The 103352-nt window shown below is 40.8% G+C and overlaps 1 protein-coding gene and 1 long non-coding RNA gene across 3 annotated transcripts; one reads left to right on the top strand and one right to left on the bottom strand.

Annotated features, from left to right (window-relative positions):
- The first annotated feature begins 175 nt into the window (after window positions 1-175).
- On the top strand, window positions 176-2232 carry LOC143901668 (uncharacterized). Of its 2 annotated transcripts, none has more exons than XR_013258153.1 (3): window positions 176-814; window positions 1606-1799; window positions 1980-2232. It is a non-coding gene; the product is annotated as an uncharacterized LOC143901668 (long non-coding RNA). The 2 variants fall into 2 exon arrangements; XR_013258152.1 differs by having other exon boundaries at window positions 176-895.
- Window positions 2233-38936: 36704 nt separating this feature from the next.
- LOC143901608 (putative macrophage stimulating 1-like protein) lies at window positions 38937-90933 on the bottom strand. The gene is made up of 5 exons (XM_077414033.1): window positions 90777-90933; window positions 90474-90668; window positions 39508-39738; window positions 39182-39412; window positions 38937-39100 (listed from the first exon to the last, which is right to left on the bottom strand). Exons 1-5 carry the CDS (start codon window positions 90931-90933, stop codon window positions 38937-38939), a joined length of 978 nt encoding a protein of 325 aa, XP_077270159.1.
- Between the last annotated feature and the right edge of the window lie 12419 nt (window positions 90934-103352).

Raw genomic sequence — 103352 nt, 5'->3', positions numbered from 1 at the left:
TTATATAAGTTAAAACTAGCAGAGAATTCTGGGTTCCATGTAGTCGTTTTTCTGAGAGATATGTTCTTACAAACACTTAAAACAAAAAATTGTATTTTTTTAAAGAAAAAAATCAAACAATTGATTACGCACTGAAGTTGTGATTTTCATATGAAGGAAAGATATATAGCACCGATATATTAAAGCTGTATTTCGATATTTACTGCAATTACTGAAAATCTATAGTTTACGTCACATGTGTTATAGATTTTCAGTACTGGCAGTTTAGTACAATGAATTTTGAAACGCAGCCTATAATGTCAAACTATTGACAAACGTCGAGAGTCGTAAATTTAATGGACTTTCGATTTCACTATCCACATTAACCACACAAAATTTCAGTTTTGATTATATTTCCAAATCACTTTAAAATTGTATTACAAATATAATTATGTTCAACGTTTTCATTGTTTTTACATTTTTGATACTTCTATATTTGCAAAAATAGAACATTTAAACATCTTATATTTTAACATAATAAATCTCTCTCTCTCTCTCTCTCTCTCTCTCTCTCTCTCTCTCTCTCTCTCTCTCTTATCTGACTAACAAAAGAATACCGCGCAGTACTTTGATCAGAACGAGAACTACTTTCAAGACTGTTATGTATTCTCGTTCTTACCTACACATTTAGCTATCTAGCTAGATATCTTGTTTACATATATTGATACATACTTATTATGATACGTTAGACCTGTCAGTTCTCAGAGATTTCCCAGGACAGTTAGACTGTTCTCCTTAAACCTCGTATTGAAGAATTTTCCAAAGCCACATCGTGGTAAGCATGTGTTAACCATAGCTAATTGTTCTAAAAGTTGTATTCTAATCGGCACACAATTTCAATATTTCGATTCAGATGGTAAGTTACACCTTCACTTATTTCAACAAATATATAGCGTAGAGGTACGTTTAAATAATTCGTAAGAAGGAATTCGAAATATACATTTCTGTTCCTCTAATTTTGAAAAGATTATCTTCTAAAAATTATTGTCATCAGAAATTTAGTTCTTTTAATAAATATATGTAAATACATTTTATTATTGTTATAAGCATTAATATTGCTATTATTGCTGTCTTTTCTTTCGTTGTCATAAAAACGAGTTCAAGTTTACAATTTTATCTTAAAATATTGTACTCAGAGATTTCAAATCTATAAGTAAAAAGTTTCTGGTTTTATATATAATGTATCTTTTTCTTTCACTTTTTTTTATATGCTAAATGATATATATGATAGACAATGTTCTACGCCGCTTTAACGAACAAGATAAGTAGAGGAAAATGAAAAAAATTTGATAATTAATTTATCATCTTATAAAGAGACACATAACATATTAATATTATTGTGTTAATGGTTTAATAACATTTTATTATACTAAATACATTTAGGATAATAAACCATATTTTACATATGGTAATGTTTATTGTTGTATTGTGTTAATTGTGTTATGAGTCATAACACGGTTTAGTTTTGGCACGGCAGTCATTTTAACAGATATGCCTCATGATTTTACATATAAACCACAAACCATTACTTTGAAATTTTATTTAACAAAGAAATCTTTTGTACAGATACATGCAACGAATTTTGGCATGGAACCCTTCATACTATTATTAAAGAGCCTACTATTTCTTATTGCGACAACGCTAGCTGTCGACGAAAATTCAAGAAATAATAATAGTTTAACAGATATGGAAGCCGTTTATCGAACGATGTAATATACCGCTCCACTATGAAATCTATTTAAATCTACATGACACATATGGTAATATTTTATCTCGCGGTGAATGCAAAATTTCCATTCTGATCAACCGTCCAACGCGAGATATAAGTTTTCACACAGACAGATCGCATATACGGGAATTAAAATTTGATCAAATGAAATCTGCAAATAGTACAGCAACGTACAATGTTAAAACTGACATCTGTACCTTCTGTTTCGCAGAGGAATTATCTGGTTATTACGACCTGTATTTAACATATACCAATGTAGTAACAAAGGATGACAGTAACAAGGGAAGCATCTTCAGAACAACATTCATAAATCATAAGGGAGATAAATTGTGAGTAAAAATTGAAATGCTGCAGGTATATTGTTAAGCAATGCGTTGCGAATACTTTACTACAAATTACTATTCTCTGCAAACCATTTCCGATATCTCCTTACTTGTCGTAAATTAAGACATACGATAAACATTAAATCATAAAGATATTATAATACATAATAAAATAAACCAATTAAATGGTGTTTTTGTAGAATTTACAAAAACTTGACATTTAATTTAATATAGTTACACAGTAATAATAAATATCTAATAATAAATGTTTATTAGAGTAAGAAAAGCATATCAAGAAACTACATTGCAGCAACGTTGCAACGTTAATACAATATAGTTGAAATGGTTCTTAATGTTTTTTTGTTTACCGGATAATAATAATAATCTGTAATAAAGCACGAAATAATCTGCCCAGATAGCAACGTATCTGCATTGTTGCTGGCATATTGCCGGCAACATAGTATGTGTTGCTATCAGAATTGTGGCAACTGAGTCCGCATTTGTCGGCAAGTTGATGCCTTCACGATATAACAATTTTGTATAGCAACTTGCCAGCAACTTGTCGGTAACTTATGCTGCAATCTAAAAACGTCTGATTCAAAATTCGAGCTGTTGCTGTCATGTTGCCGTAATAATTCATAGAATCACACAATGCTGTCATATTAAGTAAATTTAATACGCTGCTCTCTTGCCGATAAATTGCTGGCAATACATATATTGTTGCCTGCGTGTTGCTTCAAATATTAAATTACTCGAAACCAATTGAAGTAAATATACGGCAAGTTGCCAGCATCATAAGCAATCACAGGTTTGCGCAATTTTACTCAGACACGTTTGGCTACCTGGGTGCTTTCTCATGTATGTTTTGCTAAATTTCAAGACTGCAAAGACTGTCAAAAAGATATAGTTTTTTATTAAAGTTAAATAACAATTAAGAATTAAATGCTAAAAATTTCTTAAATTCTTACCATGATTGAGAAGTTTATATTGGATTTGTATATAACACGCTGTATGACAAATTCACAATTTATTTTAATGGAAACACAAACATGATGTGTTATATTTGCATTTACATTGTTGAGTAAAAAATTGTACCTTGCATGTAAGTTACATGTAACTTAGTGTTTGCTGGAATATTACAATAGAACAAAACTGAAATTGATTTTGAAATAGCGTATAGAAAGGCTAAATTGTATATTCCTCGACTTTTAATAATCACAGTAATTGAATATTTATAGTTGTCTAATCGTTAATATGTGACAGATGGATATAGTGGTGACAAATCTGTGGCCAATGGGAGCTCGACGATTATTTCTTTGTTGGGACGATCCGGTATTTCAAACGAATTTTAGCATTATGATAAAACATCCTCAAAAGTTTACAAAATTTTGTCGAATATGCCAATTCAAGAAACATATAATACTTATGATACTGACATATGGACACTTTTTAAGAAAACTTTTCAAATACCCACTTATCATGTCTCAGCAGTATTGTTACCACATTTCTGTTCTATTAAAATACATGATATTCACAATTTAATTGTACTCAGATGGGAATTAATAACTCCTCACTTTCATTACATAAAATTTACATTTCTCTTTCTTGAAAAAATCACAAAATATTTCAAATCGCAAAAGATGTATTTGCAAAATTTAAAGCATTTATCGCATGTCGCAATACCTGGTTTTTAACATGACGCCGTTTCAAAGGGACTCATTTTTTATAGGCAATAATAAATACAGAAAGAAATATTTATTAATATTATAAATTAATATAATGAGCAGACGCTGGTCCACAAAAGGCAGTTCCGCCAATGATGATAAATAAAATAAAATTTTATATATTTACCTATAGTAAAAATTTTTTAGTTTAACATTGAACATAAAAATACTTATTTCCTCAGATTTAATTGCTGCATAATATATTTATATTAACGCAGAATATATTATAAATATGACTATAATTGCGTCGTAAAAAATAGCGCGAAATTGTTTAGTCTATGAGATAACACCCCCCCTTTTCATAGAAAAATGTTGTTTACGACAAACATGTCCCGACAGGTTCGATGCGTCATCGACAAAACACGCTCCCAACGCAGTGCGCTATAGAGTTAAGGCCGGTTTTCACTTGCAATGATTAGTGGCGCCAACTGACTGGCATTCATTGGCGCCAGAACCAACTGGCAAACTCACAAGTGTTTACACAGTGATTGGCGTATAATATGGAAAATATTTAACATTTATTATACACACAGTAAATGACAACAACCATATAACCTCAAATTTTGAGGTTATATGCTTTGGCCAATAATCGCCAGTAAACGCCACATTACTAGCGCCAGTTTGCATCAAGTGTTTACACTTGCATTTTTACTGGCATTAGTCGACTGGCGCGGCCTGGCGCCACCAATCATTGCGTGTGAAAACCGGCCTTTAGTCTTTCCCATTGTACGTCGCCTAGCGGCGTCGTTGCGAACGAGGCCCCCGCGACCCGACGGACCCCGCGGCGCAACCGCGGACCTCCACGCGGCCCCCGCGGACCCCCGCGGACCCCCACGCGGACCAGCGGCGCGAGGCGCGGGTGAGTCATCCCGGTGAGTCATCCAGGTAAGTCATCCCGGTGGTATGCCAAGGTCACCCCTTCCCCTCGTAATCCAATTCCCCCTGTGTAACCCGATACCCCCCTTCCCCCTCAACTCCGCGAAATCCGATACCCCTGTGTAACCCGACACCCTCCCCTCCCCCTCACCCCCCGCGAAATCCGATACCCCTGTGTAACCCGACACCCCCCTCCCCCTTACCCCCGCGAAATCCGATACCCCTATGTAACCCGACACCCCCTTTCCCCCTCATCCTCGCGAAATCCGATACCCCTGTGTAACCTGACACCTCCTCCCCCATTACCCCTGCGAAATCCAATACCCCCCCTCCCTCACCCCTCCCCCTGCGTAATCCGATACCCCCCCTCCCTCACCCACCCTCGGAGCTCCCGGGGTTGAACCCGCCTAGTATAACTACTAATGTCCAAGTCCTCTCGGATTGTTTTACTGGCTACGAATAAACTTGAGTTGATCTTTATAAAATATAAGAGCTAAATGTGAATCGGCTACATATTCAAATGCAAATGTTGTAGAGATCTCTTTCAAAGATACAATGTGATATGGAGTAATGATGTCCTGCAGATATTCTGTGAATATATGAAAATAAGATATCTCAGATTTGACTTAAAATTGTAGACATAAAGATATCTGGTTATATCTCAGATATAATTTGCTATGTGAGTACCATTATGCGTCGGTTGGGTGACCGGAGAACTGATTTTTTCGGACTGGCGGTTGTACACTCACGGCGTATATCTAGACCCCAGCGAGAAATGACCTATCAAATCAACGTTTAATTGACGTCGAAATCATCAATATTACATTATATCAAAATAATGCTCGTTTGAAGCTTATATCGATGTTTGTGCTTTATGACATTTTTTAAAAGAAGAGATTATTTGTGACACACATTCATCGCGCCAGACTCTAAACAGACAAATTATGTATTTTCTGTTAAAACATCAATATTTCATCATTTCGATATTGATTTGAGGCTATTTTGATTCGCCTGTTAAATAATAACATTGCCATTATATAGAATGCAATATGAATAAAAAATTATATTGTATTAGCAGACATGGATAATATAAAGATTTTATGATTTTATGATTTGAGCATAATAATTGCGTTACAACTTTATTTTCTTAGGTTTCCATTTTCATGAAATAGTTACTTTATAACTGTAAAAGTCACAACAAAATTCCTGTTTGTAATTTGGCAATTGTTTTGAAAATTAAAATATTATACAATAGGTACATTTAGTACTACATTCGCTCACTTATTAAACAACAAATTGAATTAACCAACTAATTAAATATTAATATTTAAATATTATTATAATAAAATATTTGTTTTTACATTTATCTGCCTAATATATATACATAGAAATAAATAATTATTAGTTACAACTTTTAATTAAATTTTTATTTATATTTTAATAAAAAATGAGACATATAAATCTTTTTTTGCATTATATGATGAAATAAAATTATTTTTCCAAGTTTCGCTACTCATGTTATCAAATATTCAATATTGATCATTAAATATTCAATAATATTTGATAAAATATTGAAGACTAGATTTGTAATGTAATAGTCGTTTAATATTATTAGTGTATATTTAATTAGTGTAAGTTAATTTCGTATTCGTTATAAACCAATTTTTATAAATGTTGTTTGAATATTTATTTTTACTAACAAAGGACAACAAAAAAGATAATTTTTGATATATTTTACGAATATGTATACGTCTTTATTTCAGCTATACGCCAAGAAAAAACTTGGGGTAAATATGTATAATAGCGGACCCAGCCCCAATGACCTTGACCTTGACATATGTTGTCAAGGTCACCCTCCTGAATGACCTTCGGAAGGTTTTAGCCGTCGCTCGTCACTCGTTAAAAAGTTATAAACAAAAAAAGTTTGGAAAATATAGCAGCTATTTTGAGTATTGAAAGGCATAAATAACTAATATATATGTCGAAATAGTTCACGCATACACTTCCACGCGAAACTAGGTCCACCCCCATCTCCCCCCTGCTTTCGGGGGATGTGCGGTAGCCCGTTCCTTGTTTACGTGTATACTGTTTATGCATACACAATATATATGTCGAAATAGTTCACGCATACACTTTCCACGCAAACCTAGGTCCACCCCCACCTTCCCCCTGCTTTCGGGGGAGGTGCGGTAACCCCTTTCTCGCTTACGTGTGTACTGTTTATGCATACACAATATATATGTCGAAATAGTTCACGCATACACTTTCCAACAGTATACACGTAAACAAGGAACGGGCTACCGCACATCCCCCGAAAGCAAGGGGAGGGTGGGGGTGGACCTAGGTTCGCGTGGAAAGTGTATGCGTGAACTATTTCGACATATATATTGTGTATGCATAAACAGTATACACGTAAACAAGGAACGGGCTACCGCACATCCCCCGAAAGCAGGGGGAGGGTGGGGGTGGACCTAGGTTCGCGTGAAAAGTGTATGCGTGAACTTTTCAATACTCAAAATAGCTGCTATATTTTCCAAACTTTTTTTGTTTATAACTTTTTAACGAGTAACGAGCGACGGCTAAAACCTTCCGAAGGTCATTTAGGAGGGTGACCTTGACAACATATGTCAAGGTCAAGGTCATTGGGGCTGGGTCCGCTATTATACATATTTACCTTTCCATTACTGTCCCTACTCACGCTCCTTCCTAACTTATCTCTTTCTCTTTTTTCTTTTTCTTTATCCTATCTTTTTTATAGCATTCATCTCTCTTTTTCCATAATCTATTTAATACCTTTCCTTTTTCCATTCTAAATTTGTCATTGCATATGTTCACTAATATCTCTTTATTATTCCTACCTAGATTCTCAAACCACATACTTGTGATATTGCACTCGCTTATATAATGCTCTAAGTTGTCCCTATCTGTATTGCAGAATCTACACTTCGTATCTTCTTCGTCCAGCCAATATTTATTTGTGTCCTCTAAATTGCCGCACCTGAATTTTACCATCGCTCTAATCTCATCTCCTATTTTTACTTTATCCAAGTTTGCTTTTAATAAATAACTAGGTGTTTTGTTTCTCGCCTCTATCTCTTTGTACCTTGTATTATACCTTGCCTCTGCTATTTTACTGTTTATTATTTGCCCTTGAATGTCCTGTTCCCTTATTCTTACTAAGCCTTCAGTACTTTTACCTTTATTATTTAATTCTTTTATTACTTTAGAGCTCCAACTATTATTATTATAAAATCTTTCTCGTTCCAAATTATATAAATCCTTTTTCTTTTTATCCATCCCAACAAATTTTTAGTTTTTCTAATCCTAGTTTCCTCAGTATTACATACCTCGGTGTGCAAAAATCTAGTCTAAATACCCATCTTACATAATCCAACATGACTTTTTCCAACTCTTTTTTTTCACTCCACCCCGTATCTCTGCTCCGTATTCCATTACACTTTTCACTAAGTACTTAAAAAGCGTCCATCTCCTATTAAAATCATTTTTGCATAATCTTTCTCCTAAACCTCAGACCCTATTTGCAGCGATCCTCTTCTTTTCCTTTTCAATTCTTTTATATGATCGCCATAATTACTTTTCCTATTAAACGTGAATCCCAGATATTTGAACATTTCTACTTCCTCTATTATTTTATCGTCCCATTTCCACGCCTTCCTGGCTTTTTTACCTTTACTTAAATTAAATACCAACTTTAGTTTTTTCTGTACTTAATTCTAGTTTCCTTTCTTTTAAAAATCTTTTTAACATGCTCATCATATCTAGTAAAGCCTCTTTATTTTTCGCTACCATGCAAAACCATATCATCCGCGTATGCTAATGACCATACTCTCACTCCTCCTAGCTCTACCCCTCCTATGCCACAGTTTTCTAAAACTTTATCAATGTCCGCAATGTATAAATTGAACAGGGCGGGACTCATCACACAGCCCTGCCTTACACATTTCTTCGTCTTGAAGCACCTTGTGAACCCATCCTTTGTCCTTACTGTCACCTGCTCCGTCTCTTTGTAAATTTACTTTATCTTGTTTATTAAACTGCGTTTTACCTCTTTCTCTTCCATTATCTTCCATAGAATTATTTTGTCTACGTTGTCGCATGCTGCCTTTAAATCCACAAATATTGCAAAAATCTTGTCTCCCAATTGCCATATCTTTCTCCCTCTCCCTTTGCACTATATGGTTCAAGATAAATATGTTGTCCATCGTAGACCTCCCTTTCTTAAAGCCGGATTGGCTGTCAGGTATCATTCCTTTCTTCTCCATTGTTTCCTCCAATCTGTTCTTTAGTATTTCCGCATATAACTTGTATGCAGTGCACAGCAGAAAAATCCCTCGATAGTTATCTGTTCTCTTTTTATCCCCTTTTTTATATAAGGGGACAACTATACTTGTTCGCCATTCAGTCCGAATTCTACTTGCCTTCCAAATGAGCTTCAATAGATCAATTAGACCTCTTTTTACTGTTGCGCCACCATACTGCCATGCTTCCATTGGAATTTCATCGACACCTGCAGCTTTGCCTAACTTCATGTTCCTGATTGCCCCCATCTCCTCTTCTTGTAGTCCAAGAGCTGACGACGAATTTAGGGAACGTATTTTAGGCAAGTTAAAATAACAAAAAAATAATATTTTATTAATTGGTGAATCTAGAATCCTGAGTCAGGCAAAGGGTTTGCGGTTATTTCGCTACTGCGCAAACTATGACATTTGCAAAAAAATAAATCAAAAAAATATCTTTTAGGCAACTTGAAATTTGTTTAATCTTTAATTTTAGCATCTATTTAACCCAGAAATAAAAATCCCAGACTATTTTTTGGGTTTTAAAGTATAACCTGACCCTCCCGAATATATTTAATAATTATTCCTCAAAAAAATATACTTTAGGCATTCTGAAATTTTTATAGCATATTTATTAAATAATATTAATAATACGTGTAAATCGCCAGACGAATTAAACGGTTTTTAATAATTCCCTGACGCGAATAAAGATTTAAAATGAATGCGACAAAATGTCTTATGCGTAGCTATAAGTGCGAGAGAGATAGTTTATTGAGACCTGCCGGCAGCTGACGGTGCCCTGACTCCTCGGGCTGTGATTGGTTCCTGAGAGACCACGTGACTCGAGTTTACCATATAGCGCGGACTCTGTCTATGTAACAGAGTATTTTGGAGTAGTTACGTTTTTTTAGAGAAAAATTAACAAATATAGAATAAATTAAAACAAAATTTTTTTTAATAAAAACATATTATTAAAATCCTTTGAAAAAAAAGACTTTTAATTAAAATATTTTGTATCTTAACGGGAATAGTAATTTAAAAATTAACATATTAAATAATTTAATTACTTTTTTCTTTATTCAACTTTTATTAAAATAATATTAATTTTTATAAACGAAGTAAATTTTTAACGTCAATTAACATCAGTTCAATGAAAGATATCGATACAGATTAATAATCTTTTCAGCAAACAGAGAAAGTACCAAGGAAAACAAAACACCACAAGATATTGAAGACGATTTATCAGATTGTGAAGACGGTCTGTCAGAGAGTGAAGACGATCTGCCAGACAGTGAATTTTCAGAGAGCAGTGAAGAGGAGGAATAAAACGAAAATATAAATTCATCACCTTTAAGAGTTTAATTATCAATAAAAAAATTAATATTTAAAAAAATTGTTTGCTAAAATAATCGTATCAACAACGCCTTCCCTTATTAAAAAAATTATTAATCTGTATTGATATCTTTCATTGAACTGATATTAATTAACGTTAAAAATTTACTTCGTTTATAAAAATTAATATTATTTTAATAAAAGTTGAATAAAGAAAAAAGTAATTGAATTATATATAATATGTTAATTTTTAAATTATTATTCCCGTTAAGATACAAAATACTTTAATTAAAAGTCTTTTTTTTCAAAGGATTTTAATAATATGTTTTTATTAAAAAAAATTTTGTTTTAATTTATTCTATATTTGTTAATTTTTCTCTAAAAAAACGTAACTACTCCAAAATACTCTGTTACATAGACAGAGTCCGCGCTATATGGTAAACTCGAGTCACGTGGTCTCTCAGGAACCAATCACAGCCCGAGGAGTCAGGGCACCGTCAGCTGCCGGCAGGTCTCAATAAACTATCTCTCTCGCACTTATAGCTACGCATAAGACATTTTGTCGCATTCATTTTAAATCTTTATTCGCGTCAGGGAATTATTAAAAACCGTTTAATTCGTCTGGCGATTTACACGTATTATTAATATTATTTAATAAATATGCTATAAAAATTTTTCAGAATGCCTAAAGTATATTTTTTTGAGGAATAATTATATTAAATATATTCGGGAGGATCAGGTTATACTTTAAAACCCAAAAAATAGTCTGGGATTTTTATTTCTGGGTTAAATAGATGCTAAAATTAAAGATTAAACAAATTTCAAGTTGCCTAAAAGATATTTTTTTGATTTATTTTTTTGCAAATGTCATAGGTTGCGCAGTAGCGAAATAACCGCAAACCCTTTGCCTGACTCAGGATTCTAGATTCACCAATTAATAAAATATTATTTTTTTGTTATTTTAACTTGCCTAAAATACGTTCCCTAAATTCGTCGTCAGCTCTTGGACTATTGCAACTCCCTTTCTGTATCTTGAACCTGTTCCTTATTTATTTCTTCTGTTCCCATGTCACACGCACCTCCAACGCCTCTTCCCTTACTTCTATCTCGGTCTCACCTAACAACTCCATGAAGTAACTTCTCCAGTTCTCTTTCGGAATATTATTCTCTTTCCATTCTTTCTTCTTCCTTCGACTGTTTATGTAGTTCCAAATTTTCTTTTTGTCCTTCAGTTTTTTTAATTCCTCTTCTTCCCTTTCTCTCTTCTCCATCTTTTTCCTCTCTAACCACCCCTTCAGGCATTTCTTTCCTTCCAAATAGTCTTCCTTACTTCCCTTTCCACTTCTCTCTCTCTCTCTCTCTCTCTCTCTCTCTCTCTTTCTCTCTCTCTCAGCAGAAGCAGACGTGTGAAACATTGCTCCGTAAAAGTGTTAATTTTTGAGTGGTTTAGAAGTGAGGGAGAGTGTTAAAAAGTTATGTAACGAATATCTGCATAGACCGGGGGTAGCCATGAATGTTATCTAGCCGGAATATGTTGATACATAGACACGAGAACTGCATTTCGTACAGAGGTTATCGAAGCCTCGTACGATAGGTAGACATCGGCGACGAACACAAAACGCTGACGTGTGAAAGTGACGTGTTAAAGTGACGAGTCAATTAACTGTTTCTGCCGATATTAGCAGAATGAACGAGGAATACGCCGAGTATCGATGCTCGGCATGTAAGAAGGCGATAAAAACGGTGGTGATAGCATGCAAGTCCTGTGCTAAGCTTTTTTACCATCCAGGTTGTGTATCTAAGCACAAAATTTATGATAAAAACCGCGAATTGGTGTCGTGTCCTGGCCCATTCGAGAAATTCATTATTAATGATGGTGATAAAGTAGTTGATATAAATAAAGCAGCGGCCTTGACAGGAAGAACAACGGTACTTGCAAAAATGAGTCCGGCGGCAAGCAGCGGGAATAAAGTAGCAGGCACAAGTGGAGCAGGGGATATCGATAGAAAAATAGATATACTGGTAAGAGCAGTAAAAGAATTAAAAGATGAGACAGCATGTAAAAAGGAGATCAAGTCAATGATAAAAGAAATGGTTCGTGAGAAGATGGAAGGCATTAAACAGGAATTAGAAGAATTAAGAAAAATGTGGATGCAAGGGGCATATGGACCATCTGGTGGAGCGTCAAGAAAATATAGCGACGTGATTAAAGACAGGAAAAAGGAAAATATCTTGATTATAAAACCTAAAGTACAACAAGACAGTGAAATTACGAAGAAAATAATTAAGGATAAAATTGATATAACCAAAATGGAAATAGGAATTACTAAATTAAGAAAAGGAGGTAAAGGGACAGTGATCTTAGGATGTGAGACCGAAGAGGTCAAGGTCTCGGAACCACAGAAAAGGAAACCTAAGATCAAAATAATTAATGTTGGTGGAGAGGAATTAAAAATGGAGGATGATGAATTGTTAGATATAATCAAGAAGCAGAATAGAATTGGCGAGGAATGCTGTATGCACTTAGTAAAAAAAATTTTAAGAGGAAAAAATAAGGATATTGAGCAAGGATCCGTAATAATCGAACTGGATGAAAGCACTCATAAATCACTAATAAGCAGAGGAAAGATAAATTTAGGATGGCGAAAGTGTCCGATCTTTAATTATATTAGTGTTAAAAGATGTTTTTAATGCTGGGAATATTATCATATTGCCAAGAATTGCACGAGGCAGGAAACATGCTATAAATGTGCAGGAAATCATAAGGCGAACGATTGTACAACGACAAAGAAGAGATGTGTAAACTGTACCTTTAAGAATCAGACATACAACTTGAAGATAAATGTGGAACACGAGGCGCTGGATTCGGAATGTCCGACATTTAAGAAAGTATTGGGGGAGGAGAAAAAAAAAGCCGGCTGGAAAGATACAATATAGCAATTACAGGAAAAAGCTGACTTACTCTGGTATACGAAGGCACAAGGCTGTCTGGCTCATAAGGATGAAATTCGACATCAGGTTATGAAGAGGGTGAATCCTGCGATTCGAGAGTTATCCGAGACTAGATTGACTATAGAAAGTAATGATAGTGAGGTCAAAGCGTTTGATACAATAGATAGAGTAAAGCTAGCGGAAAAATTATATCAGTTTTGTACCGGGGTATAGTGGTGTAAAGGTGTGACAACAGTACAGTATCATTTGCCGAGTGCGTCAAATGGCGATTTTGTATAGTGATAGGAGACTTTAATATAGGTATAGGTATAGTCAAGCGATGATAGAATTAATTTTTTCGAATAAGGAAATAAAGGAACAAGTGTGTGTGAATGAGTAACTTATAATAACGAACTACGCATGACTAAAAAAGTGGAATTTAATATAAATAAAAAAAGAAATAAATATAAAGAATTTAACATCGATAATTTTGTAATATTAAAAGACAGGGTAGAACATTTATGTGATAGAATAAAAATAGTAGGAAATGTGAGTTTGCGAAAGAAACAAGTGAAAATAACGGACCATGCATGGCTTAAAGTAGGATTTAATATGAATAAAAAAAAAGAGATAAATATAAAGAATTTAATTGCACCTCATGTAGAGGATTTAATTTAAAGAAAAACGTAGGTTAAGACCTCATGTAAAGGACTTAATTTTAGGAAAAACCGAGTTATGTAAATAGCCGAGAAGGCTAATAAAGCTCAATCTCTCTCTCTCTCTCTCTCTCTCTCTCTCTCTCTCTCTCTCTCTCTCTTTGCAATTCTTCTCGCCTGATAAGTTAAACACATACTATGTATCTGTTACAAACGCTCAGCCGATCTGTACTTACTCTAACTTTATTTCAGCCATTGCTTCAATCAGTGGTCCCTCTGATCGCCCTGAATTCGTCTTCTCTACCATCTTGTTGAATTCAGTATCCAAGGTTTTATCCGAAAAACCTCTTCACTCGTTTGCATCGGGTGTAGACGGAATTCCCTTGTTCATTCTACGTCTTGCATTGCCTATCATCCTGCCTTTAATAACATCCATGATGTCAATCGATCTCCTGGATTTTTTTTCTCCAGTGTATTTTATTCACCTGCATTCGCCCCCTTTTGTCGATTTTTCCCACTTTTCCTTCCTCACTCAACCCCTCTTCGTCTGCAATTACTTTAAAACCCTTTCCAAATTTTGCTCCAAACGTGGTTTTCGAAATTCTTCCCTTTCCCGCTGTTTTTTTTGGCATTCCTCCCTAGTAAATCCCCTCCCCCCCGCCCCCTTCTCTTTTTAAAATCTTCTTCGCGGGTTTTTGGGCTTTTGTCGGCTGGGGTCGGCCCCTCCTTTTTCCCTTTGTGTTAAAGGGGAATTTTTTTTTTAAGTTTCTTAAATTGTATAAATTTTTTATCACGTTTAATTTTTTAGGTTTAAAATTTAAAAAATTTTTTTAATACCCTTTATAAATTTCCCCTTCTTCCCCCCCTTTCCCCCTTCTCTCTCTCTCTCCCCCTCTCTCTCCCTTTTTCCCCTCTTTCCTCTTCTTTCACCTCCCCCCCCTTCTCCTTTTTCCCTCCTCCCTCTCCCTTTTTCCTCTCCTCCTTTGCTTCTTCTTCCTCTCTACCCCCTCCCATTTTCCCCTCTCTTCTTCTCTCCTTTTTCCTCCCTCCACCTCTTTCTCTCCTCCGTCGTTTTCCCCTTTCCCTCTCTCAGGTTTTCCCCTTTTTTCCCAAATCCATCTCTATTCTCTTCCCTTCTTCCTCCCTTCGGGACGCCTTTTTCCCCTCCTCCCTTTTTGTGTTTAATTTTTTGGGTTTTTGGGTTTTGGGAGAGTTTTTTTTTTTGTGGGGTTCTCTAAACCCCCCTGCCATTTGGTACGCCGGAAATTTTTTTTTTTCCTGAAACATAATCTTTGTTCAAGGTTCTCAACCCTCCCCCCTTTTCCCCCAAAAGGCCCTTTGGAAACCCGTTTTTTTCCTTTTTTTTTCCTTTAAAACCAGTGAAAGGAAACGGAGTTCGTCCTCCCCCTTTCCTTTTCCAAGGGTTTCCTTTTGAAAAACCCCAAAATTTTAAAAACCCCGGATTTTTTTTAAATTCTCCTACCCAAAAAAACCCCGGGGTTACTTGGCGTTTTCCCCCCCCCCCCTTTATAATTGGGTTTTTTGTATAAATCCCCTTCCGGCGGGGAAAAGGCCCGGAAATCATCCCGTTCCCTGTTGGGGATCCTCAGGGTCCCCCATACATCCCCCCCCCCCCCCCCCCCCCCCCCCCCCCCCCCCCCCCCCCCCCCCCCCCCCCCCCCCCCCCCCCCCCCCCCCCCCCCCCCCCCCCCCCCCCCCCCCCCCCCCCCCCCCCCCCCCCCCCCCCCCCCCCCCCCCCCCCCCCCCCCCCCCCCCCCCCCCCCCCCCCCCCCCCCCCCCCCCCCCCCCCCCCCAAAAAAAAAAAAAAAAAAAAAAAAAAAAAAAAAAAAAAAAAAAAAAAAAAAAAAAAAAAAAAAAAAAAAAAAAAAAAAAAAAAAAAAAAAAAAAAAAAAAAAAAAAAAAAAAAAAAAAAAAAAAAAAAAAAAAAAAAAAAAAGTGGAAAAAGGATCAAGCATGGATTAAAAGTAGACTGGATTAGAGAACTGTCAAAGAAATAAAAGATGAACGCTGCGTAAAATGAAATTAAAATAATGATTAAGGAGGTAGTTCATGAAGAAGTAAGTAATGTTAAACAAGAGCTGGAAAACTTGAAGAAAATAATACAGGGGAATAGAGTATGGATCGAAGGCAGGGAACGCAAAGAAGCTACAGTGAAGCGGTTAAAGAAAAGAGAAAGAAAGTCTTATAATTGTTAAGCCGAAAGTGCAACATGAGAGTGAAGACACAAAAAAGTGATTAAAGGAAAAGGGAGATATAAAGAATATGGCAATGGGAATAACGAAATTAAAAAAAGGAAGCAAAGGAGTAGTAATCATGGGATGTGAAACTGGAGAGGAGGTAAAAAAGCTGAAAGAGACAGTTCAGGCTAAACTGGGAGAGAATTATAAAGTACCAAAGGTGAAAGTTATTAATATAAATATAGAAGAGATGAACTTAGATGATAATAAACTTATAAGTACGATAAAGAAGCAAAATAAAATAGATACAGTAAATATGCGAATTGTGAAGAGAATGTAAAGTAAAGATGATCAAAGAAGAGGAAAATGAAGAAGATCAATAATAGTGGAAGTATGAAGAAACACATGAGATGATATTGCAGAAAGCAAAACTAATGTAGGATGGAAAAAGTGTCCTGCATGATCACATCAGTGTCAAAAGGTGTTTCAAGTGCTATGGATATTTTCATATCGCGAAAAATTGTAAGAGAGATGAAACATGCTACAAATGCGCGGGGAATCATAACTCGCGTGTTTGTACAGCGACGGAGAAAAAGTGTGTGAACTGTATGTTCATAAATCGAACATACAATTTGAAGATAAATGACGACCATGAAGCTATTAGCCGGAAATGCCCGACCTTTATAAGGGCGTTACAGGAAGAGAAGAGGAGAGCAGGCTAAGAAGAGGAATAGCAACGACAGAAGAAAGAAGAAATTTTACTGTATACAAATGCGCAGAGCTTGACAGCGCATAAGGATGAGATTCAACATCGGATTATGAAGAAAATATATCCTGCGTTCTTAGCATTTTCGGAGACCAGATTGACCGAGGATATTGAAGACATTGAAGTGAACGTTTCTGGTTATAGTATAACTAGATGTAATGCTGAGAATAGAAATACAGGAGGCGTTGTTCTATATGTAAGAAATGATATTGTTTACGAGACAGTGTTAGTAAGAAAATTAGAATCGAATTGTTGGTGTGTCGCGGTAGAAGTAAAAGATAAATTATATAAAGGAGTGATAGTAGTAATATATCACTCACCAAGCGCATCGCACGGGGATTTTATAAGATTTTTCGAGGATATAGTAGAGAAGTTAATAATAAAGGGAGAATGCATGGTAATAGGAGATTTTAATATAGATCTTAGGACGGACTCGTTTTATGCGAAGAAACTGCAAACGACAATGTTAAGTCTGGGTATGAAGCAGTATGTTAACGAACCGACGAGAATCACGAAAGACAGTCAAACAATTATAGATCTAATCTTTGCTAATAATAATAAAACAGTGCAAGTAATTCAAGAACCTAAAATTACGGACCATGCGTAACTGGAAGTTGAGTTGAGTGTGAATAAAAGTGAAAGTAAATATAGAGAATTTAGCGCTAGGAATTACAAAAAGTTTGATGAAGAAAAATTTGTTATGTTAGTAAAAAATAAATTACAAGAAAGTCAGGGTTGGCAGTGTGTATGTATGGGTGTGAGTGAGAGAGCAGAAAAATTTGTCAATGGTATAGTAGACGCGTTAGATATAATGGCACCGAAGAGAAAATCTAGAATTCCGAAAGTGTGGGAAGGGAAAAAATGGTTCTCAGATGAAATAAGAGAAGCTGCGGATAAGAGGGATGAGGCATTTAGGCAAGCAATGTATGCCAATACAGAACAAAGCTGGTTGCAATTTAAAGTTAATAGAAATGCAGTAGTAAAATTAATTAAGATGAAAAAGAAAGAATATTATGAAAATATGATAGATTTTAATAAGGAAAATCCTACGATTATGTGGAAAACTTTAAAAGAAATTATTAGAGGCGAGCCAGTATATGCAAAAGAAATAGAAGATATAGATTTTGAAATATTAGATAACATAGATTATAGTACAACAAGGTGCAATATAGCGGATAAATTTAACTTATATTATATACAGAGTATTAATAGTATAATAAAATCTATAATCGAGGATAAGTCTACAGGCGCAGGTAAAAGAATTATTTATGCTATAGAAAATATGGAAACTATGGAAAATTTTGAGAATATCACGATAGAACAGCTAGAGAAAATTGTTAAGGGACTGCCACAAAAGAAAGGTACGGAAGAGGGAATAACTAGCGATATATTAAAAGCAACGTTTTGCGTAATAAAAGAGGAATTTGTTGATATAATAAATAACTCTCTGAGAGATGGTTGCTGCCCAGAAAGTTGGAAAACGTCTACAATAATACCGATTCCAAAAGTAGATAAAGCCAAGAAGGCGAGTGAATTTAGGCCTATTAATGTGTTACCTATATTTGAGAAAGTGTTAGAATTAGTAGTAAAAGAGCAAATTGAAATATATTTAGAAAATAATAGTATTATAACTGAACATCAATCGGGCTTTAGAAAACACTATTCATGTGAAACAGCGATACAAACTGTTATAGACGAATGGAAACTGATAGTTAGTGAAGGGAGAATGGTGGGGGTAACTTTCATGGATCTGAAGCGAGCGTTTGAAACAGTAGATAGGGAAAGATTACTAGGAAAATTATATCAATATGGAATCAGAAGTAAGGTTCTTGAATGGTTTAATTCATATCTAACGAATATAACTCAGAAGGTGTGATTTAATAATAAATGGTCAAAATTAATGGCAACGGAATATGGAGTTCCACAGGGATCTGTATTGGGACCTTTGTTATTTATACTTTACATAAATGATATAATCAAAGTTTGTCCAGAAGAGTGTAAGATAAAAATGTTTGCCGATGATACTTTAATATATGTAGAGGGAGAAAGTAGCGCAGAACTAGAAAGGAAAATGAATTCGATGTTTGTTATAGTAGAGAGAGAAAGAGAGAGAGAGAGAGAGAGAGAGAGAGAAAAGTGGATGAATATAAATAAGTTAAAAATGAATGCAGGGAAAACGAAATATATGATAATTAGAAGTGTAAGAAAAGAGCTAAGAGGTAATATTATGTTGACATGCTTAGATGGAACTGAGATAGAGCGTGTCGAAATGATGAAATACCTAAGGTATAATGATTGACGATAGGCTTAGATTTAGAGATCACTGTGATTATATGCTAAAGAAAATAGGAAAAAAACGAGTTTTCTTAATAGAATAGGTAATTACATATCGGCTTATACCAGATGCACGATATATAAGACATTTTGAGTATTGTGCAACGTTATTAATTGACATGAGTGAAACGGAGCTAACCAGGCTGCAAAAAGCGGCAAAATCGAGCTATGAGAGACATACTGCAATGCAATAGATATACCAAAGTGGAGCATATGCTGCAAGCGCTGCAGTTTATGTCCATAAGACAGAGGCTATATTATAATGTGTGTACATTTATCTTTAAAGCGGTGAACAACATGCTACCGGAACAATTAAAAGACCGTCTAGAATTAGTGGGAAAGAACACTGATAGGCAAACCAGACAAACCGGGGATATAGCAATAGTGTTTCGTAGGACGAGAAATGCGCAAAAAAGTATGTTCTATGAAGGAGTAAAAATGTATAACGCACTGCCAGCCGAAATTAAAAGATGCGAAGAACTAAAAATGTTCAAACGTGTGCTAAAAGAGTACGTTCTGTTGTATGTATAAATATGTAGTATGTAAAAATAGCTGAGAAAGCTAATAAAGGTCATTCATTTATTCATTCATTCTCTCTCTCTCTCTCTCTCTCTCTCTCTCTCTCTCTCTCTCTTTGGATAGTTGCTTCACAGATTGTTGACTATCTAAATAATCACGACATCTTAAATCCAAGACAGTCTGCATATCGCCCAGGGTATAACATGCAGTCAGCACTTCTACGTATCTGTAATGATATAAAACAGGGGATTGATGAAGGGCTTATCACTATTATGATACTTTTTGATTTTAGCAAAGCATTCGACACCGTTCCCCATTTACTATTGCTTATCAAACTGAAAGAGATCGGTTTCTCAGATGCCGTTCTAAACTGGATTTTCTCTTATCTAACTGGCCGTTCTCAGGCGGTCATAGACGACGCAGGCAATCTTTCCGACTGGATACTCACTTCTTCTGGTGTCCCTCAGGGTTCGGTGCTTGGTCCTCTGCTGTTTTCTTTGTATATTAACAATATATATAAAATTTTTCGTTATGTGTTTCATATGATTTTCGCTGATGATATTCAGATTTATCGTTTGTGTTCACCTGCTAATATTCTTCAGGCTCTAGAATTAATCACTAAGGATGCTAATGCTATTTTTGATTATGCTAATATGTACGGACTTAAGCTAAATCCTGCCAAATCTAAGGTCATCATATTTGGCAGTCAAGCATATGTGAATGACATTGATCTTGGCAGTATACCACCTATCGTTGTAAACAATACGCCTTTACCATTTGTGAGTGAGGTACGGAATTTGGGTGTCATCTTCATGTCCAACTTATCCTGGACGAAGCATATCTCGTTGGTTTCGCAGAAGGTCCATCATGCACTATACAATTTGAAATATAACAGAAACTCTCTTTCCACCAATCTCAGGATTAAGCTCGTTACAACCTTGATTTTGCCGCATATTGATTACTGTTGCCTCGTATACCATGGTTTGACCAAGGAACTAAATACCAAGTTACAGAGACTTGTCAATTGTTGTATTCGGTTTATCTATGACCTTAAGTGTGATGAACATATCACCCCATATAGACGTAGGTTGAAGTGGTTTTCTGTTGAAAACAGACGATACTACTTTCTTGGATGCCAGATTTATCGTATCCTGCATATGAGCTCACCATCTTACCTGCGTGAACTTTTTACCTCCCCTGATCCTACTCTAAGGAAGTCTGACCGGCTCGCTTCATCATCTACTCTAATTTTTCACATTCCTGCTCATAGAACCGTCACCTACAGAAATTCTTTTCAGCTTTCTTCCATTTACTTCTGGCATTCTCTTCCTAACTCAGTTACATCAGCTTCGTCTCTCACATCATTTAAGAGCTTACTTAGCATGTTTTTGCTTTCAACTGAATCGGAGTGATGTGTCTTTGTTCCTTCCTTCTTTGGTTTTTGCGTACTTCCTATTTTTGTATTTCTTTGGTATTCTTTTTCTTCTAGTATTCTTGTTTACGTTGCGTTATTCTGTTAGATTTAAGTTGCGCTAGTTCTTAGTTGCGTTAGTAGTAAGTTAGTTTTAGTATAATGTACATATTTTTATTTTAAGTTGCGCGCTTACTTTTAGAGAGATTTACTCCGGCTGAGAGTACCGCACACCCCGGGCGGAATCAGGCGTGAGTATCACGTGCTCGCGGTGTGGACCGTACGGCGAGACTTTGCGTTACGTTTCGAGAGGTGTTATGCGAGAACTCCTATGTTACGGGTATCGTTTGGGTTTGCGAGAAACCTTATTTTGCGCGTATCGTTTATTTTGCGAGAACTTTTGCGAGAAATTCCGACGGTATCGTCCCCTCAGAGAGAAACCTTTATTTTGCGTGTGCCGTTCGTTCTACGAGAAATCCTTATTTTGTGGATATTGCTTCTTCGGCGAGAATTCCGCGTGTAGCGTTCGTTCCCGAGAACTCTCCGTTCGCGTGCGTTGAAGTAGAGTCATTCTCAGCAATTGTTCGCGCGGATATTGAGTAAAGTCAGTTTAATTACTATTCAGTGTGACGTGGTGGATGTGGTCCTAATAATGGATCTCAGGATTGGGGCATATTTGGCCCTACGCTAGAACTGACGGAACACATAACGTCACACTTATTTTTATTCCATCGGAGAGTCTCGCTTCGATTATAAGTCGTCTGACCACGCCTTCGTTAGAGCCTCACATGAACGGAGCCTGACTCCCGTGGAGTAAACACGATCGTGCGTTTTCGTAAATATTATCTCGCGTTCTCCCCAGTGTTATTCTACGGGATATTATGACCTTGTGATATGCTTTGTGTTGTCATCTTATATTATAGTAGTTGCGAACAAAGTTTTGTGTATTTCGATGCTGCCTAACCATAGCCAACTCCTCTAGGCGCGGCCATCCGCTAAACCCCGACCTTAGACTAACTAAACTGAGCAGCTGTTGCGACCGGCCGGAGCCCGTAAGAGTATTGCGAGTAAAAATATTGAGAGTAACTGAGAGTGCTTAGCGTTTCGAGACAAAGGTGGTGTGGCCTTCTCCACACCTGGCGCCCAACAATTTCGCGTGTAGTATTTTTTCAGTTTTGAATGCTCTGCCACCCGGTCTAGATTTGGGTCGTTCTCCCGTCTCGCCGAACAGCTCCGCGAACGAAGAAGCGTCGCAATACTTACCAAAAATGTCCTGCTCAATGGATCTGTCCTCACTTGCTTCCATTTTAAAAGACTTGTAAGTCTTCAAACGGTTTAGGAAAAAATATTGCTTTAATTAAATTACACTCTTATGGAAAAATACACTCAACACTTTTGGTGTTAACCGTTAAAAACACCATAGAAAAACCCTTAAAGTTGGGTGTGATTTTGTACCGCCAATTGAAGGTTAACCATCATTTGAAGGTTAACCTTCAATTGGCGGTCCAAAATCACACTCAACTTAAGAGTTTTTCTTTGAATGATGGTTGTTAGAGCTTCCGTCGAGCATTTATTTCCTTTATTAGTTTCATGAAAACACACCGTAATGTATAATATATTTTTGTAAAACTCGCGATACTAGGGATAGAAGCGCTCCTACCGGACGATACATTTTTCACGTGATAGGCGCGAGCGCAGCGCGGGCGATCGTTTTTTTTTTGTTAAAACTAACGGCGGCGATGTCCGCAGTGTTGTGTGTAATCTCTCTGAGTAAAGACGTATATTCTTAAAGCAAACGAGTTATCTTTGCAATCCCAACCATTGGTCCTTCGAGCCGGATCACAGGATCCACGTATTTAGCAAACGAATAAAATGAGTCAGCAAGACACGAGAACAACAATGCCAGAGGGTATTAGCAATTTACGTAAAGCACGAGGCTATACGAAATTCAAGCTAACGAGATTGAGGAAGGAAGTATTGCAAGCGGCAAACGAAGCCAACGCTGGTTTTGACAAGGAGCAAACCGAGACGAGGTTAGAAAAACTAGAGGAGGTATACCACGATTTCGAGAACGTTCAAAAACAATTGCTAGAAAACTTGGGAGGGCTCACCACTGACGATATAGCGGAAGAAGAACTCTTCGAGGAGAAATATTTCGAGGTAAAGGATGTATTAAAACGATTTATAAAGCAGACTTCTACGGAAAGCGCCGCATCGCAGAATACGGACGCGATCACGCAAATATTGCAGCAGCAAACCGAGCTGATGCAACGTATAGGGCGCGGTGCCCAAGACAATGCATCGGCCATGACACCGACACCAGAAAACGATACGCTGGCGGCCATTTTTGCACGCCAAACGGAAATTCTTAATCGGGTAGCTAACGCCGCGACACCGGTCAACATAGATGCTAGGGTTAAGTTGCCTACTATTAATCTTCCGCGTTTCGATGGAAAAATCGAGGAATGGAAATGTTTCGCAGATAGCTTTAATTCAATTATACATAGCAAGCCTCAGTTGTCTAATATCGAGAAATTTCAATATTTGGTTTCGTCAATTTCGGGCAATGCCGCAAAGATTATCGAATCAATTGAATTAACTGATCAAAATTACACAGCCGCATGGGAGTTATTGCAACAGCGATACGACGATCCAAGGTCACTTAAGAAAAAACACATTCAATGTTTATTTTCAATGCCAACGGTAGCAAAGGAGTCCGCAAGGGCACTCCAAGAATTAATTGACTATACTTCCAGGCATCTGCGTATGTTAAGGGTTTCAGGCTCACCTGTCGATACATGGGACGAACTTATCATGCACATGATGGAAATGAGATTCGACGTAGAAACTCTTCGAGCATGGGAGGAAAAAATAGAGTCGAATGAAGGCGTGAAATTAGCTGACATGTTGGAATTTTTGAGAAAAAGATGCCAAACTCTAGAGCGTATCGAGTCACGCTCAATCGATAAAAACGAGAAACAAAAGGAAAATGAGCAGCGCGGCAAGGGATCCTCTGCGACATTTTCGAAACCGCATTCCTTAAATAAGGGTGCTGCAAATCAAAAGACAGCGTCTCTAACCGCTTCTTTGAATTCAGGTAAGTGCTATTTTTACAATAGAGCACATTATACAGGGTGTCAGAAATAAAAGTATCCAGCCGAATGACTGGGGTAGATTGGGTCAAACTGAAGAGAAAAGTCGTATACCATTTTGCAAAATTCGCAATAGTTAACAAGTTATTAATTAAAACGTCTGAGCGAATGCGCGCACAAGGAGCGATAGAGGCGGGCCTCGGTGGCTGGCTGGGCTGGCACGGTGCCCGGCGCGCGGCGAGCGGTGGGGGTCGAGAGACGAGCGGCGAGCGGAGCGCGGCGCGGCGCGGCGAACGTCGAGCGACAGATGTTATACACTGCGACGAAAAAGTATTAGAGCCAGCCCATACTAAACTTACGATAATTCCTTCGCGTAAACGGGATTTTGTAGTAACTTACAATAATTTACTCCGCGTAAACGAGTGAATTATCGTAAGTTACTACAGAAGTAACGCGCTCGCGTAAACGTAGTAACAGTAGGTAGCACACGTATTGCATAGGCATTAATTGGCGTAACGTCTTACGCCTTAGATAATATTACTTAGTTTAGCTTGAATTATGTGTAATAAAAACATTTAATTTTAGTAAATTTAATTATTTTGCATGTCAAAATTTACGAGGTTTACCACAAGCCTTACTTTAACTTTTGTTTATGTTATAATAACTATAATGGTGCGTGTCCACTTGCGAGTAAAACTCTCGAGAGTAGCTCTCGAGATTGATTCTCGCAAATGGACATATTCCTAAAGAGTACCTATAACGGAGAATGAATCGCAGCTCTCGGCGAGCGAACTTTTAAAGACCTACTCGCAAATCGACACGACGTTATTTTACTCTCGGAGATCAGCTCGCCAAGCTCGAACGCTGTTCGTATTTTGAGAGCTACATGATGACACAAAGGAACTTATTGAATAATGCGGAAATTATGAACCATTGTAGAATACTACTGTGACAGAAATAAAAGTTTTTTTAATTTTTATGTTTTGCGAATAAAGTGCGAAAAATTCATAATTTAAAGAATTAGATAAGAATATTTTTAATACATTCTCTTATTACATGGTCAATAATTAGTAACACCCTAGTTTTACATACTTTGCACGTTTTAGTTACAGCGTTGAAATTAAATACATTTTTACATCGCAAATTAAGTACATTAAAAAAAAAAAATTATTTAATATTTACATCTAACATCAAGATATTTCGCAAACAGAAAACTAAATAATAATATCGCACTATGTATTTCACTTCACAATTTGTAAGTCTGTAGAAACTTTTAATTGTTGGGAATCTTCAATCTTAAGCTCTCTAATTTAGAGCAAATCCGACACCTGCGATCAATCCATTGCTTGACCCAGAAGGTCTTTTTGTTGTTATTTAACATCCTTTTTCTTTTTAAAATAATGCTAGCCACTATAGTAGCCGCAAGTCTCTTCGTTTACGAGACATTATAATGTCACCACTCTCAGAGATCGACTAAAAAAGTACGTAAGTGGACACAGTTTTGAGAGAACTGTCCGAAAGAATATTCTCTGGATTCTCACTAGATGCTCGCAAGAGTATAATGTTAGAAAAATTACTCTCAAATGGACAGTGTCAGAATAACTCGAGAGCTACTTTGGAGAGTTTTACTCGCAGGTGGACACGCGCCTTAAAACTCTCGAGAATATCTCTCGAGAGTTATTCTGACACTGTCCATTTGAGAGTAATTTTTCTGACATTGTATTTTCGCGAGCATCTCGCGAGAATCCAAAGAATATTTTTTCGGAGAGTTCTCTCAAAACCGTATCCACTTACGTATTTTTTTAGTTGATGTCTGAGAGTGGTGACATCATAATGTCGCGTAAACGAAAAAACTTGCGGCTGCTATAGTGACTAGCATTATTTTAAAAAGGAAAAGGGCGATCATGGCGCAGAAAGATATGCGCTGCTCTAACGAGCTGAAGATCCGAATTCAAATCCGACCGAAAATTGTCCGCGTTTTTTATTTGATCGCCACCTCTCGGAAGGGTTAATGGCAACCCGCCGAGAGTGTATCTCTAAGAAAGCAGAAGGGAGGCCTCGGATTTTATACAGGCCGAACTTCAGGAGGCTATGGCTTGAACTTGAGCTATAGTGCCGTTGAAACAACAAAAAGACCTTCTGGGTCAAGCAATGGATTGATCGCAGGTGTACGAAAAGCTAAAGTCACCCCCTTAAAAAAGCAAACGATATCTAGGTTAGAATTATGCAGCGCATTGTTGTTAGCGAAATTAATAGCGAGTGTAAAACGAGCGATTCGCATAAAAATTGACGAAATACTCGCGCGAACGTGGGTCGTGCTGTACTGGCTTTGTGGCGACATAGCACATAGCATAGTTGGGAGCCTTTCGTATATAATCGCGTGAATAAAATCATCGAGATTTTACCCGCGACCAATTGGAAACACGTCAAGGGTGCGGAGAACCCCGCAGATCTAATATCGCGAGGAGCTACTCCTGCACAACTCAAGGACAACTACTTGTGGTGGAACGGTCCAAAATGGCTATCTGATACACATCAACTGGACGGAGACGAAGAGCGTAACCGAAAGCTTACCAAAGAAGAACTCTATAACGCCGAAAAGGAGTCCAAAAAAAGTCTTGCCATCTGCATACACATGAATCACCCGTGGCAGACGTGGCAGACCCATGTCATCCACAAACTCGTCAGGAATTGTTCGACATTGACGAAAATTGAGCGATCACTTGCTTACTGCTTCAGGTTCATATTTAATTGCCGCAAGAAGCGCAAGGATAGAATCCTAACCAGATTAACTCTAAGAGAGTTGAACATAGCCAGACGTGAGATAATCAAATATTCTCAACGCATCTATTTCCAAGAGGATTTGAAAAGTCTTCAAGATAAACGTGAACTGCATCGATCGAGTCAACTGCAACAACTGCAAACCTTCCAGGATGAAGACGGCCTCATCAGAGTAGGCGGTCGCCTTCAAGAGACTCCTTGGAGCTTCCAAAGGAAACATCCGATTTTGCTTCCTGCGCAATGCAAAATCACACGGTTGCTAATCGAGAGAAAGCATCGTACTTTGCTACATGCTAGTCAGCAATTATTATTGGCATCAATACGTCAGCAATATTGGCCATTAAACGCAAGAAATTTGGTACGTCAAGTCTGCCGTTCGTGCGTCTGGTGCGTCAGAAATAATCCAAAGGGGCTAACTCAAGCGATGGGATCTTTACCTGGTGACAGAATCAAACCTTCCCGAGCATTCTCCATCACCGGTATTGATTTTGCTGGTCCAATCATCACGCTTGTCAACAAGGGACGTGGTCGGAAGACATGTAAATCCTACGTGGCCTTATTTATATGTTTTTCCACAAAGACTATTCATCTAGAGGCAACAAGCGAGCTATCAACTGCAGCGTTTTTGGCAGCTTTACGCAGATTCATCGGGCGACGAGGATTGCCCAGCAAAATTTGCAGTGACAACGCTACGAATTTCGTGGGTGCTAAACGAGAATTGGAGGAACTCTATACCTTTATTCAGACTTCAATAAAGGGATCCGTCGGCGACGCTTTACAAGAAAAGGGCATTAAATGGTGCTTTATTCCTCCATATTCACCTCATCTAGGCGGCTTATGGGAAGCCGGAGTAAAGTCTTGCAAATACCATTTAAAGCGAGTGATGGGTAATACATTATTTACCTTTGAAGAACTGACTACAACACTAGCACAAATTGAGGCGTGTTTGAATTCGAGGCCGCTATCGCCTTTGTCATCAGACCCGTCTGATTTGCAACCCTTGACGCCAGGACATTTCCTCGTTGGAGGACCCTTGAACAGCCTTCCCGAAGACGACTTAACGGATGTTAAAATCAATCATCTAGACAGATGGGAGTTGATCCAGCGTTCTGTCCAGGACTTTTGGAAACGGTGGGCGGCCGAGTATGTGGCAAATCTTCAAAGTCGTGTTAAATGGAAAACGCGACAGGAAAACTTGAAAGTCAATGATCTGGTATTGTTAAAGGAAGAAAACCTCCCTCCCTTGAGGTGGAAAATTGGTCGCGTGGTCGAGATTCATACTGGTAAGGACAACTTAGTGCGGGTCGCGAGCGTACGCACGGTCACTGGTATCTCTAAACGCTCGATAACTAAACTCTGTAAACTACCTGTAAGCGATACAGTATACAAGGAAGATCAGTAGATTAATCTTGGTGGGCGGTATGTTAGAGCTTCCATCGAGCATTTATTTCCTTTATTAGTTTCATGAAAACACACCGTAATGTATAATATATTTTTGTAAAACCCGCGATACTAGGGATAGAAGCGCTCCTACCGGACGATACATTTTTTACGTGATAGGCGCGAGCGTAGCGCGGGCGATCGTTTTTTTTTGTTAAGACCAACGGCGGCGATGTCCGCAGTGTCGTGTGTAATCTCTCTGAGTAAAAACGTATATTCTTAAAACAAACGAGTTATCTTTGCAATCCCAACCAATGGTTAACCTTCAATTAATGGTTAATCCTTAAAAATGACGGTATAAACCCTAAAAATATGAACCCTCAAATAAGAGTAACACCCAAAGAAGATAAACCCCATATTTAAATGTTCTCAATTTGCTTCCGCCGATAATGCATACCCGCAAAAAAGAACATCACCACACACTATGCATATATATATATATATATATATATATATATGCACATATATATATATATGTGTGTGTATATATGGATAATCATATTTATATCCATTTTATATCTACTGGACGTATATAAGACATTTGGTGAATACCAAATCTACGCAGATATCTAATCAATATCCACGAGACGTGCAGTAGTTATTTATATAAATATCCACTGGATAGTTAATGGATATCTATTAGATCTCGTGGATATCATGGATATAAATTGGGGATATTTAATAGATATATCTATTAAATATTAAGTTCTGTGTGAGATTAGAGACTATACATTTTTTTACTTTAATTAATAAAAATTATTTATTGGTTATATATATACATGCAAATGTCGGATCATCCGATAGACGGCATTCAATGAGATTCGTTTCTCGTATTTAAAATATGACAAACGATGTTATAAGAACGGTATATAAATCAAGTGTACGCTACGGTACAACTTATATCAGGTGCATCGGAGTCCACGATTATAATAAAGTGGCACACAATTTTGAAATGGATCGATACATTTATGGTTTTATAGCATTTTACATTTCTTCATAATTTTTAATTATATCTGAGCAGATCTAAATATATTTGGTAAATAATTATATTTCGACAGATCAAATTATATCTGGTCAGATCTAATTATATCTGTTCAGATCTGGCCAGATGAGACAATTTGCATCAAATTATATCTAGCCAGATCTGATGAACCAGATCTGGTCATATCTTGGTAGATCTAATTCTTTTTTCCCGGGCTTATACATGATTTCTAATTGTGTGTGTGTGTGTGTGATGTGTATCTTCCAATAAAAAATGTCGATAATTACTGCCACTATAGGATCCCTTTAAAATATTTACAAAATGTTTTTAAAATATTTTAATTTTTTAATGAATATTTTAAAAATATTTTAATCTTTTTTATTAAATATTTCAAAAATATTTTAAAGTTATTTTGTGCTCTCTGGGAGATTATTGAAAGCAAAGTGAGAATATTTAAATATGGGGTTTACACACTTTTTTTGAGTATTACTTTCATTTGAGGGTTTTTAGGGTTTATACCATCATTATTAAGGATTAAATTAACTATTAATTGAAGGATTAACCATTATTTGAAGGTTAACATCATTTGAAGGTTAACCTTATATTGGCGGTCCGAAATCACACTTAACTTTAAAAGTTTTTTTGGTGTTTTTTTTTACGGTTAACACCAAAAGTTAAATGTATTTTGCCATAAGGGTAAACAAGGCACATATCCGTAAAAAATTTATAAAAGGTTTAGTTAACATATTTTGATTATCTATCAAAGCTCCATGAAACATCTATGATTGATCTATATGACGTCTAAAATATATATCTATCAATACGTCTAATTGGACTTCCGTTTCCGGCGCTTTCGTGAGTGACACGTTTGTGAGTGACTGGACGAAAATCGGACAAAGAGAAGTGTGAGAAGGTGTGTGAGAGGGCAGTGAGTGGGTGAGAGAGAGAAGTGGAGGAGTGAGAGAACGTGTGTGAGTGGGCACAGGTCAGAGGGAGAGAAAAGAATTAGATACGGGAAAGGAAAAGTGGCGGAAGAACAACGGTCAGATAGGTAGGCATAGAATAAAGTAGAAAAGAGGGCAAAGCATATAGACAGGGACGTCACGACGCCACGCTGTCGCGGCGACACGCGTGGGGGCATAGGTTGGTATAGACATAGAAGGGAAACTCATAGCAGGCCAGATAGATATAGCTAAGGGAAAATGACGGAAGATGAAGGAAAAGCGGCAAGATTGATAGAATTAATGGGGGAACAACGGGAGAAAGGAGAAGAGGAGAGAAGAGGAAGTACAGGCAGTATGGAATTAATGAAAAAAAAGAGAGAAAAGATAGAAAGCGGGGAATCCGAAAACTGGGCCTTCAATAGGAGCAAAAAAATGCTGAGATCACCGCAAAAAATAAAGAAGGAAATTACAGGAGACAAAAGAAGCTGGATAGAGGAGATAAAAAAGGAGATAAAAGCTGAGATGAGACAGGGGATAAAGGAGATGTTAAAGATAACAAGGAAGCAAAGGAGGGAAATTAGACAAGAGATAGAAGATTTAAAAACAATAATGGAAGAGAGAGAAGAAAAATGGATGAAAGAGAAAAAAAAGATGGAAAAGAGAATAATAGAAATGGAGAAGACGATAACGGAAATGAAAGAGAAGGGAATAGGAAAAAAAGAAAACGCAGGAGAAAAGAGATTAGAGAGAAAACTAAAAAAAATAAACAAAAAAGTTGAGATGAAAGAGAGAGAAGAAAGAAGAAAAAAACATAGTTATAAGAGAAACAAAAAAAAAATGAAATAAAAAAAAAGGTAAAAAAAATTCTAAAGGAGATAGGAATAGAGACGGAAGTGAGTTGTAAAAAAGTCATGGAGGATAGCAGAGAAGGAGGTATAAGAATGGCGGTAATAGGTCTACAGTTACTGGAACAAAAAAGAAAGGTCATGATGGAGAGAAGAAGACTAAGAAAGAAAGGGATAGGAATAGATAATAATCTGACATGGAAGGAAAGAGGAAATGGTAAGAAAGTAAGGGTAGGATATGGAAAAATACAATTAGAAAAAAAATGGTGGAAATGGGTGGAGGATGAAGAGATATTATGAGACAACGAAGGAAATGTGTGGAAGGAAATGTGTGGAAGGAAAAGGGGGAAGATTAAGAGAAGTAAAGAATGGAGGTAATATAGAAGAAAGAGATGAGGAGGACAAAGAAGGTAAAAAAGAGGATGAAGAAGAGAACGTAGAAGGAAGAGATGGAGAGGAAGACAAGGAAAATGGAGAGAAAGAGAGAGAGAGAGAGAGAGAGAGAGAGAGAGAGAGAGAGAGAGAGAGAAGGAAAGTCAGGAAAGAGGAGGAAACGTGGAAGGTGGCTTTCTGGAATGTGGCAGGCATAACAAATAAGGATAAAGAGTTCTGGGAAGGGATAAAGAAATGGGACGTAGTGATAATGATGGAAACATGGCTAGATGAAAGGGGGTGGAAGAAGATGAAAGAGAAGATCCCAAGCGAATACAGATGGAAAGTGCAGATAGCGACCAGGAAGAACTAAAAAGGAAGAGCGAGTGGGGGTATGCTGTTAGGAATACGAAAGAGAATAGAAGAGATAAAGGAAAAAAGAAGGACAGAGGAAGAAGAAAAAAAAATCGAATGTAAGATAAGGATAGGAGAGGAAATATGGAGAATAATAGGACTCTATGTAAATAATGATATAGACAGGAAGCTAGAAGGCCTGAAGGATATGATGGAAGAGGGGTAGAGGGGTGTAAGGACTATAATAGGTGGGGATTTCAATGCAAGAACGGGTGAAGAAGGAGGTTGGGAGGAGGAGGACGACAGACGAATGGAAGATGGAGGGAGAAAATCGAAAGACAAGAAAATAAATAGGGACGGAAGGAAGCTACTGGAATTCATAGAGGAAAGAGGTTGGATGATACTAAATGGAGGCGTAAAAGGAGATGAGGAAGGTGAATTTACATACACAGGAGGGAGAGGCGAGACAGTTATAGATTACGTGATAGGGGAGTTGGAGGTTAGAGAAAGGGTAGAAAGACTAGAGGTAGGAGAAAGAATGGACTCAGATCATCACCCAATAACAATATGGGTGAGAGGTAATTTTGGGAGAAATCAGAGAAAGAGGGAGGGAGAGAGAATAAAAAAAAGAGGAATATGGAGCGAGGGAGGAAGAACACAATTTAAAAAGAGATTAGGAATGATAGAGGGAGGAAACGAAGAACTACAAGAGGAGATAGAAATAAAAATATCAAGGATAAGAAAAGTAAGAGAGGAGAACGAAAATGAGGGAAAGAAAAGGGTTAATAAGAACGGAAAAAGATGGTGGGACAAAGAATGTAAGGAGAGGAAAAAAGAAGTGAGAAAAAGCTGAGAAAATGGAGGAAAGGAAGAGGAGAAGTAGAAAGGTCCAGAGAAGAGAGGAAGGAATACAGAGAAATGTGTAAAAGAAAGAAGAAAGAGAAGAAAAAAGGATGATAAAAAAATAGGGGAAGCGAGAACGGAAGGAAAGGTATGGGAGTTGATAGGCAGAGTAAAAAAAAGAAGAAAGAGGATAAATGAAGAGATAAAGATGGAAAAATGGAAGGAGTATTTCATGGAGCTAATGGGTGGGATGGAGAATAGGGTAGTGAAAGAAGAAGGGGGAGGGAACAGGCAAGAAGAAGAGGAGATAGACCTGGAGGAGGTAAGAAACGTAATAAAGAAGTTAAAAACAGGAAAGGCAATAGGAAATAATGGGATACCAAACAAGGCGTGGAAATTTGGAGGAGAAAGGATGGTGAAATAGATATGAAAAGTTTGTAAAAAAATTTGGAGAGGAGAAAACTGGTCGGAACAATGAAAGGAAGGAGAAATAGTTTCAATAATAAAAAAAGGAGAAGGGCGGGAGGTGAAGGGTTATAGAGGAATAACAATAATGTCATCAATGTATAAGATATACACAGCGATACTGGCGGAAAGATTAAGGAAGGAGGTCGAAACGAAGGATTTGATTCCAGATAATCAGGCAGGATTCAGAAAAGGAATGGGGACGATGGATCAGATATTCGCTCTGAACTATCTGGTAAACAGACAATTGGGTAAGGAGAAAGGAAAGATGACAGTATTTTTCATAGATTTGAAAGCGGCATTCGACTCAGTGGACAAGGAAGTATTAATTAGAGCGATGATAGAGAGAGGAGTGAGGCAGGGTTTAATAGACAGGGTTAAGGAGGTATTGAGAGAAACGAAGAGTAGGGTAAAAATAGGAAGAAAGTGTGGAGGCGCATTTTGGATGGCGAAGGGCGTGAGGAAAGAGTGCCCATTGAGCCCGATACTCTTTAACCTATTAATCGCGGACTTAGAAGATTATATGAAGAAGGGAGGATGGGGAGGCGTGAACTGAGAGGGGAAAAGATTTACACGTTAATGTATGCGGATGACATTGCACTGATGGCAGAGGAAGAACAGGACATGAGATCGATGATAAGCAGACTTGAGAGTTACTTGGACAAGAAGGGACTAATATTGAGTATAGAGAAATAAAAAATAATGAGATTCAGAAAGGGAGGAGGAAGGAAGAGGAAGTATGACTGGAGATGGAATGGAAAGAAATTAGAGGAAGTTAAGAAATTTAAATATTTTGGATATACGCTGAAAGGAAATGGGGGACAAAAAGCGCACATTAGAGAGAGAAGAAGGAAGGCGGCGAGAGTAATGAGGGAAGTATGGGGGATAGGGAAAAGAATGTGGAAAAAGGATTGGAGAAGAAGAATCTGGTTGTATGATACTTTGATATGGACAGTGATGGGATACGGGGCAGAAGTGTGGGGGTAGAAGGAAAGGATGGAGGTAAAAAGTATTTATGAGAGATATATCAGATGGATATTTAGGCTAAATTGGAGGACACCCGGATATATGGTAAGAGATGAAATAAGTGGAAAGGGAGAAGATGAGAGGCAGAGCAAGCAAGAGAGCATGGAAGTTTGAAAAAAAGCTAGAGGAGGCCACGGAGGGGGAATAGCGAGGAAATGCCTAGAAGAAATGAAAGAGAGATAGAAGAAGAGGAAGATAATAGGAAGGTGGGAGCAAGAAAGGAAGAGTTACCTGGAAGAGCTGGGGGTGAGAGTTGAGGAGGAAGAGTTAGAAATTGAAAATTTGGAGAGCAGAGAGAAGGCGAAACAAAAGAAAAAAATAATAGAAAGGATCGCAGACTCGAAATACAACCGGTGGTATATAAGAAAGAACGGGATTCCAGACTACTTAGAGAAGGACTGGGAGGAAGCAAGGTGGAGTAGGGTTGCGAGGTTTAGACTCGGTAATGAAATCAGGGAAGGACTACATTGGAAAAAGGAGGAGAATAGAAGGTGTAGGATATGTGAGAGGAATGAGGAAACGTGGGAACATATATGGGAGGAGTGTACGAGATGGGAGAAGTGGGATGGAGAGGGGTGGCAAAAAGTGGTGGGAAGGTTACTGGGAGAGGGGGGAGAGGGAGAGGAATGGATAAAAGCGATAGAGGAAATCAGACAAGAAGGAGGGAGGAGAAGAAAGGTGGTGAATGAGAGAGCAGTATGAGTGAAACGTATGAGAAAAAATATGAAAGGAAAGAAGCACAGGAAACGGAAGTCCAGCCTTAGAAAAATAAGTTAGAAACAAGTTAAATATAAGATATTAGATATAAGAGCGAATAAGCGATATAAGCATATTGAGGCGTAGGAGAGCGAGCGAGCGAGCGGGAGAGCGAGAAAAAGAGGTCAGAGACGTCAGGGATTGGAAGCACGAGAAATGTACAGGGTTGGGTACGTCCCTTCAAAACGCTATTTGTAAAGGTTTGAATACGTTCCTCAAAAACGCCCTTTAAGGCCCCTTTGGGGCAAATAAAGTAATTATTCTATTCTATTCAATACGTCTAATAGAGATTAAATGGAGGTAATGCGGAACTATGGATGTCCATTAGACATCCATGAGAAGTTACATGGATGTCTAATGAAGGTTTTAAATCTCCATGATGGACGTCTAGTGGACGTCTATTAAAGCTTTTTGTTCTGTGTGTTTTTTACCCGAGATTTGAGTTTTCGTCTATCCATTGGCGAGTCTCGTTGTAAGGCCTCTACCGTCCTACTTTGGGGATTCAAGTTTTCTTCCAGTGACTCATCTGTTTTTTTATTATCGCCGATTTTTTTTTTTATAGAGTTCTGGGTCCGGTTTATCTCGCGACTCTGTTTTTGTATTAACAGACAACGCATAGTCTTATATCTTTATTGTCGGTTCAAACAAATAGAAATTTCCGTTATGTGCTTATAACGGTTACAGCGCCATATCGCCAGGTTTATAGTCGTAGATCAAACAAAGTTTATAAAAATGCAATCGCATATGCCTTGTCTGTTTGTGGAAGTTTTCTCTTGATTTTTCGATCTTGTTTAGTCACGTAAACAAATATAAAAAAAAAATAGAAAATAGTGATAGGAAAATTGGAAAGAAAAATAGTAGAGTCCACAAGATATAACATTTCTCTTATATGGTATAAAAATAATTACAAAAAATATATAATTACATATATACAAGGAATCCCATTTTAATTGCTCTAGACAAATATCGATAAATATGGAAGACTAGCTTGATACCAGTGCTTCGCTACGGTATCTAAAATCTTGAATTACGTTTTCAAACATTTGTATGGGTAATGTTTGTAAGCAAAAACCAAGTCAATATCTCATCAGGCTCTCAGGCCTCTCATCAAGCAAAATCCGTAAAAACACATTTTACTTCTTTTCACCCCTTTGGGAGTCAAATTTCTAAAAATTCCTTTTTAATGTGCTTTCGTCGTGGAAGAAATATACTCCCCGAATTTCATGTTTCTATTATATGTTTAGGGGTTGGGCATCAATGAGTCAGTCAGTCAGTCCGGACATTTGTTTTATCCATATATATATATATATATATATATATATATATATATATGGAAAAACATATATATTAAATAAAAGTTATAAGATATCAAGAAAGATAAATAATGATAAAACGAATTTTCAAAAAAATCGATTTTTTAAGATCACATGAAGGTCCTCGATCGCTATTTTTTCAAATAGAATTATATAATTTTTTTGCATAATATGAATCTTCCAATTATTCTATATATAAAAATATTAAGGTAGAGTTATAAAAAAAATTACTAGTTTACAAGATATTTCATATTTTGTTCTGGCACATTTTGACATAAAATATAAAATATCTCGTAAAATATAAAATATCTCGTAAACTATTCATTTTTTGGTAACTGCACCTGACATTTTTATATACAGAATAATAAGATAAATCAATTAACATAAAGAAAATACATTTTTGCTTTTTATAAAGAACATGTAGTTGCATATTGCAAATTGCATAATTTTTTTGCATTTTATATAGGGTAGGTAGTCCAACAATGAACCAGTAGTACACTATGAACCATTGCGATCATTTATAAATGTAATGTTGCCAGATTGTACTTGTTGTCATGTAACGACTCGCATTTGAACTCTTCTTCGGCTCCCCAATTGGCCGGCAAATCGCGTGAAAGACGGCCGTCTGTGGCCACAATTTGCGCTTTTTAGGTTACAAAGTTTTTTTTTGTAAGTTTTACGTATTTTTCATGTTTTTGTTGTTATATCTATCATTTTTTTCATTATTTTATAATTTTGTGTGTATATTTGGCTTTATAATTTTGTAAGCAACTTTCTCTTGTTGCATTATTTTACCGTTTTTTTTGAAGATTATCGTAAAAAATGTTATATAGTTTACAATGAACCATTCTGTTTTTTACTATAGTTATATCTGTGTTATAAGTCTTATTAGACTGATTAGTTGCTACAATAAATAATAATTTAAGTGAGAAAAATTCTGATTAAAAATAATAATTTTAATTGTGAGTTTCAAATAATAAAAACATAACATAATTAAGTTAGCTTTAATTTAAAGTCATACTATCCTAACCTTACTTATCATGTCTTATAACTATCTCTTTCCTAAATAAACATTTTAAAACATAGTAAAACTAAAATAGCACTAACAATTCACAGTATAAAACATGTGGTTTATTGTAAAAAAATGTCTAGGTTCATTGTGTACACAATAAACTATTTGACGTTGTTTTAAAAAAATTGAAATTGTGGCTAAACTTTAAAATTAACTTATGAGTCATCTTATGCAGTATGTAGCCAACTAAATTCATGAACTGTACGCAAAAACACAGATTTTCAACTCAATAATTAAGAGAGATATAAGTCTCTGAAATTTACACGGTTCATTGTTGGATTACCTACCCTAAATAATTGGACATCCTGTATATTCCTTCATGTTCAGAAAAATTTAGTAAAATAATTTTTTTTTATACTAGACACCACAAACGCGCGCTTCGCGCGCGCTATTTAGCTTTAACATTACACACAACTGTCAAAATATACGATGACAGCTACTCATGAAGTAAGCGCAGCGAGAGAACCAATCGGCATCGCGGAAAAGCGACAACAATAACTTTGATAGATTCAAATATCGACTTTACATGCCTTTTTTTTAGATAGGATTTTAAAACAAAATATTCCATTAAATTGTAGAAAAATAAGAACGCTATTAAATATTAGTATTATAAGTAAATAATGGTCCGCGTCGGTATACCGTCAGTTATGTCGCCACAAAGAATCGTATTGCAACGACCTGTCATGCTACTGGGTCCTATACAAGGTTCTCCCCGTACATTAGGCTCCGGTGAATTACAATATCGTCTTCTAGTTCCTATGCCACCGTTGCAACTAGCACTACACGTCCATGGTCCCCATTCTGACCATCCGCCATCTAAAGGAGGTCCATCTATATCTGTACACAATTAGATGACTGAACAATAAGATACAAGATAAACAGTTAGAGCACGATGTAATAGTGATTATTGCTTTTTGTACTTTATAATAAATAACTATTAATAAGAATCATTAATAAATAAATAATATTAATGTATAAACATCATTAGATCTATAAATATTATTTAGAATAAAGCTTTTTGCTAGAGGGTTTATTTCTAAAATTCAATCTTTTTCATACTCTCTTTTGGTTAATACCTGATGGTATACAATTCGCACTCCAAGTGGCCCAACCTTTCGGATCCACGGCGAGCGAGAAGAAATAAAAGATGAACGGTTGACGATGCACATAATAAAAGACGTTTGTTTCATTGCAAAATACTTGGATTGTATTTTCAGACCATCTTCTCGGTGAAATCGTAGAAAACCATAAATTATTTCAGTTACACATTTAAATTATATTCAATGAAATATAAATGTATACTCAATTAGATTACTTTATAGTAATATTTGTCCAGAAATTCGTATTAAATATAAACTTAGGTGCTTTCTGTTTGTGATAAACTCTTACTCTAGGATATGTATTCTTTAGAAAATATATCCATTGACCTCGTTCGCCTAGTGTAAGCACATAAAATCTGTAAAATATAATACGTTATAAATAAGAATAATAGATTTGTGAAATAAATATTTTAACTCACCCTGGTGTGGCAGGCATTAAAAGTAATGGTATTAGAATGACACCTTTAGCACGGATCATCAACATTAGTTTATTAGGTCTAACTATTTCTTCTTTGGACCACGTCGATAATGGTAATATTCTAGTATAGCGATCGGTTTGTGTATTCTCTATATGGCATCCTGCATAATAATTGAACAAAAAATAACGAAAAAAGATTTTAAAAGTAATTAAAAGTTTTTATTTTGGATAACAAAATATACTTGAAGCACAATCGAAAGCAACTCCTATTGCGTGTCCTTTCTCACTATTATAGTAGTAATAGATTGGTAAGAATGCTTTGTCTGGTTCAGGATGTTTCCATTCGAATAGCGGATTTGATGCTCCTTCATAATAAAGGAGAACATGTCCTCGGGGTATGCGAATAACAAAGCTACTCCACTTGCCAAGATATAATAAATGCGGTAATGTTTTCTTCTTCACCAAAATTATGTCTAATAAATGATTAAGAAAGAGAGAGAGAGAAAAAGAAAAGAAGATAAATTAATTTTAAAAAATTTTTCATTCTTACAACATAAGTTTAAATTACCCTTTTCTTCCGATTGATAATAAAGAAGTACTTTTTCATTATCTAAAGCTCCAATCTTAAGAATGTAACGAGATTTTAATCCGTCATCGGCAGTGAACACAAACGTTATGGAATCCGGCTGGTCGGGTTCCCATGCTTTTAATGAAAAATGTATGCCTTCTGTACGATATTCTGGCAGAATATATAATCGTCGTCCAATGCCGTGTCCTTTTACGAAAAATGTACATTCTTCTATTTGAGATTAATAGAACAAATATGAATTTATACCATCAATCAGTTATACTATTTCTGTGATTTTTGCAATTTTTGTAATTTCTAAGCATAAATTAAAAATTCTAAAAATAGAAAAAAACGCATTTTAACGAAAACATAAACTTTTATATTTTTAATATTTCAGAAGTAAACAATCCATATTCTTAATACTTTTTTTCTTTTACTCTATTTCAATGATATTATTACATTTAAATGATTGAATACAAAATGACATTGTAACATAACAAAATTTAATGACCTTTAGAGACAAACAATTGGTTGTTTAATAAGTATCAATTTTTAATCAATCGAAGAAAAGAAGCGTCGAGTCGTAACAAGGTGTTAGTGTTAAAAGTTCTGTATTAATTCAAATAATAACAAACATTCCGGACCTTTATCGGACCATCTTCAATGTCGCAGAAACTTAAGTTAAATCGGTAATTAGACGTAACAAATATTACAAAGAAACTTAAGTCAAAATCGGAGAAAGTAAAATGCAACGAATATTACAATAAACATGATGCAACTAAAATTAACGCAATAGTGAAACTGTTGAGTTCGGGGTGGACATACTGTAACAGTTATAATTTGGAAGTTAATTAACCAGGAACAATTGACAGGTAGTTAGTACGAATGTTTATAAGCGTCTCGCAACTCTAAACGCTTGACCCGTTTGATATGTAAAAGGTTAGACCTTTTTAATCTGTTTCTATAATTATCCTGGTATATAAATGTACAGACGTAACCGAAAGAAATCTAAGATGCGGAGGAATCAAATTATGCTTAATACAAACTTTAATGAATTTATGACGCTCCTTTTCTTCGATTGATTATTAATCTTATGAGCCTTTGTTACATATCAATTTTTAACTTGCTTTAAGTAATTATACAAATAATGGAAACCTTAGTTATATTTAGCTATATCATGGTATCAAGGCCATTGCACGTAACAATGTTTTAGTTGTAATCGTAAGACCGTAAGAAAATAGTTATACTAGGCCGATTTTAACCCGGGAGCTCCGAGGGGGGTGAGGGAGGGGAGGAGGTATCGGATAACGCGGGGGGGGTGAGCGGAGCAAGGGAAGGGGGTATCGGATAACGCGGGGGTAAGCGGGGGAGGGGGGGTATCAGATTACAAGGGTATTCAAGGGCATTGGAATGCAGGGGGTATCGGATTACGCGGGGAAAAGGGGCGGAGTGACCTTGACATACCACGTGTATAACTCACGATGATATTACCGGGATGACTCACGTGTATGACTCACGTGCACAAGTAAAGCGTGGGGGGTTCCGCGTGGCGGCCCGCGTTTGCGCCACGGGGTCCGCGTGGGGGTCCGTGGTCGCGCCGCGGGGTCCGCGTGGCGGTCCGCAGTCGTGCCACGGGGTACGTTCGCAACAACGCCGCTAGGCGGCGTATAAGACTGGTAAGACTAACTCGATAGCAAACGTGTAGGAGCATGTTTTATCGATGACGCATCGAACCTGTTGAAACATGTTTCGCGGCATCTGTTCTGCCATCCGACTACCGAGCGAGGACGACAAGTGGCTTAGCTTCAAGAATCACAGCAGAAAAGAGCGACTTCCATATTTCGTATACGCCGACTTGGAGTGCGTGCACTGAGGAAGGCACAACAGGAGACGGAACACGCGTCATACGCCTATCAACATCATCGGGTATTTAGTATAGGATACTACAGTGCTCGTATGATGAAACGTTATCAGCGTATTGATTTCGTCACGATAATGATTGCGTCGCGTGGTTCGCCGAGGATTTCAAAAAATTGGCGCATTGCGTAAAGACTATCTTGTCCGATAATGTTTGCATAGTAGATTTAACGCAAGACGAATGGGAGACATTTCACAGCGCGACAGACTGACTGTTGCGACCCGTGTTTACTGGTGTCGGCTTATGCTCGGGTTGAAGAAGTGCTACGCTTGTATTTCTCGACTTCTTTATTGCACACGTAATTTGCGTTCAACCGCCATGAGGCTCAATCGTTACACGACACAAGAAGAAGACGCGGTAGTCGACGCCCTCGATATAAACGATCGCATATATGTCGATATATATCGATATTGACAAAGATGGTCGCGCAATCATAAAGTATCGCAGAGGGCGCGTGGCGCGTATATTGAATTCGGGACTAAACATCCTGCCCTCTTTTGGAAAGCTTAGTTTTGCAAACTATTATAATCATGCAGATTAAATTCGGTAAATGCTACATGAGGCCGCAATCTTAAACAATATATGTATAAAAGAACAGAACGGAAAAAAAAAATTGCCATATAATCTTAAATAAAGGAAATAAAAAACTGTAGCATATAATAAATAATGGTTGTACGCACGCTTGCGACGCAGCCTTGCAGTGTAATTATTAGATGATTACATTGTCAAAATTAGTAAATCAAAACATATCTTATAACTAAACTTAAATTATGTTTGCACATATTATCATCAATTAGAAGGATACATACTTTGGATATCGCTCGCTTGATTAGACCATGACTAGTTTTTATAGTAACTACGCGTATTATCCCGTCCGCTCCCGGGTGCGTCTCTGTAATTAGACCTAATGGCCAGATCATCGGAGGAGTATTCTCGTTTTTTATCAACACCATGGTACCTGGTTTTATGTTTGTGTCTTCTGGCTGTTTCCATTTAAATCGTTGTTGCAACTGAGATATGTACTCCTGCGACCATCTGGACCAAAAATCCTGTCTCATTTGTGTGATTAATTGGTAACGCGTTAGACGATTTATAGGTACTTCACTAAGATCGTAATCTGGATTTGCAGTGAGCGCTTCACCTATGATAAAATGCCCGGAGGTTAACGGTTGTAGATCCGTAGGATCGTTGGACATTGGCGTGAGCGGCCTTGATTTAAACATGCTTTTATTTGTGTAAGAATAGTATAAAGCTTTTCGAAACTTAATATAGTCTGTCCGATAATCTTTTTCATGTGTGTCTTAGCAGATTTAACTGCCGCTTCCCACAATCCACCCACATGCGGAGAGTACGGAGGGATAAACTTCCAATTAATAAACTGCTCTGTTAGATAATATTGTATCTGACTTTGAGTTGCGTCTTTGACAAGAAATTGTTTCAATTCTGCTAGTTAATTGTTAGCACCTACAAAGGTAGTGCTATTGTCTGAGTATAAGTTAAGACATTTACCTCTTCTGGCGATAAATCGCTTTATTGCATTTAGAAATGAGGTAACGGTTATAAATCTGATACCACTTCGAAGTGTACGGCCTTTGTGGACAAACAGACAAAGATGGATAAATAAGCTTTACCCGTTTTATTTTGTGATATTTTTATGTTAAATGGCCCGGCATAATCTACACCCGTGTTAATAAATGCTCGTGCCAGTGTGACTCGACAAGCAGGTAAACTACCCATTAGTTGTGTAGCTGTTATGGGTTTTACACGAAAACAAACTATGCACTTTCTCAAAACGCGGAGAATTGCATTTTTGCCTGATATGGGCCAATAGTTATTGCGGACAGCTGCTAATATCGCTTGGAGCCCAGCGTGTAAATTCCTGTAGTGCGTGTCTCTAATTATTAATTCCGTAAGGTGATGTTTGGTAAGCAATATAATTGGATATTTTCTGGAGTATTCTATTGGTGCATGTCGTAACCTTCCCCCCACGCGAATGACACCATCTGAATCAAGGAAAGGATGCAAGGTTAATATCTTACTTTTGGAATCTAATTGTTTTTTATTACAAAGATCACGTAGCTCTTGATGCAACTCGGTGGCTTGACAGATTTTTATTGCTAAAGTTAATGCCTTATCCATTTCTTGAAGCGTTAAGGGCTCGTTAGTTTGCTTTGCGTGGTAGGATGCATTATCTTTGAAACGCAAACAGTAGACAATGACGCGCTTTAGTCTGATTAGTGAGACTCGCGATAATGGATCGGCTGGATTGTCCTTGGATTTGATATGATACCATGGAGCGCCGTTCGTGATGCGATTTATTTCGGCTACTCTATTGGCCACAAATGTGTGCCATTTGTTTGCTTCGCTAGATATCCATGACAAGACTATTTTAGAATCACTCCAATAACATGTATCCTGCAGCTGAATAGTTAGTGCTTGAGACACCTTTTCGCCTAGGTGAACCAGTAATACGGCCGCACATAATTCTAGCCTTGGCAAGGTTATTTTCTTTAGGGGGGCTATTCGTGATTTAGCACATAAAAGCTTGACTAAATATCTTCCTTCGGAATTGACACTGCGCAAATATATGCAAGCGCCGTATGCAGCCTCGGAGGCGTCACAAAAGCCATGGAGTTCTATCCTTATAGAATTATGACATAGAACTTTTCGTGGAATGGAAATATCTTCAATTAGCGTGATTTGCGCCTTCCATGAGATCCACATTGCGCATGTCTCTCCCGTAATGTTTTCATCCCAATCCTTGTTCATCTGTCAAAGACGCTGCAATATTATTTTAGCGCGAACTACTAAAGGGCCCATCCATCCGAGGGGGTCGTAAATAGCGGCTATTCTTGACAATATATTGCGTTTCGTAATCCTTTCCTTATCATTTCCTTCCTTGACGCGATAGTGAAATGTGTCCGTATTTGTGTTCCACCATAGGCCTAGGATTTTTGTTGTTTCTCCGATCCTAACTGCAACTTCATTGTTGTCTGATTCGTTTATCTTTGCAATATTGGATTTCCACTTGCTGAGTTCAAATTTTGCGCAGGACAATACATTAACAATATTATGTTTCAATTTTTTCAGCTCCTCAATTGAATCGGCTCCCGTTAATAGGTCGTCTACGTAAAAATTTTTGATTATTACTTCGCACGCCCGAAGGTAGTGCCTTTTGGCTTGATGCGCTGTCTCTTGCATACTTCTAATAGCTTCGAATGATGAACTTGTCATGCCGTACGTGACTGTATTCAGCTGTATTATAAGAATTGGTCCGTTAGGTGACCATCTCCACACAATGCGTTGATATTTACGATGCTTATCCGTCATCTCGACTTGGCGATACATTTTAATAATGTCTGCTGCCAATGCATACTCGTGCTGACGCAGTCGTATAATTATGTCGGATAAGTCATCTTGCAAGTTTGGACCTGTCTGGAGAAAGTCATTAAGTGATTGGCCAGAAGTTGTTTTGCATGAAGCGTCGAGAACTACTCTTAATTTTGTAGTTGTGCTGTCCTCTTTTAGTACTGCATAATGCGGAATGTAATAGACAGGTTTGTCATTTATTTTATCTACTGGAACTTCCGACATGTGGTTCAATTCGAGATATTCGCGCATGAACTCATGGTATTGCTGTTTTAAGGCGGGCTGCTTTTCTAACTTACGTTCCAGTGTTTTAAGACGCTTCACGGCAATTTCATAGGATTCTCCTAATTCTTGAACATTCTTCAGTGGTAATTGGATAACGAAACGTCCTTCCGAGTTCCTAGAATGTGTGGCGCGAAAGTGTTCTTCACACTGAATTTCTTCTTGAGAATAATGCTTAGGCTGCTTTATTTCTTCCATATGCCAACATTTTTCCAGTTGCTGTTGAATCTCTGCGTTGGTAGAGATTCCACAATATGCCTTGTGTTGTTGATGCGTGCCACTTTGGTGCACGTTGCCCGAAATTATCCAGCCCAAGGAGGTTTCTTGAAGTATAGGAGCTTTCCTTGATGATTTGATTTGCTTGCTTTCTAAAAGCTCCCAAAAAACAGATGCTCCTAACAACAAATCTATGTCTCCGGGAATATTATAATTCAGATTTGCTAATTTTAAGTTTCGTGGAAAACTTAAGCTGCTCTTATTTATTTTAGATGTAGGAAAGCGATCAGTTATTTTATCAATGATTAGAAAAAGAAGCCTTGCTTGTGTGATATGCGTTTGTACGCGATTTTATTATAGCATCGACTTGTTGGACGGCACTTATGAGTGTGTCGCTTATGCCTAAGATGGTTCTGTTAATAGTTTCGCATCGTAGTTTTAATTTATTACTTAATTGCCGCGTGATAAAATTTCATTGCGACCCGCTATCAAGGAGGGCTCGACACTTATGCAATGCTCCGTAAGAATCTTGAATGAGCAGAACGGCTGTAGAAAAAAGAACTTGAAGAGGTCTCTCAATAGTACAGTGATTTAGCGAGACAGCTGTTGAATCTGCACTTAAAGCGACTGTAGATTGTTGCCTTTCGTTGGAATTGACGGCCTTTGATGAAGTTTCACCAGGTGATGCTTTTATCTCTTTATCGTTCGTTTCTGCTGACAAAGACTTAGACCTGTGGATGGTTAGAGCGTGTTGTGATAATCTTTACACAATTGACAATTGGAAGTTTTACAACCTTTGCCATGATATTGCTTTAGACACTTATGTTTCTTTTTAACTTCAGCATTTCTATCACTAACCGATATATTAAGAAATGAACCACATTCATGAACTTTATGATTCTTTGAGCATATAAAGCAGGAGGAATTATCCGAAGCAACATATGAGCGCGAAGTGCCTTTATTTTGATTTTGAGCAGTTTTAGTATTGTTGCGAGTATCGGTGGAACTTGCTCTTGATACCGCTTCTAAATACGCACTACGGCTAATAAGAAAATTTGTAAAATCATCTAAATTTGGAAATTTTTCCATATCGGATCTCTTGAATTCCCATTCCCTACGAGATCCTCTATCAATTTTAGATAGCATAATATGAATGACCCATATGGCAAAATGCTCGATAAACTGACCTAACTTCGCAAGGTTTTGAGTAATTTGTGAAATGTTATCTGCTAATTGTCTGAGATCAACATATGACTCTTTAGTAATGGATGGCAAGTCGATCAATGTTTGAATAAGATGATGTGTGAGCAACTTTTTATTCTCGAATCTTTGCTTTAGTGAACACCAGGCGACTTCATAATTATCGTTGGTAATTTCTAATGCAGTTATCACCTTGGCGGCTTCACCAGTTGTTTGAGAAAGCGCGCGAGTCGCAATTGGCTCGAGATATCAATTGCACTCGCCAGGCGATTCGCCGGAACGGCCCAGCGCTGAGCCCGGAGTGCGCGTGACGCGATTATGAGAATCGCTAGAGGATCGGAGTAGGCAGTCACAAATGAGCTCAGAATTAGATAAACTTGTCAAATAGCACTATTTATTAGTCTCACAAATAACGTATCTCTCGCATGAAAATTTAGACAATCTCGAGTCGAACGAGCGGTCACTTTAGCGCGTGACGTCACTCGCGGCGTGGAATCCTACTTGACTCGCGGGCAAGCCGTCGGGTTCTCCGAGTAACTTTATTCGTTTTTCCGCAGAAGCAATAGCGATGACTGAGTCCCGTGTTTCGCAATGAAACCCTGACGGAGAGTGAGGATCGTTTTATAATTCGCTGAGAATACACGCCGGAGAACACTGCACGATCACCAAAGTTTTCGGGATGCGCGGAAACGACGAGCTTGCCCGATGATTTCGTTACGCCGACTGACTACGCGTCGCGCTGCTCCGAACGGTAACGCTCTCGCCTGATCGTCGCTGGCTGTACAAAAAACAAGTAAAGGACCGCCCATCACGGCAACCGAAGAATAGGGCCATGCGATGATCACGCGAGAAGCACGCTTCTCGAAGCGTCGTTTGCGCGACGAAACGAACGAGAAATAAACGATCGAGCTCGTTCTCGAACACCAGTCAATGCTGATCTCAGATAATGCAATTTTTGAACAGCTTGTATAGTGGCATTTGACGCGATAAGTGACTCGAATAAATTTCGAAATAGCATCCAGCGCTCATAGTTACCATCAAATTTTGTCAGTTCAATATTTGGAAGCTTTAGAGCTGGCCTAAACACAAATTGTTCATTACCAACATTAGCTTGAGGGGGCGGTGGATAATTTTGTTGATAAACTTGCGGAGGAGGAGCTCGTTCGTTTATCTCTAATTTTTGCGCTGCTGTTATCAGCTTATAGTATTTATCCTCAAAATTTGACCGCTCTATCTCTTGTGTTTCCGTATCGTCTATATCCTCAATTTTGCTTTGAATTGAATCAAATTCTGCTAAGAGACTTTCTGCCTTTTCAATTCGCAAGGGTAACTGTTCCTTTTTTTGGGCGCTTCGTCAATGCGCTCGATAAAATTACTGAACATTGTGAGCTTTGCCTTCACTCTACCGCGTTGTTTAACTAAAAGTCCTAATTCTGCCATCGCAAAGGAATATAATCGTTTTCTGGTTAATAAAAACGTACGAGCTTCTCCGCGCGTAATAATAATTCTCTTAGAATCTACAAGCGTCGATGGCTAAGAATTATATACGCAATGTATATATCGTAACAATCAAACTTTTTTATAAATTTGCAATTATATTTACTTACGTGTTACTAAGCGTTTTAGGTAATTTTATGACAACGACAATTATTCAGTGCTTACAAATGTGACAGTAGGTCACCAGATAAATCTTGGTTTATTCAAAAGGACTCTGCGCTGTCTTTGATAGATAATTCTTCTGTGGTGGTGTCGTTGAGGCACGTCGAGGTCTGGTGAGACTCGCTTGGATGCGACAGAGACAGTTCGTCGCGACGCCGTTTAAATACGATGAAGCCTTGTGATAACCTCAAAATTGCGATAGGAGAAGGTCCGGTGATGGCTCGCGGAATTGCGAGAGGACGCTGTACGTTAGCACGACGCGGTTATGATGGCTCGCGGAATTGCGAGAAGACGCCGTGCGTTAGCACGACGCGGTTGTGATGGCTCGCAGAATTGCGAGAGGACGCCGTGCGTTAGCACGACGCGGTTGTAGCTCGCGTGAATGCGAGTGGCTATGTGCCGCTGCGACGCTATAATTGCTACGCTTTGTGCGGCAGGTAAAATATGCCGTGCTTCGCGGTAATGCGAAAACGATGACGACAGCCGGCATACGTGCTTGTCCTTCTTGGCTAAGGATGGCAGTTGCACTGCGGTCCGTATTGTTTCAATGGTGGCTGTCTAGTGTTATAGCGGTCGTGTACGTGTTTTCGTGTACGTTACGCACGAGATTGCACGGAAACTTCAGCATCCGGCTCGAAGGACCAATGTTGCGACCCGTGTTTACTGGTGTCGGCTTATGCTCGGGTTGAAGAAGTGCCACGCTTGTATTTCTCGACTTCTTTATTGCACACGTAATTTGCGTTTAACCGCCATAAGGCTCAATCGTTACACGACACAAGAAGAAGGCGCGGTAGTCGACGCCCTCGATATAAACGATCGCATATCTGTCGATATATATCGATATCGACAAAGATAGTCGCGCAATCATAAAGTATCGCAGAAGGCGCGTGGCGCGTATATTGAATTCGGGACTAAACACTGACACATTTGCAAAAAACCGTTCGCGCGGGATGATAATCGCCTACGCGATCATTGTCACCTGACCGGTCGTTATAGAGGTCCCGCACATTTAAACTGCAACTTAAATTATAAAGATTCTCACTACATTTCCGTAATTTTCCACAATTTATCGAGCTACAACGCGCATTTTATTATCACGGAGATAACTGCCGCGTTTGAAGGCTCAATCGATGTACTACCAATAACAAAAGAAAAATACATCTTATTCACAAAACACGTTAAAGATACCGCCAAAAAATCAAATTTGCGAAGCGACATAAAGTTAAGATTCGTCGATTTGTACAAATTTTTTAGCATGAGTCTCGTAAAATTGGCATCTTTTCTCGATAATAATAAATTAAAATTAGACGTTCCAAATTTTTCGCGTTATCCGACCACGATTTCGAATTATTGACGCAAGAAGGTGTCTTTCTATACGAATACGTGGATTGCGTGAACAAGCTGGAAGACTCGTGTTTATCACCGCGCGATTCATTTTACAGTTCCTTGACCGGTGACACCGTATCCGAGAGCGATTACGCGCACGCCGCGAACGTTTGGCAGCGATTCTCTGTTCGAACCCTAGGGGAATACAGCAATCTATACCTCAAAATCGATGTCTTGTTATTGGCCGACGTTTTTAAAAATTTCCGCGACAGTTGTATCGCGAGTTATGGACTTGATCCCGCGTACTACTACACTTCACCAGGTTTTATGTGGTATGTACGCCATGTTAAAACATACGCGTGTCAATTTCGAACTGCTCACTGACATTGATATGGTTATGTATATCGAACGCGATATTTGCGGCGGCCTGAATCAATGTTCAAACAGATACGCGCGGGCCAATAACAAGTACATACGAGTCGTACGATTCATCGAAACCGTCATTGTACCTGATGTATTTCGATGTAAATAACTTGTACAACTGGGCGATGTGTCAGCCACTGCACTACGCAGATTTTTGATAGTTCAAAGACATTTCGAATTTCGACTTTAGTGCGATTGCTTCGGATTTGCCCACGGGTTATATTCTCGAGGTTGATCTAGAGTATCCGCAGCATAAACACGACGCGCACGCTGATCTACCGTTCTGTCCGACGCGCGATAAACCGCCCGACAAACGGCATAGCAGGACAAACTTCTCGCTACGTTGTACGATAAGAAGCGTTATGTCATCCATTATTGCAACCTGCAGCAGTGCACGCACCACGGCCTTTGCGTCACAAAGATACATCGCGTATTGCAATTCGCTCAATCTGCGTGGCTCCGCACTTACATTGAACTCAATACAAAATTTAGAACACTGGCCAAAAATGAGTTTGAGAAAAATTTATACAAGTCGATGAATAATGCTGTTTTCGGGAAAACGATGGAAAATGTACGTAATCTCGTCGTCGTAAAATATTGACAAAGTGGGACGAACGATACGCCGTGAGGGCAATGATCGCGCGACCAAATTTCCACAGCAGGAGCGTGTTTTCGGAAAATTTGGTAGCCGTTGAAATGCGCAAACTCCAGGTAAAATTCGACAAACCGATCTATGTCGGCATGTGCATCCTCGACATGTCAAAGGTGTGCCTATACGAATTTCACCACGAGTACATGTCTCCCCTGTACCGCGACATGTGTAGAATTATGTACACCAACACCAATAGTCTAATTTATCATATCGAGTACAACGATGCGAATGAGAACATGAAACGTGATATAGCCAGGTTCGGATCGGGACGTTCGCGGGTCACGGTTCACGGTGGTCGCAATAGCGATGAAGCGCGGGAACGTTCGACAACTACTGTTCGCTGTACGGTACGGCGAAGTCGTTGAATTCCATGTGGTGGCGCGAGCGAGCGAAACAACGACGACGGTAATTGATCGTCGGCCCATGGTGATCGATCGTCGTCGTCGTCGTCGGAGATCTCTTTATCACGTGTCCGGTACACGCGAGACACGTGGTCGTATGTTGTTGTTGTCGTTGTTGAGGTTATTTGTCAAAGCAGTCACGGAGATGACTTTCGGAAACGACGTTCTAGGACGCGCTGTTATCTGCTGCCATATTAACCGTATACATCCGTCGCGGCTATTTTTGTTCGTTTTTCAAGATCTCGGGAAGGAAACGACGCGGTTACTTCTGACCCTATTTTCCATCGCTCATAGGGCGACGAGATTGGAGGCGCGTGGTTCTCGGAGCATATATAAGCGCGTGAAAGCACGAATTTTCGCGCAATTAGATTGTCAGTTTGAAGATTTTGAAAATGCGAGAACGTTAATGGTCTGAGCTCGGGCGGTACGTAAATAAGGAGAGAAAGAGTGTTATGGAGAATAAACTGAAAGATAAGGAAGTTCTGATGTCGTTGTTGGACGAGCCGTTCGAGGATCAGGTCGTAGAAGTCGAACGCACGTCGACGGATATCAAGTCGGTCAGCTTTGCTCGATCTGCTGCGCGAAATTTGGAATCCTGAATGTGTGGCGTCGCGGAATTTGAGACTGTTGCTCGCAAGCGTCTCGAAGTATCTTACGACTACGAATCAGAATCAAACCAATTGCAACATAAAGAGCTAACAGAACTTTATAAATTGTGGCTAAAGGAAGGTCCTAAGAATCCTATCTGTTCAGAGAATGATATGTATAATTTCATTTGCAATCGACTTCCATCGAAGTTGTATTCGTCATTAATGAGTGATCTAATGACACAAGATACCTTTTACGAATGGATCAACTATGACGACAGATACGTCAAAAGTTCGCCTGTCGTTATCCTCGCCGCGATTTCGACAAATCATTCGTACAGCGTGGAGAAGCGTGACGAGGAGGAGGCAGTATGCACCGGCGGGCTCGACGCGTTGTTCGACCTGACGGAGTCAGGTCGCGATTTCGATCGTATGCCGCATTGTATACCGCAGTATATATCGAAGATGAAGGATCGACGGATGCTTACCGTGAGGTCACTTGGGAAGATCGGATCGCAGTTGATCTGTCTGGACGTCTTTGACGTCAAGGATATCGCAAATAAGGAGAGGCGTGATTGGTGGAGATACGTAAAATTGTGATCTTAGATCTTGACCACTTTATCGCGTACGAATCGCAAGCGACAGTTACTGCGCCAGTTATTGGATTAAGCGGCGGACGATTTGAAGAAGATTCCCGTGGTTATGAAGAAGACACAGAACGTCGTCTACGAAAGTGGCCAGAGCAACGTTTGAAAAAAAAAAATTATATCGCGCGAATACGCATACTTTTTTTTATTACAGATGAGATAGAGAAATACGTATATGTATCTTGAGACGAATAAATATACATATATCCGAATCATTTTCTACTCTACGCTATTATTTCTTATTTTTCCTTATTCGTAGGCAATTCTTTAAAGACACAGTGAATATCGGGGAAGAGGAGGAGGATAAAAAGTACAGTAACGGACAAAGTTTTGTAGGGAGGGGGTTCTCTCTCTCTTTATTTTTAATACTTAGGGATTGACAATAATTTCTCGGTATATCCGAAGCACAGAGAGGCTAACTCGCAATCAACGACGTCATTGTGATCGAAAAATTTGCTCTCGCGTATCGCTCTCGGGACATTCGCGGGATCCGTCACGGTGGCCGCGATAACGATAAAGCGCGTCAACTTTGCGTCGATCATGCCGGTTATCGCGCGCAACGAGGCGATTAACGCAAAAGTCGAGGTTGAACATGTGGAGCACGCTGTTCATCGAAACGATCAGACGAGTCGTGGATGTTTTCAGGCGTAAGGTCGACAGATTATTAATCTTTCCAAATCGTAATGTTAAATGTCCGTTTTCGATGCACATCGGTGGTGAAGCGCGCTCGTTCTTGCCGCGCTATATATGGGACAACACCGCGCGTTTTTGATCGACGAGTTCCTTCCACATTTCAGGCGAGAGCGAGATCTCCTTGCCGTGGCAATCCCCTATGACGATGTGCACGTAGCACGGGAGTACGGCTGTGATACCGATGTCTATAAAATTGTATCCCGTCTTAGTTAATAGGTATCTTCTTTCCAAAATTCGCACCGGATGACGTTCGACGTCGCGTTTTGAAGTACTGATGTCGTCGCCGTGACTGGAGATAAAAAAAAATTATTGTTAAATCGTAGGCGAGCGATACGGGATCGTCGCAAACTCACCACGTGTTTTTCCAGGAGTCGACGTTGCCCCGATTCGGAAACGAAGTTTCTAATTCCGTCAATTGTTTGTTGACTCTTCTTCTTCTTTTTTTCACGCTACCGACACCGTTCTCGAAATCGTCGTCGGATTGGCGCTGTTCAAAATACGGGGCGTGTAACGTCGAGCACATCTCTCTTTTTATGTTTTTCTCTGTTGTCGCGGTGCGGTTGACGGATCACACGAAAATGAGTCGTTTGAGAGAAGTCGAGGCGGAATATAGTTTAAAAAAATAAATTACGATTCCTTTCTTTTCATTAATATTCTTAAGAGCGGCACGCAAAAAGGGAGGTTTACGTCGAATCGTTCTATTCTTCCTTTTCTCTATTCGACGTCTCCCTCGCGTCAATTTGAACGAATCGACTCAATAGATCTCGCAGGTGCATCATCAGTCCCTCTCTTGGGCAGGTAATACCGAGGATCCTCAGATCAAATTTGCTGGATGTCGTTATGGTTTTCGTGAATTTGTTGAATTTGTAGAATCGGTTATTACTGATGAAGTATAGATTACCGTCGATGTATCGAAAGGCCGACGATACGCTGTGAGGTATTCCCGGAAATATCATATCAATGTGGTAGAACTTAACGATATTCATTAAACAATCGTCTATCTTGCCCACCAAATTATCGTTGTACATGATGAAAGTTCGTCCTTCGTTCGTGTTCAGCACGGCGTTGATCTTCGCGTTCGCATCGAGAATTCCGAGATCTGTGTAGGGTTGTGACCGGACGGTACAAGTTGAATCCGATTCCGGCGGATAATATTCCTATCGAACGGTCGCCACTCGGTTTAATCTTTGACTACCAAGAAGGTAAATTTGCATCAACGCCACAATTATTCGCAAGACGCTAATAAGATTTCTTTGTTTCAGACTGATGTCTTTGATGGATCACCGTTGCTGCTTCTCATCCCTGAATCCTCGCTTTACATCGCATACCAGATAGAGGTAAGTAAGGATAAAATAATTATATCCTAATTATCTAAATTTTATTTCAGATGACTGATGTCCCTGTTGGATCATCGTTGCTGCTTCTCGTCCCTGGATCCTCGATTTACATCGCATACCAGATAGAGGTAAGTAGAGATAAAACAATTATATCATAATTATTTTACGTTTTGTTTCAGATCGACGCCCGGAATGGATCGCCGTTGCTGTTTCCCGTCTCTGGATCCTCGCTTTACATCGCATACCAGATAAAGGTAAGTCCCGTTAATTATGTTTAATTATATACTAATACGCTTCTTTTGTTTTAGGTTCCTGCCCAGGATGGATTGCCGCTGCTGCTGCTGTGCTTCCCCGGATCCTCGCTTTACATCGCATACCGGATTGCCGCTGGACAACGCTGGATCATCGCCGAAAGACAAGGTAAGTAGAAGGTAAGTCTTAATAATTTTTTATAATTAATCAGGAGACTTTGTTTCAAAATTAATTATTCTTTAATTTCAAATCATTATTTCAACACTACAGGCCGTTTCACAATGTTATAAAGGTACCTCACAACACGAGTTTCTCGCCTCGGTGTGGATGTTGCTTTATTCGATGAAAGTTGCACAAATATTTAATTTGCGTATTTCGGCTGATTAGTTTAGTCGAGACGACGCTTTCATTCCTGATAATTAATCCGATTGGAGGATTCTGTGCTCCGTGACTGTTGTACTACACGCACTCGGCCGTGATCATCACTCTATCGTACAATGTTCGTGCGCGTAATTAACGCAAGAGTATCCGGTTGTAGTATACTGTAATGTTGTTTGTTTGGATAATTATCGTTTCTTTTGATAATTATCATTCACCGGTATTCACGAAGGAATTTGCAGGACGACCTCGACAACGTGACGCGGGTTTTATGATTCCGCTTATTACGAAGGAAAACGAGGGTGGTGTTGAGGGGAAAAGAAGACAAGGATGGATAACGTTAATTTAATATGTATTTCACTTTTACATCTCCGCAAAGTCCATTGCGCGGACTTACGAATTACGAATCGATACGCCGGGATACGATTACAAAGGCAGGAGCCCTCCGACGCACGTCCGATCTCCTCGGAGACTTCCTCAGAACTCTCTCGAAGCTTCTTGCTCAATCGACTCGTCTCGACTCGACTCGTCTGAACACATTTGGACTTGTACGACCGTTACACATTTCGCGTAAACAACTTTCGTCATCGCCAACCGACCAATCACATACACTCTCCAATCACGCGTTGGCGACGGTGACCAGTACCTCTAGCCATCGTAGCAACCGCTCCGCTCGCGTGAGACATGTGGGGCCACCTACCGGGTGGACCTCTTTCGATTTCTTACAATACACTGATTAATAATGTCCGCACAATATTCCGTATCAGGGTAACCCATGCTCGCGGTTGTTATATACTTGATATGCACTTTCGTTAATTAACAATGTAGCCGAATTTCAACTCTACGTATTGTTGCTAACACTTGATTGTATTTGGCATCTAAGTGCCCCTCGCTATTGTTAAGACGAGTAATTTTACGCGATAGTACGCGGGAGTTCTCGGTTGTAAAGTATAACTCGTATGCCGATAGTACAGAGTGTGATACGTGTGTTCGCCACGGCTATACCCGAGAGACTGCCTCCGTGCCTCGAGCACTCGCTCTCGCTTGGCCTCCCCACTTTGCTGGGTCGCTCACTTCTCGAACTTTCTCTTTTCGCCTATTGTTTACGGCACGTACATCTGGCGCGATCATGCGAAAACAAGTTGATTATTACTACCCCCTCGCGTGCCCTTTTGCGCACTTTCAATTTACGCCCGTTCTCGAAGGTTCCGTGGAAATTTCCATGCGCAACGCAGTGCGAGAACCTTCCCGCCTTGGCACCGCTGCACCAGGTTTTCACTTCCGGAAATTTCTCGATGCGGATGACGCTGACCCCTGCGCACCTCCTTGGAGATGCTCCTGATGGTAATTCCGGGTGTTTTTCCTGTGGAGGACGTCCGGGTGACATCTTTGTCGTCGGCCGTTGACGCCGACCCCCTGGCTGGGTTTCTCGGTGGCTGGTATTACCTCTCCGGGCCTTTGTTCTTGGAGATGGTGCGTTTCCCGAAGATCTCGTCGGAGAACAACGTCGACCCCTTAGGCGGGTGTCCCAGGACTTTTTGCGACGGATTCTGTCCTCTGTTCCCGGAGAAGATGCGTTTCCCGGGGAACTTGTCTGATCACGACGCCGACCCCCTGGGAGGGTGTCTCAGGTCCTGGCGAGACGGTTGGATACTTTTGTTTCCGACGAAAACGTGTTTCCCGGGGATTTCACCAAACGTTGGCGCCGGTCCCCTGGGGAGATTCCTCTGGTCCTTGTGAGACAATCGGACCCTTTTCTCCCTAGAGAAAATGCGTTTCCCGGGGATTTCACCGGGCTATGACGCGATCTCCTGGGACGATATCCCAGGTTCTCGGGAAACGCTCCAGCACTTTTGTTCCTGAGAAATTTGGATTTCCCGGGAACTTTATCCTTTTTCTGGCGCCTACCTGATGAACGCGCGTACCGGGTCCGGAAGAAGTTCCTCTGAGTCCCCAATACTGGATATTGTCGTGACTCCTCGTCAACGCCTCAAAACGAACGCGCCGACCTTTGTGCGAGAAATATAACTAAACTTTATCGTGAATTGCTAAATAAACTAAGACCTTTTTGATCGGCGGTGAGTCAAAGAAACGTTTAAACCTAATTTCGGGCCGATTGACCGAATATATTTTCTAACTTATATGTGTATGCTATATAGGCCGTCTATGCCTGCCGCTATGCTATCTAGCCCATAGTAAACAAAAATCAAACTAAAATCTATGTAGCCATACGGGCCTTCTGCGCAACTTAAAGTTATCTCTTTAACGAGTTATGATAATATGAGAATTTAACGCAGTAAAAGTAATCTTAAACTTTATAGACTCGTGGCCTCGCAATAAGTCAAAATAAATTTAATAACATAAGGACCAGAATGACCGAAAAAATAAACTTGTATTTATATATATGGTTTTCCGCATGCATTTTGCGGTATCGGAATCGTCCATCGTCCTCGCATTGCCTCCCTAGTGAGGCCTCCACGTATCGTCATCGCCGTCGCTCTCCCCCGACGGAGTTTCAAACTCGTCGGAGGGCTGGTTCTCTGGCCCGATGGGGAAATCATATCCCATTACCTCGGCTATTTCCTCGATAAGAGGAGGGGGTGTGGGATTAGGGATAGGGATTTCAGTGCCGACATTAGCGGCGTGGGCGGCATGTTCGGGAGGACCGCCTCCCGTGTGGCTGCTCCGGCTCTGCTACCGCCTGGTACATATGTGCCGCGCGAAACTGAGGCTCGGATAATCTGTGCAGGACTACCCGGGGTGACCGATTCATTAATCGGCGCCGCTGTTGCGAAGGGCCCGGTTTCAGGATCTCGGCCAAGTTGACACTAGCGTTACATGCGGATAAGTGATCATGTAGCTCATATTGCCCGCGAACAGCACGATATTGCCCGAGGGCGCCTGATACCCTGCCGTTAGATGCGTAAAATTCTTAGGAAGAAATTTCATGTAGTCCGTCAATAGCAAGGGTTTCTTGTAAGTTTTTTCGTCTATATCGATCGACCACATATACCGTTTGTGCGAGATGTGCAATCGACCGTTCATTATCAGTTCGATATCCACGTTTTGCAAAATGCACAGATCCGTCTCGACGTCTTTTGTAGTCGTCGTCATCGTCGTTGTGGTAGTTGTCGGTGTCGTGGTAATTAATTTTGGAAATTTGGCGTTTTCTTTAGCGCCGTACAGGTGTTGAATGGAAAGAACGTCCTCTAGACTGAGTTAAACGAGGAATGTATCAGGCACAATTGCGTACATAACCGAATTTTCGCGGGAGCTGTGCGCCAAGCCTAAAGCGTGACCAATCTTGTGCGTCAGTGTGTAAAGTAAATTGTACGTTCCCGAGGGATGCTTATTCAGCTGTAGGTGCCACGTTTCTGCTTTTTCCACGTGCACTTTCGAGACAAAATTGGGTTCTCCGGTGAGAAAGAACGCGTGAGCGATCACCCTGTGGGGTGACCGTCAAACGAATCCGAACACATTTCGTTTCGTCGGGAGTTTAGCTTCATGTGACGTCTCTCACAAAACGATATCAGAATGTCGGGATTTAGCAAATCGCTCTCGAACGTCAACGACGAATTCGCCGCCCACAGATCGAACGCGACTCGGGCCGTATTCAAGATCCTGTCGTTGGTCAGGTGAAAGTTCCATCTGAGATGTTTCTTCGGCCATTTGTCCAAAAGCAGGGCGAACGTGCGCCCCGAAATGTCTTCGACGCCGCATTGCGGTTTACGCATTTGATTCAGCGTCTTTTCGTTTAATTCCGTTGCCGGATAGTTGATAGAATTCTTGAAACAGCGAGATGGCTCGATGGAACTCCTGCGTAGTGTTGTCGGATGATGAAAATCGCTGTACACCGTTGTTATCCAAATAACCATATTTTTGCAGAAAATGGATCACAGTCTCGTCTTGATTCGAATTACAATTTGCCGCTACGACGGTAATAATCACGCACGTAATTACGCGCGCAAGCGACATTGGCGAGAGGGGCGGAAATGAACGGTGCGTTTCTCTCCTCGTCCACTTGAGCGTCACCGCCCGACCGAAGCGCGATTGACCAACGTATCGAGCGATGCGTTACTTTTTTTTCTCCGATCGCTACCGACCGATCGCGACGCGGGTGGAAGGTCTTAGTAAGTCTGTAAAAATGTAAGCGGAACTAGACATCGCGACGCAGGTCAGAGGCGTTGAGTCGTTATCTGGCGTGCCGACGACGGGGCGCTATATAAACGCCGACGATGGATCAGAAGGAGGATGATGAGGTTTCTCTCAATCTCGAAATTCTGTCCGACCTGGATAGTTACGGTAACTCATTATCGTCGGACAATTTTGAGATATATTGCAGCGAGTCGTTGTCGTCCGACACGGACAGCGTCAAATTCGACGACTCTTCGTCGCCGATCTCCCACAAACGCGAAGCGATCGCGTTGAAGGAGAACGCTCGATGGAATCTGACGACGTACAGTCTGAGAAGAGAGATCGGTTTTCGGTTTCCGCGTAAGAAAATGTGGATAAAGACTGTAGTGGCTCAAAGCGCCAGAGCGAAGTCTTACATGCGTGGAATTCCGAGGAAGTTTTTGAAGGGAGATCAGAGAAAAACGTCTTTCGAGAGATTCAAGGAGATTCGTCGAAGAACTCAGTATACCTCTAGACAGCGACGATTGGACCATGTGGCTGAGCACGTGTCATTACGCGTTGAAACGTTCTTGAGCGATCAAAAAATATGCAGAAGGAGGATCGCGATCTCGTCGAACTCGCCACGGGCGTCGACTTGTCGAACGCGTATCGCAAGTGGGAATGACGGTGCGACGAGCGTCTCGCGTCTTGCGAGAGAGATGCCAAAAAACCTGAAAAACTTTGGCCGATATACACCGGAACGTTAAATTCTCTTATCGCTCGAGTGGCGCGATTGGAAGAAGCGAGAAACGCTCTGCGTCAACGTTTCGCGCAGGTGGGTGACGGTCACGGTGAACCGAGCAAAGGATTTTCGTGGACGGCGATCGAGACGGCTTTTGACAGTCACGTACTGACCGGTGCGGTGATAAACTCAAATCATGTCGATCCTCGACTATTTCTCGAGGACGCGAGGGACACGGTGCTCGAACAAGTGCGCGTCAATCACGAGAGACACGTGTGTCTAAAGATCAACACGGTTTTCAATGGCGAGTTCGTCGCGGGAGCTCAAACCACCGTCAAAAGCGTTGCCACGAAAAATCGCCAGCTCTTTCCTATGTCTGATTTGCGAGAGTGGTACGACAGATACGTGATCGATGCCACTCTGGCGGTCTAGATGAGTTTCAGGAATGCGACAGTGGCTGGGCATTGTCGCATATATTGAACCTGATGGTAAACGTAAACAAGTGCAATCCCATGCACGCTGCGTTCGTCGGACAACGCGTGTTTTGTCTGGGCGATAATCTCCGCTCTGTATCCCATTGAAAAAAACGCGGACAGGAGTAGCGCGTACCCCCCCTATTCAACGATACTGAATCTCAACGGAATCGAGTTTCCTATGACTCTGAGGCAAATTTCGAGGTTTGAACGACTCAACGACGTGTCCGTCAATGTTTTCACCACTTGGCGGAAGGAACGGAACGAAAACGAAATCGTTCATTTGCGGCTGACCGACGATAAGAAGGACAGTCACGTCAATCTGTTGAACCTGTTAGATTCACGAAACAACTCGAACGTCGGTGATTTCGTGTGGATAAAGAATCTGTCGCGATTGGTGGGATCTCAGTTGAACAGGAACAAGAATATGAAAAACATGTGCGATCGATAGGTATAAAAAAGAGTCATGCGAATCAGATGTATGTGGACTGAAAAAAAAGATGATACATATTTTTTTCCACATATCTACAGTACTTTCACTCGAGCGAGAAATTGTCCGCTCACAGCGTCAACTGCGAAAAAATGAACGACTGCGCTATCGTTCTCCCGAACAACGACGACGACAAGTGGCTGTTTTTTCGTGATCACAGTAGGAAGAAGCAACTTTCCTTCGTGGTGTACGCCGATCTGGAATGCGTGTTGGAGAAAGAAAAGATAGACAAGGATAACGTAAAGAGGTACGCCTATCAACATCACAAGGCGTTCAGCGTGGGATACTATCTGTGCAGCGCGTACAAAATCGCAACCGCGTACAGATTTCGTCGAGAACTGGGTGTCGTGGTTCGTCAACGAGCTTAAAGTTAACGCGCATCGCGCGAAGACGATACTCTCGACAAACATGACTATAGCGGAGCTCACGCCGGACGAGACAGAAAATTTTTGGAGCGCGACGAGCTGCCACATATGCGAGAGACCGTTCGAATCGGAGAATCGACGCGTGCGCAATCACTGTCACTTGACCGGACGTTACAGAGGTCCCGCCCTGCAGTCTAAATTACAGAGACTCGTACGTTATTTCCGTCTTCTTTCACAATTTGTCCGGATACGACGCTCATTTTATTATTAAAGATACAGCTAATAGCTTCGAGGGTAGCATCGATTTATTACCGCTCACCAAAGAGACGTACATATCGTTCACGAAGAATGTTAGGGACGCCAACTGGGGAAACTGCACGAAGTTGCGATTTGTGAATTCGTTCAAATTTCTCAGCACTAGTCTCGAGAAATTGGCGTTGTATCTCGATAGGAACAAGCCAAGAATTACGCGTTCGGAATTTTTGGAACTGAGTGGAAGCGATTTCGACCTGCTCACGCGTAAAGGCGTATTTCTATACGAGTACGTCGACGGCTTCGATAAGCTGCTGGTGACGGAATTACCACCGCGCGAGGCCTTTTACAGTTCGTTGACCGACGAGACCGCGACCGATAGCGATTACGAGCACGTGCGGAATGTTTAGCGTTGTTTTTGCGTGCGAAATCTCGGCGAGTATAGCGATCTGTATCTTAAAACGGACGTGCTTCTCCAGGCGGATATCTTCGAAAATTTTTGCGACACCTGTATCGACACTTATGGATTGGTTCTCGCGCATTACTACACTCTACCGGGATGTACGTGGGACGCAATGCTGAAGCACACGGGGGTGCGATTCGAATTGCTCACCGATATCGACATGGTAATGTTTGTGGAGCGCGGTATACGCGGCGGTATGAGTAAATGCTTTAACAGGTACGCGCAAACCAACAACAAATACATGCGATCGCACGACTCTTCGCGACCGTCGACGTATCTCATGTACTTTGACGTGAATAATCTGTACGGCTGTGCAATGTGCGAACTGTTGTCGTACGCGGAGTTTCAATGGGTCGACGACGCTATCGGTCACATTTTGAAGGTCAACCTTGCATATCCGGGTGAACTTCATGACCTTTTGTTCTGCCCGACGCGCGATAAGCTTCTCGGGAAACGGTGCACTAAACTCCTCGCTACTCTGTGTGATAAGTCACGCTACGTGCTGCTATACCGTAATCTACAGCAATGCGTTCGATACGGATTGCGCGTCACGAGGATTCATCGCGCGTTTCGATTTGCGCAATCTCCGTGGCTTTGCGGATACATAGAGCTTAATACGGGATTCAGAACTTGCGCTAGCAACGATTTTGAAAGAAAAATGTACAAATTAATGAACAACGCGGTATTCGGTAAGACTATAGAAAACGTGCGAGATTACGTCAACGTGCGTCTCGTGACGCGTTGGGATGGAAGAAACGCGGCGGCGATGATCGCAAAACCGAATTTTTACAGTCGAAACGTCTTCGCGGAAGATCTGATCGTCGTCGAGTTGCGCAGGTTCAAGGTGAGGTTGAACAAACCCATCTACGTCGGTATGTGCATTCTCAAGATATCCAAGACGCGCGTCTACGATTTTCATTACGACTACATGGTGCCGCTGCATCGCGAAAGGTTTAAGATAATGTACACGGACACTGACAATCTCATATATTTTTTCGAGTGCGACGACGCGTACGAGGATATAAAACGCGACATCGCGAAATTTGACACGAGCGGCTACCCCGAGAACAACGCGAATCGCATGCCGCGCGTCAACAACAATAAGATATCCGGTTTGATGAAGGACGAGAACGACGGCGCGGTCATGACAGAATTTGTTGGACTGAAGACGAAGATGTATGCAAAGATGTACTCACGATGGTCGATGATTTTTTTTTAGTGGTGAGAAAACGTTGATTTTACATATAGGGAGCTGAAGTTCCCACATCGATTTTTTTTTTCAAATCTATATTTCAAAAAAATAAATATCGCTATCATTATTAAGAAATATATATATTTTAAGCTTACATTAAGGCGAACAAAAAAAACTGTAATATGTATTGCTCACCATCACCCTTTCAATCTCGTAGAATTTGGCTAGAAAATAGTTTATCGCGATTCTGAGTCCGCTCATGACGCTGTTTATCTTATCTACGTCGCCGTCGTTTCTCAAAGAATTTCTCTTGCCCGTTGTTTCTCCGATGGCCTTCCGCGCGTCGAGTATCTGCTTCGTATGCATGAATCTAAATTTATCTAGGTTTTGAATCTGTTTTTCCCGCGTCTTTTATGTCTCTTTGAATTCGCTCAACGCGGTTCTGAGTCCGTTCACGTCGCCGTTTATTCTATCCACCTCGCTTTTCACCGTCGACAACGATTTATTCGTTTTTTCGTAAAACGACTCGATCTCTTTTACCGATTCTCGAAGCACGCGTTCAACGTAACTCTTATTCGTCGCGTCACTGTCGATCTCCAGCGCGGCTAGACGTCGTAGCTTGCGCTCCCTCGCGTCGTAGAAATCCTTGTTCAAGCAAAGCGCGCGGTCTCGCACGTAGTTTCTCAAGAAGTCGATCAAGGATCGCAATCTTTTTTTTGCGAATCCACAGCCGTTGCCGCGTTTTCTCAGAGATATTCCGAATTTGTTCACCGACATTGTGAAAATCTCGCCGAGAATTGCACTGCCGTCGCGGTCGACGCGACAGTTCGATTTATTTATTTTCAATCCGACCGCAAAGTTTCTCGATTATTGACTGAATCTCGTTACCGTGCGCGTCGTTGCCCGCTCGACGAGAGGCCTCGAGCAATCAAAGACGATCCACTAATTCGTTAGGGTCGTCCCAACAAACGTAATCTATTGTATTATTATTCAATCTCATGATCGACGGTAATCTGGTCTGAGTAAAGAAATGGAGAAAAATCCGATGAGCTTTAAAGTGGCGGAGCTGAAGGAAAAGTTAGTAGCATTAGGATTGCCGGTCACAGGTACAAAAGCGGAACTGGTGAGCAGGTTAAATGCGGCTGATCCGACAGGAGAGTGGATGGGGAATCTCCAGACGGAAGAAGAAGATCAGGAAGCGGCAACAGGAGCATCTGCATTAGGGATGGAGGAGCTGTCACGTGAGGTTACACTGTTGAGAAGAAAGAAAGAGAGCAATATTGGAGCGAGAGCTGAGATTGGCGGAGCGAGAAAATAAGCTATTGAGAGGTTCACTGCGGTCGACTGCAAACTCGCAACAAGCACCACACAAAATTGGCGTTAAATCGGTGATCGAGTTACTGTGTGATTTCGATGGAGTCAAGCCGTTGTTCTGCAATTGGGAACGTCAAGTGAAACTACTGTGTACGACGTATCAACTAGATGATAACGCAGCCAAAATTCTTATTGGTACAAGAGTAAAAGGCAAAGCGTTACAGTGGTTACATTCCTCGCCGGACCATATTCAGATAAGCGTAGAAAATTTATTGAAGAAAATGGCAGATATGTTTAATTTGCGGCCGAGTAAGATGGTGCTACGTAAAGAGTTTGAGAACAGAAGATGAAAACCGGGTGAGACTTTTAACGACTATTATCATGCTAAAGTTGTACTCGCCAATAATGTGCCCGTAGAAGATGCTGAACTCGTAGATTATATTATTGATGACATTGCGGACACACAACTGCAGAATCAAGCAAGAATACAGCGTTTCAAGTCAAAAGCGGAGCTGTTGACGGCATTTAAAAAATCACTATCTCGGATTGGAAGAATCGGAGTGGACGGAATGTGCAGAGCCAGAAGACGGGCAGTAAGGTGGCTATTTCAAGTTCGTCTAAAAAAGCTGGTAAGGACACCAGTAACAACCAAAAACAATCAGGTGTTACAATTGTGGCAAGATGGGGCACTGGTCCAAGGAATGTCAGCAGCCACCAAAGGAGAAGGGATCGTGCTTCAATTGTGGGGAAGTGGGACACGTAGTAAAAGATTGTACCAAAGGTCAGTAAATTATGTTCATAAAACGTTGTCTTATGATGAAGAGTTTAAACAACTCGTAATGTATAAGATAAGTGATTTAAAAGTAAATTGTTCATTTCAGTTAGAAACGTTGATAGATACAGGGAGTCCAGTCACGTTTGTAAAAGCAAAGTATTTACCTAGTCATTGCATAAATAAGTTGAATGTTGCCGATTAACTTTGCGGTATTAATAATAGCAAATTGAATGTATTGGGAAGTGTCAAAGTACATATTTGCTTAGATGGAGTAGAGAAAAAAGATTTAGCTGTGTATGTAGTTTCTAACAATACTATGAGAGTATCAGCTGTACTGGGTAGGGATGTTTTAAAAATATTTAATTTGAGTTTAACTAAGCCATCCGAAATAGGCTATGATATACCTGTAGCTGAAATTCTAAATATTGAAGTCAGCAATAAAGTAGACATTGTCAACAATTTGAATATAAATCCGGAAATTCCATTTGAGTCTCAGGAGCAACTAAAAGAAGAATTTAGGCATAAGTATGTGGAAGCCGCGAAACCTGTGGAGCCAAAAGTTAAAACGGAGTTAAAACTCGTTCTTACTGACATTAAATGACCTTTCCATTACAATCCGCGCAGATTGTCGCAACATAAAAAGAAAGAGTTAAGGAAAATTTTGGATGATTTGTTACAGAAAGGTGTAATTAGAGAAAGTGAGTCGGAATATGCCTCTCCCATAGTCTTAGTTAGAAAGAAAAACGGTGAACTTCGTATATGTGTGGATTACAGGCATTTAAATAAAGTAATTTTGCGTGAAAATCATCCAATACCAGTGATTGAAGAGAAGATAGAAATAGTTGGAGATAAACGCTATTTTAGTATCTTGGATCTTAAGGATCGTTTTTACCATATAAATGACGAGGAGTCAAGGAAGTTTACTGCATTTGTTACTTTGTTTGAAGTACTCGAGTTCACAAAAATGCCCTTTGGATTAAAACCGGCTCCACAGAAATGTTAAAAGCATGTAAATAAGTCTTTCAAAAAATTAATCAAGAGTGGTGATGTAAGCATATATATTGATCCGTACAAAATTACCTTTTTTAAAAAAAAGTAAAAAAAGCGCTAAGTACACGCATAGTAGTGTATATGTTGTTACTGTTACGTGCGAAGATGCGGTAGATGGTCTCGCACTGTAACCACGCGTGAGCACCGTGCCCTCAACTCGGTACGTAAATTGAGTTGTTTAAACAAATGCCATGAGACAGTACCGCTGTAACTCAAGTTGTCAGTATAATCAAATATAAATGTAGATTATTAAAGTAGTTAAACTAGCATATAAGTTGAAAAGTTCCTTTATTAAGTGTAATATTCATAGTAGGCGCCGGCACACGTCGCTCTCGCAAAATCACGCGATACTCGAATTTCTCACGTGATTATCCCGCGTACTGTAGTCCCTTACTCCGGGACGCCACCGAATTAGGGGTATAAATACAGACCCTGCGAGCCGATTTTTGGCAGTCATTATTCTAAAGCACCGTGAGCCTTACGAACTTAGTCGCGAGCGCGTACACCGCCGAAAGAACTTAGCCGCCAGCGCGCTCACCGCCGAAAGAACTTAGCCGCGAGCGTTTTCACCTCTGAAAGAACTTAACCGCGAGCGCTTTCATTGCCGAGAAGTGCCTCTTAGTCGCGTGCGTCGTTGTTGATGGTGCCGAGATACCATCTGTAAAAAGAACAAAAAGACAGTTAGCAATAAATCAGTTGCAATATATTCCATAAATAATAGTATTCAACTTACCTCTCGACGATCCTAAGCTTGATCCTCGCGTCGATGCACGCCTCCCGCAGGGCGTTCTCGACAGGTCCTTACCTTAGATGCGCGTCTCCCACAGGGCGTTCTCTGATCTTCACTGATTTTCCTCGATTCTAAAATTATAAAATAAAAGCTAATTCAAAAATACCGATTATCGAGTAACTTAACAACACGCTAGCGCTAAGGGTCACACACATTTCCACTCTGGCACGAGGACATAAGCACACAACCTTGCAAACGAGCTAACCACGAAGGAAGCCAATACACATATAGCAAACAAGATCCAGAATCATTTAGTAACCCAACTTACGGTAATTCTGCCGTCACCTATGGTACGTTCGAGGCGTTCGGGACAGGCCCATCAGTTAAAAAGGCTTCGGCGAGCCTACTATACGGCCGGAGAATTTGACCCGAGAATATTTAACACCGTTCCGTCACGGGGTGTAACAGCCGAGCTTCTCGCCGACGTTCCGGACGACCCCAGTTTGCGACAAACGTCCCTGGCAGTCGAAACGCGTTCGAAACCTCGATCAGAAATATTAACGCAAGAAATTCGTCTCATCTTTCGAGAATGCAACGCAACCCAAAACGCGAAAGAAATTAAAATAGAGTCTCACTTACCTTCGCGTTCATCTTAAAGTATTCGAAACAGTTTAACATTTTACTTAAACTTACTCCGACGTCCCAAGTGCACCCCGGACGTAACATTACCTCGAAAAAAAAGAAAGTGGTAGTATTATACCTCGAAAAAACCTAAGTAACAAGTGGTAGACGTAATATTTATATCTCGAAAAATCTCGAAAAAATCTAAGCAGTAGTATCTTTATTTCCGAAAAATTATAACCCAAGTGATACACATCACAAAATTATGTTACCTTATCAAAAAGAAGAGTCGCGCTTCAAGTGATCTATTACAATTACAAAAAAGAAATGATATCTCTTTAAATTACAGCGCCAATTACAGAGAGAACATATATATTGCCTCAAAAAATAATTGTTCCACTACTTTGAAAAATCTTTACATTGTGTCAATTAGAAAAGAATGTATGATAACAATTTTATAGGATTAAAAAATTTTATTTAAATTTAACAAGGAAATACAAGATATTTAAATACTAAGTTTACATGTGTATTTTTTAGTGGTCACAAAGAATTACAGAGGTAACAGTACAAAATAAAAATATTTTATTAAAATACATAAATTTTTCTTGTAAAAAAACTTAGCGCTGCTAGACCTCGAAATTTTACCACTTGTTACTTAGGTTTTTTCGAGGTATAATACTATCACTTTACTACCACTCTCTCTCTCTCTCTCTCTCTCTTTCTCTTTCTCTCTCTCTCTCTCTCTCTCTCTCTCTCTCTTATTTATATAAAAATATTATTATTGGCGGCGATCTAAATTGCAACCTTTTGACTGACTGTTATGAGGCGAATTACTTGCGTGAGCTAATGTCAGGCTTATCCTTGACCATCGTCAACTCTGATGCTACCTTTCATACTGCCACTTCCGACTCGTGGCTGGATGTTCTGGTTGTTGATGATGGTGATAAGGTTTTTGCATATAATGAATCCTTGAGTCCATTCGTTGCCGGTCATGATCTACTTGAATTGTCGTACTCACTTGATCGTAAGCTTGACATTGATCATTCTATTCTGCGACGTGGTTACAGGAGCATTGATGTCTCTGCGTTCCTTGAACATCTGGATGCCACTGCTGTTAACGTTCAGACTGTTGATGGCTGCTTTTCTAATGTTGATGAGCTTTGTTCCCGGCTGTCTGGTACCTTACTTGATGCACTTGATGTTTTTGCTCCTGCCCGTGTGTCTGTGATTAGGAAGCCTCCTGTTCGATGGCTTACAGATGATTTGAGATGCCGGCTCCGCACTCGCAATCAAATGTACAAGCGGGCCAAACGTTCGGGCAGTCTACTGGGTTATGCCAGTTACCGTCATTTTCGCAACCAGCTTAACAACGATATCAAACGTGCCAAAAGTGAGTTTTACTTGGCTTTCCTTACCAATATTACCGACTCTGCTAAAATGTGGAGAGAACTTGCTCGTTTGGGACTGGTTAAATCTATGTCGGTTTCTCCCTTCCGCTTTTTCACACCTGATCAACTTAACTCTTACTATGTCTCAGTGTCTAGTATGGTATTGCCTTGCACATATGCGAACTTTATTTTTGCCATTGCCTCAGTTTCTTGTTCTTCTCAACGTCCTGATTTTGTTTTCTCTACTATACAGCCAGACTCTGTTTACAAGCTCATCTTTAATGGACCTCTTCACTCTTATGCGTCTGGCTATGATGGCATCCCGTTTTATGTTCTTCGCATTGCTTGGCCTGTTATTTCTCAGTGGCTTATTCCTCTTTTCAATCGCTCACTTGAAGCTTCCATATTCCTTTCATTATGGAAACGTGCGTTGATTCGCTCTCTCTCAAAGATTCGCACTCTACTGTCACCGTCTGATACGCGACCCATTGCTAACCTTCCTGAAATGTCAAAAGTTCTTGAACGCATGGTTGCTTCACAAATCACCGACTATTTGAATGAACACAACCTGCTTAATCCGAGACAGTCTGCATATCGTTCTGGTTTCAATACGCAATCTGCTCTATTACGTGTCTGTGATGATATTAGAATGGGAATCGATAAAAGACTCATTACAATCATGATTCTATTTGACTTCAGTAAAGCGTGTGACGTGACAAAAGTCGCGTCCCTTACCCCAGATGGGAGCTCGGCCGAGGGAGGCGTCAGGGATGGTGCCTCCGCCCGAGGCGGGCGGAGAGCGAGCTTTTAGGTTAGGATTAAGACCTTTTGCGAGCGTTACAGGTCGAGGGAGTGCGGAGCAGATGGCCAGGGTCACGACGAGTGTAACGGCTTATGCCGCGTCGAGGGACTTACGGCTGGACAACCAGGAGCTTCCGAGGGCGTACGATCGGCGGGCGGGTCACGCTGGGGCCCACAACCGGCAGATCAGATGACCTGTCAAGGCGTCACGGATGGCACGAGAGCACTGCAGCCCGGATACGGGGGACGCCCCGACGAAGGTCCCCGTTAAGGAACGGGGCCACCACCGCTGAGTACCGCTCCCGGTCGACGAGCCATGGCCCGTCCAGCCTGGCCGTCGAGGAACCGGACGATGAGACGCGGCCTGGACAGCCGGTCTCAAATAGGCGGACTTCAAAACTACCGCCGGCGGATGGGCGCAGTGACGAGGGGCGCTCGCGAAGGGCGCGACGATCGCCTAGAGGGATCGCTGGCAGGCCAGGGCGCAGCACCGATCAGGCTAGGGAAACCGCCGCGCGCGGGCGCGCGCGGGCCCTGCGTGGTCCCGCCGGATCAAGGAAACGCCACTGTCGAGCGAGCCGCCATCCCGGCAACATCCAGCCCTAAGAGCGAGTGACGAGCCGCCGGAACGAGACGGAATTTGTAAGGCCACTGCTCAGCCTTCCTCGAAGTAAGATCGCGAGAATACCTAGGCCCTCCCGGGAGTCGCGTTGTGCCGCGGTAAAGTATGAAATCGGCTGTAATTAAAGAATATCGAGTGCCATACCGCGGGAGGGCCCGTGCGACGAAGTGATCGCGAGTGCCCGCCTCGGGGATAAAAACGTACGGCCGCCGACAGTCAGCGTACATGTAATTTCGTTGTGATATCGTTTCGTGTACTTCGTTGCGTATGATTTCGTTGTGAGTAATTTCGTTCGCGTAATTTCGTTGCGGGTGATTTCGTCGCGTGGAATTTCATGAACGCCGTTGGCTTAACCGTGCCGTAGTTTTGAGAAGTGGCTCTCGCGCGTGAGAGAGCCTCGTAGTTATCGTTGCCGGTTAAGTTCATGCCATTTGTAAGTAGTTATACGTGCGTTTCATCGGGATTAATGGCCCACGGTTGTGTCGAGTTAACGGGTGGGGCCATTCGTGCGTTCCGAGGGGAGAGAAGATCCCCAGCGTTGTCGCGGTAGACCGTAGGGAAATTGCGTAATTGTTTACGGAGATTGCGTTGGTTATTTGTTAGCATCTCGCGTTTGACCGTCCGGGTGGAATTCGCTGCAACTTATGTCGGGGAATACTCTTGTGCGGATTCGATCGGGATTGCCGTGCAGCTCAGCGACGGAATGAGTATCGCGCTCGTGGGGTGACACGTGGCGTGTACTCGAATTCTGCTTGTTCGCCGTGGAACTCGCTATCGTCCACTTGTTATCTGCCTTAACCGAAATATAATTTAATGTTTTATGTATTTGAGTGTGATGATTGCGCTACGCTCCCTCTCCTATTCCATCCGCGGTTGATCAAAGAAGCCCACGCCTGAGAAATACTGCGATCTCGTGAATTGTGGTGCGAGGAATCGCACCTGGCGCCCAACATAACATCTCTAAAATACTCAGTCGAGCTACCATCGGGGTTTCGGAGAGCAGTATCGCGAATATTGATAGAGATTATAGTGAAGAAAGCGACGGCGCGCTCCTCCACGGCCGGCGAGACCGAGAGGACATCGTCGTCGTCGTCGTAAGCGTTTGATACGGTCCCACATTTTCGCTTGCTTATCAAATTGAAAGAAATTGGTTTTTCTGATGAGGTTCTCGCATGGATTTTTTCTTACCTTACTGGCCGCTCTCAAGCTGTATTCGACGATAAGGGTAATTTTTCTGAGTGGCTTTTCACGTCGACTGGTGTCCCTCAGGGCTCTGTACTTGGCCCACTTCTATTTGCTCTTTACATCAATGATATAGGTGGATTCTTGTCTTTCGTTTATCATATGTTATTTGCGGATGATGTACAAATATATCTGTAATGTACACGTGCCGACATTCTTCATGGTCTTGAGTTGATTTCAAGGGATGCGAACGCCATTTTTGATTATGCTACGTTAAATGGTCTTAAACTGAATCCTGCAAAATCAAAGGTACTTATATTTGGTAGTCAGGCTTATGTCAATGATATCGACCTCCATTGTCTACTTCCTATTATTGTAAACCGTACGCCTTTACCCTTTGTCAACGAAGCTAGGAATTTGGGTGTAATTTTTACGAATAACATTTCTTGGAAAAAACATATATTGCATGTCTCTCAAAAAGTGCATTACTCTTTGTACAAGCTTAAGTTTAACAAAAACTCCTTGTCCACAAGGTTAAGGATAAGGCTGGTATTAGCTTTAATTATGCCGCACATTGACTACTGCTGCCTAGTCTATCATGGTTTGACTGGAGAATTGAACACTGTATTACAGAGACTTGTAAACTGTTGCATTCGCTTCATATTTGATCTTAAGCGTGACGAGCATATTACCCCGTTCAGGCGACAATTGGGGTGGCTTACAGTCGAAAACAAGAGGTTATACTTTCTTGGCTGTCAAATGTTTCGTTTGCTATACATGCGCTCTCCTGCGTATTTGCGTGACAATTTTGCTTTGCTTGATCCGCTGTTGAGGAGATCTGACCGCCGTCTTGCTGCATCCTAAATCTTTCATATTCCTTCTCACAGAACTACCACTTATAGAAACTCCTTTCATCTTTCATCAATATACTTTTGGCATTCCCTTCCCAGTAATATTACGTCTGCTTCTTCAATTGTCTCCTTCAAAGGTTTTCTCAGGGCATATCTGTTGCCGCGTGAAGTTGCATGATGTTCATTGCTATGGGTGGTCTATGACGGTGTTTTTCTCCGTCATTAGCTTGTAAGTTGCGTTGCGTCTTATTCTTAGTATTAGTTAGTTTATTCTACTATATTTTTCCTATTTTAAGCTGCGTTAGTTCTAGTCTTTATACAGTGTATACTGTTGAGATAAGCTGTTAAGTTTTGCTCTACTCTTAACTATTTTGTGAAAGAGAGTGCATGCATATTTGTTCTCTATTTTTGTATTGTTAATCTTTGCCCTTTAGTTTTTCGTGGGCATAATAAATCATATCATATCTCTCACTCTCTCTCTCTCTCTCTCTCTCTCTCTCTCTCTCTCTCTCTCTCTCTCTCTCTCTCTCTCTCTCTCTCTCTATTCTCCATTCTTAGGTGCGCGTTCGCGTGATAATATAGCGCGAAACCCTAATGTTGCGCGCGATTCTACAGACGATCTGTTACGTGCATTGTCTGAGCAGATGAAGGCGACGGATGCGAAACTTTCGTCCTTTATGATGGCGACAGATGCAAAACTGTCATCTTTTATCGAATGTCAACAACAGACGAACAATGAGCTTAGTGATAAACTCAATCACTTGAGTAGTCTTGCTGAAACTGTTGCTCAATACGGTCAGCGCATTGCGCAATTAGAGCGGGATAATGCCAATCTAGTTCGCGAAGTCCGTGACTTAAAGTCTGTTCAGTCGGCTCATTCTACTCGCGATGCGAGCGCGGGAAGCGAATTAATTGTGTCTGGCTTGCCTGTGACGACTTCTACTGCTCCTCTAAAACTCGCTGAGAATGTGATTACGGCATTGGAAGTACCGAACTTGTTTTGTCACGTGCTTAGCGCTAGATTTGTTAAGGTGGCACCGTCTGCAACTCAGGACCGTTCCACGGGAACTGCATCATTGTCTTCAATGATTATCACCCTGGTTTCAAGTAGCGTCCGCGATGCGATAATTGTTAAAAAGCGTGAGAAGGGTGCTCTTAGACAGCGTGATGTGTGCGAGGTCAATTCCGATCGCGTTGTGTATGTGAATGAACTTCTTTTTAAACGCACTCATGATTTGCTACGGCAGGTCAAACGTAGAGCTAGGGAGAAGGCTCTTAAGTATGTTTGGGTTAGAACGGGCCGAATATGTGTTAGATGCTCGGATGGTGCACCTATTGTCTACGTCGATTCTGACGCTGATCTGGCCAAGCTCGTCTGACGCGGCCGGCCTGCCTGTCCATTGTCTTCTACCGTTCGGAATAATTATACGGGTAAATCCTTGCTGCTTCGTATAGCGCAATTCAATGCGAATTCCCTGCGTAGACATATGGATTTTGTTCGGTTGCATTTTAGCAATACTTCTCATCATGTAATTTCTGTTTCGGAGACGTGGCTGCACGCCGGCGTGTCGGATGATCTGGTTGCCTTAGATGGTTACTTTCTGGTGCGTCATGACCGAGTGGGGCGGGTCGGCGGAGGAGTTGCTTGCTACATTCACAACTCGCTGAAGGTCAAGTTGATTGCAACCTCTATCGGGGTTGACGTTAATGCTCCGGAATAACTTATGATCGAAATCCGTTTGCCGAGTGATGAGGTGGTTTTGTTTGCCTCAGTATACAGAAGGCCGAAGGGCTCTCTGCTCAGCGACTTCGTCGAATCTCTTATGAATGTCTCTCATTTATATAGCAATATTATTATCGGAGGTGATCTTAACTGTAATCTTTTGACGAATGGTTTTGAGGCCATCTATTTGCGCGATCTCATGTCTAGCTTATTTTTAAGTATTGTTAGCTCCGATGCTATCTTTCATACCGCTACCTCGAACTCGTGTCTGGATGTTTTGGTAGTAAATGACTGCGACAAGGTTTTTGAGTTTGTAAAATCTCCGAGTCCATTTATAGCTGGACATGATTTGCTTGAGTTGTCGTTTACACTTAATCGCAAGTTTGATCTTGAGCGATCCATATTACGACGCAATTTTAGAGATATCGATACCTCGGCACTCCTTGAATATCTTAATGTTCGTAATGAGTTAAGTATTATTTCCAATGAGACTGCTGTAGATGAGCTCTGTGACCGTTTATCGAGTACCTTGATTGGGGCGCTTGATGTCCTTGCTCCTGCTCGTATACTTATGATTAGAAGACCTCCTGCTCAATGGCTCTCTGATGAACTAAAATGCCGGCTCCGCTCTCGCAATCAAATGTATAAGCAGGCCAGACGTTCTAATAGCCTACTCGGTTATGCTAGATACCGTCATTTTTGAAACCAACTTAATCGTGACATCAAACGCGCCAAAAGTGAGTTTCACTTTGCTTATCTTAATAGCATTACTGATGCCGCTAAAATGTGGAGAGAACTTGCTCGTCCAGGACTTGTTAAGCTTTCTTTCGTCTCTCCTCTCCGTTTTTTCACTCCTGATCAACTCAACTCACATTATGTTTCTGTAGCTAATACTCCATCGCCTTGCTCTTATGCTGACTTCGTTTCAGCCATTGCTTCAGTCTCTTGTTCTTCTCAGCGATCGGAGTTCACATTCTCTACTATATCGTTAGATGCAGTACATAAACTTATCATTGACGGACCTCTCCACTCCTATGCGTCTGGTTGTGATGGTATTCCGCTTCATGTTTTGCGCATTTCCTGGCCTGCTATTTCTCAATTGCTCATTTTATTGCTTATTCGCTCACTCGAAACTTCCGTGTTTCCTTCTGCTTGGAAACGTGCGTTGATCCGACCTCTCTCAAAGATTCGCACTCCACTGTCTCCGTCAGATACGCGACCGATAGCTAACTTACCGGAGATGTTGAAAATCCTGGAACAAATAGTGGCTTCACAAATTACAGACTATTTAAATGAATATAATATCCTGAATCCTGGACAGTCTGCGTATCGTTCCGGTTATAATACACAGTCTGCATTATTACGTGTTTGTGATGATATAAAAAAGGGAATTGATAATAAGCTTATTACACTCATGATTTTATTTGACTTCAGTAAGGCGTTTGATACTGTTCCTCATCTTCTGTTATTGATGAAACTTAAAGAAATTGGTTTTTCTGTCGCGGTTCTTAATTGGATTTTTTCTTATCTTACTGGCCGCTCTCAGGCAGTAATAGATAATGAGGGTAATATTTCGGACTGGGTTCTCACATCGTGTGGTGTACCTCAGGATTCGGTTCTTGGCCCATTCTTATTTGCTCTCTATATTAATGACATTGGTAGTTTCCTGTCCTTTGCTCATCACATGCTTTTCGCGGATGACGTTCAGGTTTATCTCCAATGTTTGAGGGCAGATATTCTACGTGGTCTTGAGTCGATTTCTATTGATGCGAATGCTGTTTTCAATTATGCCAACTCAAACGGTCTTAAACTCAACTTTGCAAAATCAAAGGTACTCATATTTGGTAGTCCGTCCTATGTCAATGATATTGATCTCCACAGTTTACCACTTATTATTGTAAATTAGACGCCTTTACCCTTTGTCAATGAAGCCAGGAATCTCGGTGTAATATTTATGTCGAACTTATCCTGGAGAAAGCATATTTTACATGTCTCTCGAAAAGTTCACTTTGCTTTGTATAAACTTAAATTTAACAAAAATTCTCTTTCTACCAGGTTAAAAATCAGACTCGTTTTGGCCTTAATCATTCCGCATATTGACTACTGCTGCCTAGTCTATCATGGTCTGAGCGGAGAGTTGAACGCCATATTACAGAGACTTGTCAATTGTTGCATCCGCTTTATTTCCAATCTTAAACGCGACGAACACATTACTCCTTACAGGCGTCAGTTAGGGTGGCTTTCTGTTGAAAATAGAAGGCTATACTTTCTGGGCTGCCAAACGTTTCGTATATTGCATATGCGCTCTCCTTCTTATCTGCGTGAGGATTTCACCTTCCTTGATCCGTCTTTGAGGAGGTCGGTCCGCTTTTCTGTGCATCGGAAATGGTTCATATTTGTTCACATAAACAACTACCTATAGAAAACTGCCTTCATCTTTCCCGCCTGGCTATTTTTGGCAATTCTTTTCCTGACAGTGTTACTCTGTTCTGCTTCCGCATCATTTTTTTTAAAAGACTTCTGAAAGCGTACTTGCTTGCACGTGGAAGTTGGAATGACTGGTCCCTGGAATATGCTTCGTCGGTTGCTAATTCTTGTCATTAGTTTAATAAGTTATTTTGGCGTTGAGTTCTGAATTCCTATTCATACTGTAAATTTGATTTTTAAGTTGCGCGTTTTTTATTCTAGGTTGCGTTGTTATGTTCGTTTATATTCACTTATCATCTTTATGTACATGTGCTGAGAGAGCATGTATAATTTGATATGGTATTACTGTATTTGCCCTTTAGCCTATGCTGGGCATAAAGAAAAGCTTTTTATGAGAGGAGGAGATGAGAGAGAGGAGAAGAGCGAGAGAGAGAGAGGGAGAGAGAGAGAGAGGAGAGAGGAGAAGAGGAGAGAGAGAGAAAGAGAAAAGAAAGAAAGGAGAAAGAGAGCGAAAGAGAAGAGAAAAAAGAAAGAAGAAAAGAAAGAAAAACAAGAGAGAAAACGAAAGAGAGAGAGAGAGAGAGGAAGAGAGAGAGAGAGAAGGAGAGGTGTCCGATCGAGAGATCTCTTCCGCCCTTATTCGCTCCTCCACTCTCTCTCTCTCTCTCTCTCTCTCTCTCTCTCTCTCTCTCTCTCTCTCTCTCTCTCTCTCTCTCTCTAATATGATATAACATTTTGTTTATACAGATTATTAATATATTAAACTATTAATAAAGAATGTATTACATTTTAGACATATTATCGGATTTTATAAATTGGGAACAAATAAAACAGTTATCGCAGAAACAGTAGGACGCAGTAAGAAGACAGTATCATTGTGGATTCGAAAATATGAAAAAGCAGATTAATGCTATAAAAAATTATAGGTTGCTATTTCAGGATTATTAGTTTGTGAACTTTTTTAACAATTATAATATCAAATCAATCAAAAAACTTATAAACATTTTTTAAACAAAATTTAATCTTATTAGTTATGTTCTACACACACAATACTACTTCAGTTTATGCATGCTAATTCATTAGAGAGTGAGATTTTATCGCGGAAACAAAACATATTTTCACTACCTATCTCTCTGCAATTTATTTTCCTACCATGACTTTGGTGTATTCCAAATTCCTCGTGTAGGTGGTGAACGATTAACGAAAGAGCGACGGAGATTACCGCGAGGACACATGGTGACGATGGATCAGACTGATCAGAGTTCGTGGCGAGTATGCTGCATGACAAGCTTAGCGCGGATCGTTTGACGCTAATATTTCCCACTGGTGTTCTGCAATCGTAACTTTGAAATTACTAATAATGTAATAATTTCTTAAATAATATAAATTAAATTATCTTACTGCATCTCCTTCTCCATTGACCATCATCTCTACCTTTCTCATAATCATCGTTGTTTTCTTCATTTCTCTGTCCTAGCTAATTTTCTTCTTCTTCTTCTTCTTCTTTTCCTATTCGTATGACTTCGATTCTCTAAAAAGCTCGATACGGCCAATAATCTTTGTTAATGCCTCAGCTGCGATATCTGAAATTATATATATATGTATATATATATATATCAATATAAATTTGTCGTATGATAATTATTTACCACTCAAATAATTAAAATATTCTTGTATTTCTTATACTCTCCTTATACTTTTGGACGATCCCTCGTGGTTCTTAACTTCTCTTCCGCAAACACACAGCTGTCAAACTGACAGTGACTGACAGCTCTCTACGACACGGTCGACCGTGCTCCACGACGTTACCGACCCAACAGTCATGAAGCACGAATAGCCCTAGACGCGACGCGTTCAGCTACTATCTGCCCCCGAACGCGACTGACTTTAGGTGGAAGGCGTTAATGACCGCGACTAGATTAGACAAGTGTAAGTTTTTATATACTAGTGTAGATTATTTAGGATATACAGTAAGTAGCGCGGGCATAAGACCGACTAAAGCTGTGTGCAAGGGGTAGTGGATTTCCCAATACCTCGCGATGTCCATAGAGTTCATTCTTTTGTTGGTTTTTGCTCTTATTTTCGCATAGAGAACTTTTTGATTAGAGCGGAGCCATTGTATGACTTACTAAAAAAGGATGCTAGTTTTCAGATGGGAAAACAAGAATTGAAGTCTTTCAATGATTTAGAAGATGGGCTAGTCAGAGCTCCTGTATTGGCTGTGTATAATGCTAAAGATAGTACAGAGTTGCACTGCGATGCAAGCTCTATAGGATTTGAAGCGGTGTTATTACAAAATAAAGCGGACCGTAAGTTACATCCTATTTTTTATTTTTCGAAGCGTACGATTGACACGGAGAGTAAGTACCACAGTTTCAAGCTGGAAATTCTGGCTATTATTTATGCGCTAAGACGTTTTCGCAATTATTTGTTTGGCATAATAAAATTCAAGATAATTACAGATTGTAACGCGTTAAAACTCACTCTAGATAAGAAAGATTTGAACCCTTGAATTACCAGATGGGCACTGGAACTGCAAAACTATGATTATACTATTGAAGATCGAAGTGGAGATAAAATGAAACATGTAGATGCTTTAAGTAGAGTAACTAATGTTCTTTTAGTGGAAAAAAATTCCTTCGAGTTTAATCTATCGGTTTGTCAAAGTCAAGATGCTAAAATCAAAGAGTTGCGTGAACAGTTAGAGAAAAAAGAGGATCGCAATTTTGAGCTAAGAAATGGTATTGTATATCGAAAGATGGGAGACGGCGTGTTGTTTTATGTTCCTGAGAGTATGGAATCTAATGTGATATATAGATACCACGATAGTATGGGTCATTTAGGATTAGATAAAGTAAGAAGTATTATTAAAAGCAGCTATTGGTTCCCAAATATGAAGAGAAAGATAGAGAATCACATACAAAATTGCCTTAAATGCATAGCATTCTCACCGAGTAGCAGTAAAGTGGAGGGATTTCTGCATTGTATCCCAAAGGGAAATGTTCCTTTTGCAACGTTACACATTGACCATTATGGTCCAGTAGATAAGCAACGTTTGTTTAAGCAGTATATATTTTTAGTAATTGATTCGTTTACTAAGTTTGTAAAACTATATGCTACTAAGTCTATTACTAGTAAAGAAGTTATTGTCTGTCTTTCTCAGTATTTTGCGTATTACAGTAAACCAAGTGTTATTGTCTCAGATAGGGGAACAGCGTTCACATCTGATGATTCAGTGAGTTTGTTGTAAAAAATGATATAAAGCACGTTAAGATAGCGACCGGTTCCCCTCAAGCTAATGGACAAATTGAGCGTGTAAATCGCGTTGTGACTCCAATGTTGGCAAAGATAAGTGATAGTTCGGTGGGTGACCACTGGTATAAAATGATAGAAGAAGAAAAATATGCTTTAAATAATACTATACACAAAACTACCAAAGAGATTCCGAGTAAATTGCTGTTTGAAGTTACACAGCGATGTAAAGTGACTAACTATGTAAGAGAATATATATTGAAAATGATGTAAATGATAGAAATTTAGATTTAAGTAAGATTAGAGATACCGCTGCAAAAGAAATTGAAACTAGTCAAAAGTATGCCAAAGATCACTTTGATCGCAAAAGAAAAAAGCCGCATCAGTATGAAGTAGGAGATCGTGTGATGGTGCGAAATTTCGAAAGTAAGGCGGGTATATCTAAAAAGCTGATTCCGACCTACAAAGGCCCGTACAAAATATCTAAACAGTTGCGCAATGATCGGTATGTAGTTAAGAATATCGAAGGACACCAAATAACTCAGAAGCCGTATATGGGTACATGAGAAGCAGCTTTGAGACCGTATGTGGTTTCTGTCTGAATAATGATTTGTCTATCCGTATAAGAATAGATGTAAGCGTTTTGAGTTAATGTTAAGTATTTTAAGCAAAGTTATTATATGTATATCCTGGTAAGCCCGAAGCCGGGCTAATGTCAGAATGGCCGAGTTGTGAGCATTATGTTGGTAAGTAGTTGGTAGAATTGAAGAATGTTAAGTTGGCATGGCACGAGTCGAGAATCGTAAAATGTTAGGTTGGTAGCGCGGAAGTAGAGAGAGTAGGCAGTAGGCAGTTGGCGGAAAGAAAGAAAAGAAGCACAAGAAAAATAAAGTGTGTTAATCTTAAAAAGAAGTAACGAGTAGTAGTACATTATTTTTCCCCCTACAATAATGTGATCTAACTGCTGCAAAAAAATCTTTAAGATTGTGACAAAATTATATATACGCAAAACTTTTGATTTTTTTTCGCTTCGCATTGTAAATGGGATAATGGAAGGAGGATCATTAATGTAGGCGTTTGATACGGATGACGACAATGATAAAGTCGATGTGTTTTGTAGCGAGTCATCATCATCGGAATCGGACGGTGGTGTTCATCGTCGCGAACCTCTATCGCCGAACTTGTATGGTGTTAGGGCGGTCGCGTTGAAGGAAAACGCTCGCTGGAATCTGGCGACGTATCCTCTGCGAAGGGGGATCGGAAGCCCATGTGTGCGGGAAGAACTGTGGATACGAACAATAATAGCTTTTGGTGACAGATTGAAATGTATATGAGTAGAGTTCCGATGAAAATTCCAAAGAGATGTCGTAACATGAACGCTGAGAACTTAGAGGCGTTTTGCGATAAACTCAAGAAGCTGTGGAAAAAAGTTGACTTCACAGTACCTAGGAACAGTGAAGGTGATTACGCCATATGGCAGGAAACGCCTCTTGCAAAGTGCCCGCGTGAAATAAATGATAGCTATTAAACATGAAGATTAATGTATGTAATGTATGCAACGTATGCAATATATGTAATGTGACGTTGCACCGTGTGCACGTCCCAGTCTTCCTTATTCCCATCTTTGTATTGCGCGCGTACTGCCGTGTTCATGGTTTTCAGGAAGAAGCGGCCGGAGGGCCCGTTTCGACAGCGTGGCGCCATCCGCCGGTGCGGTGAAGCGCCCTGATCTAGAGGGCCGCGAGTTGAAGCCGCGGGAATGATCAAGAGACTGTTGGGTAGACCGTAAGAGTGGCCGGACGTCCGAGGAGAATCGTACCGAGACAATAGGCGAGGGCGGCGGCCTTAAAAGATAGATTGAAAGAAGGAAGGAAGGACGAGATGTAACCAGCCACCCACTCCGGACATCTGGTATCGGGGAACGGCGGGCGGAGTGTCGGTATCGTGTCGCGTAAGATTTTGAGAGAGACGCGTAGGCTTGTTTGAGAGTTTCCTTGCCTACGCGCCATTGCCGTGAATCCATTGAGAGGATTATCGCTGTTCGTCTAGTTTCTGCGGGGAAGACATAGCCCGCCCGCTGACTCCCCGTAAGAATACCGAAGAGGCGTTCGTTTCTTCCCGACTCAACCGACCTGGGATCGGAGTGTAAAAACGGTGCGGCGCCGGCCGCCCGTCACGAGGGTGATGCGTGTCGCGGGATTAAACCTCGCAAGTCGACTCAACAGTCCGTCGCGTTAGATTACCGTTTCGTGTATTCGGAGATTACTGTTTATGATTATCGTGCCGATCGATTAGGGTGTAAAACATCGGCGTTCCCGGTAGAGTTAGTTTTCGCGTAGTGGAAACGTCGTCGTGCGGGCTTTCCACGCGTCCGGCCGTTCAGGGGCGTGTCAGCCTCCGGGAGACGTAAATTACCGCGCCCGGTACGGGAGGTGTGAGGCGTCGGTATACCGGACATAGAGTCAGCCTTCTCAAAGAAGGTGCCCGAAATCGACCGCGATTAACGTTCAGAAATTTAGAGTAAAATTTACTCCGGTTGAGAGTACCGCACCCCCGGGCGGAATCAGGCGTGAGTATCACGTGCTCGCGGTGTGGACCGTACGGCGAGGCTTCGCGTTACGTTTCGAGAGGTGTTATGCGAGAACTCCTATGTTACGGGTATCGTTTGGGTTTGCGAGAAACCTTATTTTGCGTGTATCGTTTATTTTGCGAGAAATTATTGTGCGCGTACCGTTTATTTTGCGAGAAATTATTGTGCGCGTACTGTTTATTTTGCGGGAAATTTTTGTGCGCGTATCGTTTATTTTGCAAGCAATTATTGTGCGCGTTTCGTTTATTTTGCGGGGAATTATTGTGCGCGTATCGTTTATTTTGCGAGAAATTATTGTGCGCGTATCGTTTATTTTGCGAGAAATTCCGACGGTGTATTGTCTCCTCAGAGAGAAACCTTTATTTTGCGTGTGCCGTTCGTTCTACGAGAAATCCTTATTTTGTGGATATTGCTCCTTCGGCGAGAATTCCGCGTGTAGCGTTTGTTCCCGAGGACTCTCCGTTCACGTGCGTTGAAGTAGAGTCATTCTCAAAAATTGTTCGCGCAGATATTAAGTAGAGTCAGTTTAATTACTATTCGGTGTGACGTGGTGGATGTGGTCCTAATAATGGATCTCAGGATTGGAGCATATTTGGCCCTACGCTAGAACTGACGGAACACATAACGTCACACTTATTTTTATTCCATCGGAGAATCTCGCTCGGATTATAAGCCGTCTGACCACGCCTTCGTTAGAGCCTCACATGAACGGAGCCTGACTCCCGTGGAGTAAACACGATCGTGCGTTTTCGTAAATATTATCTCGCGTTCTCCCCAGTGTTATTCTACGGGATATTATGACCTGATGATATGTTTTGTGTTGTCATCTTATATTATATTAGTTGCGAACAAAGTTTTGTGTATTTCGATGCTGCTTAACCATAGCCAACTCCTCTAGGCGCGGCCATCCGCTGAACCCCGACCTTAGACTAACTAAACTGAGCAGCTGTCGCGACCGGCCGGAGCCCGTAAGAGTATTGCGAGTAAAAATATTGAGAGTAACTGAGAGTGCTTAGCGTTTCGGGACAAAGGTGGTGTGGCCTTCTCCACACCCGGCGTCCAACAATTTCGCGTGTAGTATTTTTTGAGTTTTGAAGGGCTCTGCCACCCGGTCTAGATTTGGGTCGTTCTCCTGTCTCGCCGAACAGCTCCACGAACAAAGAGGCGTCGCAGTAATATAATTTATGTATGTATATATGCATGTATGTACATATGTATGTATGTAATGTAACGTATGTATTGTATTAATGAAAAAAATATTAATGGAAGAAATATTATCACACATTTTTGTATCTTATATTTTAAATATTTTTTTATTATCTATTTTTATATATTGATTATTTTGTATTTAATATGTATATATATTTTTTTACATAGTTTAGTTTTTTTATATGTTTTAAAAATACAATCTGCACGAATTAAATCACATTGTCCTTGTGTATCCAAGAAATGTGCGATCCATCGAATCCTAGCCATTTTACGTAAACTTCGTCACCTTTCCTGCGCAGTACTTTCTCCACGAGATACACGTCAGAATAAGTCGCGCGATGCAATTCGTGCTCGTAGAACGTTCCAGCGACGGATTTTCCACGATAGTTCTCGAGTAGATAGGTTACAGGATTGGTACGCTGCACTTTAACGATCTTAAACACCTCGGTGGTCTAATTCGGCGTGTAACCTTTCTCGAAAATTGTCTTGTATTTGCTGACACGTACCGAGTCGCCTGCTTTGAACTTTGCTGGATCCGCGATCTTTATCGCGCTGTACACTGTAGCCAAGAGTCTTTCGGCGATCGCGGAGGTAACGTCGACAGGTCGCATGCCGATCGTTCGATGCTTGCGCGCGTTGTAATCCGACACGAGTCGCGATAACGCGTCAACCCACTTGTAATTTCCGTTGAGCGTAAACATCTTCCACATATATCGTTTTTTAACGTGCGATTAAATCGCTCGACGACCGATGCCTTCATCACCGAATACGTGGAATAATGATTGATGCCGTGTTTTCTCACGAGACGTTGCACGTTGGTGTTGTAAAATTTTTTTTCCATATTAGTTTGTAGGTTACTAGGGCACCTCACGCTATCTCGAATTATCTCTGCGATAGCGTCAGTTGTCTCGTTGTGCCGCCTTTACTCTTGAGCGGCACGGCCTATGCGTGCTTGCTCAGCACATCGATGACGGTGAGTATGTAGTGGTAGCCTCTGTTGAAACGCGAGTACGGGCGCATTTTGATCGGCATTTCGACACTAATTGAAAGGATCGCTGTCGTGCCATTTAATTTATAATAAACCCAGCCTCGCAAAGTTCTTTAATGATTACATGATCTCGTTGTCGTGGACATTGTTCAGCATGACGCGAAGCGTCGAGCAATCGTAGACGATCCACCAGCTCGTTGAGGTTGTCCCAATGCACATAGTCGATCTTATTGTCGGTTAGCGTCATCGCGCGAGGCGCGAATAATCCCTTTTCAGATTTTTTCTTCTTGGATTTGATAGGTATCAACGGTGCGATTACATATCTATACTTGTATTCCCTATTAGCCAGTACTCGCTCGCAAGGATCGTGTCTGAATTTATGAGCACTTAATGCCAACAGCAGGCTCTTGTACTTTTGCTTATCGTCCTCCGTGTAGATCTCGTCATCGAGTATTTTCTTGAAGATCAACTTGTAAAGACCGGGTGTGCCGATATATCGTACGCAGTATCAGTAAGCAAATGGACAACTCTCATTTTTCAGGTATTAAAGAAAAACGGTGAAGTAAGAATTTGTGGAAATTTCAAGTTGACAGTTAATCCACAATTAATTATTAAAAGACATCCAATATCACTTAAAGAAAAAATAGAGTAGAAAATAAACGGTCGCAAATCGATTTAAAACATGCATTCATGCAATTTGAATTAGACGAAGAGTCAAGGGGAACGCATTAACTATTATAACTCAAACCAAGTTGTACAAGTACACAAGATTAGGGGAAGGAGTAGCATCTAGTTCAGTTGAACGTCAGGACATACTGGAAGAAATTTTAAGAGGAGTTAAGAATACTGAAATTTACATAGACAACATATATTGCAAGGGACGTACAGGCAAAGAACACGTCACTACGTTACTACGTTAAACGAAATTTTTTATAGATTAGAAAAAGCGGATTTACGTGTTTTATCAAAATGCGATTTTTTCATAAATAAAATTGAAATACTGAGCTATGTAATCGACGAATCAGGTTTAAGGACAAGTCCATCAAAAGTAGAAACAATCACTAAAGCGACAAGACCGCAAAAACAAAAAATTAAAAGCATTTTTGGGTTTAGTTATATTTTACAAGAATTTCTTACCAAATAGATCAAAATACGTAAAACCTTTATACGATCTTTGTAATAGCGGAAAATGGAACTGGACAGAAGCATGCAAAAAAGGTTTCAATTGGCTAAAAACACAAATTTCTTCTGACAAAGTACTAGATATTTACGATCCGGATAAGCAGCTTGTATTTGGCGTGCGATGCGAGCCAATACGGGCTATCTGCGATATTATCTCATCGTTATGAGAACGGTACTAAACGCCCAATAGCGTTTGCATCGAAATAAATTCCTAAAAGTGAACTGCACAGGGCAATAATTGATAAAGAAGCAAGTGCAATAATTTTTGGTTTTAAAAAATTCTACCAATACATTTATAGTAATTCTATTATCTTAAAGACCGATCATGAGCCCCTAAAATTTATTTTTGGAAATAAGAACATGTCAAATATGTTACATAGTAGATTACAAAGGCGTATTTTTTATCGGGTTATACCTATACTATCGAAGTAGTGAAATCGAAAGCTAATGGCAATTGCGATGCGCTGCCAAAATTACCTATCAAAGACAATACGTCAGTTTTTGAGACAGAATTTACTTGTATAAATTACATTAAAGATAGTACACGAACCATAGATTTTTCATTAGTAGCATCTCACACAGCCACAGATCCATTGTTAAAAAAGGTAGATAAGTTTTTAAAAAACGAATGACTAAAACCAGACGTATTATCTTAAAAAAAAAAAAAAATTTTGGATAACAAACGAAACGAATTAAGCGTAGAGAAAGGGTGTTTGATCTGGGGATACAGAGTAATCATACCAGAAAAACAAGGCGATGTACTTAAAGAACTACATTCATCACATATGGGCATAGTCAAGATGAAACAATTGGCAAGAAATTATTTTTGGTGGCCAAACTTAGACTCAGACATCGAATCGATGGTAAACACATGCAAAGTATGTTTAGAATTAAGACCGGAACCTATGAAATCTACATTAACTTCATGGCAGTGGCCAAGTACACCTTGGACGCGTATTCATGTTGATTTTTTGGTAGTTATAGATGCTCATTCAAAGTGGCTAGAAATAATTAACGTGAAGAAAGACACGACTTCTCGTAAACTAATTTAGATTCGGTTTACCAAAATATTTGGTTAGTGATAATGGTCCACAACTGACAAGTGTAGAATTCAAAGGTTTTCTAAAAAGGCATAAAATAACACACATTTACTTCGCCGTACCATCCAGCAACGAATGATACTGCAGAAAACTTCGTACGTACTTTCAAGGACAAAGTTAATAAAATGGTAAAAGACGGTCACGAATTACAATTTGCAATAAGTAGATTTTTAAACAATTACAGGAATACAGAACATTGTACAACTAGTAAAACTCCCGCATGGTTAATGTTCAAAAGAAAGCTGCGTACACGTTTTTATTTACTTAAACCAGATGTAACAGGTACTGTAGAGAAAAATCAATTTAATCAAAAAGGTTGCAAATCTAAAACGTATAGTTTTAATCAAAGAGACACTGCTTAAGTAAAAGATTTTTGTAGAGACACGGAAAATAGAACGAAAGCGCAGACCAAAATAAGCTTTCACCTGTGACTTACACTGTAAAATTGAAAGACAGATATATAACTAAAAGACATGTAAATCAAATGGTACGCGCAGGTACTGTATCGCACCCAAAAAAAGGGGAAATGTTATCTAATAATTCCAAAGACGTTCCGATCAATAAAAAGCGAGAACTTGACGATAGTAACGAACCGCGACGTTCAAAAAAATTAAAAACCTGGCGCAAAAAAAATCCCCAACTTGAAAACAAAAAAAGGGGAATTATAGTGTATTATGGTTAGTATATTCAAAATAGAACAATGTAAGCGAGAAAGGTAGTACACGCGATACGTGAGCGTGCCGGCAAGCGAGCCGTGCGTTACTGGTGCTCCGACTACACAGGCGACCACATGTGTCGAATGTAACAAGTTTCTTTATAATAAACGTTCAAGTTGTTAAGTCTATACTAACAATAAGTTCTACTGGTCATTCTTACTCTTACTGCCTCACCTCAATACACAACACCAATATTGTAGGTTGTACGGTTCGCGTCGTCGCGGACAGTGTATTAGAGGTTATCGGTGGTTCATTCAGTGGAGTTTTTAATCGTTTCGCCTTAGTAAATTTACGCGGTGTCGGTAAGCGATCCCACCAGGAGTCTAATTGTTTTCTCTTTCTCTTCGGTGTAGCATCCTCCTTCTCCTCCTCCGCGCGCTGTTGAACGGATAGCGTTACGATTCCTGCGTCAGCGTCGCTTTCCGTCGGCTCCTCTTTTTTCACCGCGATCAAGCTCGAGTTGTCGACGATCTCTTTCAGCGGTTCGATGAGAAGCTTAAAGTGCGTGTCCAACTCAATGTCCTTCTCGATCTTACCGGTCTTCAAAGCGCGAAGTTTCTTGCGAATCGTATCACTCGTTTTTGCAATCTCTTTTTGATCTTCTCGCGTTCACGAATATTCTCGCTCCTGTCGATTGCAGTCATCACCGGCAAAAAAAGCAGAGTGTCGAACTCTAACGCTAATGTTTCACCTTCGACGAGGTATCGGCGACGACTGACCGTTTTTGCGGTATCGCGAACATGTTAAATTCTTTTCTGTACTTATCGGCCATTCGAAAGCGCACTGTCTTTGTCTATCACTACGAATCCGTACTTACATTGCCAACAATCGTGTTTTAAATTAGTGCCATCCTGTTTGAACAGGATCAGCAGATTCGCGTTGTTATGTATCAGATGTTTAGGTATTCTCGCGTATGTCTGACAGAGATAAAAGCAGTCGACGCTCGAGTGTCTGCCCATCGAGAAATACTCTCTCACAGCGTCTTGCTTATTGCACGCCACGTGATCGAAGACGAAAATCGAGTTTAGACACGCGTCGCTCGGTGGAATGACGTCACTGTTATTGAAGATGGTGTAGTAGCTGATTTCGTCGATCGATGTCAATAAATTTTCTAAATATTGGTATTTTGGTTGTTGCAGCGATTTTGAGTACACGTTCTCGAAACGTACTCTATGAGGAAGCTAAATTAATAAATATCTAAATTAATTATACATAAAAAATAGGCTTTTTTATAAGAGGAAGCTTTATAAGCGAAATAAAATGTTGATTAAGCAACGTGCAAATTTATAATTTGCATACTTGAAAATTGTGAGGAAGTAATGTTCACATTTATAAATTGTACACTCATAAATTATGAGGAAGCAATGTGCAAGTTTCTACTTGCCCACTTAAAAACTATGAAGAAACAATGTGCAAGTTTCTACTTGCACACTTAAAGACTATGAGAAAGCAATGTGCAAATTTCTATTTGTACATTTTTTTATTTGCATCAAACGCCGCATGAAAAGCCGTTCCGTTTTCAAGAGCGCATCATGCGCATTAACGAAACGGAACGACATCAATGCGCGTAGCACATTGAATGCGATACGCTCAATGCGTGAAACAGAACGCACACCACAAGTATAATACAAGCGATTAAACATGTGCCTAGACCTAAACGCGTGAGCAAAGTACGTGCTTTCGTGGTTATAGTAAACTATTACGGACGATTTATAAAAGGGCCAAGCGCAGTTCTTTAAGCCACTATACGAGCTTTTAAAAAACGGCATTAAATTCAAGTGGACGAAGTAGGATTGCAAACAGGCTTTTAATCGAGCAAGGGAAAACTTCAAAAGCGATAACGTATTGGGACATTTTGAAAATTACTATTAATCCTAGCAACGAATGCGAGTACATATGGCGTAAGCGCGGTTTTATTGAATAAATATCCGGACGCCACGGGGAGCGAGTGTTGCAATACGCATCTCAATCATTATCAGCGACACAGCAAAAGTATTCACAAATGCAATTCGGGATAAAAAATTCTGTAGCCCCTTCTCCGCTTACATGTGTACTATTTATGCCAGTATATGTCAGCAAATTACTTCCTTTAGCACTGACACAAACTTGAAATTTCTCAAACTTTTTTGTTCATAATTTTTAAATAAACAATGAGCAACGATTAAGTTACAAGGAAAAGTTACTCAGCAGGATCATGCCCTTGACAACATATGTCAAGGTCAAAGTCATTTGGGCTAGGTCCGTTATTGTGCATTTATACCGTACTGTTTAATCATGAAAATTAGTTGTTTAAAAACTCAAATGCCGAAATTGCAAAAACTGTGCCAACGAGCCGCGGTCTCCCCTATTTTCATGCAAGGATGTCATTTTAAACATTTTATTTAATTTTTGTACGTATTGCTTGAAACGTATTCTGTTTGTTAATAAATCGAATTTACCCTAAAAAGTTGTAATTCCCATAACTCGGTAGGAAATCATTTGTGGACCTATGTTAATAGGAATTTTTTTATTATTTTGATGTATAACATTCACTTTTAAAGTAGCGGACAACCTTTTTGTTACCCTATTACGTCATTAGAGAAGACAATCGAGATATTCTCAAACACCATCTATCGATGCAAAAGCAATCGTACGGCGATGACGACGTATCTGAAGTGTAAAATTTAACACTTCAGACTGCGTCGTAATATCTTCACTCGTAAGGCACGTAGAGGAAAAATAAAAAACACTTTTATCACATAATTCAAGCTATCGATTGGGTCTACTTGATCGGTTAAGCGGTTATTGAGATCTGATGATATCAAATACTCGCAACTCGTCATAAAGATACATGGGCGGGCGGTCTTGCGCTGCGCGTGTACTTGGCGCGAGACTCTACCGTGTCTCTTGATACTTATTGTTAGAATACTCCTCTCTTTTTTTAGTATATCTATCAATTAATCTAACAATTAAAAAGAAATATTTCATTGTTCTTAATCTAAACAACCTTATGCTGCGCGATAATTAAAGCCTCACCTGGTTTTTCACAATCCCTTACATCACATAGGTCTTGCGGTACCAATGGATCAGTTGTATAACACCATGTGCCAGCGATATTGCGCGAAGGATCTCTACAATAATTATTGGCATCTCGTACACTACGTTCAGGGTAAAGACTGTCATTTAAATAGGCTCGGTCGACAAAATAAACAGGTTTGACAACTATAAATTCTGATTGTGATAAGAAATTTGATAATGATGGTTTTATAAATGATTGCGATGGTATCGATAAAATATGTTGTTTCGTCGTCAAATGATGTTTCCAGCGAGATTTTGCACGAAACGATCTTAAAGTCCTAAGAGGAAGTCTTCTTTTCAATGACGTGTTCGATCTTTGTATCTGTTCAGAATCATAATTGTTCAACCATTTGGCACAAGTTCGGCCCGAACGAGTCGTTGATAATGTGCCTATGTAATCATTAGCAGTTCCTGCCATTCGACATTCTGTGAAAAAAGTAAAAATTTATTTAAACTTAAATCAAGTTTAATAAAATATATTATTAATAATAGGATTAAGACCTTACAAGTAAGTTTGAACTGCATATTGATGTATGTAGCTTCAAACTCTCTATGATTACTTCAAAAAATAAAAGCAGTATTGAATATCGAGTAATATAAAGAATCTCACTCGTGTGTCTAAACCAACAAAGAAACAACAACGGCCAATAATCGAGTAATAGTATATGTCAAAAAAAATTTATTTTAATCTGAATAATACATACTACGTCGGGACGTTTCGAACAATGAGCCTTCTTCAGCCATAACAAACGATGTCAATTAAATAAATGAATATAAGTTACATAATTAATTAAAGATAATATAATAAAATATTAGAATTTATAGGATTCGTATCAATGGTAAATAACAAAGTCAATCGGAGTCACATCAAACATGAGAGCAGTAAACTAGTAAAATGTACACGATGTATATATGTAAATATCTATGTGAGCGAAGTGAAATATAAAATTAATAAAACTTGACGCGTCGTTAACACGACTAATTTGAGTCTTCATCGCCATCAAACGAAGAATAAATCATGGATATAACTTCGGCTTTGGATTTACCAATTAATTTTATATTTGACTTTGCTAATAGATATTTACATGTATATCGTTACATCGTGTACATTTTACTAGTTTACTGCTCTCATGTTTAATGTCCTCCAATTGACTTTGTTATTTGCCATCAATACAAATTCTAATATTTTATTATATTGTTGCGCCCGTGCTGGGACACCCGTTTGTAGGCTGAATTTGGCTCCGGAGAAGCTTCAAGCCGAAGCGCGATCCCTAACGACGGGATGTATTGATCGGTTGATAACAACAACGACTGTCAGATTTACGGGGAGACTCCGATCGTTCGGACGTGTTTTCCACCTGAGTCGCATTCTTGTACAAAGTTCTTAATAAATCCTTGAGTTCCTTTTGTAATCAAGCGTTGTTTCTTTTACGCGAGTCCGGGAGTGCGCGGCGCGAACGCGAGTGTCTTATGATTGCGGAGCGCAGCGCAACATTTTGGGGGCTTGTCCGGGATCGCACGGATCGGACGGATCGAACAGATCGGACGAACCCCCAAAATGTTGCGCTTCTCCGGGATCGCACGGATCGGACGGATCGAACAGATCGGACGAACCCCCAAAATGTTGCGCTTCTCCGGAGCCAAATTCAGCCCACAAACGGGTGTCCCAGCACGGGCGCAACAATAATATCTTTAATTTATTTTGTCATTAAAGATCTCAACATTAATCTTTCTTTTTTTAGTTTGAACAAATTGAATAAATTCATTCGGGTTCAGAAGGACGTTCTCCCTATCCAATCTAATAAGAATGTTGTGTACAGAATCTCGTGCAAGGATTGTGACGCCTCATATGTGGGACAAACTAAGAGACAATTAAAAACTCGGATCTCGGAACACAGAAATTACATTCGTTGGAATACTACAACATTATCAGTTATTACGGAGCACAGAATTAATTTTGACCATGAATTTGATTGGGAGAACGTCGAGATTCTTGACAGAGAGAGATTTGCTTTAAAAAGATCGGTGTCGGAAATGACTCATATCAGACTGCAAAAAAACAGTATCAATTTGCAAACTGACACTGATTTCCTTCATCATGCTTATGCTTCAGTTCTTGAAAAATTGTAAATCATGCTCATTGTTAATGCGCCTTTCTTTCAGTGACTTTACATGTCCCTATGTTTATACTGTCTATCCTTCATTTTTCTCACTGTTTATTTTGCCACGGTTGGTAAATGTGTATCATGACTCTTCATAATTTTTATACGTTAGAAATTTTTAAACCGTCGTCCTGATAAGCACGTTGACTTCGCTTCTGATATTGAACTCGTTTTATTGCGATTAATTGATATTTTCTCGCTATGGCTTGTAATACTCTCCTTCTCTTTGGCTTGCGGGTGAGTCTCTATAACATCTGTTACTTTATTTACGGCGATCTCGGCCTTTTCACCAATGTTATGTCGTTACAGACAGGAATTCGTTTGCCAAAGTATCGGATCTGTAAATTCTGAGACTCGCTGTACCGGCCTTGGTGAATAAGAGTAAATGGTTTTTTGTACTTTACTGAAGATGGCTCAATCCCGAGCTGAAACGTATGAGCTTTATTAAATATAATGTTTACTAGAATCACTGTTGATTCCTTACGCACGGATAACCGCGTCTGACTCCCATAGCCGTTTTTTCCCTTTCTATTCAAATCTTGGGGAGTCCCTTACAATTTTTTGATTTTGTTTATTTTATTATATTATTTTTAGTTTATTATGTTCAAACTAATATTCATTTATTTAACTAACATTGTTTGTCGGCTGAAGAAGACTCTGTGTACTTCGAAACGTTCCGACGTAATATGTATTATTGAGATTAAAATAAACTTTTAAATTTGACATCTACTATATGCTCGATTATTAGCCCTTGTTTTGTCTTTGTTAGTATTTCGAGTACTTTCGAGGACTACAAGTATTGGTACTTTTAAGTAGACTCGCATCTGGACAAAATAAATTCAAACCCTTTATAAATACCTCAAAAATCAAGACTATCAAGAGCATTACTTTTATTACTTTTATGTAGATTTGAATCTGAATCTAATATGTTCGATTCTTATGAGTACTTTACTAAAAATGGTAATTATTTACTTTAGGAGACACCACGCCGATGATTTTGATCTTAACATATGTTATCAAGAACATAACCCTGAGTAACCTTCAAAAGGTTTTAGTCGGCGGTCATTGTCTGTTCAAAAGTTTGTTACGCCAAAACCCCGGAATTTATGGGGCGTATCTCATACGAACACGTAACGATTGGACACTGCTCAATTAGAAACGTAATATTGGACACGTTTTAATGGATACCGCACAATCGGTTCCACATGAGTTTTCAACTTATCACGCGAACCGACGAGGTTCACCCCTACCCACCAGTGCTTGCAAGGGCGTAACTCCTCCGCCGCCTACGTGTGTACTGTCTATACACAAATATCACGCGAACCGTACAATGTTAGAGCTGTGTCCAATCGTGCGATGTCCAATCGTGCGATGTCTAATCGTGCGGTGTCGAATCGTACGGTGTCCAGTCGTTCTGTATCCAATCTTGCAGTGTTCAATTGTTACGTGTCCAATTGTGCAGTGTCCAATACTACGTGTCCAATACTACGTTTCCAATATTACGTGTCCAATATTACGTGTCTAATCGAGCCCGTGTCCAATCGTTACATGTTCAAATGAAAGTTACCCGAATTTATGGAATACAAGGTTAAAGGATAGCGAAGGAAAGGCTACCCAGAGGAGGGGAGAAGAGGTAACAAGATTTTATGTAATCTCGGGTGCACACTGGAAGAGCGCGTGCCTCGAGTCGAATGCACTTTTTGGAAAAACTCAAGTCGTGAGTCAACGTCCAGAAGGGATGCTATTACGCCTACTGTGAGTTTTTATGCATTCGTGGTCCTGTTTTCGGTCAAGAATATTGTTCGAGGTCCGTCGAACTTTCCTACGCGAAACATCGGCTCAAAAAAATTATTATATTTAACATCGAGAAATACCGATGTTTATGTGGTTCGAGCTCTGTCGAATTTGTGCAAAACATACGTTCCCCGCGATCCCCGCGCCCTCGAAGCCCATCGATCGCGATCACGCGTTACGAGAGTGCTCCCTTATTTGTCGAAGCACGGAAACGGCTGTTGTGACGCGTGATGTGACCATACGGACGAATAGCGATTCAGCTCTCACCGCGCGTTCGTTCCTGAAAAACAACTCTTTTGAGTAAACGGCGAATTCGCTCGCCAAACAGTCAGTCGTTGCTGAGGATTCCTAGTCTCAAGTCGTGGGCCAGAACTCATAGCCAAAAGTCGTCGCGTATCAATTCTCGTCTAAAGACAGCACGGCTCTCTCCCTCTTAAATCGCTGCTTGAATCGCTACTCGCTCGTTTCGTCTTAAAGAGCGGATCAAAGTTACTTATATTTTTTCATTAAGTGTGCTACTTAGCGAGGGGTCCGAAAACTTCCGGTCGTGCTCCGCTCGCGATCGTTCTTCTGCCGCGCGCTCAAAATTTCCGTTCAACGCGTACAAGATCTCCGCTCCGCGAGAGGCTTCGATGCGAGAAGCTGAGACAAGATTTCCGTTCGCGATACCTGGCAGAAAAGTACGAACGACTCAGAAAATTTCCGAATCCGCGGCGCACGATCCGTTGTTCCCCCTCGCGTCTTTTCCGTTCTTGAAATAAAGACTATATTTTTTTTTGTGCAATCTGTGTTCTGAGTGCTTTAATCCTCATTCCTCCCGCGAATTTACGACTCGTGTTATCCACGCTTCTCGCTCAACTCTGAGCGGAATCCAGATTCAGGGCGACCGTCGGAAAGCGACGCCTGAACCAATATAATCCCTATTACTGGTGATCGGACCTTGTGCAATTTAAAGAGTTTGGTATAAGGAATGAGGTCTTAAATTAATTAATAAGAGGTCGATAACTTTTTGAGATTATTATACATTTATTATAATAAAAAAAATAATAATTTATACATTCGAAGACTGTTTCGTGCTCGACTTGAATTTGTCGGAGCGCGATGAATGCCGGAACCACTCAGATAAAGTGCGAAACGAGGGTGAGGGCGGCGAATAAGAACTCGTCAATTGGTCACGCGATTTATTTACAGAATGTAGGTTTTATTACACGGACACTGTCGTGGCCAAAAGTCTATCTGCGATCTTGACGCGGTGGTCTGTCGCAACGCGACTCGGATCTTGCCGTGCGTCGACCGGATGCTTCGCGGACGGAGCAAACGAACTCTTGGCCGCGAGACGGACGGCAACCGCTCCCGTTTGTCAACGACAAAAGTCCGGAGCTAGACTTCAGGTTGAGCTCGATTATTACGTTTTGATTGTCTATCACTCACGCACTCAGCGAAAGATTGGCGGCGATGCCGCGCTTAAACGGTGGAGAAACTACGCACAAATTTTCGACCGTGAAGCGGAGAGAATTTGCCGCTAACGTGTACGAATCGAGTCTGTCCCCGCGATCGCTCGATCTCGCCCCGAGAGCCTGCGCACACTTCTTTCAAAGGGTCGTGTCAGCGCGTGATCGACCACACAGGAGAACGTGATCGATCAACCCCGTGCGGGTCGAATTCGTGCCACGAGACTGACGGCAGACGCGTCGCAGTCAGCCTCGCGGCCCGGTTACAACGCTTAACAAACCGCCCGCCTCGAAACAAAGGTTTCGACGATAATGACCCTCGAGTGGGTCTTGTGAGGCGATCGATAGGTTAACAAAAAACTTAAGATACTACAACTTAAATCTAAATTATGTTAAATTATGTACAGAAATTATTTGCAGGTTGCTTAATGCTAAATGGCGGCGCCAGTGCGGTGGCGCGGACCGCCCGCCATGACCGAGATAATTTGGCGACAAATATGAGCGTAGGGGGCGTCCAGTTAGACGCCTTCTAAGTCGATCGGGAGGACACAGAGCTTGACGATAGGGCGCTTATATTCCGATGTGGCCGTTTTGACCGTTACAACGCATGTCAGTCCATCGGTGCCAGGGTGACATTAAGTAACTCTACCGAGTTCCCATTTACAAGGTGGTAGGGCGTTATTTTGCAATAAGACTAGTTGCCCGATTTGAATTGGAGGCTGAATTCGGCGCCATTTGACCCGCTGCTGGAGTGTGTTTATATAGTCGCTTTGCCACAGCTTCCAAAAACGCTCAGCTATTTGACGCACGAGTTGCCATCGAGACAACCGGTTTTCATTTAGTGTTAAGAGGGAGGGAGAAGGAGAAACGGTGATTGTAGACCCAATCAGAAAGTGACCGGGTGTTAATGTTTCGTACTCATGAGGGTCGTCTCGCAGCGGAGCAAGAGGACGCGAATAAAGACATGCTTCGATTTTGCAGAGAAGTGTGGAGAACTCCTCGAAGGTCAACGTATAATTTTTTATAACGCGACGTAAATGATATTTTACACTTTTCACTCCTGCTTCCCATAATCCTCCAAAATGAGGCGCTGAGGGAGGGAGAAAATGCCACTGCGTGAGGTCGGTCGCCGTAGAATTGAGAAAATTCGGATCCAAGACAGCCGCCTTGTACGCGGCGGTTAATTCGCGGTCTGCGCCGACAAACGTGGTTCCGTTATCCGAGTGCATCGACGCCGGCAATCCTCGACGAGCGCAAAAACGAGTGTACGCGTCCAAAAAGGATGACGTGGAATAGCTTTCGACTAACTTTAAATGAATCGCTCTTGTAGCGAGGCACACGAATAATGCAATGTACGCTTTGCACGACTTAATCCCACGACCTCCCGAAGTTCGTATTTGAACAGGTCCTGCGTAGTCGAGTCCGCAGTGAAGGAAGCTACGAGTTGGCGGAGAAACTCGCAGCGAGGGGAGATCTCCCATAAGTTGCTGAGGAGCTATGGCCTTCTCTCGCGCGCACGTCACGCATTTGTGAATGAGAGATCTTACTCTCTTGCGAACTTGGAGAATCCAATATTCTTGTCGCAATGTAAGGAGCGTGAGTTGAGGACCGGCGTGGAGCAATCGCACATGAGCGTGCCGTATGATAAGGGACACGAGGGGATGAACGGAGAGAATGATAGGGTGTTTCGTGCGATCGGGTAATGGGGGCGTTTTAAGCGACCCCCTACTCTCAGGAGACCGTCGTGATCCAGGAAAGGCTAAAGAGAGAGAGAGTAATGAACTTTTTTGAGCAAAGGAGCAAGCACCTTTATTTCGTCAGAAAATGACGTCGCTTGTATTGATTTAAACCAAAAAACTTTTGCTTGATGACACTCGTCAGTGGAAAGAGTTAAACCAGGAGAGGAGGACGGGAGGCCGTCGCGTTTGATTCGACGGCAATGATTAACAAATCGAAAAATGAGCGCTGTGACTCGGATCAACTTGGGCCACGACGAAAAGCGTTTGTCAAAATCCCAAGAGGGAACCAGTGTCGCGACTTGACAAACGACTTGCTTTTGCTCGAGTTCTGTCTCATGAGGATCCGTTGAATCGTCGCGCGGCCAATGACGTGGAGGAAAGTGGAGCCATGGAGGGCCCTTCCACCATAGGGCGTGTTCCAATAACTCATGTCCCAGCAAGCCGCGAGAGGCACAATCAGCAGGATTGTCGGTTGTAGGAACATGTTGCCATGAAACATGCGGGAGAAGTGATTGAACTTCATGGACTCGATTGGCTATAAATGTCTTCCATTTTGACGGAAGCTGGCTGAGCCAGGCGAGCACAATCTTGGCGTCGATCCAGCAGAAGCAATCAGAGTTTTTGAGAACTATAGATCGTCGTAAAAATTGAATTAACCGCGCTAACAAAACCGCGGCGAGCAATTCTAAGCGCGGTACGGTCACTGATGTGATCGGAGCTACTTTAGATTTGCTCGTTAACAACGAGATAACGATTCGGCCCGACGACGTTTCCACCTTTAAATATACAACGGCAGCATAGGCGCTCGTTGATGCGTCAGCAAATCCGTGGAGCTCACAACGTATGGTGTCAGATCCATAACCTGTCTATCCTGGAATTTGCAGGCGGTTGAGAGCTTCAAGATTCGTGTAAATAGACTGCCATCGAGTGAAGTCGTCGGAGGGGATATCATCATCCCAGTTGTGTTTGAGGCGCCTTAGCTTTTGCATGAAAATTTTAGCAGTGACAATAACGGGAGTGGCCCATCCTAGAGGATCAAATAGTTCGGCTATCGTGGACAGAATGGCCCGCTTAGTACGAGGAAGTTTTGGATCAAGGCTTACGCAAAATTGAAAGTGATCCTAAGATGGAGCCCAGCTAATGCCTAAAACTTTGACGCGTTCGTCGTCTTGCAAATTTTTGTTACAGGCAAGGCCGTGGTTGGCAGGATCGATGTCGGACAGTAACTCAGACGATTTGCTCGCTCATTTTCTTAGTTCGAATCCACCTAAGCGCAAGAGGGCTTGAAACTGGTTGCGAGATTGACGTAATCGTATAGGATCGTCATCACCGAAGAAGGCATCGTCGGCGTACCATTTCCTTTGAAGGATGATGACAGCCAGCGGGAACTTGTGACCTTCATCAGTTACAAGTTGAATGAGAACACGAAGCGCTAGAAATGGCGCAGAGATCATACCATAAGTTACGGTTAATAACACATACTCTTGAGGAATGTTTGAGGGATTAGGTGTCCACAATATTCTTTGATAATTGCCGTCGCGCGGGTCGACATGAATCTGCCGGTACATCTTTGTAATATCCGCAGTGTACACGTATCGAGATTGTCGCCATTGTAATAAGACAGCAGGCAGATCTTGTTGAAGCTTAGGTCCTGTCAGGAGGTGGTCATTCAGGGAGGACCTGTTCGCAGTCAAGCACGACGCATTGAATACAACCCTTAAATGAGTTGTCACGCTGTCTTTACAATTAACCGGATGATGAGGAATGTAAACGTTTTGCGCATTATCTATTTGAGACCGCGGTACTTCTTGCATATGACCTAGCTTTTCATACTCCCGCAAGAAATCTGAATACTCTTTCTGCTGCGCCGGATTGCGTTGCAACCTCCGAGTGAGGCGTTGCGTCCGCAGCCGCAATGGCTCTGGAATGGTCGATGTTCATAGGAGGGCCGGTTTTGAACGGCAAACGAACCATGTATCGACCATCCGGAGAGCGCGAATGGGTTTGACGAAAATGCTCTTTGCATTGTTCGTCAGCCGGGCTAAGAAGGGAAGATCGGGGAATTTCCTCCTTGAGAGCAAAAATGTGAGGTCACGAACGGAGGAGTGCTGGATAATGGGCTTGATGACGTGTGTGACGAGACTAGAGAGGAGGCCATAGGTCCGGAAATAATCCAACCTAACACGGTGTTCTGAGCGATCGGTCGGCCGGTGTCTCCCTTCCGGAGGCCGTCGAGGATCAATTCGCCGTAAAGATCGGCGCCAACAAGAATTTAAATGGGATCTGTGCTCATGGGATCGGAATCTGCCCATGGAAAATCCGCGAGATGACTCAAAAGTTCAGTTTCAACGCGCGGTGGAATGTATGACGTTGAAAATTTCAAAATCAACGCGGTCGTCGAGAATTCCGGTGCCGTGCGATCACGCGGAGAAATGGTAATTGTAGCCGCGGAGCGGTATGTCCCGGCGTTGACACAACCAACTGCCGAAATAGTTGTTGGCAAGCGAATTCGCTTCAAGCGCAAACATTGAACGAGTTTCTCTGTGATGAAGGTCATTTCCGACCCTTGATCTAACAGTGCTCAAACCGTGATAAAACGACCTGACGACGAGCCGACCGTTATCCAAGCCGTAGCGAGCAATACATGTACGCGCGCGGAAGCATTTGAGGACGTAAACAGTGAATTTACTTCTTCTTTAGTTTCGTGTCGGGCTGGGACGGCGGACTCGTCGGCACGACGTCTAGAGCTTTCGGTTGAGAGTCTGAGTCAAGGTGAAGCGTCGTATGATGCTTACGTTGACGTTAAATTTACTGAAGCACGCTTGAACGGCGTGACCTTTCCTCATACAATTGAAACAACGGGAGAACTTCCGGTTCCGGAGAGAACGAGAGTGACAGGTGTGAAAGCGAGTGAGAGCAAAAGGGTCTAGAAGAGAGTGACGAGGGAGGCTGAGGAAGGAGAGGGTGATAGAGCGAGGAGGTGTGGAGGTGAGAGAGTGAGGAGGTAAGAAGGGAAACAGAGGAGGGGCAGGTAAGAGGAGATAAAGGGAGGTAAAGCGGCTAGGCACTGAGAAGGTGTAAGCACGAACGTTAGCTGAGCTAGAGGGGCGCACGGCAGGTGAGCCGAGCCGAGAGCGGCAGCACGAGGCAGAGCGTGAACAATAGCGAAGAGAGAGGGGCGACTCAACACAGGATCCGGGACGCGGACAGCAGCGCGAGGCAGGGCATAGAGTAGGCGGTGGAGCTAGAGGGGGAAGTGAGCCGAGTTAGGAGGAGATGAGTGAAGGGAGAGAAAACGGGAGGGAGGGAAAGAGTGCGATAGGTAAGGTTAAGGAAAAGGAGAAAGTTAGGAGGGGGAGCACGGGAAATTTAGAAGAGTTATGGAAAAGGAAGAGGGAGGAAATGGACAGGAGCGGGGGTGAGGAAAAGGAGGAGATTTTTAAGAGAAGTAACATGACGGCAAGATCTCCTAAAAAAGACTCGGAGTTAGGTGTGAAGGAGTTGGGAGAAAGAATGGGAGAAATGATGGAGGAATTTAGGGCAGTGAGAGAAGAGCTAAGGGAGGGTTTCAGGGAGCAGGGTAGGGAGATGAGAAAGGAGATAGAGGACCTGAGAAGGGAGTTTAGGGAGCGAGAGAAGAGATGGAAAGAGGAGAGGGAAGAGACAAATAAGCAGAAGGAGAAAATGGAAGAAAGAATAAGAAAATTGGAGGAAAAAATGGAAGAGAGGAAGGAGGGGAAGAGGGAGGAGGAAGGAAACGGTAGAGGGGAGGCGGGGGAGAAAATAAGAGAACTGGAGAGAAGGCTGGAAAGGAAAGAAAAGGAGGAGAGAAGAAGAAACATTGTAATAAGAGGGCTGGAAGTAAAAGAAGGAGGGAGGAGAGAAAATGCAGAAAAGTTACTAGAAGGAATAGGAGCGAAAGTAAAGGCAATAGAGGTGAAGAGAATAGGAGGTGATGCAGAAAAAGGAAGGGAAATGGTGCTGTTGAAATTGGAGAACGAAGAACAGAAATGGGAGGTTATGGAAAAAAAGAGGAGCCTAGTGGGGAGAAAGGAAAGAATTACGGAGGACCTATCGTGGGAGGAAAGAAGAATGAATTGGAGGTTGAGAGAGATAGCGAAAGGGGAGGAAAGAGAAGGTAGGAGGGCATGGATTAAGGCAGGCAGAATAAGGCTGGAAAATACTTGGTGGAGATGGGATATGGAAGAGGAGGTGTTAAAGGACGAAAGGGGAAGGAGAAGAAAGGAGAGCAGAGGAGGGAAGGAAGGGAAAGAAGGTAAAGGAGGAGAGGGAGAGGTAGGAACGGAGACGGGGGAATAAGAAGAGAAGAGGATAGAGAGGGTGAGATAGAGAAGGACAACGCGAAAGTCAGAAGAGAAGAAGAGGGGGAAAGTAAGTTAGTTTGGAGGATAGTATTCTGGAACGTAGCGGGGTTGGAAAATAAAGATAAGGATTTTTGGGAAGGGCTGAAGAAAGAAGATGTGTTAGTCATGTCAGAGACCTGGATAGGAGAAAAGGGCTGGGAAAGAATAAGGGGGAGACTTCCAAAAGGGTACGAATGGGGGGTGCAAATGGCGAAAAAAAAGAATAAAAAAGGAAGAGCAATAGGAGGGATGATAATGGGAATAAGAAAAGGATTAAAAGAAAAGGGAACGACAATAGAAGTAGATAGAGAGGGTTGGATTGCGGGAAAGGTCAGAACAGGTGGTGAGAACTGGAGTATTATAGGGGTGTATGCAAAGAAAGAGGGGATGGAGGAAAACGTACAGGAGTTAGGAGATAGAATGGAAAAGAAAGAAGAAGGAAGGTATACGATAATTGGGGGAGATTTTAATGCGAGGACTGGGCAAGAAGGTGGGAGGATAGAGGAAGAGGAGGGAGGAGGATTGGGAGAAGGAAGAAGGTCGAAAGACAAGAAAGTGGACAGAGAGGGGAGGCTGTTGGTAAATAGCTTAGAGGAGAGAGGATGGGAGATATTCAATGGAAATGTGAGAGGAGACGAGGAGGGGGAGTTTACGTTCACGGGGGGAAGAGGTAGTACGGTGATTGATTACATAATAGGGGAAGGAGAAGTAAGAGAGAAGATAGTGAGCATGGTAGTGGGGGAGAGAGTAGACTCGGACCATCACCCATTGGAAGTAGTAGTAAGAAGGGGGAAGAGGAGGAAGGCAGGAGAGGAGGGTGGAAGAAAAGAAGCAGGGGGGTGTGGAACGAGGAAGGAACAAAGAGGTTTATAGAAAAAATAGGAGAGGTGGAAGTAAAAGAAGTAGAGTTGAATAAGGAATGGGAAGAAATGGAAATAAGAATAACAGAGGCAATAAAAGGGGTAGAGGAGGAGCTCGGAAATAAGAAAGGGAAGGTGGGATGGTGGGATGAGGAATGTCGAGAAGCGAAGAAAGAGGCAAGGAGAAAATTAAGGGACTGGAGGAAGAAGAGAGGAGAGGCCAGTGCGTATAAGGAAAGGAGGAAAGAATTTAAGGAGATATGTAAGAGAAAGAAGGAAGAGGAGAACCAGAGATGGGAGAGAAAAATGGAGGGAGCAAGGAGGGAAGAGGAGGTATGGGAGATAGTGAATAGGGAGAGAAGGAAAAGGAGGGGAATAGAGGAAGGAATAGAGGAGGAAGAATGGAAAGAGCACTTTATGAAGTTATTAGGAGGAGTAGAGGGGAGGGTGAGGATGGGGAAGGAAGG

Source organism: Temnothorax americanus, unplaced genomic scaffold (genome assembly GCF_048541705.1).
Source record: "Temnothorax americanus isolate GAGA-0224 unplaced genomic scaffold, ASM4854170v1 Scaffold35, whole genome shotgun sequence".
Taxonomy (NCBI): Eukaryota; Metazoa; Arthropoda; class Insecta; order Hymenoptera; family Formicidae; genus Temnothorax; species Temnothorax americanus.
Note: the sequence above shows the minus strand (reverse complement) of the source record. Positions and strands in the feature narration are given on the sequence as shown.

Excerpts from the sequence above, each read along its gene's own strand:
- LOC143901608 (XM_077414033.1), bottom strand. The coding sequence starts at position 90,933 with ATGGCAGGAACTGCTAATGATTACATAGGCACATTATCAACGACTCGT. Across the intron at positions 90,669-90,776 it reads TAGGACTTTAAGATCGTTTC|AATTTATAGTTGTCAAACCT; the intron begins GTGCAAAATCTC and ends TATCACAATCAG. Across the intron at positions 39,101-39,181 it reads TGCTTTCGATTGTGCTTCAA|GATGCCATATAGAGAATACA; the intron begins GTATATTTTGTT and ends ATTATTATGCAG.